This window comes from Manis pentadactyla, chromosome 7 (assembly GCF_030020395.1).
Source record: "Manis pentadactyla isolate mManPen7 chromosome 7, mManPen7.hap1, whole genome shotgun sequence".
Taxonomy (NCBI): domain Eukaryota; kingdom Metazoa; phylum Chordata; class Mammalia; order Pholidota; family Manidae; genus Manis; species Manis pentadactyla.
The window spans coordinates 107,213,236-107,357,414 of NC_080025.1; the positions used below are offsets into that span (position 1 = coordinate 107,213,236).

At 40.0% G+C, this 144,179-nt stretch overlaps 1 protein-coding gene across 1 annotated transcript; it reads right to left on the bottom strand.

The window, feature by feature from the left end:
- Positions 1-726: 726 nt before the first annotated feature.
- TBX20 (T-box transcription factor 20) lies at positions 727-58,395 on the bottom strand. Its single transcript, XM_036897503.2, has 8 exons — positions 57,789-58,395; positions 54,242-54,491; positions 53,035-53,199; positions 49,393-49,501; positions 45,629-45,787; positions 36,757-36,833; positions 5,589-5,701; positions 727-4,297 (listed from the first exon to the last, which is right to left on the bottom strand). Exons 1-8 carry the CDS (start codon positions 57,913-57,915, stop codon positions 3,957-3,959), a joined length of 1,341 nt encoding a protein of 446 aa, XP_036753398.2. The 5' UTR covers positions 57,916-58,395; the 3' UTR covers positions 727-3,956.
- Between the last annotated feature and the right edge of the window lie 85,784 nt (positions 58,396-144,179).

Here is a 144,179-nt window from a genome sequence, read left to right on the forward strand (position 1 = left end):
AATGCTTCTGAATTATTTGCCTATCAAATATTTATAAATAAACCTTTGCCTGTTTAAGCATGCTGAAGAAAGATAAGTACTGGAGAATTTTATAATTGGTATGGAATATAGTTAAGAAAGGGGTTTATGGTTTTCTAAAGGTTTAAGAGTTTGTAATTTTCCCTTTGCTTGTTTACATAGAATTCATGCAATTTGCAATAATATAAAAACATATAAAATCATCCCCCACCCAAGCCCAGTCCTCTAAAGGAGCCAGCTGAAAATCTTTTCTGTTCAGTGCTTTATGATTACTGTCCAGTCTACCTTTAGGGTATAATATTGTTTTGTTTTTAATAATTACCAATTCCTTACATATTTAATAATAGAAACAGCTTCCTTAGTCAATGGAAGACTGAGCAAAAAATATTTGTCTTGCAATATGTGACCCTGAACATTATGTACTGAATTTTTTGAACTTTAGTTGCTAAGTCTTAGCTAAGCTTGACTGCATATATAATGGGGTGGTAAAGTCACTCTATCCATTTTACTTGAAGCTCATTTTTCTCAAAATAATTCAGCTAAATATAAGCAGGATAGCCTAAAAAGTTAATAGGAAATTTATAAATGGGTTATATCCTAACATCTCTTAGCCAAGCATTATGGGAGTAGGGATCTTTTCTTCTAAGAATACCTTTTTCTTGGGCTTTTAGGGGGTTTCCTTTTCCTTTCTCTCTCTCTCTCTCTCTCTCTCTCTCTCTTTTTTTTTTTTGTAGGGAAGATGGCTATTGTGGTTGGAGAAGTACAATGACAGAGACATGGCTACTGGTGAGTCAGGGGAGATCTTCTTGGAATATCCTGGAAGTCAGTGTAACTCCTACACAGCTCTGCACAGGATTTTTGCTAAATAATTCATCATCATCAGGAAACTTCTTAACATCTACCCTGTGTCCACCTACTAGAAATGGTGGTAGGCCTTCCAGACAACATATCATTGTTATAAACTCAAAATGACCAGCAATGCAGTATAAATTCACTAATGTAGACCTTGTTACTCAATATTCATTGATTTGTTAGACATGAGATAGATACATTTACCTTTCTATTGTTAAAGGGGGACAGAGAAGGGAGAAAGATTTGCTAGTAAGTAAAAGAAACAATTGAGCTTACTCAGAATTATTGGTGTTTTAAAAACAAATCACCAGGCAGAACCTGCTAAGTTATGCATTAATCCCTTCAGGTTAGATAAAGCAGTTTGGCAGGGACTCTCTTTAGTATACTTTATGTTAGCCATGCTTTCTGATACTATAATGTACCTGGGAGGAAACCCTGATTTTATAATATAACTCATGCTTTTAATTATTCAATTGGCTTTCCACCTAATTATCTAGTTCTTGCAATTACTTTTAGTAGGATAGAGTTTAGACTTTTAAATACCTAAGGAGTTAAAAATCCACACCAGAATATCTCAGAATGATCCAAGTAGGGTAAATTTCTACCCCTGGTTCACATGACTAGAATGACTCTGATCTGGTTGAACTCCTCACTTGTGCTTTTGCTTTCTGTTTCAAACAATACCAAATACTTAAAAAGGATATCCGATTTAGAATTTTGGGTGTGATTTTCCAAAAGCATACTTTTATATCTTATTCTTTGCTTTTCTCTAAGCACTCTATTTATTTTTAGTCTTAAACTGCTTAATTACAAAACAAAGTTATAAGTTCAGGAAATACTGGTATAAAACCATACTTAACAATATACACAAACCAATTAGGGAAAATGCAAAACACTATTAAAATGATCCTTTCATTCTTATTGAAAAGAAAATTCAGATATGGATTCATTTCAGACCAGTGAATTTACCAGGGTAGTCAGTGGCATCGTGTAAAATAGCATCAACTTTTATCATTCCTGCTTTGAACAGCAGCACTCTCTTATTAAAAGGAGCACTTGGAACAGGCCAACTATTAAATATCAAACCCCTATCCTAAGCTCTACGGGTATTTAAGCATTACTCATAACTGCTTTTTTAAAGAAATGCACATCTGTGCTGTGTTTGAAAACAGACTACCCATGAATATGTGCAAATAGTTAGAAATTAGCCTAGCATGTCTGCCACAGGACTTTGAGATGCTTGGTTAACACCACCCGTGCTCTCCTTAGTAAACTGTAGGAGAAAGGCAATGGCACAGCCACGCAATGGTGTCATGTAGAACAGGCTATGCCATTATGCCTTGTTTCATAGGCTGGAAATGCCTACAAAAGACATCTGATATGGAAAAGCCTAACATTAAAACAACCAAATAAAATCCCACTGGCATCCAATGTGATAAGTATATTGCATTTACTCCCCAATACACCTCTACTCTCAACAGCAATATTTCCCATGTCTTTGAAACAATTCAATATTTCTGCAGTCAGAACAGGGTAGAATGAATATTACTTACAACATTTAAATTATATGAAAATAGAGTCTTGGGGAACTTTGTGAAGAAGACAGGGTATATATCCTGTAGCTGGAATGTATTATATCTAAAGTTGATGAGCTTTATTTATTTAAGGAAACGAACTGTTGCAATATGGCAGATGTACTACCCTGACTATAAATGCTTAGATATATGTTACACCAAAGTAGCACTGAGATTATATGTAACTAAAATATAATTAAACATTAAAGGAAGGCTTAAGAAGAAAGCAAGAGCTGAAAATAAAATGGATACATGCTTTAGATTTACTTATAAGCACTGCTGATGCTTCAGTCAGGGAGTCATTGAGTTAACATGCAGTTTCATATAATGCACTAGAAAAATGGTAAAGGAGTCACTGAATGTAGCACAGTAAGAAGAAATGACAAATCAGACATATGGACACATGGCTCCTCCTGAGCATAGGATAAATGGTGGCTATATGGGCATCTAGAATGGTCACTCACAAATTCAGATTTACCAAAAACTGAGGATATGACCTGGTACATTTAACATCTATAAGGTCTCCCACAGCTAAAGTAAAAATGTAGGGGACTTTGGCACCCATGGCAGACAAATTCCTTTCAGAATAGGGCAACCAGCTTTTTACTGCAGCTCTAAGTAAACGAAAGCTTCACGTATCATTATGTAGAAGCTTTAGAGTATTCCTCAGTGAATAAGTCAGAAGTGTACTTAAAATGCATCCCAGACAAATAAAAACCTCAGTTTTACATAGAGCCTCCTGCTTCAAGATTGTATACAGAAGATTTTTCCTACATGAATGGCAAATAATTGCAAAAAGGAGAATTAAGAAGAAAGAAGACAAGACTGTGAAAAAGAGCTTGTCAGGTACTGGCCCTTCAGTATTACAAAAAGAACTTTGTGAAGTCATGCCACCTTTTCATCCACAAAATAGGATGCATTAGCATCGTCTCAGCTCCTTCCCCAACAAAGTAACACAAAGGAAAACTAAATATGCTTAAGCAATAGCACTACAAACATTTCTCTATTTGATCTCATTTTCTACAGGGAAAGATGGACTTAGGTTAGTCATTATGCATAATGGTTGGTATGTTATATAGTATTGCCTCTTTGAAGAATCTTTTAACCAGTGGAAAGCAAAAAAAAACCTATACATTTTGATTTTATACATTACTGCATCAACACAGCATTTTCAACCACTAGAAATAATGCACCTGAAGAGTCATCTGCTTTGTATTATTAAACTTTCTAGGTAAATAGATATCCTACTAGTTGCAGGACTTAGGCTGGCTAAGAACTTTGCACTGATTCTCTCTTGAACCCAAGAGCTGTCCCCTACCTGGGGATGAAGCCTGGTCCATGGTGCATTCCCCCAGCTGCAGGTTTTATTGTGAGTCCAGCTCTCCTCTTTAATAGGTCCCATGTATCCTGGAGAGCCTCTGCTCCAACAGTCCCCTCCCACCCCCCACCCCTATCCTGTATTTCAATTTCCATTAGCACATTCTGGATCTGGATTCTCTATTTTTGGAAGAGTCATACAAATGGTGTCATCACAGCTGAGGAATGGCGCAGTCCTTGGATAGCAGCATAGGGCCCCTGCTGAAAGTAGTGATGGTACCGGGGCATGTGGAAGGAGGGGAATGTTGGGCCGCTCCCCTGCATGGAGCTGGCAATGGCCGACGGGGTCAGAGGCATCCCAAGGCGGCTATATGGCGGCAGAGACCCCTGTATGGGGTGAGGAATGGGTGTTGCTATGGATGCCGTGCCGGTGCCAAGAGCAGTCAGGGACGGTGGGTGCTGGAATCCAGGGAAGCTCGAGGACGATGAGACCCAGGAACTGAGAGACAAATTATCAGAGGTTGTAAAGGCCGACCCTGGAAGGAGAAACAGCTCGTTACCCTGGAAACTCCACTTCAGTGTGCAAACCAAGACTTTCATAACCTGTAAGGATCGATTTTTCTTTTTTTAATATATAATAGATCTGCAATTTAAAAAGACAGGTCCACCGCAAGGCAAATCAACCTTCCTGGGTAGGAAGGTATCATTTACACCATATATGGAAGACATAATTTACTAAACAGGAAAAGACTTGACTCATGAGATGGCCTGCATACTCCCACTGAGTGGCCAAACACAGGTGGGTGCCCTGCCCGAAGGGAATGACCCGATTCACCTTGAGTAAGTTCCAGAGAGCCGCCACCTGCCTGGGCCCTGCGGTGTCACTGACAGGAAGGCTGCACATGTGAGCCTCTCAACAAAGCCATTCTGTTTCTGAAGTCATTGCGAGAGCCCACAAGAGTGTTTTTTTTTCTTTTTTTATCTAGCTTCCATAATTTTGTATTAAAATATTTGGCAAGTTGCAAGAGTTAAGTTTTTCTTGCACTGCAGCATCCAGTAGTTTAAATATGAGTTGACATGAGTTTTCTGACTATATAATTACTAGTAGTTCATTTGAATTTAGTTAAATGAGGTGTGCTGTGTTTTGATTGATTATGCTACTCCATATTATGGATATAAACTGTGTCAAAGAGCTCTCTCTCCCCACACGAACATGCCTGTGCCCAGAGTGGGCACCCCCTGGTCTCTTTTCTCTGGACTCCTGGGTGCAGAGGGCCCCTCCCAGAGCCTTTACCCCAGAGGAACTTCTCAGAACATCTCTAATTCACCACTGGGGCCACAGCCTCTACATAATACCCTTCACTAGGAGAATCTTCTTTTTAAAAGTATTTTCCACTTTAGTCATTGATCCTCATAAGATAGTCCTGACACAAGTGCAATAGATATGGTCCCTGGTTTTCAGATTATAAATTGAGGTTCAGACAGACTAAAGGACCGAACCAATGTCCAACAGCATTTTGGTAGTAGACATGGACAAGTAGCTCAGAAGCTCCACATCCTTTACTAGAAAACAAACCACAGGAAACCTCCAGGAAGCGTAATCACTGAAGACACAACAGCGACATAATGAGCTGAGTAAAAATCAGCCTCAGGGGCTGTCCCTTCATGAAGAGGGTCCCCAAATAAATTGGTCCAATTGTCTTTATAGAGTCTCCTGAATGCTTCTGGGGCAATTAATTCCTCAAGGCCCAGAAGTCTCACCTCCCGCCATCCTCCTCCTCTGGGGGCACTTGCTCCAGCAGTCGCAGAGTGTGGAAACTGTCTTACCTCGATTCTGCGTTGTCTGAACCTCATCCCCCAGCACATCCTCTTCTCCTCCATAGGTACGGATGGGTGAACGGGCATAGGAGTGCTTCTGAATCAGACTCTCCACACTTTCCCTGGGTTAGAGAGCAACACATCTTGAGTCAACTAAAAAGTTAAGTACTCAGAGATGGAGAGATGGAGTAAATTAAAGATAATTTACTAGTCAGAAAAAAAGCTGTTTTCTGAGCCAAAAGACTCTCTTCAGAGAAAGGCAGCATTGAAAATGTGTATGTTCCACTGTCACTCCTCAGAAACATGACCTCAGGCATACAAATAAAAGCAAACATAACTGGGTAGGATAGGGACAATCCCCTGAAATCCTACAGAATGAGGGACAAAGAGGTGAACACATTGCTCTGAAACTTGATGACAGGAATATGGAGTTTAAGGATGTGAAAGATGAATGAGTGGATTTACTATCAGGGGTTGTAACCTTTTGACTTCACCAGCTAATGAATATTAAACAAACACTCAACTTACAGGAACTGCCCTGATTCAATATCTGATGAAATGTTGGCAAAATGTTCAAAATGTCATTAGTCATAAAAAGACTCAATGTTTACTAAAAACCTAGTAAGTGCATAAGCGGACATGACAGTATGGGTTGTTTGGATAATGGACACTTTGAGATTCTTGTTGCCTTTAAGACTGAAAATTATAGAAAACCTGTGAAGGACACATACATGGCCATTAGGGAATTTAGACCCCCCAAATAGATTAGTACATTGGTCTTTGTAGATGGTCATTCTCTTGCAACATAGTCTAAAAACTAAAGAGTGAAGTTAACTTTAAAAACAAAAATTACTGTGATATTGGCCAGTTGACCTGCTGCTACTTAAAAAAAAAAAAATCCAGCAAGAGTTTAGCCAAATAATTTCTTTGCCAAAAGTGTGAGCTGGCAAGAGGTTAGCTTACACGGTATACATTTCCAGAATGGCTGTGGCCTAAAGACCAAACACCAAATTAACTGCCAAAGGACAAAGAAAAGATTTTTAAAAACTGTTGAATGAAGGACAAACATCAAAGGGGACAAGGAAAGCAAACAAAATGTCATACCAACTTTCCAAAATGTAACACTTGTTAACATTTCACACAGATATGCATACTTTACCAGTGAAAAAGTACTAACCCACAGTGAAATTTGTGTTCTAGAAGGCTTTTATATTCACAGATGAAAGCATCTTGTCAAATTATATAGCATGCAAATGAGGACTTAAGGTTGTGCCTAAAAGAAAAATTAATTCTAGCAACTATTCAAGTTACATCTTCCTTTCCAAAATGTTTTGAAATAAGCATACAGTACCACCTCATGCAGTCAAAATGACTGGAGTCAGGCAAAATCCAGTTCCATTGGGATTGACATACAACTGTTAAAAAAAAAGGTCATTCCATATTTATTGATATGGAATGATCCAAGATACATATAATAAGTAAAAAAAGTTAAGTACAGAACTGTATACAAAGTATGCCACATTTGTGAATTTAAAACAAGAAATATATATTTTCATATATGCCTATATATATATATACACTATATTTTCAGAATGTTCCAATTCCAGAACAAGAAACTGCCTAGAATAGATTGTCTCTGTAGGGTAGAACCAGGGACCTGAGGAGACTGGAACAATGATTCCCAAATTTGTCCCTAATACACTAGAGTCACCGGAGGCTCTTAAAAACTTATATTTTAAAAAACTACAATTAACATGCAGTGAGTGGCACATATTTAAAGTATACAAATTGATCAGTTTAGGCTTATGTGACCAGTGACATGACCACCAGAAGATAAACATATGTAACACCTCCAAGTTTCCTCATGCCCCTCAGGCTCCCTAGTCTTCACCTCAATGCATTTTTCCAATGAACCCACTAATATGACTTCTGTCTCTACAGATTAGTATTCATTTTCTAAAATTTAATAAAAATTAAATCATATTTTATGTATTCCTTTTTACCTAGCTTCTTTCACTCAGCATAATTACTTTGAGATTCATGTTGGAGCATGTATCAATAGTTCATTCTTTCTTACTCTAAGTACCATTCTATTGTTGATGGACATTTGGGCTTGTTTCTAGTTTTTGCTTCTTACATATGAGGCTGCTACACATATTCATATATACTTTTTTTTTAAATGGACATATGCTTTCACTTCTGTTGAGAAAATGCCTAGGAGTGGAATGACTGGATTGTACATTTAATTTTATAAGAAACTGCCGAACTATTTTCCAAAGCAGCTTTATTATTTAGCATTCATATCAGCAGTATGTGAGAGTTTCATTCCTCTACATTCTCACTTGGTGTGGACAAGCTTATTAATTTTTAATTATTCTAATATGCATGTACTAGTATGTCATCACAGTAGGATTTGTTTTCTTATTATGGCTGAATAATATTCCATTGTATATATGTACTGCATCTTAAAAAGCAGCAGGTTTAGCTTTGATAAAGTCCAATTTATCTGTTTGTAATTTTATGGACCATGCTTTTGATATTCCATCTAAAAATCTGCATAATCCAAGGACAAAAGAGTTTCTCACAGTTTTTTTCTAGAAATTTTATTCTTTTAGGTTTCACATTTAGGTCTATGATTTGTTTTGAGTTAATTTTGTACATGTATGAGGTATAGATTGATGTTCATTATTTGCTTATGGATAGCCAATTATTCTAGCACTATTTGTCAAAAACACTACCCCATCTCCATTGAATTATCATTGTATTTTTGTCAAAAATCAATTGTTCATATTTGTGTGGGTCTACTTCTAAACTCTTTATATTCTGTTCTATTGATCTATTTATTGATCTTGACACCAAAATCAGTCTTGCTTAGTTGTAAAAAGTCTTGAAATTTGGTAGTGTTAGTACTCTTATTTTTTTTATTTATTCAAGGTTGATTTGGCTATTCTAATTCCTTTGTATTTCCGTAGGAAATTGACAATTACTTTGTCAATTCCTATAAAAAAAAAGAATCCTATGGAGATTTTGATCAGGTTGTATTAAATCTACAGATCAAGTTATGGAGAACTGACATCTTAACAATACTATGTCTTTTAACCCATCAACCAGTATATTTCTCCATTTATTTAAATCTTTTTAAATTTCTCTCAGCAATGTTCTTATACTTTTAAGTGTATAGGTCTTACAGTATGTTTTGTCAGATGCATCCCTTAATACTTCATATAATAGTAAATATTGCTTTTTAATTTCAATTTGATTGTTCATTGCTAGTACATAAAAATACAGTTTGTTTTTGTATATTGATCTTGTATCCTGTAATCTTGCAAAACATGCTTATTTTTTCTAGTAGCTTTTTTGTAGATCAAGATTTCTGTAAAGAAAGAGAGAGTTTTACTTCTTTCTAACCAACCATGATGACATTTATTTATTTTTCCTGACTTACTGCAATGGCTAAAACCACTTTACAATGTTAAATTAGCAAAAGTAAGAGTGGACATCCATGACTTGTTCTTTAGCTCAGGAACAGCATTCAGTCTGTTACCATTAAATAATATTAGTTCCAGGATTCTTCTGGAAATGTCCATTATCAGACTGAAGAGGTTTCCTTCCATTCCTAGTTTTCTGAAAGTTTTTTTAGCCAGGAATGGATGTTGAATTTTTTGTATGTCTATTAAGATGATCATGTGGTTTTCTTTTATAGTGTGTTAATATGGTCAGTCATATTGGTTAAGTTTGAAATGTTAAGCTAACCTTGCATTTCTCAGATATACTTTCATTGGTAATGATACATAATACTTTCTTGGATTCAGATTCCTAAAATTCTGTTCAGAATTCTTACATTTATATTCATGAGGGATATTAGTCTATAGTTTTCCTTTTTGTAATGTCTTTTCTATCTTTACTATCAAGGTAATGCTGGTCTCACAGAATTAGCTGGGAAATATTCTCTTCTCCTCAGTATTCAAGAAGAGTTTGGGTGCAGTTACTATTATTTCTTCCTTACAAGTTTGATACAATTCACTAGTGGTTCTATCTGGGCCTGGAGTGTTCTTTGTGGAAAGGTTTTTAATAACAAATTCAAAGCTATCAGATTATCTGTTTCTTCTTGAATGAGTTTTGGTAGTTTATGTCTTTAAGGAATTTGTCTATTTTGGCTAAATTGTTGAAATTTTAAGTAAGCGTTTATAATATTGCTTTGTTATCCTTCCATTTAGTATCTGTAGAATCTGTACAGTCTGTAGTAATCTATAGAATCTGACATTACTCCTCTCATTCATGATTAGAGTACCTGTATTTTCTCTCCCTTTTTCATAATTAGTTTGGCTAGAGAATTGTCAATTTTATTAATTTTCTTTACTTTTGGTTCCACTGATTTTCTGTATTGTTTACCTGTTTTCTATTCCATTTATTTCCACTATGATATTTATTATTTCCTTTCTTTTACTTACTTTGGGTTTCATTTGCTCTCTTTTCCTATTCTTGAAATCGAAGCTAAGATCACTGATTTGAGATCTTCCTTCAAGTAGAAATATAGTCTATGAAGTCTCCCTTGTTTTAGCAGCATCCTATAAGTTTTTATGTGCTATATTTTCATTTTTATTCAGATCAAGATATTTTATTATTTCCTTTTTGATATCTCCCTTGCCTCATGGATTATTTATACAAAAATGATATTTAGTTTCCAAATATTTGGGAATTTTCCAGATACCTTCCTATTATTACTTTCTAATATAATTCCACTGTGGTCAGAGAACATACTTTGTATGACTCGAATGCCTTTATTTTTATTGGGACTTGTTTTTTGGCACAGAATATGGTCTATCTGTGTAAATATTCTATGTGCATTTAAAAGAAAGTATAATCTGCTGCTACTGGGTGGAGTGTTTTATTAATATCAATTGGGTAAAGGTGATTAACAGAGTTGTTCAAATCTTTTGTATTCTTAGTCACTTTCTGTCTACTTGATCTATCAGTTACTGAGAGATTGAAATCTCCAGCTGTACTGTATATTTGTCTATTTCTCCTTGCAGTTCTGTCAAATTTGCTTTATGTATTTGAAGTTCTATTAAGTACATAAATATGTCAGACTGTATGTTCTCCCAAAGAATTAAACTCCTTATTAGTAGGAAATAATCTACTTTATCCCTAGTAACATTATTTGCTCTGAAATCTACTGTGATATTAATATAGTCACTCATTTTCTTTTGATTATTGTTAATGTGGTATAATTTTTTCTATTGCTTTACTCTCAGTTTGTGTCTTTATATATAAGATGCATTTCTCGTAGGCAGCATATATTTGGGTTTTGCTCTTTAATCCACACTGATAATCTTTGCCTTGAAATTGAGGTATTTAATACCTTAAATTTTTTAATGTGATTACTGATATGATTGGGTTGAAGTCTATCATCTTGCTATTTGTTTCCTATTTGTCTGTTATCTTTTTCCTCTTTATGGCCTTCTTTTAGGTTATTTTTTATGATTCAGTTTAATCTCCTTTGTTGGTTTATTAGCTATAACTTTCTTTTGTTATTGCTGTGGTTGATTCAGTGTTTATAGTAAATATCTTTAACTTACCACAATCTACTTGGCAAGGGACATAACTTCTCTTCAAGTATAATGTAAGACTCAAAATAATGTACTTTTATTTCTCCCTCCCAACATTTGTGCTGCTGTTCTTGTCAATTTTTACTTTTATATAAACTGCACATTACACTGTTATTGTTATTTTTGTTTAATTATTTTTCAGAGATTTACGTAATATGACAAAATTTGATCTACTTATCCTTGTAGCTACCATTCTTATTGATCTTCAATTTTTTGTGTCTATCCAGGTTGATATCTAATATAATTTTCCTTCTACCTGAAGGATTTGCTTTAACATATTTGTAGTCTAGTTTGTTGGTGGTGAATTCTTTCAGCTTTTGTATCACTAGGAAAAAAGTCTTCATTTGCTTTGGTTTTTAAAAGATATGTTTGCTGGGCATGAAATTCTAGACTGACAGACTTTTTTCTTTCCATATTTTAAAAACTGTGCTTCACTGTCTCCTCATTTCCAATGTTTCTAACAAGAAATCTGCTGTCATCTTTATCTTTATTTCTCTTATATATGTATTTAATTCCCTGGTTGCTTTCAATATTTTCTTTTCATCACTGGTTTTGAACAATTTGATTATGATGGGCCTTGGTGTCATTTCTTCATGCTTTTGAGCTTGGGTGTGTTGGGCCCCTCAATTATTGTTTTTAGTTGTTAAATTTGGGGAAATTTTTGGACATTATTTCTTCAAATAAAATTCTCTCCTCCACTTTGCAGGAGCTCCAATTACACATATATTAGAGTTTTCCCAAAACTCACTGATACTCTTCATTCATAAAAAATTTTCTTTGCTCTCTGTGTTTCATCTTGGATAGTTTCTATTGTTATATATTCAAGTTCACTAATCTTTTCATCTGCAATGTATAATCTGTCATTAATCCCATGCAGTTTATCTTTCATTTTATACATCCTAGTTTTCATCTTGAGAATTTTGATTTAATCTTTTGGACATCTTCCATTTTTTTGAATATATGGAAGTCATAATAATTGTTTTAGTGTCCTTTTTGTATTCCTATAAATATTCTTGAGTTTTGCTCTATGATATAATTAAGTTAATTGGAAATAATATATCCTTTTGGGTCTTGCTTTCAAGATGCTTTAGGTAAGACTGTAACACTGTTCAGTCTAGTACTAATATTTTTCACTACTGAAGCAAAACCCTTTTGAGTATTCTATCAAATGACCTGCTAATCCCAAGGTTTTCCAGTTCATCCAGTTAGGACAAGCACTATTATTACCATCCCTGAATGAACACTAGGCACTATTTCCTGTAATCTTCTCAGGTGCCCTTTTCCCCCTAGCCTCTGGCAGTTTCCTCACATGCATGTACAAATCAGATTTCAGCTGAACACTCAAGAGGGACCCCTTGAAGATATTCAGAGTTCCCCTCTCCTATAATCTGTCCTGTGGATTCTCACTGTTTTAGTCTAATTGAACTCTCAGCTCCGATTGCTCAAATCAGGGAGTCTGCCAAGCTCTCTGTCTATATTCTTGCTCCATGTGTGATGGCCTAGATACTCTCTCAGACTATAAACTGGGGCCATGATATGGATCACCTCTTTGTTTATTGTCTTTTGTTGCATGATGTCCTGTGTCAAAAAAGCACTATATCATATATTTTTATGTTTCTTAGTTATTTAAGGTAAGAGGGTATACTTGGTTCTTGTTGCTTTACCTTTACCCAAAGCAAAGTCCTTCCTTTGGAATCTTCTAAGAATTCCAAAACCCAGGCCACACTCAGAGACCAAGTAAATCACAATCTCTGGGAGCTACACTGGCTTCAATAATGTTAAAGCTCCCCAGGTGATTCTACTGGGCAGACAAGTGAGGGAAAGGAGCAGAGGTATCCATGCATACTTTTTACCATATACTCCTCTGTACCATTTAAACTTTGGATAAAAGTATTGATGAACAAAAGGAAATGCTGGTCTAATATTTATATTTGGGTAACTATTATAATGAATTAATAAAAACTGACATTATTATTCTGATTTTTATATCAATGTAGTAAATACATTTGAGGCAGTGTGGCATATTGGAAATATCAGGAGCTTTAAAGTCACTCATCAAATGGATGAATGGATAGATGAGTATGTAGACCCCCTAGAACCATTTTCACATTCTATTACTTCATTTACCTCTCAATCTGTAACCCTGGGGGCATAATACAGGTATTATGGCCTCTTGTACCACTTACCCCAAAATTTTTTTCAATCACCTATTATGAACAAGGCACTATTGTAGTAACTAAGGAAACAGTAGTAAACAAAACAAAAATCCCTGCCTAATTGGGGAAGAGGCTAGAGGAAAGAGAGAGAGAGACACAGTAAAGAAAATATGTAACATATTAGATGATGATGATAGCGCCATGGAAAAACAAAAAGAAGGAATAGTGATAAGAACTATAACTGTGAGGATTAAATGACATAAGGCATTTGAATTGCCCCAATGTCTGGCACATAGGAGATACTCAGTAAGTATTAGTGCCCTATGAAAAGTCTAACTAAAGCAGGTAAAAAATATTTTATTATCTTAGATCACACCTAGAACTATTTTCCCCCATCTGAATTTATTCTACCCATGTGAATAATCCTAATTCAGAATAATGTGATCTAAACATGAGGATTTTTCTTGGTGACTGAATGCTAAAGTCAGCCGAGAATTTGACTGGACTGTTATTTGAAGTTCTAGCATAAAATTACATTTACCAGAGAGAGAATTAAAGATGGCAGTGTGAGAAGAGAGACAGAGGCTTCCTCCTAAAACTGGATACAATTAGAAAATTTAATTGGCGCAACTAATCCTGAGAGAGCAACAGGAAAGAGGATGCGTCAGACTGCACACACCTGGAGAAAACAGCAGACCTCAGCAAATGGGGTAACGTACCAGAGCTGCGGCTCCGCGGGACCCAAGCCCCTCCCCTACCCCAGCTCACCAGCGGTGGAAGGCTTGTGACTGCTGAATACCTGGCTCCGGAGGTCTGTGCTGGGAGCACGAACCTACATTTCATGGTGCTTTCATCATACTCTTCTGATTACAGGGTTGGAAAGCTGGGACAGGCGGAGTTCCTGGGGAGACTGGGATTCCGGCTGCTTGTGGAAAGCAGGGATCCATATCTGGCTTCTCTGGGACAAAACCTTATATCTGTGTGCTGAGCCCACTGGTTCAGGCAGTGGAGACAGGCACAGCAGCCGGGAAGCGGGGAACAGCTCTTTCCACCCCCCAAGAACCAATACTGCTCCCCTGCAACCCCCAACATTGCTTCAGGGGCTGAGCACCTCCAGAATAGAGCTTCTGGACACTAGAGGGCGCCATATATAAATATGAAACAGCAAAGAAACCTGGTCCAGAGTAAAATTATTAATACAACTCCGGAGAAAGATTTAAATGATATGGACCTCATGACTCTTCCTGAAAGGGAGTTCAAAATAAAAATAATCAACATCCTAATGGAGGTACAGAAAGACATCCAAGAACTCAGGAATGAGTTCAGGTCAGAGATCCAATTATTAAAGAACACAATGGAGGGTATTAAAAGCAGGTTGGATATGGTGGAGGAGACAATAAATGAAATAGAAACTAGAGAAGAGGAATACAAAGAAGCTGAGGTGCAGAGAGAACAAAGGATCTCTAAAAATGAAAGAATACTGAGAGAACTGTGTGACCAATCCAAGCGGAACAATATTTGCATTATAGGGATACCAGAAGAAGAAGAGAGAGAAAAAGGGATAGAAACTGTCTTTGAGAAGGTAGTTGCTGAAAACTTCCCCAATCTGGGGAAGGAGATAGTCTCTGGCCATGAAGATCCACAGATCGCCCAACACAAGGGACCCAAGGAAGACAACACCAAGACACATAGTAATTAAAATGGAAAAGATCAAGGACAAGGATACACTGTTAAAAGCAGCCAGAGACAGAAATAAGATCACATACAAAGGAAAGCCCATCAGGCTAACATCAGACTTCTCAGCATAAACCTTACAGGCCAGAAGGGAGTGGCATGATGTATTTAATGCCATGAAGCAGAACAGCCTGGAACCAAGATTACTTTATCTGGCAAGATTATCATTTAAATTTGAAGGAGGGATTCAACAATTTCCAGATAAGCAAAAGCTGAGAGAATTTACCTCCCACAAACCATCTCCACAGTCTATTTTGGAGGGACTGCTATAGATGGAAGTGTTCCTAAGGTTGAATAGCCATCACCAGAGGTAATAAAACCACAGTAAACAAAGTAGAACAGCTAATTACTAAGCAAATGCAAAATTAAATTACCTATCCCCAAAGTCAATCAAGGGACAGACAAAAAGTACAGAATATGACACCTAATATATAAAGAATGGAGGAGGAAGAAAAAGGAGGAGAAACAGAAAAGAACCTTTAGATTGTGTTTGTAACAGCATACTAAGTGAGTTAAGTTAGACTCTTAGACAGTAAGGAAATTAACCTTGAATATTTGGTAACCAGGAATCTAAAGCCTGCAATGGCAATAAGTACATACCTATCGATAATCACCCTAAATGTAAATGGACTGAATGCACCAATCAAAAGACACAGAGTAATAGAATGGATAAAAAAGCAAGACCCATCTATATGCTGCTTACAGAGACTCATCTCAAACCCAAAGACATGCACAGACTAAAAGTTAAGGGATTGAAAAAGGTATTTCATGCAAACAACAGGGAGAAAAGCAGGTATTGCAGTACTAATATCAGACAAAATAGACTTCAAAACAAAGAAAGTAACAAGAGATAAAGAAGGACATTACATAATGATAAAGGGCTCAGTCCAACAAGATGATATAACCATTATAAATATATATGCACCCAACACAGGAGCACCAGCATATGTGAAACAAATACTAACAGAACTAAAGGAAGAAATAGAATGCAATGCATTCATTTTAGGAGACTTCAACACACCATTCACTCCAAGGGACAGATCCATTAGACAGAAAATAAGTAAGGACACGGAGGCACTGAACAACACACTAGAACAGATGGACCTAATAGACATCTATAGAACTCTACATCCAAAAGCAACAGGATACACATTCTTCTCAAATGCACATGGAACATTCTCCAGAGTAGACCACATACTAGGCCACAAAAAGAGACTCAGTAAATTCAAAAAGACTGAAATTCTACCAACCACCTTTTCAGACCACAAAGATATAAAACTAGAACTAAATTGTACAAAGAAAGCAGAAAGGCTCACAAACACATGGAGGCTTAACAACATGCTCCTAAATAATCAATGGATCAATGACCAAATTAAAATAGAGATCAAGCAATATATGGAAACAATTGACAACAACAATACAAAGCCCCAACTTCTGTGGGACAGAGCAAAAGCAGTCTTAAGAGGAAAGTATATAGCAATCCAGGCATATTTAAAGAAGGAAGGACAAACCAAAATGAATAGTCTAATGTCACAATTATCGAAATTGGAAAAAGAAGAACAAATGAGGCCTAAAGTCAGCAGAGGGAGGGACATAATAAAGATCAGAGGAGAAATAAATAAAACTGAGAAGAATAAAACAATAGAAAAAATCAATGAAACCAAGAGCTGGTTCTTCGAGAAAATAAACAAAATAAATAAGCCTCTAGCCAGATTTATTAAGAGAAAAAGAGAATCAACACACATCAACAGAATCAGAAATGAGAAAGGAAACATCACAACGGACCCCACAGAAATACAAAGAATTATTAGAGACTACTATGAAAACCTATATGCTAACAAGCTGGAAAACCTAGAAGAAATGGACAACTTCATAGAAAAATACAACTTTTCAAGACTGACCAAGGAAGAAACACAAAATCCAAACAAACCAATTACCAGCAAATAAATTAAAGTGGTAATAAAAAAACTACCCAAGAACAAAACCCCTGGTCCAGATGGACTTACCTCAGAATTTTATCAGACATACAGAAAAGACATAATACCCATTCACCTTAAAATTTCCCAAAAAATAGAAGAGGAGGGAATACTACCAAACTCATTCTATGAAGCCAACATCACCCTAATACCAAAACCAGGCAAAGACCCCACCAAAAAAGAAAACTACAGACCAATATCCCTGATGAACGTAGATGCAAAAATACTCAACAATATATTAGCAAACCGAATTCAAAAATACATCAAAAGGATCACACACCATGACCAAGTGGGATTCATCCCAGGGATGCAAGGATGGTACAACATTCGAAAATCCGTCAACATCAACCACCACATCAACAAAAAGAAAGACAAAAACAACATGATCATCTCCATAGATGCTGAAGAAGCATTTGACAAAATTCAACATCCATTCATGATAAAAACTCTCAACAAAATGAGTATAGAGGGCAAGTACCTCGACATAATAAAGGCCATATATGATAAACCCACAGCCAACATCATACTGAACAGTGAGAAGCTGAAAGCTTTTCCTCTGATATCGGGAACAAGACAGCAATGTCCACTCTCCCCACTGTTATTCAACATATTACTGGAGGTCCTAGTCATGGCAATTAGACAAAACAAAGAAATACAAGGAATTCAGATTGGTAAAGAAGTTAAACTGTCAATATTTGCAGATGACATGATATTGTACATAAAAAACCCTAAAGATTCCACTCCAAAACTACTAGAACTGATATCAGAATACAGCAAAGTTGCAGGATACAAAATTAACACACAGAAATCTGTGATTTTCCTATACACTAACAATGAACTAACAGAAAGAGAAATCAAGAAAACAATTCCATTCACAATCGCATCAAAAAGAAAATACCTAGGAATAAACCTAACCAAGGAAGTGAAAGGCCTATACCCTGAAAACTATAAGACACTCTTAAGAGAAATTAAAGGACACTTACAAATGGAAACTCATCCCATGCTCTTGGCCAGGAAGAATTAATATCGTCAAAATGGCCATCCTGCCCGAAGTAATATACAGATTTGAGGCAATCCCTATCAAATTACCAACAGCATTCTTCAATGACCTGGAACAAACAGTTCAAAAATTCATATGGAAACACCAAAGACCCCGAATAGCCAAAGCAATCCTGAGAAGGAAGAATAAAGTGGGGGAATCTCACTCCCCAACTTCAAGCTCTACTACAAAGCCACAGTAATTAAGACAGTTTGGTACTGGCATAAGAACAGAGCCACAGACCAGTGAAACAGAATAGAGACTCCAGACATTAACCCAAACATATATGGTCAATTAATATATGATAAAGAAGTCATGGACATACAATGGGGAAATGACAGTCTCTTCAACAGATGGTGCTGGCAAAACTGGACAGCTACATGTAAGAGAATGAAACTGGATCACTGTCTAACCCCATACACAAAAGTAAATTCAAAATGGATCAAAGACCTGAATGTAAGTCATGAAACCATAAAACTCTTAAAAAAACATAGGCAAAAATCTCTTGGACATAAACATGAGCGACTTCTTCATGAGCATATTTCCACGGGCAAGGGAAACAAAAGCAAAAATGAACAAGTGGGACTATATCAAGCTGAAAAGCTTCTGTACAGCAAAGGACACCATCAATAGAACAAAAAGGTACCCCACAGTATGGGAGAATATATTCATAAATGACAGATCTGATAAAGGGTTGACATCCAAAATATATAAAGAGTTCATGCACCTCAACAAACAAAAAGCAAATAATCCAATTAAGAAATGGGCAGAGGAGCTGAACAGACAGTTCTCCAAAGAAGATATTCAGATGGCCAACAGACACATGAATTGACGCTCCGCATCGCTAGTCATCAGAGAAATGCAAATTAAAACCACAATGAGATATCACCTCATTCCAGTAAGGATTGTCACCATCCAAAAGACAAACAACAACAAATGTTGGCGAGGTTGGGGAGAAAGGGAAACCCTCCTACACTGTTGGTGAGAATGTAAATTAGTTCAACCATTGTGGAAAGCAGTATGGAGGTTCCTCAAAAAGTTCAAAATAGAAATACCATTTGACCCACGAATTCCACTTCTAGGAATTTACCCTAAGAATGCAACAGCCCGGTTTGAAAAAGACAGATGCACCCCTATGTTTATCACAGAATTATTTACAATAGCCAAGAAATGGAAGCAACCTAAGTGTCCATCAGTGGATGAATGGATAAAGAAGATGTGGTACATATACATAATGGAATATTATTCAGCCATAAGAAGAAAATAAATCCTACCATTTGCAACAACATGGATGGAGCTAGAGGGTATTATGCTCAGTGAAATAAGCCAGGCGGAGAAAGACAAGTACCAAATGATTTCACTCTTATGTGGAGTATAAGAACAAAGAAAAACTGAAGGAACAAAACAGCAGCAGAGTCACAGAACCCAAGAATGGACTAACAGTTACCAAAGGGAAAGGAACTGGGGTGGATGGGTGGGAAGTGAGGGATAAGGGTGGGGAAAAAGAAAGGGGGCCTTACGATTAGCATGTATAATGTGGGGTGGGGCTTGGGGAGGGCTATGCAACACAGAGAAGACAAGTAGTGATTCTACAGCATCTTACTACACTGATGGACAGTGAGTGTAATGGGGTTTGTGTGGGGACTTGGTGAAGGGGGAAGTCTAGTAAACATAATGTTCTTCATGTAATTGTAGATTAATGATAAAATGAATTTAAAAAATTGTATTTACCATGAAAGATGAAATGTTAATCTTTAGTAGGTCCATATCACTTGTTTAAGAGTGAAACCTATTTGTGAAAATCTCTTGAACAGACTTGAAGTGAAAATATTATATCAGCAAATATATTAAATGCAGAAGTTAATGGAAAGGACAATTTGGCATGATATGGACTCTGATCAATCAATTTGCCATATATATATGGCAAATCTTTATATGCTCACCCTCTAGTAATATTGGATCCCAGCTGATTTCAAGGACTTGTTTCACTACAATATTAGAAAGTGACTGTCTTTTTGGGCAACCTGGGTCATTAAGAAAGAAGTCAAGTGAAATTAGCAACCCTTAATAAAATGACAACTATAACATACTTTCAAGCTGATGTCCTTTTAGTCTGAGTTATATGTCATGCTATTAATATTTAAGATGAACTCAGAAAATAATTTGGTGGTTATTTTTACATAAGACAGGAACCTGCTTCAAAAACCCTAGAAAAGATTTTCTCTTTATGTAGTTTTAAAGGAATTATCATCCATGAGCCCAAATTGTTGGTGGTATATTTCTAAGGTATAGTCTTTGTCCCATGCACATAAACTCCTCAATCCAAGCATTTAAGGTCAAAAGCAGAAGGTAGTATTTGCCTTCCTAAAAATGCCCTTATATAAAGTCATTTAAACATCTTTCACATACACAGACAAGATAAATAATTTTCTAAGTAACAGTGAATCACTGTCTTGTGAAATATTTTGCTTTTCTATAAAAAGTACATTACATTCACTTTGTCCTTGGTAGATCACTGGTATCATTACTTATTCTTGTCTCTGGGAAGGAGAAAAAAGGGATTTTATCAAAGTAATTTACTTGTGTGAGGCCTGGAAGTGAACTGAAAGCAATGGCAGTTCTTATATAAAGGACAGTATAATTGAATTATTGCCTTTTAAGTGATTGAAAACAGTGGTGCAATATCAGGGCCATCTCTTCAAAGATGTTACAAAGAGTAGACAGCCTACATTGTTTACTTTATGTCTATTCCCTGTATAGAGCAGAATGGAAAGTGTAAAGAATTTTTTTAGCCTGGAAGCCTATTGCAAAGATTTCTAAAGTACTGTACTCAGAAAAACAAGTGATGACTCACCTAATGGGTTAAGTGACTTAGATATTACAAGCTATGGCAGAGCTTTGAAATGCTCTGTTCTGTCATATCCCTAAGCAGGAAAAACAGTAGTTTTTGTAAACCTCCTTTGGATTTAATAGATAAATAAAATGGATGCCATTATTGAAGGGTGGCCTTTCTAATGTCTAACACTAAATCATTTTTCTAGGCAAAAGGAGTACATCAGTACCTTAGGCATCTTTAAAAGATCTCTTCTGACTACTATGTAATCATAATTCCAAGAACAGTATACTTGTAAGAGACACCATCACAGCCAGAAAGTGGGCAAGATAGCTGCAATGATTGTGTTGATCCTGTCAAAATGTTCAGAACTATGTGAAGGCATTTGAACTATTTGTTCAAACTTTAGATAAGCAAAATCAACATACCCGACAGCATTAGAACAGATCACCCTTCCTCTATCTCTGAAACTGCAGTGCAAATTTCTCAATGCTCAAAAAGCAAAACATTCCCTTTGCCCTCACATTCTCCTTTGCACCACTACAATGCCTAATATTCCTCCTTTACTAGGTTGATGGCAATTATGTGTTTGCATGGTTGTCTCTGCTTCCACATTGTTGACCTCTGAACCAGGGAGAGAGCCATGCTTTCTTAATCTAGGCAGTGGTTCTCAAACTACAGTGTGTTATGGGCTGATTGTTTCTGTCTCCCCCTCCACACACACACAAATTCTTATATTGAAATCTTAACCCACAATGTGATGGTATTAGGAGTTGAAACCTTTAGTGGATAATTAGGTCTAGAGGATGGCACCCTCATGAATGGGATTAGTGCCCTTATAAGAAGAGACTTATAAGGAAGGCTTGCTTTGGATTTCTGCCTGCCTGCCATGGGGAGGACAAAGAAGATGGAAGTCCATGAACCAGGCAGCAGGCTCTCACCAGACACTGAATCTATCAGGACCTTGATCTTGGATTTCCCAGTTTCCAAACTGTGAGAAAGAAATGTCTTATTTAAGCCACTCAGTCTATGGCGGTTTTGTTATAGCAGCCCTAAAAAACTAGGAAAGAATGCATCTGAGGGCTTGTCAGAACACACATTGTGAGACACCACCTTAGAGTCCCTGATTCAATAGGTCTGAGATGTGGCCTGAAAGTGGGATTTCCAACGTGTTTCCAGGTGAGGCTGACACTGCTAACCTAGAATCCACATGTAAGAACCATGGCCCTCATGAGGCAGCCAGTGACGTGCCTGCTGGCACCCGCTTCGGTCAAATCCTATTTCTGCCACTTGCTAGTGTGTACTTGTGGGCAAATTACTTCACTTCTTGAATGCCTCAGTTTTCTCACCTGAAAATGAGGATATTAACATGATCTAGGTCTTAGGGTTATTAGTAAGATTAAATGAATTAATACACATAGAGAGCCTGGCATATTGGTACCTGGCATATAATAAGTGTTCCACAATTGTTTATAGACAACAAAATGAAATTATTATTGTTTTTACTGAGTATCAACATTAGTAAATTCTTGAAGCTGGTTATATAATCATAGTCATTTTAGATGAAATTGAGACTTCAAGCTGCTATAATTTGCCATGCCTCATTTAAGCTATCCTACAATATACAATCTTTTTCTAAAGATTTATGTAAAGTTATAAATTACTGGAAGACAATACTGGCATTGGCAGCTTCCACAAAGTACTTAATATATGAAAACTTTAGCTAATATAATTTGACCTGTATTATAAATCATTAATTTTAATTTGAGAATTAAAATATATAATGCAATCCATTTTGGAAAAACAAAATAAGTCTAAATTAATCTTTAAAAAAACTTTTAGATTTTATTTCCATTTATTTGACTTGATCCTAATGATTTTTCTTTTCAGTAGTAATATACATTTCTGGTTTTATATTATCATTAGCAACTCAAAAAAGTAAACTGTGCCACTGTAAAAAAACAAAAACTATTAGGTTTAGTTTCCTAAGTCTTATAGCTGTGACACCAGAAGAAAAATTTCATGCAAAGAACAGATTACTCAGTAACTAAATAAATGTTAGTAAATTGTGAGGCAAGGAACTCAGATCTTTAAGAAACACACACAAGCAAGAAGAGGAGGACAATTTACAACTACAAGTAACTGGGAGTAACTCTTGTCACACTGGCTATCAGACTCAGTGGTGTGTTTGACACTGTTATGTAAAATAAGTGCTTCCTCTTTGAAGATGTGGATAAATGAATTAATACTTAGGTACAGAAACAACTAGCTAGTTAAAGGAATTCTGTGGTGACTGCTCCTATGATTCGAAAAAGGTTAATTCTGTTAAAAGCCATCCCTTCTTTTTTGTGGCTGTTGTCAACACATTATTTGAATTTATTAATGTATTTTATTTAAAAGCAGACTTTAATCTGGTTACCTACCAAAATTGCTTTCATTTTATATAGGCAGACTCTTATACTAAGTTTATGTTTATTGGAAATGGTTAAAAAAAAAGTTTCTTTCCTAAGAATCTTTGTGTGTTCAGCTTCCTTATCTGCACTGAGGTTTTGATTTCTTCTGTAAAATGAGGGTGTGAAAGGGAACTAGTGGGCTGAATTAGTGATCTCTGAGATTCCATATTTCTTCTGGTTTTAATGATTTATAAATATTTTTCTTAAGCTTTAATCTGTATTTAAGAATGAATAAACTATATGCCAATTACTAACCATTTACCCAAGGAAGTCAAAAACCTGTACACTGAAAACTAAAGACACTGAAGAAAGAAAATGAAGATGACTCAAATAAATGGAAAGATATTCCATGCTCCTGATAAGAAGAAATACTCTTGCTAAAACGGCCACTCAACCCAAAACAATATACAGATTCAATGTGATCCCTATGAAAATACCAATGGCATTGTTCACAGACCTAGAGCAAATAATCCTAAAATTTATATAGAACCACAAAAGACCCTGAATAACCAAAATTATCTTCATTCACAAAAGATTGGAGTATTACATGTTGCTCAATAATCCCAGAGATAAAATTCAATTTTAAACTCTGATTTCTGTCTCTCCATTCTGAGCAACATCATATTCCGTGGGCCTGTCCTCTGTCCTATCTCAGAAGTACTGGGACTGCTGTGGCCTGCTCTGTGGCTCCTGTTACAGAATGTGAGTCTCAAGAGAACACTGTGAGTCACTGGGAACAGAGGAAGATCCAAAGGGCAGAGACAATTGTTACTAACTTTTGCCATTTGCTATCTCTAGTATTTTTACTTCCAAGCAGCTTGCCTCTTCTGTGGTAACTGCCTTTAGCATCCAGGGGTTTTTTTGTTTTTGGCTTTTGATTTTTCCACAGACATCATTTTAATCATATGTCACCTTCACTTTATTACAGACACTGCATAATCTACTATGTAAGAGTCTCCCTGACACTAAAATATATTTGTAGTTATGAAAGATTCAGGGAATTAGCAAACTTTATGGGCCATAAAGTTTTTGCTATTCACTGGGCTGAATTTTCATCTATTTTATTGGCAAGTACATCCCCTCTCCATATATTTTTCTCCTTTGCCTAAATCTATTGTACTGGTTTTCTTCTAAAGATAGAATTTAAGGGTATGAGCACTTATATTGTTGGCTATTTGGGTAACAACTAATTAGGTCAGAGTAATCAATTCATGGCACACATGACCTCAGCATCCTGAATGTCAGGGTTTTCTTTATTCCCAAACTAGCCAGAATACTTAGAAGAAGGCCCAGATACCAGCAGATACCCCAAGAAGGGGCAGGTAAGGTGGATAGGAGAGATTAAGTAAAAAAAAGTATACTGCAGAAAGTCTCATTCAGGACCAAACCTTAAGAAAAAAGTGACTCTGTCCATAATTCAAAAGTAGAGGAGGATTTTTAAAGAAATGCCTGTACAATAGGACATCTGGTAAGAGTACTGGACATGACATCCATTCAGCTATCCTGCTGAATCCACCAAAATACTGCACCTGCGAGGTGTCTGAATGGAACCATGAAGTAGTGAAGGGAAATCCACATAATCCTCACATTTCTTTTCACCTATGAATTTCCTCCTCTCTGCGTATAATGTTATTAGCAGAGCCTTTGACAATTTAAAAATAATTTTATTGGGAAGCTTTCTAGAATTTAGGTAGGGAGAGTCTTGGACTGTACTCCAAAGACTGCTCATTATAAGGAGGCATAAGGTACAATAAGAGCAAATGAGTAATGTTTCAGAGGACAGATGCCACCTTCTCTCTGTCCCCTCATAGCACCTGTGAGTGAAAAAAAAAGGGAGGAAACAAGTCCAGATAATCCTCTGGGAACTGGGGAGCCCCCCTCTGCCCTTTGATCAGAGACCATTAGAACAAATGAAAAAGAAGGAAATCTTTGGTCAGTCTAGAAAAAAGACAAAGTCACTTTATGGAAAGAAGATTAGATTGTCAGAGTTTGGCAGCCATACTCAGACAATGACATAACAACATATCTAAGATACAGTAGGAAAGAAATGTGAGGCAAGGATTGTCTATCAAGTCTAACTGACTTTCATGAATAAAGGCTATAGACAAAACTGTCATGATCATGCAAAAGACAAGGAATATTGGTTCCATGAGCCTATCTTGAGGAATCTAGTAGAGAAGGAGCTGCAGACAAACAATATGACCAGACAGACATCGCTATAAGTGGACATTAAATATTCATTTACTTGTAAAACTAAGACAAAGTCATGGTTATGAGAGAATACACTATGCAGCGACTATATTCTCTGATAAGGTAGATGAGTACAATTATCAAAAATGGGGGGAGAAGATGGTAAGCAGAATACAGTTGTTGATTATCTGTATTTATTAACTGGGATTAAAGGGGTAGTACCTCAAATTAGATGCTTAAAAGAGGGGAAATAAAAGGAGGAAAAAAAGAACTAGTTTATTTCAATATTGCTCATAGTAAGGGGCCTGTAGAAAATTAGACAGGAGGGGGGCAGGAGTTTTTAAAAGACAGAAGTTGCTAATAAAATGGACCACATAATAAAAAATTATCTGTGTAAAAAGCTTGTATATCAATTTAAATATAACAAAACAGTAACTCACAACTGAACCCAAACATATTAACATATACATTACTTATATATTACATATCCACATAGTACAATATACATATACATAATATTTATGTACATTGTCATGTGAAAAAAACAAGGTGAAAAATGTGCAGCAAATGTTAAAATGTAAGAGAGAGGAAGAAGAATATATAAAAAATGATCTGCTTATATTAAAAAACAATGGTAGGATAAACAATTATTTTTAATGGTTACCTATAGGAATGGGAAGAAATAAGGTGGGGGGGATAAGGATAGAATCTTGATACCTATGAAGAACCATGTTCTGTAGATGTGTTTTGAAACCAATTAAATCATTTATTAAAGAATCATTAGTAAATTTATAATCTTTTAAAATTCCAAAAAGTATAAAATACAGTAAGATTAATGAACTGAGTTTGCACTATTGGAGTTAGAGGAATGATTCCAAGTGACTTCAAAATACTCTATTAGTAAAATAAGGGGAAAAAAGCTAACTAAAAGCAAACACTCTAGAAGAATCTCTAGTAGAATCTACACTAATGACAAAAAGATGTTGAACCATTTTTTGTTGCTGTGTTTTTTGGAGGTATATTGATATGCATATTCTGAGATGGCTGTGTAGCTATGTACTGTGAGCTGAAGGAAATGAGGAATCATAGTATCCTATCATTCCCTGTGTTCTTGAGAACTAGATTCTTGGCGTGAAAGAACAGAGATAGAGGTGTAAGGCCAAAGAGGTTAAGTAAAAACCCTACTGCCCTGAATGTAAATGGGAAGTATATGAACTCATGTTGTATTATATCTTTAAAGTACACCTGCACTTGTGTTCACACACCACACACTCTTCAAACTGACAGCAGAGACTGTCTCTGGAGAAGGGGATTCTGAGAAGTGGAGGCTTACATTTTACTTATTTAAAGTTTGAGTAATAAATTTTTCACATATCATATTATTTTACCATTTTAAAAAATCTGGGAAATACTAGAAAAAGTGTTTCTAATTCCATAGCTATAAACTGGATGATGTTTTAGGAGTCTTTCTAGCACCTGCTTTCCCAAAAGCTTTTTATTCTATTCTCAAGTTTCTAGTATTCTGAAAGAGAAACAAATTTATGACCTATTTTCCAATTACTCATAATAGTTGAGGTATAAAATTAGAAGATAGATAAAAATAACAGATTACTGAAATCTATACAGAATCTGAAGAAGTATCTATCTACAAGTTGTTTATCATCTTACTCTGTCATCTTTCTTCTGGCTTGAAGTGTAGGTGCTAAAATGATCCTAGGACCATGTGCCACCTACCACTGTACAGATAGCCAGCTTTGTCAACTAGCCTTACCACATGGGTCTCAAAATAAAATTCTGAATTTTTTCATTTAATCCAGAAAGAGGGAGAATCACCCTAAGGAGGTAAAATTTCTGGGTAGGCGTTTTCCTTGCTGCCAACCTTTCTGCAGCCCCTTAAAGCCAGCGATCAGCAAACTGTTTCTGCAAAGGCCAGATAGTAAGGATTTGAAGCTTTGTGGGCCTTATGGTTTCTGTCAGACATGCTCAGCCTATCACTGAAGCATGAAAGCAGCCACACACAGTACATAAACCAACAAATGTCACTGTCCTCCAAGAAAACTTTCATTTATAGACAACGAAATTTAATTGCATAGCACAAATAATTTTTATAATTTTTTCCAACCATTTAAAAATGTAAAGTTCGTTCTTATGTTGTGGACTATACCAAACAGATACCAGGCAGTAGTTGGCCAACCTCTGCTCTAACTTATTTGTCTGATTAGAGATAGGCCCCACTGCCCCTAAACTGCTCCTGATGAAAACCCTACTGCCTCAAAAACTGCTCTAAGCCAGTTTAGAGCCATGTTAGAACCAAACACTACTTTATTTCCAGCACCACAAGTCATTATGAAAGACCTAGAAATTACCCATAAACCATGAATTTCTTTAGCAAACCTGTCAAAATGTTTGCTGCCCCATGGCTTAATGTAGATAAAATTTCTATAAATTCCCAGAATATTAGATTTGCAACTTTCTTTCCTGAAGTTTCCTTCCTCATCTAAACTAATAAAGTGTCTTTGAGCTCTGAGCAAAAAGGCTTGTTTCCCACTGGGCTTGTGTCCAAATTTCATGTGTCTGAAAGTTTTATTCAATGCCGGGGGGTTTAAAACATATTTTATAGAGACTCTCAGTATGAATACTGAACCAACGTGCTGAGATAAACCTATCTATTAAATTCACTGACCCAATGACATGACTGAGAGAACAAGAGAACTCAGGAAATTGGGGAGAGTGCCAACTACATACTTGGATATTTTAGCCACAAACAGGAAAGGAGGGAGGGAAGCATCAACCAGCTGCCATTCATCAGTGTACTAGGAAGAAAGCTACCTGGGGAGGGAATAAATGAAAAGGCCTTTGTCAGAGCTTCACCTAAACCCCACCCTTGAGCCTCAGAGATTAATGATAAAGGCAGATCTTTGAGCAGTCAACAGGGAGCAGAATGTCACTGCTGGAGGCTAGGAGGAAGCACTCCCACAGCAGGGCAAGCTCAGCTAGCACAGGGTGTTCTTCACACTTTGCAAGGTGTGGGGCCAGGGTGGTGACTAGCTCTGGTGAGGGCTGTGACAAGCTGGTTTGCTGGGCATGGGGAGGGAGCAGCTCATTGCTGGTGTTGAGGCAGAGAGGGTAGCTTAACCAATTAAAGTTAAAATTCGCTTTCTGAGGCTATTTCCACCTACCTTCAACTCCCTAACACAACCAGAATTATTATATTTCCACACTGCAAAATTACAATAAATGTAAATTATTACACCTTCTTTGGTCTGCAAGATTTAACAAAGATCCATTTGCTTTTATTAAAAATTAATCTACAGACATCCCATTCTATAGACAAGCTTGGAGAAAAGTAATTGGACATTATAAAGCATTCAGCAATTCAGAAGAAGAAAACTACTTTAAAAAGCGGAACAAGTGATGTCTTTCAAAATAGACTTGTTTCAAGAAACAGGGAGAAATATTTTAAGTCTCTAATATGTATTTTCAAATTTTCAGTGAGATTTAAGAAGACCCTATATTGATAAAGCAGGGTCTAGTAGACATGAAAAGGAAACAATCTGGAAATGTAAAAGTATGTATTTGGAAATGATAAAATAATAGTAACCATATTTTAAAAGAACTCAAGAAAGACAGTAAGGAGAATACTGGATATACTGCAAAAAGCAAAATCTACAAAATTAGAAAACTCATATAAGAAGTTCTCCCAATGCAGAGTTAAAAAGTATATATATAATAGTGTGTGTGTGTGTGTATATATATATATATATATATATATATATATATATATATATATATAAAGTAATACTCTTGATATAATAATAATACATATGGAAAGTGGAAAAAATATATATATATGTAATAGGAGTTTTAGAAGTTCTGACTAGAAGGTCTAATTGCAGACCAATTAGAAGAAGCAAAAAGAAGGAGAGCAGAAGGAAGAGAAAAGAATAAGAAAATTTTCCTGAGCTCAACAATGACTTGAGTTTTCAATTCAGAGGGCTCAGTTGTATTTCAAATACTAATGAAAACAAATCTACAACTCATCAAGTACTGTTACAATACCTGAATTCCAAAGAAATTTTGCTAAAAGCATTTTATCCAAAGAGAAAAAGGTAAGTTTCCAACAAAAGAAAGTGAGATTGACATCAACCTTTATTCCACAATATTTAAAAGGCTAGATGAGAAAGGAAGATTGAGAGTTCTGAGGAAAAAGCCTGTGACCCTAGTCAGTTTCATACGTAATGGCAACAGATCTTCTCAGATGCACAAGAACTCATAAAGGACATACCCATATATTTTCCCCTCAGCCAACTATTCAACATTTATCAACAACTGAGAATAAAGCCAGCATATAATTCCATTGATTGGAGAGATTATAGAAGAAATTAGCAGTAAGCAATGAAATGAGTATGACTAGAATAAATTTAAATGATTATGGTGGATGTATTATGATCCTTATGTTAACATTAAGAAAAAAATTGAGAAAGATAAAGATGATGCATGAAAAAAGATCCCAGATTATTTAAAATCCCAGATTATTCAAACAAGGTGTTTTTTCACAAACAAAATTATGGTTTGAGGGAAGGGGTAGTGCAAGGAAGAATCATATACTGAATATCTCCTATTTTAGAAAAAAAGAAAATGTATAAGTTCATTGCTGACAATAACAGAGAAATGTTAATTTTACAATTATGTCTATTAGAATTTAAAAACATAATTATGAAAAAAATATAACAAACATTAGAGAAAGGACTTTCGCTTTAGACAAACTAAACTGGGTCTGAGGCTCAGTTGTCACAAATCATGTGAATTTGAATAAAGTATTAATTCCTCTAAGCTTCAGCTGTCTCATCTACAAAATATGAATGATAATGGTTCTGTATTATAAGATTGTTTTGAATGGTAACTGTTAGCCATAATAAAAGGAGGGGAAAAAACTTAGTAAATATAACAAAAGACAGGAAAAGAAAATAAAAGGTAAAACAAATAGCTGCGGTGACAAAGATTTTCTTTGATTAAAAGACAAATACAAGAAAGCAAAAATCTTGAAGTACAGCTATATAAGATTAGACAAGGTCAAATTCAAGACATTTGTTTGATGATGCAATAGAAGGGGGTATACCATAGTGTCAGCAGCTGAGATGGGATAAGTCAGGAATAGCAGGTGTGGAAGAGTATGATGGGTTGTCCTATTTTAGATTTGTGAAATGTGAGGTACCCTTATGGGAGAGGGAAAAGTAAAAGATATACCAGGTCGGTCTTTGACTCTACAGAGGCCAAAACCAGAGATGTAAATCTGGTAGTAGTCAGTATATAATGTCACTTCAAGGCATGAAACTGGGTCAAATCACCCAGGGAGGAGATGCAGACTGAGAAAGGAAGAAGTCCAAGGACTAAGGCCTAGAACACATCATATGACATAAAAAAATCTTAAATAAAATATGAGTAAATTAAATCTAATAATGTATTACAAGAAAAACAGATCAAGTCCAGACTGGGTTTATTCCAGGAATACATGGATGGTTCACCATAGACAATATAACTATAATTAAACATACTGTTACTTAGAAGTAGAAAAATAATTAAAATTATCTTGATAGATGTTGAGAGCATTAAATATAAATTCAATTAACATTTAGAATAATGGAAAATTCTTAATTTAGGCATAGAAGGGTACTATCTCAATATGATAAAGGATATCTATTTGAAACCAATAGCTAATGAAAATTGTATATAATGATAAAACACTAGAGGTACTACTAAATAAGTCAAGAGCAAGAGAAAAATCCTACTGTCATTACTTTTTAATAGTGTCCTGGAAATTTATTTTAGTCAGTGAATTAAAAAAGAATTAAAAAAAAATAATGCAAATGATAATAGCAATCTAACTGGAAAACTCAAGAGACTAAAAGGGAAAATCATGAAAACTATTTCTAAGTTCAGTAAACCGGCAGGATGCCAAAGACATATAAGAATGAATAGCTTTTGACAGACTAAACTAGATTTCTAATTAAAAATTCTATTTTCAAAAGCAAACCCTCTCTCCCCAAAATACTCTCTAGTGCTGTGCTATCCAATGGAAAGGTAATGCGAGGCACATATACAATTTTAGATGGTTCAGTCACCATGTTTAAAAGAAAAACAAGTGAAATTCATTTTAACATAGCATTTTATTTAATCCAATGTATATCTAAAATATTAACATCTAATCAATATTCCAAAACTGATATTGAGATATTTTCATTCATTTTTCAAACTAAGCCTTCAAAATCAGTAATGGTTTTGGGGGAGTTTTTTATACTTAACGGTACATCTCAAATATGGAACAGCCGCATTTCTTTCAGGTTCTCACCAGCCATCCGTGGCCAGTGGCTATTGGACTGGATAGTGTAGTTCTAGTAGACTTAGCTATGTGCCGAAGGAAATATGTGTAGGACTTATGAATTTGAAAAATACCAAAATTTCTAGAGAACATAATGAGAGATTTCAGTAAAAGGACAAACACATGCCATATTTCAGAAAGAAGTTTCAGTGCTGTAAAGAGATCCATTTTCTCCCTGAAATTACTGTATAAATTCAATACAAGCCCAGTCAATATTCCAATGGCTTTGTTTGGGAAGGTTTGACAAAATGATTCCAAAGACTGGCAGCATAAATGTCAAAGAATATAAAGAAAATTTGAAAATAACATGTAAAAAGATTTAGAGTTTGCCAAATCAGGTATTTAAGTATCATCAAATATTTAAATATTCTATCAACTTACAAAAATGATAATACAAACTGTTGACATAGAGACTATAAATATTACTATAGGTAAACATTTAGTATATAGTTAGTAAATGTATGGTATTGGGGCTGCTTACAATATACAACGACATGTCTATTTTATAGCTTACACTAAAATAAATAATGCATGAATCAAATATTTAATTAAAAAATTGAAAGCAGTATAATGATAGAAAATCTGTGGTTGAATATTTACATGTTTATAAAATTTGGGGATAGGGAAAATCTTCTGAAGATAGAAATCGTAAGGGAAGAGAACAATAGGTTTGGCAATAAAATATTTCATTTATCAAAAATATAAATAAAAAGCCAATTTCAAACTGGTAAAATGATCCCAACAGATATGAACAACAAATACTAAGGCATAAATAGCTTGTAGGTCAGTAAGAGAAAAGATGAATGATCTAAAAGAAAATGAAAATGAACTAAGGGTACAACATAAGGACATAAACTGGGCAATTATGAGGCAAAATACAAATTTTCTACTATCAAATTGAAAATATGATGAGGATGTTGACAAGGGTGCAAAGAAAGGGGCACTCTTGACCACGACGTGGACAATCTTTCTTGAGGGAAACTTGGCAGTATGCATGAAAAGCCTTAAAAACATGTATTTTTCTGTTTATATGATGAAACTGAACTAGGCAAATTCAGAGTCAGAAAGTTGAAAAGATACTACCAGGAGAGGTAGGGAGTTATAAGGAGTTATTGTTTAATGAATACAATTTTATGTTTGGGAAGATGGGAACATTCTGGAAATGGATAATGGTGATGGTTGCACAACACTGTCAATGTATTTAATGCCCTTGAATTGTACACTTAAATATGGTTACAATGGTAAGCTTTATGTTATGCATATTTTAACATAATTTTTAAAAATTCCATTGCATGACTATAAATGTTTATTAAACCATTCTATTATTGAACATTCCTAAATGTTCCCCAAATTTTCAACAATGAAAATTAAGTATACCTACCACTTCTATTTGCCACTATTTATTCTATAGTAATAATGAAGAAAATGTGTTAAGATACACATTTTCCTCCCGGCATTGTTTGTAATGTAAAGTGGAAATCCAAATAACTAACATATAGGATTCATCAAATAAATTATTATACACAATGGAAAATTAGGCAGCCATTAAAAAGTGTAGTATAGACATGTCTGTAACTGATAAGAAGGGAAAATGATTAAAAATAATGTGTGTGGTAAATTCTAAAGGAAATGAACATTTATATATGCACAGGACAGTATCTGGAAGATATATAATAAGCTTTCGCCTTATTACTACTTAACAGTAGTTATCTGTAAGTGAATGAGATTTTGTTTCTTTTGTATGCTTTTTCTTGCTTGTCAGTGTTTTTCTGCAGTGAGCATGAACTCTCTATTTACTATTTATTAAAAAAGAAGAAAACTTAACACAAGAAACTTAATTTTGAAAAAAGCATAGAAAACCCTCCCAGTAGTTTTTCCTTTCTCAGAAGTAATACTGTGCCTTTGTTTACTGTACAAAGTACTCCTTCCCCCTGTCCTAAAGGAAAATACCAACTGACAGCCTATCTGTAGATTATTTATTATATGGGACCAGCAGATAATTCTTCCCTGAACTAAATAACTATAAATTGGATTATATTAAGAAATCCCTCTGGGCTTGGGGTTTGCTTCTTAGCTTGTTCCACTGTAGGTATATGTGCAAAAGTATCTAATGAAAAGACATTCTACTTTTGCTAATGAGACAGGTTTCTTTTATAAATGAGGGTGGTACTGTCATGAAGTATGTGAGACATTAAAGGATCTGAACTAAACCTAGTAAAATGAGAGCAAGAAAATTATAATGCCTTATAGAGTATCCCAAAAAGTTCTACAATTGTAGAAGGAATAATACTATAAGTTTGGAGGTATAAGGCAAACAGATCCAATCCTAAAGGCATTTTTGTTTGGATGTCCCTCATAGTCGTTGTACATCTGGAACAGGAAACCTGAAATCATTCAGGTCACATATTTATAACATCATATTCAATTAGGTCAGAAAAGTGCAATTTCTGTCATCATGTCATAAAAGGATGTGTTTTTTTTCTCAGATCTCTTACAAAGAAAAGTTCCATATATTGTTACAGATAGGGCTGTTTTCAATCAGTTACAAGGAGAAATTCAATTACCAGATGGTTTAGTGCAGTAACTGACTCCAGACTAATTTAATTTCTTTAGGTCTCTAAAGATCAATTGATCTGATTTGACCTATCCCCAAAGGCTGTTTAGGAAAAATTCAGACTTAAATACCTGGAAATGAAATCCAAAACCTCAGTCAATTTCACACTACTTAGGTCATCTTGCAAACTTTCAGCTTGTCACCGTTAGACCACTGAAGCTTCTTAGCTTCACATACATGTGAGTGCTCCCCAAATCAGGATGGTTATTCAGTTAAGTGTAAAATGCAGCTGCATGCATTATCAAATCTGTCATTCTAAAGGGCAGTCTAGGTTCTCATATCTCATGAGCACATGTGCAACTAAGGGGCTATTTTTACTCTAGGAGTGGTTTATTAAGACTATTAGAAGTAGACTTAGGGCAAAAAAACTATGTTCATCTAAGAAGATGAGGATGTTATAATTATATTTTGAGATTTATAAGTGCTTTCATAAATGTCATCTTAAGGTTCTCATAATTACACATTTGAAATGAACAGGGTCATTTTCTTCTCCATTTTCTAGATGAGGGAACAGGTTAGATGATTTCTCTAGGGTCATAGTAAAAGGCAGAACTGGGACTCTAATCCATGACTCTGTCTCCCAATATATCATGCTCACCCTTTGATCTTAGACAGAAGATATGATGCATACTATAAAAACACATCACTACTGCCCCATTGAGCTACTGTCCTTATTCTTACCTAACACCTGACTAAAACAGAGAAAAAGCTCACTTATAATTCTACTTGCATAAACCCAGCCTGAATCATTACCTCCCACACTCCAGAAACTGGAGATGAAAAAGGTCATGTGTAAATAAAATTGCCTTTGCCAGTAGCCACAATGCTGATACCCTGTTCTCAAAGGCTTGGGTGTCACAGCCTAAGTGCCTACATACATCCCACCTAATTAGAGAGTTACCCACTTGCCGTCTCTCTGATTTTGCAATGGATTTTCAAACACAAATTTAAGTTTCTTTCCCTGGTATCAACACCCCTAACCATTTGTCAAGCTTTTCCAACTAGTTAATCTTTCTTTTCCACTCAATTCCACTGTTCCTACATAACTTTCAGCCTCTCCTACTGGCTTCCCTGACCCCTGCTGAGGCTCTGTATCTGTTCCTCTAAATCAAAACCATCCCCCTATGCTGTGCCATTTGGAGAGGCTTAGGAAAGGATCAGACAGATGTTGCTAAAACATGTAATTATCCCTTAATTTGTGTTACCAGGGTGGGGAGACATGCTAAGGTCATGAGATGTGACCATGTGGTAGGCAATAAAGAGTATGGCACAAACGTAGCAGTTGGTAGGGAAATCACACAAAGATCTGGAAATAGAATAAACCAGAGGGCTATCAATAAAGACTTCAGGCCACATAAAAGAGTAAGTACAAAAGATGAATAAGGCCTCAGGATCTAATGTATAACATGGTGATTAGAGTTGATAAAACTGTATGGTATAATTGAAATTTGTTGAGAGTGGAACTTAAATATTTTCACTAAAAAAAAGAAAAGAAAAAGAAGAAGTACAAAAAGTGACATAGTGTGTGTAAGAGATACAAATACTGATCATTTAGGTTGAAAAATCTCTTTGAAAAACACTGGGTAAACTGTGGATCTCAATATAGTCATTACTCATCACACAGACAACCTCACACTGTGTGAACCATTTGAATTAAGTAAAAAGTGGGGTAAGTTATAGACACATGATTATCACTTGTCTTCTTAAGGGTCCTGAGAACTGATGTCTCTCCTATTAAATGTAAGCATTTTATGCTATAGGTAAATATGTGCCTTGCATTAAATTATATCTTATTTCAAGATTCCAGACTACCCTTAGTGTTAGCAAATATATCCACTTCAGAACACAAAGGCTATCAAGATTCTATTTCTCTGCAGATTGCCACTCAGGCCATGAAGCTTAATATCATCAAGAGGACTGAGCCTTTGATAACAAAGCCCTATTTTTTACATTTGAATAAATGTCTTGACCAGAGAAACCACATCTCTCAGAATAGATGCAGCTGCAGCAGCCATCAAAAGTTAAGCAGTTGTGTATCTGCAGGGTTCAGAAGAGAAGGGAAGGTGGGGCAGAGAACTGGAGACCACATACAGTAAAGTCATGGTGCTTTGGCGTTGAAAGGAGTGTGTTCTTACAAACTCACTCTTCACTTTATCTTATCTGGACAAAAAAGTAAACAGAAAATTCTCATTACCTCTCAATGTCAGTGAGCCTGGAGGAGTCCCGGAATCCTTTGGCAAAAGGGTTGCTATCTATTTTCAGCTTGGTTATCTGGAAAGGAAAGAATGGGTAACAAAGCAATATCAGTCCCAAGGTCAAGAAACTAAAATCAGAAATAAAGTGTGTTCATTTTTCCACGGTATAGCAAGAGTATCTTCATGTCTCTCAGTATCGTGAGAAAGATGGAAAGTGCTACAGAAGTTCAAGGGAGAGACGGGTTACAGCTGGATGGAATGGCTGGGGAGGCCCCAGAGAGAGGAGGTACTTGAGGACAGTCTAGTCCTAGAGAAAGGCTGGAGGTCAATGGATGGAGACAATTAGAGCACGGGGGTGGGGTGGGGGGTGGGGGGTGCGTGCCTTTCATGAACAGTGTAGCTGCCCTGTGAAGTATTTAAGAGAGTAGTGAAAGGCTAGGCCTCGACTGGGGAAAGGGGAGCTGTCTAGAAGGCTGGCATTGGTGGGTAATGGGGAATAAATAAGAACATTGCTTCATGCTGACTTGGCAACATCACTTGTTAATACTATGGCCACATATATATACTACAATGGATAAAAAGATAAAATAGCCAGTAATAGCTTATGCTCAATACTATATTGAAACACATGACATAAACACACAATATAAAGCTTTCAGAATATAAACTCACCCTGCTCCCCTTTCCATCTGACTTAATTGGAATCATATTAGTCAGTCTTTCGCTACTTTCCCATACAATGTTATTTACAGACTCTATGCTTATAAGGAAACAATTATTTCCTAATAATCAGAGTCTGAAGTATTAAGTATCTATGATATGCTAGTCATAATTCCCACAGTATTCATATTAATGTAGGAAGATCTATTAAATCATACACACTATGCCTCCAAAGAAAAATACATTAGGTTTTGAAGCAAAAAACAAAACAAAACAAAAAAACTGATTAGAAGATATTTGATCTGTAAAATTCCTCAGTGTAGAGCTGAAAGGAACCTAGGAGAACTAAGACCCAGCTAGTCAGTACCTGAATTAGAGCCACCGTCACCTTTAAATAGAGTCACAGCTCGTTAGTATCAAAATGAGAACCCATGGTAATCTTCAGACAGACACATACACAAAATAGTCTTAACCTAAAAAAAAAAGCTATAGGCAGGTCTGCCTCTTTCAAAGTAACCAAAATAGATAGCTTTGAAATACTCTCACCAAAAAGCAACTTTTCCTCTGATCAGAGTGTATCTATGGTTCATTTTAAACCATTAACAACAAGAGATGCCTTTTTCTTTACACAAGAAAGGCATTTTTTTTTCTTTTTCAAGTTCACCACTGTACAAGTTGTAAAGAAGCTATTTACATTGCTTAAAATAGGAGTTTCCCACACTATCAGGACCAGAGAGATTCTACTTCTCTATCACTAACAATAGCAATTTACAAGATTAATTCTGTGATAATAATTAATTTTTAAGGATATTTGTCAGTGCATCAGAAACGCTCATTTTTAGCCCATAAGCATTCACTCTAGAGCAGCCAAAAAAATTGCTAATTTCCTTTTCAGCTTAAGTAATGGAAAATAGTTAAAAGGGAAGGAAATAACCCAGATAAGTAAGAAACCTGTTCTTATGGTTAGCAACAGCTACTTTGTGGCTATAAAGAAATATATAGGAACCCTTGAAGTTGCCTTTAAAGTGTGGTCACCAGGAGTTTGTAGGGAACCTTCTCTCACACAGGGCCACTACTTTAATGGGCATTGATTTCTAAAGGTGAAGTCTGCTTCAGTCATGCTTTCAAACTAGCACTGAGTTGTGAAGATCAATTTTTAGAACAAAAGAGAAAATTTTTATTTGTTTGAAATAAATTGTAAATATCTTCTAAAGCCCAAGCAATCAGTATATTCTAAGATCATAAACCACCAACAAGATTTTTAAATCCTCCAAGACAGGATCTGTGTCTCCTTCTACTGCATAATTATGTTAAAACACTTCATATTTCTAATGCGTTTTACAGTTCATGAAGATGCTTTTACAATAATTCATCAACAAATATTTCATGAGGATTGATTACGTATTATGCACTGTATGCTGCTGGATGGTGCAAAGAAAAAGAACACATAGTCCCTGTCCTGACAGAGCTTAAAACTCCATGTAGCAGGCAGAGGGACACGCAGCTGACCAGAACTGAAAATGATTTAAATGCCACTAAAGAGAGTGGGACCACTTTCACTGCAGTGTTAGTGACACTAAGTGTGAAGCAACCCCAGATGAAAACTTCAGACTGAAACTGTAAGGTACAGCAATAAAGTAAAGGCTTCTTTCAAGCTCAGCTCCTATAGCTCATTTATAAAATCACAAAGTGAGTGGATTTGCCAATGGATAACATTTTCTCGAGACAAGACAAAGGCAGATAACATATCTGATGGAAAAATTAGTTTTGAAGAAATCCTTTTACAGCTGTCTCTCTAAAATGTGAACCATATCATGCTTTAAGTCTTTACAAACTAAAAGGATTGAAAGTAGAATCTGTATGTTACAATGATTAAAGAAGGACTTTTGATCCACTTTGTTCCTGAAAAGGGTTTTGAAAATTGTATTTCTTCATATTCCTCACACTTCTAAAAGGTAAGGACAAGTGGCTCTGAATGTGATGATTTTAGGGTCATCAGGTAGAATAAACATTCTCCACATTTGTGTGTGTTGTTCAATTGAGGGGTAACCATATCTAATATTACTGCCATAACTGAAAGAGGAAGTGCATTAAATTCAAGTTTGGGGATTTCTTTGGAATTTTTATCATTATTAGCATTTTCTACTTCCAATATCTTTTTACTTCCTATTTCATAATCCCTATTAGTATCAATGGTATCTTTTTTTTTGTATTTTGATATAATTTCAAACTAGAGGAAAGTTTCAAAAATAGTACAAGGTGCTCTTATATTTAGATATACCAACTGGTTACAGCAATGATCTGACTTTTTAGTATGCTAATTAGAAAGGAGCTCAAGATAATAACCAGGTATTTACTTCCTCTGTGGATCATTTAATCTAATTCCAGGGAAAACAATTACTTGTGGAAATTAGAGGGAAAAGAAGCTGAATGGATCTCTTATTACTAAAGTGTATGGGGGTCCTATATTAACACTACAATCTTGAACAGCTTTTATGGAGTATTGGTTAGCAGCACAGAGACTGTGGGTTGAACTTCTTCACAAGCCCACCATGTTCACTTTGATATCACTAGATTCTGCATCTACTGGGCTGTCAACAATAAGCACCCCCGAAATGTTTGTTGAACTTTGCTTTAAGAATAAGCAGTCAGTACCGGGATGTAATGTATAGCATAAGGAATATAGTCAAGATATTGTAACAGCTTGGTAGGGTGATAGCTGGAACCTAGAATTATGTATATAAATGTTTTATCACTGTGTTGTACACTTGAAACTAATGTAATGTAATACTGTGCATCAACTACCCTTCAATAAAAAATAATTATCTAAAAAAAAAAGAATAAGCAGTCAGAAATATGAGTTCCTCTTTTTTCTAGTTATACATTAGGTGAAACCCTTCTTAAGTTTACAAAAACAGCATTTCATTTTGTTTTCCAATTTTAAGATGAAATAATTTTTAAATAGCAAAATTTTAACATTCGAGATAATCATGCATTTTTACAAGATCAGGCATAGACTTTTATTCCATGGATATTTAAATAAAAAACAGTAGTTCTATAAAAAGAAATTCATTTCTGAAGATAAAGTTTTACATCCCTTTATATAATCTGGGATAACTGAAAAATTTACTTTGAGAACTGATGAAAGAACCTGAGTCCTAGACAGTGGTTTCAGCTGGACATCAGGTCATTTGCTCCCTAATAATAAGTACCCCTAGCTTGCAACCTTGTTGAACCCCATCATCATCCCTGTGCCAAAGGTAATACTAAGAGAAGGATCCGAAAATAGTCTCAACTACTAAGCATAGTATGCAGAGAAACCATGTAAATCCACAGATAGGGGTTTAAAACACAAATTAAAAATGGCAATGTTTTTCATTTCATGAGGAAACCACATGAACAAGGATAGCAGAATGTGCTTAAGAAATCCTGTAGTTTAGTGTGTATCGCATAGCTGCAAATCACTGACTAATTCAGGCCAAAACACACCCCTGCTTTTTCATGTATTATCTAAATAACACAGAACATAATGTTTCCTAACCCAAAATTTGACTCTTTCAACATCTCCTTTATTATCCTATAGATAATAAATGTATGCATAACTGGAGGGCATATTTTGACACTGCCAACTGTGCCAAAGAAAAGGGAACCTTTTCCAGTGGTTGTTATTCCACTTGATATCACTGGACTCTGAAGCCAGCTGGGGTTTGCAGCCACAAGGTGAAATTGGCCCTCAGAGACCATTTCTCCAATTATCAGGAGAAGATCTGTCCAAAGGCATTTAAAAATGAAATCTGACCTACACTTCAACTCTACGGCAATGGTCTGCCTGCTCAAAAACAACATATGACCTTTAAATCTTAAATTATAAAATAGTTTTGTTGAAAGTGTAATGTATTTAGCTTTGATCTAATAATGTAAAGAAACGCAATCATTTCCTCACAAAAACCAGCCAAGAAATAGCCAAAAAGTTCCATTTTCATTACTAATAAACCAACCAGCCAAAATAAATGAGAAGCTTTCTCACAAATTCTACTGGAAGCTTGGATCTGTCTTTCAACAGATATAAAAACAATAATCTGAACTAAAGTTTAAGAGATATGAAGGTGAACCTAAATGTGAACTTCAAATTACAAATCCTAAATGTGAATTACAAATCTTCTTCTGGTTTCTCTCTGTTCTTTGTACATGTAAAAATTCTAATATTTATACTACGTACATATTTTATTCCCTATATATTTATTCTATGTTTTCTATATGAAAATCAGTACACAACATGGGATAGCAGTGAAAAGGCAGTAGATGTGGGAAGGCCTACAAAGAATCAGGGATAACTTCTGAAAATTGTTGTACTAACAACTACTAACTAAATTAAATATACTAATAATACTATCTAAATCAGAATACTAACTCCCAAGTTGATTTATTCATTCCACATATGTTTACGGAACATGAATTTTGACTGGCTTTATGAGATTAAAAATCATTTGCAAAACTGACTTATTTGTATACCAAATCCAATCTTTGACTATTGCTTGAATTCCAAAAACTGTGCATATATATATGAATATATGTATATTTATATGTATATATGTGTGTATAAATATGTATGTATATGGCATTGTGCTAGGGATTATGGTTTTAAAACCTGATACATAGAAATATAGAAATAACTCAGAACAGGAGCTATTGAGAAAATTAGTTCTGAATTTAATCACTTCTACTGTGGGTTATTTAGCAATGAAATGATACACTAATCATATTAATCTTTGTACTTAATGACACAATGAAGGATAGCTAGGCACTGGTAGCTGGATTTTGAGCCCATTTATCATCTCAATTAGAAGTAAATACTTATAAGATGAGCAACTTGTTTAAGGATATGTGTTTATTAGTATCTTAACCTATTTTAATTCAGCAACATTTTCAAATTCAGTTTCTAAACCTTGACAGTGTCAGTGGTCACTTCCTTGGCCCTGCAATCTAGCATGATGCCACTAAAATGGAGGAATTAAGACCCAGATGATGGTTCTGTCACTTCCCAGGTTTATGACCTGGATGAGTGTATTAATCACTCTGGACCTCACTTTGTTCATCTACAAAATGGGGCTCATGGGGCCTTCTTTGGGAATGTGTCATGACTGAATGAGATACTGAGAAAAAATGTAGAGGTTTTTCTAAACTAAAAGTAATAAATCCAAACCATTAACTTTAGTTGCATCCTAGGTCAGAGGGGGAAATATAAAAGGTTATAAAAAGACATTGTTGGTCCACCCTGAAAATTTTAGTATGAAATGAATTTTAGATGATATTAAATAATTCTTACTAATTTTTGTAGCTATGATAAAGATATTATGGTTACAAAAATAATATGCTTGTTGTATATACTTGTAGAAGTATTTACAGGTAAAGTATCATGATGCATGCAACTTAGTTTCAAATGATCAAGGGAAGGGGAAAAGCCAGCATACATATAGAGGTAGAGAGATGGGGTAAGGAGAGGCAGAACAAATATGGCAGTGTGTTCATTGCTGAATCTGGGTGCAGAGTACATGGGGTTCATTTTTCCATTTGCTTTAGTTTGGGATATTTGAAAATTTTCTAAATAAAAAGTTGAGTAGAAAAAAAGAATTAAATTATGTAATGTCATTAAAGCATATGGCTCCTATTATATGCAGCTAATGATAGTAGACACTCTGACCACCAATTTAGGATGATTGTCATCTCATTACACAGGCTGCTGTGTGATATGGACAGGGCCCTGCACATAGCAAGTAAGCAGTGAACACTTGTTGAAAAGAAAAAAAAAGAACTTTAAGAGCTGAAACCTTCTAAAAAGGACATTTCAGAGCCCATCAGGGTCACAAGCTGAGAGGAGGTCGAGCTCTGCTTTCTTTGGAGACACCAGGCACCAAAAGCTTAGAGCTGAAAAACAATGGTATTTTAACCTAACCACTTTGATTCAGGTCTGTGACGGGAGCAGCAAGGCCACTGTGAATGAGTTATTTAATACTGTGCTTCAATCTCCCCAGATGTAAAATGTGACACAAAAATATTGCTGTTCCTATCTCATAATGTCATTGTGAAAATAGGCCGATACACTTTAATGGAGACTTACACATAGTAAATGCCCAAATATTAGTTATTATAACTATGACAATCCCCTCCTATTCCAGTGTACCATGATATGAAAGGTCCTTCCAACATTTATTCAGGATTGCTCCTTCACCTATTAAACCAATGTAAGAATAAGGCATTATACTTACGAACTTCCTTTAATTTTGTTCTATCTGTATTTTTTATTAAAAATCCAAATTTACTTATTCTTGCTTTGGCTTTTTCAATAGAGAATTCTGATGAAAGTAATAAAATTTCCACATGACAAGTTTTTATTTCATTCTCACACAGCAACAGGGTTTCTTATATTAGTATAAATCTAATGTTTTGTAATGTAAAACCTACAAATTCACTCAGTGTAAAATGGATGTTTCAGGAATCTTTTCTGAACCTATGGTATTTGCACAACACATGTCCTCAAATAAATTAAAAATGAGATTGTTGGCGTCAGTGTCTCAGATTCTCAGAGAAAAAGCATTAGTGTTTTAGTCCTTTGTGGGTTTCAATCTATAGCCAATTTTTTTTTTAGCCTGGGATTCTCCAAATGTTTCTACTCTTGTGTTGTTATGTTAGAGATAATTCATAAGTTGTAATACTTTGCTTTTACTTAAGGTGATTAGTGTGATAACATTTGTGCAGTCATTTATCTCATTAAAAAATATACTACTAACATTTTTAAATCCACACAGTGACAAATCCTCTTTAAACATTCCAGAGACAGTTACTGTTGTGTTCTATTGAGTTTCAAAGGCACATTTATGCACAGTCTCTCATTTGACTTTCACAGCAATTCCCTAAGATGGTCTGGGAAGTTCTTAGCCCCAGGTTACAGGTAAGGAAAATGGTACCTACAGTGGCAAAATGAAATCCACTGAGCCATACAGAAATTACAGGTGCTTAAGCATGAGAGATACACATCTACTCCAGCAGTGTGCCCACATCCCTTCTCTCAACTCCCATTTCCTCAGTTATGTAGGGCTACCTGGGCTTTCAGCTTCCTCTTCCTGTCTTCTTGAGAGACAACTCCATATCTCTCCCCTCAGGACTCTGAGCCATCTATCAGGCAGCAGCTAACAGTTAGAACCCAGAATATAACAACATCAAGACAAGAGGAGAGCAACAGTCCTGGCCACCTGCAAACTAGTAAAATAAAAGCAAGAGATAACAACCTAGAGACACTACAAACAACCAAATTTGCCAAGTAAACCAACTGAGCTCCTTTTATTCCTTTTACTCAAGTATATCAAAAGGAATTCTACTTCTGATCCTTCCTGACTGTGGAAAAATTACTTATCCTCTCTGAACCTCAAGTTACTCACCATAGAATGTTACTATTACCCCTGGCCACCAAGCTTATGCTGACCATGAAACAAGAAAATACATTGAGAAGAATCTAACAGCCCCAAGCTAGTAAGACTTCAGTAAGTATTTACTGAATTAGACTAAATCTTATGGATGAAGAAATGTATATGTTTTAAATGTGATGTACAACAGAGAGTAGAAAATGTATAACAATATTATAAATTAGATATCTTAATGTTAATTAAATACACAAATGCTTAGCTACTACAGTTTATTAATTAAAGAGACATTTAAAATCATTCTGCTAGAATTATCTTATCCTAAATTATGGCTAAATAAGCCTCACAAAATATCTAAAGTATCAGTAATTTGAGCAGTTGGCTAGAATATATGTGCTAATTTAGCAGAAAAACTGAACTTCTAAATTTTATGAAGCAATGAGTGTGTATATGACTCATATAATATACATCATGAGGATCTATTAGGAGGAAAAAGAAGAAGGTAATTTTCTCAAGAAGGAAATTTGAGAAGGCAGGTTGGGGCAGGTTTGGGTGCGAGAGTGGGCAGAAAACAACTTGAGCAGAAGTATAAACATTCTAGTAGAGATGGTGTGATACAGACCTTCAGGACTTGAGCCATGGTCAGTCTACACACTTACAGGTCCTGGGGCTGATAATACCTCTCCCCAAAGTGAACTTCTGAGTACTGGCACAGCCCTTGTCTCCAAGAAAATGAAAGAACATTCTAAATCCTTACCTTATTTAGAAAATAAGTTATGAATGGTACACTCACCAGTTGGTTCTGATAGGCAGTGACTGCTGTAAAAACTGTCTCTGGAAAGATGAATGTTCTGAATTCTTCAGACTTGAGGTTGAGCAAGGAGGCTGTGTGGTCTTTCTTCTTAATGATGTGCACCCGGGGCTGGTACTTATGCATTGAGTTCAAAATTATCTACAACAAAGAGATGGGAAGTACTGAATTTAAAATTTTGATATTGCTAAGTGGGCCAAATTACAATAACCACAGTAAGAAAAGAAAGAACCATAAAATCTACAGTTTCAAATTCAGTTTTAAGATTAAGATCTATCCTTTCCATTCTTAAGGCAAATCGTTTTCACAAGATACTACAGACTCATTGCTCTGAAACACATTTTACCAAAACAATGGAGATAACATAGGTTGTTTCAGATATCTTTCTAAAATGCTAGAGGGGTGATGGGAGTTGGGGAGGGTCATCTGGTGGATGTTTATTTGTTTATTTTTAAGTCAAATCTTAAAAATAAAATATTTTTTATTAGTCTGGTTAGACTAAAAGATGTATGTCTTCATTTTCTAAAGTAATAAATTATATATTCTAGAAGGACCAATTGTTATTTATGGGAGTAGGGGAATAAAACGATTTAGGAAGGCAGTATGGTATTAGACTTTGGTTAGATTAGTGAATATGCTACTTTCTAGCTCTTTAATCTTGGGCCAAGTGACCTCATCTCTCCCTCTTCATTTTCTCAAATGCAAAAACAGTATTACCCTTGTAGGGTGTGATGAGGATTAGATGATATAACCCTTGCAAATCATATAGCAAATAGGAAGTGTTCAGTAAATATGAAATTTATTATTATTGTTGTTATTATTTCTGACTACTTCATTGATTCATGACTTCCAGTTATAAACTAAACATGAATGACAGTGGTGGCCATCTTCCATTTCACAGCTAATGAAAGTTGCCTGATACATAGAAATCATAAACATACCCTGGTTAACAAGGCCGTATTTTTCATGATCTTATAAAAATGTGATTAATTTGCTATTATAATCTTAGCAGCATAGTTTACCTTCAGATATTAAAGGTTTTCCACATCCTATCCCTGCTACTCACACAGCTACCTAAATCTATAAAACTGAGTATGTCTTTCTTGGGATAACAGAGCTCACACTGTATGCCCTTCACCCTAAAGGTCTATCAGAAAGCGTTTCTCTCAGAGGAGGCATTGATGAGATACTGTGGCAGGACCAGTGGCAATGGCACGCAGCCTTATTGCAACTAATGGCTCCCTTGTTTTCTTGGGTAACATGGGTGTGGTGGATGAATGTTCCTTCTGGTTGACTTTAGCCAAGTTAAATACTAGTTACTGTGAGATAACTAATACAGATTCAGTACCTCTCTGTGCTCAGATGAAAGCCAACTTAAAGTTACAGGGCATTAACTGGTATGGAATTTTGAACATGTCATATTTTTATGATCCCAAACATGAATAACAAAAACAAATGAGAGCTTCAAATGAATTGAAATAGCCTTTAGAAAGCCATCTCTTTGTATAATGTGTGTATTCCAAGGAGTACAAGACATCCATGCCTAGTCATAAAACTGGAATAAACTCAAAGTGACAAAGCAAACTCCTAATATTGATATAAAAAAAACCCCTGAGAATTCACTCTATGTTCTGCTAATAAGTTAGAAGGAATTTCAAATCACATACACACACACACACACACACACACACACACACACACACACACACACTCACACACTCACACACAGGAAGAAGCTCTAAGCTTTAAGTAAGGTCCTCTCTCCTCTCCTTACACTGGCCCCAAGGTTGATTTCCTTTGGGAAAGGATACTGGAGAGACAGTCTCCAGACTGAGTCTCAGACCCCAGGGCTCCTGACTCTCTGCTCAAGCCCTCAGGGGGCTAAGAAATGCTAATAGAAATGTGAACTCTGCTTCATCGAAGAAATAGATTCCTGGAAATAAGAAATTTTCCTGTTATAAAACCAAGAATATATCTCTAAGAGGGGCTTCTTCAGGACTAATTCAAAGAACTTGGCTAAACAATAGAGGATCAAAAAATCTTTTCTTGTAGTTTTCAGAACACACTATTTCTGGTGATAAAGTGAAGGTTAAATTAAATAATAAGATTTAAAGCTAAAATAGATATTAATGACCATCTAAGACTAAACAATTTTTCAAGGTCTAATCTTGGCATAATCAAATTAGAACCCAGGGCTCCTGAAATACAGTTTAGTGGTATTCCCATACATGAAACTGAAGCTAAAAGGAAAACATACCAATTCTAGATGGCTGACCTCAGAATGGACTCTCAAGTCTTTCTGGAAAAACCCAAACAGTTCTTCTAAAAGCTTCAATATGGAAAATACCAGAACCATAAAAAATCTCATTCTCCCTGCAAGATTTCAGCAGAGCCCACAGAATTTTAATGTGAATGACAGTAAAAATGATCATTGGACTACAGAAAATGTCTCTCAGATATTTATAACTTGACAAAAAAAAACATCAATGGAAACATCTTTATTTTTAAAAAAAAAGTACAATTATGCCAACATCCTTAAAGATAAAAGTCAATTATCTTTTCCAATGCATAAAACAACAGAAAGCTGTTAACCTACTTCATCATCCCATCAGTGCCACCAGCAACCACTCATGAATTAACCTGGTTACTCTGACTGAGTTGTCATAAACAAGGTCTTGTGGACAAATGGATGGCATCAATGCCTGAAGTGATTTATTTGGTTCCAGTTTCAATTCAGCATTTGGAGCCATGTCTAAAACTCTCCACTTTATTACCTAACTTATTATCTAAACATCTTCTTTGAGAAAAGTCTTGAAATTCTCTTTCTCCACTGCATAGATCTAATAAAAACTAAACCTTTAAATAAAAAGAGCCTTAATAAAGAGGATGAGAGGGAAAATTATATCAGAATATCTAAAGCCAAGGAAAGCAGCTATGAAAATACCAATGTGCTTTCTGGCAATCAAGGCAAAAAAATGAAACAGTATTCTCGTTGTCAAAAAGACGTATGCAAGTCTGTCTAAAGTTTGCTCAGCCCAAAATCTAAAATAGAATCTTTATGTAAATCTTTGTTTAAGAGCATGGAACAATATCACAGTTCTTTAAAAAGTAACTTACCCAATGTGTAAAGCCCTGCATCAGTGAGTTTATTTTGTGAACTAGTGACAAGAGCTCAGAATTCCAATTTCTCTTTTCCACATTTTGATGAACTCCTTACTGACACAAAATCAAATGGTTTTAACTGCAAGAATTCTCTGTGCTTTAATATTCATAAGACTCTACAAAGAGGATATATACTAAGTAAAGAGCACTTCCACTAAGAGGAACACACTTTGGGAAAAACCCATGGGGCAGAGGCAGGGGGTGGTCTCAACCCCATTCCATTTACCCTGTGTTGTGTGACATACCAGTAGATGTTTAACCCAAAAAGGCTGTAGTAGCCTCCAAAAGGTACATTTCCTTTGTTTAGTTGGTGCAGGTAGTAAAGCATTTGCAGAAGTCTTAGGAAATTCACAGTGCCAAAGGTCCCAGACCCTCTTGCAAAGAAATGGCATACAGCATCCCTGTATATGGCCTCTCAAAAGCAGCAATCATGGTTGCGTCACTGAAGGACACATGAATGTTCTGAAAGAATGACCCAGAAGCAGATGTCAGGAGAGGGAGAGGGAGACCCCGTAGAAGGAGGAAGTTTTGTGTGACTTCATTCCATCCCAGGAAATCCACACAGTCCAAAGCACTGTACTTACATGGCCATGTTGATCCAGTTCATTGTTGGTGAGTTTCACCTTTTCAAAAGACACCATCTGTTTGAGTAGCTGCTCACCAGTAAAAGGAGAGTCTGGGTGTACATACAGCCTAAAAAAAATTATTAAAGAATTTTACTGAGAATTTTTTTTTAATCTGTTCTCTGTGGGCTATAAAATATTCTGATTCTAAAGCAACACAAAACCTCACAAAAGAATTTTATTTGTGCCACATAATCTCAAATTTAATAATATGGCGATATCAAAATAACTCTAGAACATCTGTTTCTTCATGTACCAGTAATCTAAAAGGTAATAATAAATTTCCTATTATTTACTAAGCAAGTTATTTTTTTAAGGTGGGTTTTTTTCCCCCATCTAATTGACTACTGGTCTGCTTCTGTCAAATATAAAATGTATTATTCTAGATACTTTCAAAAGAAAAAACTAGGTTATACTAATCGCATAATGAGTTCCTATTATAAGCATTGCTAAAAAGCAATGAAGATGTAAAGAATTTTAGAGAAAACAATTCTAGACAGTCCAGTCACTTAAACTTAGAGGCGACTCAGTTTACATTTCATGTTTTTTATAAATAAAAGACAAAGTAATTGTAATACAGTGACCTAGGGAACTTTTAATAGTCCACAGACATAGTCTGTTGTTCCTCCTGGTAACTTAAGTACTGCTAGTTTTATCAGTATCTAGTTAAGTGCTCAATTAAAATGAGAGTGAAAAGGAACAGGGTAAACTTCAGATTATTCAATATATTTATTTGTAAACAGCCTAAAGAGAAAAAAAGGTTTGATGGGGAAAAAAGTATTTACCAAGTATGTATTTATCATTTATTGATCAACTGCTACGTGCACAATTACTCACTCAGAGTTTAATGCACCCCATTCATTTTATCTGCGAATATCACACTAAGTACAGCTCTTTGGAAATCCCAGTCCTGGTCTCCACTCATTAACTTTTCTGAAATCAGGGGAGATTACAGAACTAACGAAAGGGGAAGGAAATACCCTTGATTTAATAGAACAAATTCCTTTACCCATTTAACAGATTATGTATATCTAAATTTTGTATAGGATCCCTGTGACTCTAATTAAACGTTTATATTGTGATTGGGGAAAAGGCAAGGAAAAAAGTCAAAAAACCTTTGTTTGCAATATTCATGGCAAGAACAAGAAGTCTGTGCTGTGGTTTGTCACAGAGGACTGAGAATAGAAGAATGGAGTGCACATGCTGAACCTTACCAAGTCCACCAGAAATAAAGCAAAAGAAAGGCTGGCGGCACTAAAGACTCTTACCAGACAGATACAAGAATCTTAGAGGCTTTAGGTATGTTTCTCAGCCTACTTTTTTTCTTAGCAGTACTCAAAATTGCCTTTCAATGAAGTATTCTTTGGTAACACAACCATAATAACTTTTTTCAACTGTCACCCCTCTCAAGACTATAACTTTAGAGGTGCAATTGTTTTACTCATCAGCACTACATCCTACCCACTTTGCCAAAAAAATGTTCCAAAATACTTCAAGTCCTAGAAGTTGATGGAATGTTCCCTCTTAACTATCAACTCACCATAGGTAATCATGTCAGTAAAGATTCACTTAGTTAAATATCAATTACTATAAAGAAAAGGAATGTCCTATAGGTAAATGTAACATTATTTTAGATCTTGTAAAATGTCATATCAAGATCAAATGGTATTATCAAGCATTATTTCTTCTGATTAGGAACAATTAACTGATGAACTTCAGTATGAAATAAAATGGTTCAAAGAACTATAACCCCGAGGAATTTCCACCATCAGTATAAAAATGATCCTCTCCCAAGTTCCTCACGTCTCCCTTATGGAGCTAGAATATATAGCACTATTTCTAAATAAAGAATAGTTGTTTAAATTTTCCAGAATACTTCTAGCCTATAAGTGCACTGAACATTTTTATCTTACATCAATATAAATAAGTTGAACTGGATGAATGAAAAAGCATACAGGAAGCCCCTCCTCTCTCAAGTCCCCTAGGACTTAAAATTCCAGCAATAGCTTAAACATGTTTCAGTTAAGATAGTGTATTTGTACGTGCTTTCCTTCTCCAACCAGAACAGATTAGTAACATAAACAAGGCATGTCATATTTCTAAAGTCCTGCTGGTCTGCACCAGTTTCCCATACCTTCAGATAGGAAGAAAACATATGCTAAACAGGAGTGGTTAACTTCTTAGAGGAAAGATTTTGAGGGAAAAAAAGGAGGGTTTACTTGTAAAATTGGTTAGGAATTTGCTAAAATACTTTCTCTCTCTAGAGAATAATGTGAATCTGCTATACAAAAAACACAAATTCTATTCATTTTAATGTCTACTGTAAACTGGTGAATCTTGCTTAATAAAAAAATGAGTAACAATTTTCTTAAGTTTCTTAGTCCTGTTATTTAATGTTTTTTAATACACTGATTTGAAAATGGTTGGGAAGATATCCTTCCTAGTCTCTTGTGGCAATAGAAAGCTCGGAGAGGCTTCATTTAATCTCTTCCTAGTGTATTCAGCATAACATAAGCTCAATTACGTGATCAACTACTAAGTAAACTTAGTTTTCCATCTGAATTATATTTGTACACTGTCTGTGTTGATTCTGTACCTTGACTAAGACTCCAAACTAGATACTGACAAAGAACTAGCTATAACTTCAAAGTTCCTAAACCTGTACAATAAATTCTTAGCTCTGATATAAACTTTTAATCAATTATAAAAATTAGATAGTCATAAAATAACTTAAAAGCTATGGTTTTGAACCCTAAAGAGAAAGTCAGCTAATATACTTTGTTTGTAATAAAGTATACAATTAGGCTCCTATAACTTGAGCTATTAATATTCGTATAAGTAAATGCATGCTTTTTTCCCCCCAGAATGTCCATCTGGGAGAGCAGCAACAAAGGCTTGCATGTGATTTTTTAAACAGCATTGTCCCGGAAGAACATCAACACTGAATATCACAAAAATAAACATATATGATCCCTAATACATTAATTGAGTAATGTTTCATATAAAGGAATATTAACCTGATGTTGAATTATACTCATCCACCAATCTTACTATGCAGAAGGGGGAAAAACGAATCAGTTTTTCTTACTTAAAATCTCTGAGCCCTTTACTAGTCAAAAACAGCCGCATTTTACCAAAATGATGTTTATTATGTGCAGATGTAACCACATTGTTAACAAACATTTACTATAAACAGCCACTACTAAAATGTATTCTTTTAAAAGGGATTTTGGGGCAACCACTTCATCAGTAGGTTAATTCAGTATGGTGTTGAGTAGCCAACTAGAAATGACAGGCACTATAGGAAATGGGTCCAGATTTCTAATCAATATTCCAATTGAAAGTTAAGGAAAACTTTGAAATGCATTATGAGGAAAGATAAAATTAAAGGCAGTGTCCTGTCTATGCACACACTCTGCTTTTCTCAAAGATTAATCCATATTTTGTATAGTCAATCCTGAAATGTCTGGGCTTGGAATGCTCTTACCAAAGTTCATGGCTTTAACAACAGACCTGCTTAAAATTCAAACAACCAGGACAGAGACATTGTGCCAGTGGGGTTAGTACCGGTCTTGCTCAGGCGGAAAATGTGGAGTCACAAACCTGGCTGGCAGTGGTGGGTCTGCCTTCCCAGCCACCAGCCAGGAAGACCGGTGGTAGGCGTAGCGGTACCTCTTGTTGTCCACGGGGACAATGTCCATCAGGACTATGTACTTGGCCTCGGGATCCACGCCGGAAAAGGACACCCGGATGGTAGGAAACATCCTCCTGACACAGGGAAACAAAATAGGCCAGAGCTCACACTCCCTAACAAGTTGACCCAAATTCGAGGTGGAGGGAAAGGGTCTGACTCCTGTACCTACTGGGCCCTCAGACCTTCTCTGTTCCCTGTAAAGCCTCAGATGTGAAATAGAGAGACAGACCTTCTCCCAGGCCTAGATAACTTTGTCACCTTTATAGAAATCCTCCTTGCTAGATGAAAAGTTTTGTTTTGTGTTGTTTTTTAATATCTGAGATCAGAGGAAATCCTATGCTATAGTATCAAACCCGTTAGGGTCAAGGGACTGAAGTCTCCAGAGCAGACAGAGTCGCGCAACCCCATCTCATTGCTTCGAGAAAACGGATTCCTGCCATAGAAAGTGAGAGCTGGGTTCTCAGGCTGGGTTTCATGGGACCCTCGGGGTATTTCCCAGAGTAAGAAAGCCGGAGCCACCTTCGTCTGCCTCGGCCCTTTGCCCCAGACCCAGACAGCCGCCTGCTCGTGGCTCCGCACGGCACTGAGCCTGCCTGGCTGCAGCTACAGAGACGCGGCGCCAGACACGCCAGTGCTCCCTGCTATGGCGAGTGTGGTTTGTTTCCGATTTCTTATGCTCAAGTTTTAATGTTAGTTTTTTTCATGGTTGCTGGAGGCTTCTGCAAATTGAGGCCAAAAAAGGCAAGCTACCTGCCTCCCTGGAAGCAACCAGTTCCCTGCACCCGGGGCATGAGTTCCCACTTCCCTCTAGAGGCCAGCCCTGCACCCCCAAGCCCTCCCAGGTTGTAGGCGACAGAGATCCCTGGTCCCAGTACCCTTCTCATCAAGGCTGGGGAGGATTTTTCAGTGACAGATAGGAGAAAGCAAACACCTGGATGTCTGTATCAGCAGCTCTTTCCAAAAGCAAGTCAGTGAAAAGAAGCTGACCTCCGGCAAGCGAAGCTTCTTTTCTGTACTCAGAACCAGCGGGCTTTCACCCAGTTGCTAGAAACACTCTAAGCTTACCACCCAGGTGCATTTCCATCTCCCCACTCCTCACCACCAAGGCCCAGCTACCTGCCCGACTTGGTGATGATCATCTCCGTGCCCAGCTCGTGGAATTTGTCCCAGAGCTCCTTGGTCTCCAGGCTGCAGGCGATTTTAGCCATTTCCTCACTGGGGATAACAGGGGTGGTGGGGATCAGCGGCTCCGTGCACAGAGAGGAGGAAGATGGACTGCTGCCCCCACCACCAAATTCCCCATGAGTATCCAGGCTGGTCAGCTCGCCCAGGGGCTGAGCGCAGGATGACTTCTCAACAAATTGTTCTGCAGACAAAGAGAATGAAGAATGACAGCTAATGCTGGAAGAACATTCCAACTAAAATAGGTACCTGGACTTGACTTTGGAAAAGTTATGCTCAGAAACTCCAGGAAGGCAGCAGTAACCCCTCACTATATAAATCAAGTGTAGGATTCCCATGGAGTGACATGTCGAGGGCTTGCTGACTGAATGAAATGAGTTCTAGAACCATAGCTTGTTACCACCATTATGAAACCCATTTTGAGGAATAAAAATGTGAGGAGTGATTAAACGGAAAGGTTTTGATCATATAGCATAAAAAGCAAGTATTGCAGTCCTGCCTCTTTGACAATCAGGAGACTTTTCTCCAGCACCAAAGGGTGAAGAGATCAGCACCTTTCAACTCCAGTAGAAACTTTCTCTTCCCTTCTGGAGCCCTTCTTCAGAAGAGAAAATGAAAGGTAGGGGGAGGGGAGGAGAAAAGTGGGGATGTGGTTTAAAAATATTAAGTTCCTTCACTTATCTACCTGGCTTTTAGTTTCCTAGGCTTTAAGATGCTAGATGAGGGCATTTTTACAATATCCCTTCACAGCCTCAGAGCTTATGAAAGACTCTAGCATATAGCTTGTTAAATCACAGGAGTATACTCTCTGGGCAGATTTTTGTAACAGACTTGAAACAATTGTGTGAAGGACAATGTGTGTATTTTTTTTTTCTCTCTGTCGAAAAGATCATAAAAGTGAGGAAAACAAACCCCAAACCCAGGCTAGCAGAGTGTTAAAGGGCTAGAAGAGCCCTTTACCTTTCACCATTAGGCTGGAATACCACTGCCTATGAACCAAACATTCTCTTCCACAGCTGATAAGGGCCTTGGGAATACACCAGTCACTTTGATGGAATACAGGGGACTTTTGTAATTGTCCCAATTATCTTGCATCCCTTAAAAAAGAAACTACTTGAATCTGCAATGTGAAACCGATCTCCAAACAACTCTCTTCTAAGCACCCTCAAGGAACTGAAACAAGTTCTAAATGTAGGTATGTGCAATATATGATGTATAGATCATATAAAGGATTTCATTTCCCATGTTTCTCATTAACCTGAGGTAGGCAAGCAGGAACTAGCAAATTTTTAGCTGTTTTCCTCATACAATAATAATCCAATTTACAGAAATATTTTTAAATTAAGAACATTCAAATTAATTATCTTAATATTCTGAAATTCAAAGAAAGAGAACCATACCATGGCAAAATCTAATTTTCTACTAATATTTCAGAAACACATTCACATAATGTCTTTTTATGGAATTAATGAGTAGCCTTGGCAATTTTCTTATTTTCTGACCATCAAAAAAGGTGCACTCTGCAAGCCCCAGATTAACCAGTGTGTCACTGTTGGGGAGTGGAGGAGGAAAAAAAGGATATAGAAATGCTCTAACAATATGTCAATTATAGCTCAGAAACATTTTTTGAAGAAATCCTCCAGTAGTCTGAGGCAGTTCTTCTAAGTAGATGTAGTGTGTTTGAATGGGCAATCATGACACACTTTCAACCCCCTCCTTACATCTCACTAGGGTTTCAAAGTACCACATGCTCTCTTAATAGAACGTTTAGGTGTTTCTCATGTCAGAGTCCTTGGCATATAGTCACTGATTGTGCTCTGTTGAACTGGCCTGTAAAAGGGACAAGAATGCCTTCTGGTTCTCTCAGCCTGTCTCAAAAGCCCCAGGAGGGGAGGAGTGCATATTTTACAGACTGTGTGGGTAGGTGGGTGAGGTGGGGGGAGAATAGTTTAGAATTTAGAGAAAAGGTGGTTTTACTCAGGAAAACAGAGAAGGGAGCAACCCTGAAATGACTGTGGAGCTAACAATGTAACGTTTCCTAGTCTGTTTACTTCTGTCAAGAAATTTAACCTGAAATCCTCTCTTCCTGCTAGCTACCAAACCGTGATGGAGACATGTGTAAAGAATTCAGAGGCCCCCTAAATAGGAGTGGATAGTGCTGGGAACTTCCAGAAACACACCTTGGAAATTGCTGGTTAATTTTTTTTTTTTAAACAGTAGGGATTTGTTCTATTGGTTTTTTTCTATTTCTTTTTGCAGGTTTCGATTTAGATGGGAAGGTAGGTGGAAGAACCAGGGAGAGCGAGTGAAAGCCTTGGAGGAGAGATTTGTTGCCATTCTGTTTTCTGGGGCTCTTCTGGTTCTCTTTCCCTTGATTCTAAATTGCTGCAGGCTTTTAGTCCTTTGTTTTATCTCTGCCCAGGCCCATTAGTCTGCATCTCTAACACTTTCTCTTTCCTATTATTATTATTATTATTATTGTTTTGGATGTGAGATGTTAAAGTGGTGGGAACAGGAAGAAGGAAGGAAAAAGTTGGAGAAGAGTTAAAAAAGTAGACTTACCCTAGATTTGATATTTGATATTTTTCACTGTTTTAGGGCTATCAGATAATCAGGATGAGGAATTATTATTTCCCAGGGGACCCAAGAGTCGATGGTGAGAACTTCTTTCTTCCTCAATTGTAAAGGTACTTTGAAATACTTATCTCCAATAGTTTCTTTCCCCTTAGAATTTGTGCTAAGGGGAACACAATCCCTATTCTCCCTTTACTCCAAGCTTGTGTCTTCTATAAATGGTAAGGGTTGTTAAATAAACAGTGTAGCTACAAGTTGAGGAATTTGGGAAATGGTTACTGGCTAATGTTTTTGCCAACCTCCAATGAAAATGATGGCAGTGATAAAATGATGTCTTACTGATAAGTCTAGAGCTTCTGTGAAGAAAATGGTTCATGTGGGGAGAACTGGCTTATTCTACAGCACTTGACAGTGGTTTTAAGGAGCTGATTCCTTTGTTCAAGTCAGGGAAAAACAAAATTAAACTGGTTTCTTGTAAAGTCGCTTACCGTATTCTAGGCTTCAAAGCACTAGTCGGTATTACACACATCATAAATCCTCGGGAGTCTTAAAGGGGTCTTATTATTATATATACCTGAATGTTTTTATCCCAACAAAGTTACACTCACAAACACTGTATGTCCGACTTGACGTGGAGATTTTAGACAAATAGGTATAGGGAGGGAGGGAGAATGACCAGCGAATATACTGGATGCAAAACTGATTGTTTATTTCACAGACTGAAACCCTAAAGAAAACTTGGGCTGAAAAGAAAAAAACCCTCTCATCCTTAATGCACGGTCTATGGCCTGAGGGTCAGAAGCTCCGCGAGGCTGGAAAGGCAACCACCCTCCTGAGCCTTCCTCAGTCAATGACACGCAATACCCCCGCCCCTACCCTGCGCGGCCAGTCAGGCAGCCCGCCTTACCCAGGGGTTTGATGGTGTTCTCCGTGGCCTCCTTCTCCTTGCAGCCGCCGCTCGACATGAGCGCCGCGATGGAGAAGGCGTTGGCCCGGGAGGACAGCTGGGGCTTGGGCGACGCGGTGAACTCCATGGCCCCCAGTGCGCGGTCCTGGCCAGGGACTGGGCTTGCCGTACTGCCGTCCAGCTTCGACGGAAACACAGTGCAAAGTTTCCGAGTGTCACCACAGCAGAGCCGGGGACTACAGATGAGTCAGTCCCAACCTCCCAAGGGCTCCACACTGGCCTCTCCTATCCTCAGCCGCAAAGCCCTCGAGCCGCAGAGACTTGGAAGTAGCCGGCAAAGACGGGAGAAGACCAGCCGCAGGCTCACCCGGGGGCGCAAGCCACGGGGCACTCCGCAGGACCACAGGCTGCGCCGCTGGAAACTGGAGACGAGCATGAGCTGCGCAAAGCCCAGGGTCCCGCAGCTCCCCCTCTGCGTCCTTCCTCCCCTCCTCGCTGGGGACAGCCGGACCGGCCCAAGCTGCAGGGAGGTGACGACCCGACGAGCGCCGCTGCGAGGGGGCGGACGCCTGGGAGCCCGAGCGCGGGAGTGCGAAGCGCGGGGCGGCACGGAGGACACTGCGCCCGGGCGCTGGCAGCCCTGCGCCTTAATTTGCTGGCGGCGGCGATCCCGGCGGCCCGCAGCCAGTCAGCGCCGCACCACGTCACCGCTTCCTGATTTCGCCGCCGGGGGCGGGGCCGCGGGCTGGGCAGGGAGGGCACGCCCGGGGAGTGGAGCCTTCACAGCCTTGCGACGCAGCCGGCCGCGAGCCGGGCCCTGGTTCCCTGCTGGGGGGGCCACCACCAGGCCGACACACCGGTTCCGGACGCCCCCCACGCGGTTTCACAGTCTCGGGGTGGTAGGGAGGGGCGCACTGTCCGGAGGGGGCATTCTTGTCACGGCTAAGCCCGGGATCCCCGGAGTGGCCCACGGAGGGCACCTAGACTAGAGGAAGCCTCAGGGAGTTCCTGCTACTGTCATTCTTTTTCTTACCGGTGCTCAAAGTTGCAAAAGAAAGTTGGGAAGCTCTAAGTAAAGCGGAAGCTGGCGCCAACGGGCCAGATCCCATTCTTGGAAAAGTCCCCAAGGACGGGGTCCCCGTAATCGTCGGGCTCCAAAATCTGTCCGCTTGAAAGAAGGCTAGAGAGACGGAGGCCTGCAAAAGACAGCCCGCTGCTTAGCCTTTGGCGAAGGATGCTGTTCTCAGAACCGCGGCTTCCGCAGCACACCGATGAGCCTCTCTCCCGGGGATCCTGTTCCCGAGGGAGACTCCTAAGGGAAGGAGAGGGGCGGACGCGATGCCGGGTGGCGCGGACCTTGGCGGGGACCACGCGACACGCAGTGGGAGAATGCGAGCGTTATAGCGCCCGAGCTTGGCGGACGGAATCTTACGTCTTCGCAAACTCAGCTTTGACCACCACTTCCCACGGCCTTGTGGGGTCGTCCTGTTGGCCCTGTTCAGTTTGAATAATTCAAATTCTCCGAATTCGCAGGGTAATCCGCTTCACTTGGAGCCGTGTAAACTCAGGCTGACACACACACTCAAGCTGTACTTGTAAATATTTGCGTCCTTTCCAGCCTTTCGGTCTGGCGATTAAGAACATCTTGGTGGGTCTTAAAAGAAAAAGAAAAGAAGGAAAACAGCCCCCATTTCCCACCAGCCATTCTCTTCCTTCACTGCATATCCTCAGTCCCGCCGCCTCACCCCTCACCTCCTCGCTCCTGAAATAAACTTAAGGGGAAAAAATAAAAGTCAAAACTTGAGAACATTTATTTAAATTTAAAATTATGGCATATGGGAGAGTCGTGATTTAAACCTGTCTTGTCATTGTGCATCAATAGTTTGCAACAAGACGCTGCATGAAGGTGACTAAGAAATGCATTCTTGATGTCATTCTCGATGTATAAAGTGTAAGTGGAGAAATTCGTAAAACCATAGATTTTTTGTGCTGGAAGGGAGGAGTTTACACCATCGTCTAACCCATCTCCACTTGCTTTTAAGAGAGAAAAACCGGGGCTAGAGTATCCCTTTTCCCGTCTGCCTGTAGCAAGCCGGGCAGACGGGAGCGTGGGTCTCGAACTCCAGACCTCGGCCTCGCTCACACCCCGTGCCTGGGCTGTTCAGGAAGGTCGACCGTAGAACTAAATGCCACTGAGAGCAGCGGCACTAAGGTTAATCCGGGTAAGAATAGAGACTAAACCACCCGATGCGTTTAAGGATCAGTTTCCATTCTTGAGTCCTTTGCTGGTTTCGGACAACCCAAACCCAATCCAGACCGTTCAGTTATTAAACCAACCCACTCCAAACGCACATACACACACACACACCGCCTCGATACAATAGTGACATTTCCCTGTTTTGAATGTAAGGCGCATGCTGGTTCCTTTCTTGTCTCAAATGCTTATGGTTTGGCCAGGAAGGAAGATTTCTGACAAGAGGTTTTTTCGGTTTTGGTGTTTTGTTTTGTTTTGTTTTGTTTTGTTTTTTCATTGGCGGGGGTTGATGTAATGGTTAGTGTCAAATTTAATATATGCTTCAACTGGATGTCGAAGATCTTATTTGCTGGTTTTAGTTTTCAAAAACTTTTTGTGGAATTATACCTCAATTTAACAAAAAGCCTTGCCACTGCTTTTCTAGAGAGAGGAACGCCATTATCTTTTCTTAATTATGTTCATGGTTCAGAGTGGAATTTGAATAATTTCATGACAGGGACATTTTTAGAAAAATTGGCGGCGCAAAGGGAAAGCTGACTTGCCCCCAGTTTCCACTTCCTTTTCCAATTGCCCAAGCGGCCTTAGCCCAGTGCTGGGTCTCCTGCGGGCAGGAAGTTCTGGCTATTCGTCCTTTAAAGGTAAAAGAGGAAGGGGAAAAAAAATTAAGCGAGAGCGCAGAGACCTGCGGCAAACCAGAGGAACTGAAAACACCACATGATACAAATCCGGGAGCGAGAGGTGAGCCGTTTGGGGATCCCTAACAAGCTATGCATCTTGTTGGTGTTGAAACCGTGGCAGTAAAATGTACACTACAACATAATTATCGGGGGTACACTGTCCCTTCTTTTAGATTTATTGCCTTTGCAAATCAATATGGTGCTATAAAAACGGGGAACCTGTGCTTGGCAGAGAGGGGCTGTGAAATGGTGATTCAAAGCCATGGGAGAACATCAAGTTCTGAGATCCCTTCAATCCCAGTGTTAGCGCTGACAAACAGGTAAAGCTACCCAAGGGCATTGAACAAGGTAGTCACGTTAATACTTCTCCCCGTTCCCTTCTCTGGCTGACGACAGGCGGGTGGGGCTGGTGTCCGAAGTTCATTGGGCTTGGAGAACGCTTTGAATCTTGAGTTTAGCCCTGAGACTTTGTGTAGGTTACAGAAACCTCTTAAAGCCTCAGTTCCATCATCTACATTAAAATAGGGTCAATAGTTTATCCCGAGTTGGAAGAGGTCTCAGTGGATTGAGATAGTGTGCGTAAAGCGCCTAAACCATAAGCAACCTTAATAGTTATCCTAATGTAAGGAAATTTTAAGCACAGAATTTAATTGTATTTAATTTTTGAATGGCAATTTTGCGATCGCAGTGAGTCACGTAGAGTTAACTGTGGAGGCAGTTTTGGAATATACGCAGAGGATTAGGGTCACAGTGGTAATGGAACATTTTTCACAACCTGCTAAACTTTGTAGCCTAGGGATTTAAATTTTTGGTTATACCTCTGAGTTTGGTTATACGGAGTTTGATTATATGGAGGACTGGGAGATGTCTCCTTATATACACCACCCTTTCAAAATCTCATTTGTAGCCTCCAGAACTCAAAAGTTAGTCGACCTCAAGAACTGCCCAGGAAGTAATAATAATTTCCCGCTTTCGGCCAAAGGTCCCCGGCCTAACGAACTCTAAACCAAGACGCTCTGCTGACAGCGGCAGGGATCGGTCCTCGGCTAGTCTGGCCGTCAGAAAGCAGGCGCCGGGGATGAAAGGTGCGCCGGGGCTGCGGGACAGGTTACCAGACCGAAAGGGAAGCCCTGCACCCAACGGTGACCATAGGAAAGAAGATGAGAAAGGAGACCCGTTTCAAGGCACGTGGGCAGATCCCAAACGTGGCGGAGGTCCTGTCCCCATCCTCTCTTCCGCTCTTCTGGTAAACGCTTTGAAAGCAAGAGTAATGGATGGGCCGCGGTGCCTTTGGATTCCTAACTTAGGTTTACAGAACAGGAAGGACAACCGCAGCGGCGCAGGGAGAGCGGCTGCAGACCTTCGGGGTGCACAGGGAGGAGCGCGCGTCCCCGCGCCGGGTGGGGCGCGCGCGGCGCGGCCGCCCTTGTCATCGCGCAGCAAGAGGGCGGGTCGAGCCTTTACTCTGAGATGCCGGACCACAGCTCTGACGCACTCCCTGGCGTGGTTAAGTATTCTAGAACCCAAATGATCCCCGAGAAGCGTCCCGTCCAGTCCAGGACACAGGAACGTGCCTGGAACGTCCAAGCCCCGGGCCCACCCATGAGGCCTCTAGGCCGGCGCCCGAAGCCCTCTCACCCAGTCCGGGCGCTAAGGGCAAAGCAAAGATCACCTCTCCAGGGGCGCGGCCGGAATATGTCATCTGACGGTCCCAGGTGGTATGTGTGTGCGCGCGTTCGGCCCGGGACTTCACACTCGCGCCCAGCTCTGGGACCAGGAGAGGGATGTGTGGGCCTAGGGCAAGTCGCGCCCATCTCCAGCGCCCGCGTACTCAGGTGGTGAAGGAAGGCTCCTCCGGAGCCGGAGCCCGTGGTAGTGCGACGTTACTCAGCCCAGCCCCGGGCTCGCGGAGGCCTGCTGCTGTGGGTTTGCGCAGCCTCGGGACCTGCGAGACCGCCCCGCTAGCCTCCTCCGGTTCCCACCGCGCGGCGCCCCGGGGCCTGGGGCCGAGGTCAGGCGCGGGGCCTCAGAACTTCTTCACAGGAGGCTCCCCATGGCCACGACCCTCCTGCTCTTCCCCGCGACTACTCACTTCCCCGCGACTACTCACTTCCCCATGAGCTCGGGACCTAAGGGACCGGCCTTCGAAGCCCCTAGACTTCTTCCTAACTAGAGAAGAACCGGTGCGCTATAGGTGGGTGCAAAACTCAAAATTCGCAGCGTGATCCCGAGAACAGCAAAGGAAAATCTCTCCTGACCCTGTAGGCAAGAATCCAGACCCACTCTCCCTCCCCCATACCCTCTCCTTCCTCCTTTACTCACTCTCCCGCCTTCTTCTCCAACCCTCTTGGAACGTCGCCACATTTTGCCTCCCAAACGCCCGGCTGCTGGCGGATCCTGTCCTTTTTTAAAATAAAGCCTTAGTTATTTTGTGCATCATGAAATTTTTGCATGAATTTTGGTATTTTTTAATTGGGGCATTAAAATATTATTTCTTGATTACTGAATTTTAGGCTCTCCCCATAATCCTGGCCCTGTCAGGAAGATTAAGAATTTGATCGAAATTACGCCGATAATAAGCAGTAGAGCCGGAATTCCAATGCAAATCTCTAGCTTCGAAAGCATGGCTCCAGAGATTACTGCGTACACAGAACGGAGTGAGGGGAACTCCCACTAAGAGGAGAAAAGCGGAAAGAAGATGGTCCCATGGCCAGGTGCCCTGGGCCACCGGTGAGGACGCGTGGGCCCTGCTGCAGCTAGGCAGGCGCCTGAGTGGGTTTCCTGAGCTGCGGTTTTTGGGGTGTTTAAAAAACAAACTCAAAACTAAATGAGGCAAGTTCCGTAGAAGAGCAAGCACAGCTGTTTTGCCAGCGTCTTTCCTCTCGCAAAGTGGCACCAGTTTTAGAGATGTCATCTAATTAAACTTATAGCGATTGCAGCATTTTGGAAGATGATCCAGCGTCCCACCAACCAACTGTGCCCTGTCCCCTCTGGCACTTGCTGGAGTACGTCTTGCCTTTGCTTTTCAGGAGCCAGAGCCAGCTGTTTGGTGACAATCTATCCATGTTCTTATCAGGAGGTTTGGGAGAGCAAGGTGGGAAAGACCCAGGCAGGATGTAGTTCTCTGAGGTCTCTGCTGCCAGTTCCCATTTCAAGTAACCCCAGAAGCCATTGATTGAAGTTTATCTTATTCCCTGCTGAAGGCAAATACACCCAGTAAGGATTTGGTGCCTATTTCCAGGTGTCAGCATGTACCAGATGACTTGAATCATGTATTATGTAAGGAAACAAAGATGCATGCATCTAAGAACAGATAAATGATGCGGAGTACTTGTTCATTCATCCAATATTTCCTGATACTTACTCTGGCCTGGATTCTAAGTTTCAGGACTAGACCATCCATCAGACCCAAAAAAATCCCCGCCTCCTACAACTCACTTGCTATCACATGATAGCAAGCATGTAAAAACCACAAGAAACAGAAATTGTGATAAAGACTTGAGGAAACAAGGAGCAGAGATAGTGAATTCAACCCATTTGTGAGCATTCACTCATTCTGGACCAGGCACTGGCTTACTGAGGTGATGATGGGGTTGGACAATCTGTATATGATCCCTGCCCATTAAGGATTCAAAGCCTAGTTGGAGTAAAATATCATTGATATGAAAAATATACAATACATTCTCCTCAACACCAGACTAAAAGAACTCTTAGGGTCTAGGGGCATAATGGTTTAATGTTAACTACAAATGAGGCAGAATAAACAACTTTCATAAAAACCCCTGCAGAGGAAGTTGTTGGGGTCTGGCATCAGAAACACCAGTTTGGAGCAAACTGTGCTGCCTCCATTTCCACATCTGTAAAATAAGGTTACCGATAATAATACCTACATCAAGAGTTTGTGAAGATTTAATGGAATAATGTCTGTATGAGGGCAAAGGACCTCATGGGCATTAATACAGGCCAACTCTGGAACTTGGAAATGCCTCCTTTTTGCTTTAGGGGTGACACATATTAGATATTATTAAGAAGTATGTCAAGATCCCCAATTTCCACTCTGCCCTCAAGAAATGTTAGAAACAGCCTTCTCTCTATTTTTCCTACAGCTTCCGGATCTGTAAGAGGCTCTGGGTCTCACTGAGGGGTTGCATAGTGGGAGAGAAACCCATATGATGCCAGGAGGAAGGGGCCAAGCCCCTGCAGATGCTCAGAAAACATGGAGAATGCCCTCTCTAGAAAGCCTGGAGGACTAGAGTTGTCCTCTCTCTCTTCATTTTCTTCTATTAACTCATGTAGTTTGAAAGTGTCTTGAGAACATTTTAAGCTGGAATGCTAGTTTTCCAGTGCACAGCAAGGAGCTCCTTTTGCACACTTAGTTTGTGCCAAGTGCTGCACTAGGCTTTGCCAGACATATATAATGTTGGTATTAATATCAGTCGGGCAGCAATGTCATGTGCATTTAAAAATTGCAGCAAATGAAATGCTGTAGGTAATATAACTTTGCTCCTCAATCTTAACCTCCCACCTCCTGTGGAATTCTATCAGTAATATGATTTCTTGTTCTGGAAGCAGAGGTAGTTCGGAGGATAGGGTTGATTTTTTTTATCTGTTTGTAAATAGCAGCCCCAGAGAGTGGAAACGTGCGTATGTTCATTGTCTGCCCACCAGGACCTGGAATTTCGTTGCTTCAAACGTTGGCAGATGTGACTTGTCCACCCTCCCTGTTCTCAAACCAAAGATAGGCCGAGTAAAGATGTCACACATGGACTGCAGGTCCAGGCAGCCTTTGTAATTTTTTTTTTCTTTTCTGGGGGTAATTAATGAGTAACGGACAGGTTCCGCGTTAACAGCAGAGGCAACAGGGTAGGGATGGAGGGGGTGGCCCCGCACAGGGAATCACGCACCGCTGGGTAGGAGTCTGTGCAGCTGGCTCACTGCTCAAGTACCGCCAGACTGCCAGACTGCCAAGTTTTGGGGGTTGGGAGCCAGCAGTATCCTTTGCTGGCCGTGTGACCCTCTGCCACCTGGACAGTTCGAACCTTAGTTTTTCTTTCAGTCCCAGACCGCCACATTGGAGCAGCCTAGGCAACCCCCAGTAAAGGGAACAACCGCCCGGTGCCCCAGGCTCCACTTAGTTCCAACACTTGGTGACTCCGGAGGTGGGCTCCGACTCCTAAAGACTCCTCGCAGGGTGACGCTGTCGGGGTCCCTGCGAATGTCTGAACGGTGCAGAGCCAGGCCCAAATCTGCATCTCGGCTTGCGGTGCTCAGGGAACTCTCCCGCACACGCGGCTCCCACCCTAGGGACCGGAGACGGTGTCCTCGGCTCCGACCGCCGCCCTCCCTGGGGCTGCGACGCAGATGCCCACCCAAGTCAGAGCCCCCGCCACTGCCGGTCCCTGCTTAGTCGGCGCGGTGACGGTGGCGCTGGCGGCGGCCGGGGCCTTCCCTTGACTGCCCCCGCCATTTAATCAGGGCTATTATCAGACTCGGCTTGCAGGATGGCGCCGGCCGAGCTTTACCCCCATTAGCGCAGGGCAGGCTGGGGGCTGGGTTCCCAGACCGCCGCCTGTCCGGTCGCAGCTGCCCCGCTTCTGGGGCCGACTCAGCTCAGCTCTTCTCGGGCTGATAGTTTATTAGGCTTTTCCCCCCTAGCTCCTAACTCGACTCTTACTAGCTCTGTGGCGTTGGGGCAAACAACGGAACTTCCCTAAGCCTCAGTTTCTTATTTATAAAATGGGTCTGGGTAGACCCTTAACTCAAGGTTGTTCTGAAGATTAACAAAGATGATGTATCTTAAGTGATTTAATGCCGACGTCCTGACACGCACAAATACTATTACTACTATTACTACACTAGAATTGTGTCTGCCTTTTTTTAAAGCCCTTTTTCAAATTAAAAAGTAGGGGAAGAGAAAGACCTAAGTTGAATGTTTCAAAGTAGTCCAAAGATTATTTACAGACTTGCTGGTTTTATTCACTATTGACAGGGTTCAAATTTCACCTCTGACTCTTGCTGTGTGACTTTGGGCACTTCATCTCTCTGTGCCTCGTTTCCCTTGATTGTAAAGTGGATGGAGTACTATCACCTGCGTTATTGGACTGTTGTGCATATGAAATGAGATGATGCATGTAGAATGCCAAACACAGAGTAGGAGCTCCTTAAGCATAGGCTACCTGCTATTTGTCATTAGTAAAATGTTTTTATAAACCACAAACTTTAGATTTTTTAAAAGTATCCATACAAGCACCCAACTGTCTCCTGATCCTAAGGGGGAATTATTTCACCCTGATTGCAAGATCAGTCCCCATTATTTTCAGATGGCTGCTAAAAAATTGGCACTCCCAGCAACCCCAGTATTGTCAGAGGTAGTTTCTAATCAGTCAAGTGTAATTAGCAAAGCAAGACTAATTATCAGAGTAACCTTCTAATGGTGAATGTTTGTGAATGGTTCTTAAGTGGGATATGCTGGGCACGTAGCCCAATCCTTGAGGACTGAGCTCAGCTTCAGCCAGCCCTGGCCCCAGCTCTCCAACTTCCCCAAAGCCTAGTCCTGCTTTGAATTGACTTTCTTCCCCTGGCAAGTAAAGTATATGGCTCACAATAACGGTTAACTTATTTCAAATGCTTGTATATATATGGAAATATCCTAAAGCTTCTTACCTATATTATCTCATTTGAGCCTTCCCATTTTACACATGAAGAAACTAGGGCACAGAGAGGTTGTGTAACTTCCTGTAAATCACACTGCTAATAGTTGGTGGAGCATACATTTGAATTCTTGTCTGTATCTCCAAGGCTCCTATGACTCCATCTCCCAGCACATTTAGTTCCTACTTTTCTGCAGCTTCCAAACTAACTGGAGCTCAGTGAGTCCAGAGGAAAACAAACAAAAAACTTAAGAAAGTTCTCTGCTTCTCAGGAAGCACCCAAGGGTAGTGGCTGTAATGACTGGTAGGGGTCTGAGGGCCTGTACTAGATTGGATGACATCTTATCAGATACTTCTTTTAGCCACAATTTTTCTTTTGTTAAATGATTGTATGTTTATTATATAAATGTTAGCTATATTGTATAAGTAACATTTAGTGGAACCTAATGTATGTCAAAGCCTGTGGTAGGTGCTTTTATTATATACCATTTAATTGTAAAATAAATTTCATAAGTTTTATTCATAATAAATATTGTCTCTTTCACAGGGCTTTATGCTCCAATGAGCCAAACTGGAAGTATTAAAATAAGACTTTATTAGAAGTGACTATTTATTTTAAGCATTTTGGAAAAAAATACATTTATTTGGACAGTGAATTTCTCCAATGTGTGGTTCAAAGTCTACCTGAATCCCAAGCAGCTAAGAATTTTGTGTATATCTACACTCTACCCAGAATGACTGGACTCAGGGCCCCTTGTGTCTAACAGGGATTGGGGCAGGAGAAGGAATATAAGCAGCCCAAGAGGCTCCTGAGCTCCTAGTCCTCCTCGTGGCACTGCAGTCTTCCTATTGGCCACATTTGGCTTTAACCTTCCCACCATTTCGGAGGAGCCATCTGTGATTAATCAGAAAGTCCCACATTGAAGCCTATAGTTTTCATAATTTCCCACCACACCCTTAACTGGAAAGGGTGGCTTCTGGTAATGACATGTCTGTTCTTTCTTTCAAAGGTGAATGACTTTCAAAGGTGACTCTATGCAACTTGAGAAAAGAAAGCTACCAGCAAGTTTCCCCAAGTACCACAACCACACACACATATTCCATAGAGAGCACTGCTGGAAGTGAGTCCCTTGGCTTGGATTACTACTGCAGGGACCAAGACATTTCAGAAAGTTTGAAAAGACCAGCAGGGTCACTAAAATCCACCCTCTCCCCATCTCATGGATGAGGAAATTGGAAATTGAAGCTTGGGTCAGGAACTGGTGTGCCCAAAGTCATGCTGCTTGTCACATCTTTGAACCCAGGCTACCTGTCTTCAAATTAACCCTGATTTTTCCAGAAGCTCTCCTTAGGAACAGGAAAGCCTCCTCATTATCTATCATCAGTTTCCTAAATAATGCAACTACACTCACTGAGTTGTGACACACACATATTGGGCTTTTTGGTGATGATCACTAAGACCACACAAGCTGTAAGAAGTCAATCTGAATTCTACAGCATGGCCTCACTTGGCCATGAGTAGGGAAGAAAACCTGGAGTCCTGCCCTTGGCCTCAAGGATTTGATATTCAGAGGGGTTCCTTGTCATCTGTGTTGCACACAATCATCTTCGGGTTTTAAGGTTGACAGACCTGCAGGATTGATTTGCTCTTTCTTTGGGGGGTAGAGGGTTGGATTTACATACGAGTAGATAAAATGCAAGTATTTGAAATGAAATTTTAAGAAAGAAGGTTGAGATAATGGGTGCATCAATTAGGATTTAGTGTTGCAAATAATAGGACATTCTTTTTAATCTAGTTTAAATAATAAAAGGAACTTGTTAGCCCACCCACTTAAATAGTTTAGCTATAGCTTCAGGTGAGGTGTGACCCAAGACTCAAAGGAAATCTCCATTTCTCATTTCTTGCTTCTTGCTGTTGGTGATATTTTTAAGCGGGCTTTCCCCTGGAGTCACAAGATGGCTGTCAGCAGGTCTAATGGCTACATTCCTTCTTGTTTGCACCCCTTAAGAAATTGTCTTTCTCCATCAATAGCACCTTCAGAGAAATGAGTCCAGGAAATGTCTTTGTATCTCATTGGCCCTAGTTTGGGACCATGTGCCCCTAACCCCAAACCATAATCAAAGAATTGGGTGCACTGATTGGTTTAACCAAATCAGAGCTCTACCACTGGAGTTTAAGGGCAGCAGAAGTCCCCCCAAACCATGTGACTTAGACTAGGAAAGGTGTGACTTTGTTAAGGAGAAATGAGATTACTATTGGCTGTACTCAAGCTTGGGAAACCTTGCTTTAAAAGATTCTTTTTCTTTTCAGGAAACCTGGACTGTGTTCCCCAAATGAAGCTTTGCAGAACACAGGTTCCTTCAGATTTTGCCTGATTTGTACATCCTGAGAGTTAAGAGTGGTTTTTACATTAACAAATGGTTGAAAAAAAGTAAAAAGAAGAATAATATTTTGTGACATGTGAAAAGTATATGAAATCCAAATTCCGGGGTCCACAAAAAAGTTTTATTGCAAGAGTTGCCAAACTTTTTCTGTACAGTAGCAGATAGTAAATATTTAAGCTTTCAGGTCATATGGTCTCTGTTATAATTATTCAACTCTGCTATTGTAATGTAATAGAAGCCATAGATAATACAAAAACAATGAACTGTGGCTGTGTCCTGATAAAATTTTATTTATAGACACTGAAATTTGAATTTCATATAATTTTCACATGTCACAAAATCTTCTTCTGATATTTTTTCAAACATTCAAAAATGTAAAGACCATTCTTGGCTAGTGGTCTGTATAAAAATAGGTGACGGCCTACAGGCCTTTCTTCGCAGACCCCTGTTTTATTGCTGCTTTTGCAGTAGAGGGGCAGAGCTGAGTAGCAGGGAAAGAGACCACGTGGCCTACAAAGCCTAAAATATTTGCTAGTTGATCCTTTATAGAAAAAGTTTGCTGACCCTTACTCCAGAATGACCCTTCTCAAGCTTTAATTTGCATACAAAGCACCTGGGGATCTTATTCAAATGGAGATTCTGATTCTCTAAGTCTGGTCAGTCCAGAGAGTCTGCGTTTCAACAAGTTTGAGGTGGACCTCATTTGGAGGAGTTTTCAGTCATTCTTATTTGGACATCCTATATCAGGGACCTGAGGGGAACTCTTCCCTTGCTCACCCCAACTTGCTGAATTAAAATAATTTTTGCAGGGGGATGGGAATCTGCATGTTAAATAAGCACATTCTTATGCTGTGATTCTGTTTGAGAACCAATGATGCAGATGCTTTAACAGAAAGTCAATGAAAAATTCATTGAGGACTAGAATTAGGCAAACAGTTGACCTCAGAGTTGGTGGGGTTATGGTGGCTTTTTGTTCAACAAAGTATTAACACTGTATTTTTTAAATGTCATTAATTATCTAATTATTATAACATAAGGATTATGTATTATTTGTTAATCTCCAGGAAGTAAACTGCTTATAGCATCTTGATTTCACATGAGGAGGGTGATTTAGACATATTGACTGCTAACAAACTTGCAGCCCTGTCCATTTCTCCCATTTCAGATATACATTTATGACCTGCCAGTTCTGTTAATGTACAGACAGGTTTAAAGAGCAAGGCTGGGTTGTTATGGACTGTTCGTGCAGTAGCAAGGCAAAGTTTCTCTAAAAGCCCATTAAAGCCTCTCTGTTGACTTCTTCTTTCTACCCTCCATTCTTTCCTTGCCTTAATGGCACCAGCCTTGAATGTTTTATTTTTATCTCCAACTTTAGGAAACTTCTGAAGAAATAACCTTCCCCAAACAGGCAGCTTTTATATGAAAGCTAAGAAAGGAAAGGAGAATAGAGACTTAGCAGTGTCGAAATAGAACACTCGTGCTAACTGAGTGGGGAAACTGTGTTGTGATGTGATTTATCTGACACGCTGTTTTCAAACAGCATTCATGGCACTGTGGGTCACATGAGTGGAAAAGCACTATTTGTTTTCCTCTTTTTTGTCCTTGCTAATGACTGAAAGCCAGCTTTATAATTCAATCTGAGCACTTGGTCATATAAGCCAGTCCTGTCAGTACTGTTTCTTACAGAAGAGGCATAGGGCCCTGGGGAATGAAAAGGTGGATGGAAGCAAACATTCCATTTACAGGCTGCAGAGAAGTCTAGGCAGCTTGAGGAACTATTAATCTATTATTAACTTAAGTTTTGTTGCTCCATATTGGACCTGATGGATATTTTTATTTCCATTTAAGTTAGCAGAATGTCTTAGGAGAAGAGAAGATTAGGTAGATGAAAGATAAACATGATAATTTTTGGAAGGGCTATCTTGAATGTTCTTGAATAGTTAAACTCTTCATTAATTAAGCCATGGTGCTAGAGAAAAGCAATAGTCTTGTACCAAACAAACAAACAAACAAACACCCTCAAAAGCTGACTTGTCAGGGTTAGGGTGGGTGGGTCCAGAGAGCCTTCCAGTCTTGACTTGATGCTTACCCTAATGCAGAATGATTATCCTTCAAGCTTAAAAGGCTGCAGAGTAAAAGAAACCTGAAAATGAAAATCCCCTTAGACCTCTTAGAATAAATTATGTGGATTTGCCAAGTATACAGCCTGGCCCTCTTAAAAGGGAAATAACCACTTTAACTGTTGCTTTGTAAAGAGAATCCATGAAGCCAATTATGAGTCTTATTTTACATTAGTGATTTTACACCAGTAAAAATAACCACCTTGGGTCCTTCACAAGGTGTTGGTTTAAAACAAAAACCAAATTAAATTGGAATCTGTTTACATTTCAGAGATAAAGCAGCAAAGTGTAGTTAAGAGCCTGCCAGAGTAGGAGTCAGAAAACCAAATTCTCCCGACTCCTGCATGAGCTCAGCAGGCCTGTAAGCCTTAGATTTTTTCATCTATGAATGGGAGAGAAAAATGTCCTGCATTCTTCTTGGTGTTTTTTTTTTTCTTTTGGTTAATTATGGTAAAGTTCACAGTACTTTAGTGAGGTACAAGAGAAGTAAAAGATATAAAATTCTCCTTTGATAATTCTAAATACTAACAGAAGATATTTTGGAAGGTTGAAATAGATTCATTAAGATAGTAACAACATGTATATGACTATTTTATCATCAACTCATGTTCTATTTTCCTCTTTCCTCTGCTAGTCTCAGCTTTCTTGAGGTAAATATCACTCAAATATAATCGGAAAGGGAAGGAAACTGATCTTTCTTGATGACTGATCATAGGTTCTGTGGTAGCCAGCCTCCAAGATGGCCCCCAGTGAACCTCCTGGCACTGCATCCTTGTGTAGTTCCCCTCCCATTTGTACCAAGATTGGCCTATGTGACCAATAGAATACAACAGAGATGATGGGGTACCAATTCTAAGATTAAGTTATGAAACACTGAAGCTTTTGTGTCTCTGATTCTCTCTAAGGGAAGCAAGCTTCTATGTTATGAGCAGCCCTAAACAGAAGCCCATGTGGGGTTCTAGGAACTGAAGTCTAAAACCAACAACCAGCTTAGAAGCAGATCCTCCAACCCAAGTAAAGCTTCTGCATGATTTCAGTCTCTTCCAGCATACATCCTGACTGCCACTCTGTGACAGATCCTGAGCTGGGAACTACCCAGGCAAGTGGTTCCCAAATTCCCTACCCTCGGACACAGTGTGAAATAATAAGTACTTGTTATTTTCAGATGCTACGCTTTGGCATAATTTGTTATGCAGCAATAGATAACTTATACAGGTTTAATAGGGAAAGAAAATGGTAAGATGCAGATGGTGAATTTTTTTAACTAGGAAGAACTTGACCAAGAAATCCTGTTGGGCGCACATTTTCTTACCCAATCAGTTTAGCTTTGATAAGGACTTGAGAGGCAGAATGTCAATACATAGTGATTTAATCTAATGAAGCATGTTTTGTTATTAATGTTGTGCTTGACAAATTATAACACACAGTTGAGGCAACTGGGCAGCATGCGGAGAAGAGGAATTCACTGAGAAGCAATATGGTGAACATACTTTAGTCAGGAGAAGAGCCCATGCCAGATAGCTTGGTACAGGGAATTTAAGATCCAGTCACAGAGACTGAGAGAGCTAGAAAACCAAAAAAGAAATGGGGAGGCAACTCAGATTAGCAGTATCAAGAAGGTGCTATCACCCCTATGACTGGAGAAACCAGGAGCTGGGTTATGTGCCAGAGCCTAGAATAACAACAGAAGCTACTGCTAGAGCTGAAACCATAAAGAATTGCAGCAGCCATTGCCAGAGATGCTGCTCTCTGCACAGAGTTGGGAGAAATGGTGTGGCTCTGACCCGCCTGCTGGCCTTAATCGCCCACCAGTCCCACATGTGGTGAGAGAAGCAAAGTCAGAGTTATGAAATGTGAGAAGGACTCAACTCTCCTTTAATAGATTTGAAGGAGGAGGAAGGGAACCATGAACCGAGGAATGCAGACAGCCTCTAAAAGCTGGAAAAAAGCAGGGGATTGATCCTACCCAGAGCATACAGAAAGGACCTCAGCCCTACTAAAGTCTTAACACAGGTGGACCTGTATCCTTCTGACCTACAGAACTGTAAGATGATAACTTTACATCGTTTAAGCCACTAACTTTGTGGTAATTTTTTACAGCAGCAACAAAAAGCTAACGCAGTGCCTCAGTCTTGGAGAGTGTCTATGTCCCAGCTAGTGCTATAGCTGAATCTGTAGTAAGCCAGTCTACCATTTTATCAGGTCAGATGCTGCTAAGTGATGGGCTATATTGTAAGACAGTAAGTTCTATGAGTGGTTCCATTGTTGGATTTTTCTCATTATGAAATTAGTTCCTGGGTTAGAAATATAATGGTGAATTAAACATTTTTTAATTCCAGAGATAGGGATGTTGGCAGAAGCACTGTGAGCAGAGAAGGTAAATCATGAGGTACTCAGATCAGACTGGATGAGGGTAAGTCCCATGAACAATCTCTCCCTATACCAGTCTAGCCAGTTTGTACATGGCTCCATGGCAGTTTTGTATGTGGGCCCACTGAACAGGCAAGCGTCGGGGTGGCTGAAGAAAGAAGATATATTTCATCCATTGAACAGGTCATCTTGTCCACCTGAATATTCAGTCTTTTTTTTATAGTGGATTCCCTTTGAAGAGCATTCCCATGGAATGCAAATATCTTCACACTCTACAGTCATTTCAGGCAAGTCATCCACCTACTCTGTATACCTTCTTATAGTCAACCTCATTCTCTCCAAGCCTTTGATCAACTGAGGAACTTAGCCACTGCCTATGAAGAAAAGAAGATGCATACCTCAGGAAATCTCTTCTTCTGGGCAAAGTGGATAACCAGATGTACTGCTTAAAGATTTTTTCACTAACAGTTCCTTTCCCTGTTGTCTATAAGGCTACCCTATAGTGGAACTTTAATGTGGCAGCTGGAATTCCCTTTTGGAACCATGCAGATTTATATGTGAAACAGGCCCAAGCATTTTCTTTCCTGAACAACTGGTCTTAGGGAACTCATAAAACCAAAGGACTGGATGGAGGGAGAAGTGCTGACACACTGAAGAAAGTGTCCTGATAGTCTAAGACAACTATTGTTCAGGCATTTCACTTGAGTCTTCCGTACTTGCATAAGCCCCTGGTTACATATACCATTCCCACTTGATGATGGATTATTTTTGTGTCCACCCTCATTTACAGCTTGATGGCTTTATACCCCATTTCAGTGTGCGAAGCTCTGTAGACAGTCATTTGGTATCCTGTAGTTACATGTTCAGGTCCCACTAGTAAGCCAGAATATCTTCTCAAAAGGAAAAGAATTATCAGCGCAGTGGGACATGGCTATATTCCAAAATGTAAGGGTCTGTGCAGTATCTTTCCATGGTAACTTGCCACAGGGCCCATACAGCATCTCAGCTCACTCAGGCACTTCAAACACTTTTAGATCTGTGAAGTCAGAGAAACTGGATTGCAGAGCAACTTATATCACAGTTCTCAAAACTAGGAGTCTTGCAGGTAACCTGGTAAAGGACTTGAGCAGCAAATTCAGATGAGGAACTGACAGACTTCAGCATGTAAAAAGGCCCACCAAGCATTGTGCCACCAAGTGAGGTGAATCAACTTGTGTTTCATTTTTCACCAAAATGTTCCACTTTTCTATCATTAACATGTTTTTAAACATCTAAATATTTTATCAAGCAGCAGGCCCATGAATTTTTATGGAATATATCTTCTGCCTGCTAGAATGTATGTGTCTTAAGAAGATATCTAAGACACTTGCTCTACTGCTCACCATGTCTAGCCAGCATGATGCTCTCAATGTAGTGGATCAACAGGATATTCTCTGTAGTGTCAAAATGACCAGGGACCTAGGCGATATTATTATGACAGAGAGCAGAAGAGCTGACGTAGCTTTGAAGCAAGATTGTAAAGGCATTCTGCTGTTCTACGAGATGGAAGCTAGCTGCTTCTGATTAAGTTTGCCAATTGACATACGTAAGAGGATTTGTCAAATCATGAGTTGCATAATAAGTACCAGTGCCTCTGTTAAATTTTTCCAGTAAATATATGCACATCTGGAAAATCAGTTGCAATTGATAAATTGATTTATTAATTTAATGATAATCTCAGTCATTCTCCAAATGTCATTCTCTATCTAGCTTTTGCTCATACCAAAAAACAAAAATTGGGGGAGTGTTAAAATGGAATTGTATAGGAATTACCACCCTTGCCTCTTTCAAGGCTTTGATGCTGACATTAATATCTGCAATTCTTCCTGGTATGTGGTATTACTTTTGGTTTGCTAATTTGGTAGAAAGGGATAGTTCCAGGCTCTTCAACTTGGCCCTTTCTACCATAACAGCCCAGTCAGGGAGCCAATGAAGATACTCTTCCAGGTCCACAGTATTGTATCTTCTCCAACTATGCAATCACTGAGAAAGGAAACCAGCCCTGTAGGCCTATTCTAAGACTGACTATGATCCAAACTCTATTTATCACCTTAGAATTTCCTTAAACCCCCCACTATGACCACTGGACTATAGTGAAAGTTTGGGTCTCCAGAAATTGAAACTCAAACTCAAAGCCAGTGACTGGTAACTTCTGAAAAGTTTTGTTATTATTAGTTTTTTTTCTCTCCTTAGTGCATTATCACTTAATTAAATGGTCACAGGTCTCTTAAGAGAAAGTATGGAGAAAGATTTACAATACAAACTTAAGGCAACAGGACTTGCTTTCACCTCAAATCAAAGCTGTGGGTTTGTCAAGTGATTAGGCTTAGGAACTGGATGAAAGGGCTTCTTTAATCTTCTGTTCTGGTAACACAAGGTAGAGTTATGCTCACTAAACCTACAATTTTTCTGATTACATAAATAAAACAATATGTTTCTAAGTGCTCTATTTCATTCCTGGAAGCATCATGATCAATCAGCCACCATCATAGATTCTTACGTGTCTAAATGCTCTGTCTGCCACTCATCCCTGCTGCTCATTATGATAATTACACCCACCATACTGCCATTTGGCCACTGCTTCTCTGAAATCCCATCATTCTCACTGAAATCCGCACACTTTTTCAGTACTTGTATCTCCCAGCCTATAGTAAGCAACTATCAAAGACCTTTTCAAGGATTCTGACTCTCCCCAACCCATTGCATTATTAAATACCACAATGGACTATACTCTAACACTTTCCAAAATACACAGGGGTACGTTGCCTATAATAAATTCACTGCAAAATTTATACCTCCTTAATCTTTTGGATTCCTTCTTCCACATTATACCAGAGAAGTTCTGGAATCTTAATCCCACTGAATATAGGTAATCAGACTACAGGTTCAGTTATGCAAACAAGAAAAATGTTTGAGCCATTTGCTGCCAGGTAAGCTAGCATATTAAATTCAGAAAGTTGAGTTAAGTATACTCATATGGATAAATTAGCCTATATTATATTGGTATAACAATTTTTCATTCCCATACATGCTTCCTAGGTTCTTACCAATATGAATTATCAAGAACTTGAAAATTTTTTGGTAACCTATTATCTTTCCATAATGATCTTTACAATTCTCTTCCTAAGATATGCTGGTATCTGACTTTATCTGAATATCTGGAGGGAACGAGGGGATAGGGGAATGGTCTTGTGAAGAATAGGCATCCACTTGCTAAGCAACTTCAAACAGGGAAAATGGTCTTAACCTTGACATAAAGATCTGTTGAGGCTATACATTCAACTTTTATTAGCTCAGCACAATTGGGGTCAAGTCTGATCATCAGCTGTATCTGTCCTGTGGCTAAAATAAATTCACTTTTTAAAGTCTGCTATAGAATTCTTCTCGTTCTTTGCCCATGTCTTCAGTTGAGAGTTAAAGTACTGAGCTTGTGATTTTGTTTGTTAGTTTTCCAGCACCATAAGAAATAGAAACCCTGTCTCACAGTCTTTGCTATCTTCATTACTACCAGAATGGTCAGTTGTAGCAGCCACTTAATTTCTTCTTAAAGCCTTGCCTTCAACCAGTCATTTATCCCAAGCCACCACACATGATAATTAAAGTAATCTTGATGTCATTGCATGCTACATCTATCGGTATTTCATTTCCTACTGGCAATGAGGTCTTTCTGAACAATGCAAAAATCTCTAACTATATAACTCCACTTTCAGCACTTTATGCTGCTGTTGTTACACATTTTACTTTACATGTTTTATAGACTCCACAGATTATTATTGTTACTATTTTAAACAATTATTATTTAAAAATTTTACCTACATGTTCACCTTTTCCAGTGCTTTTCATTCTTCTGTGAAGTTCTATGCATTCATTTGGGATTACTTTCCTTCAGTCTGAAGAACTTTGGTATTTTTTTTTGTAGCTCAGGTCTGGTGTCAATAAATGTACTTAGCTCTTACTTGTCTTAAAATGTTTTTATTTCATCTTCATTTAATTTTCTTAATAAACTTTAACTTTTAGAACAATTCTTAGATTTATAGAAATATTACAAAGATAGTACAGAGTTCCCAAATACACCAAAGTTTCCTCTATTATTAATAACTTTTACTACTATGGTATGTTTGTTACAAATAATTAACCAATACTGATACCTCATCATCATCACTATCATTTATACATTATTATGAACTGGTGTCTTGTTCAGATTTCCTTATTTTTTACTTAATGTCCTTTTTCTGTTGAGAACCCCATCCAGGATAACACATTGCCTTTAGTCACAATTCTCCTTAGTCTCCACGTGGCTCTAACAGTTTCACTGCTATTTTTGAAGGTTATTTTTTTACCAGTCTGTTGAGTGTTTTTTCATTTACTGCTTTTAAGATGCCATTCCATTATATTCTGGCATCTATAATTTTTGATGGAAAGGCAGGCAAAAGTCCTCTGTTGTTCTTATGGTAGGATAAATCTCACCAGGAGTATCTTAGGTGGAAAGGGGCTGTGTATTGACTGGGAAAGGGCACAGGACTGCTTCTGAGATACTAGAAATGCCCTATATTTTAATCTGGGTAGCAATTACATGGGTGTATAATCAGGTAAAATGAATTGGGCTAAGTAATTGATAAAACAAGAGTTTCTTTCTCAGATGGGAAAGAGACAGTTGGGAAAGTAAAGGGAGGCCAAAGGAAGCAGCACTATGTCCCACCTCTCATTCTCCATACTATTTGCTTATCAATTCATGAGCAAATAAAAGCATGCTTGTGTGCATGTGGCTATAGTAGAGAGAGCCATTTTATACATGTGAACTCCAAACAGGAAAATAAATGACTCAAATCACAGTAATAGTCATGTGATCAATAGTCATATGCTTGGGCCAAGAGCAGCCTGCAGAGAGATATGTGTCTTGCCTAAAAAGCTGGCACTTGAAATGAATAAAATGCAGACGTGCAGTGGAAAACTAGGCCATCCCACTGTGAAAATCCAGGCAGTAACAAGAAATAATACCCAGTCAGGGCTTGTCTTCCTCCAGGTCTGGATCTGGACTGCCCCTCAAAAGCAGGAGAGTCATTTCTGCGATGCCTGGAGGAAGGTGCTGTGTGGATGTCTTCTCTAATCTTTTTGATGACAGGCCTGGTGACCTTCAGGGACACACAAACTTTGTAAGGGAAAAAAGTTATTAAGTGCAGAAGCCTAAACAGTCCCATTCCCAGGATTAGCAGACCATGTCCAGCCTTCACCTTGAATCCTTCATCTTGTTCAGTTTCCCATTAACATGAGACAAGGTTTTAAAAAGGCCAAATTTTTGAACCAGAGACAGGATGCTTGGTTTTCGTTATGGGTCTATATTTGTGACATAATTAAAAGCCTCACTTCACAAATTCATTTGCAACTCAAGAGGTCAAAAAAGAAATCTAAAAGTGATTTTCAGAGCAAAATTTCATGGCCTGGAGAGGGGCACTAATGGTATTAATGTGAAGCTACCTGTACCCAGTCCCTTTTCAATAGCATGTCAGGGGGCAAAAGCTTCCCTTATAAGATCTGACAAGCGTATGTTCTAGAGGAAGTGGAGGGGAAGCTCTCTGTTCATATGACTAATTAGATGGACTTCATGCTGGGTTGCTCTTTTTTGAAGCAGGTCCTGGTCCTAATTGTCAGTTTGCTCCTCAGGAAAGTAAGGTTGAGTTCAAATGCTTATGTGCCCTGTTTTCTTTTAGCATTCCTGACCTGAAACTGATGCAGGGTGACAGGGAACAGACTGGAAAGAGGCTTCTTGATGCACTCAGAGTAAACCTTTTCAAGTTGCCCACTCGGAAGGCTGGACCACTAGGAGTAGCTTCTAAAGGCTGCATTTGTCAATTAACATGGCTCACTCCAGCTGGGAATTCTGCCCAGGAGAGTGCTAGCCTCTGTGATGGGCAGCTAAGACCAAGTGAAGAGACCAGAGGTGCTTATTGGCCAAGTGAGCTTGGATAGTCCTCCAAAGGCCGAGGTAGTCATTGGCACAGACATGGCCATGTGGGGATAACACTGGGAAATGGGCTTTGAGAGACTGATTACAAGAATGGCTGCACTTCTTTTCCCTTCCCTATAGCCATGCCCTTTGTTATCAAGAGGTGGGTCCGGTCCTCCATCCTTAAATCTGGGCTGAACTTTCGATTTGTGTTGACCAATTGAATGTAGTGGAAATGAGTTTATGGCAGTTCTAAGCTCAGATCTTGAGCTACCTGAGCACTGACACTCTTCTTTTGAGAATGCCATGTGCACAAGAGAAAGGATGAGAAACCAACATAAAGCAAGGCTGAAATATCCCACTTGAGGCCATCCTAGATGATTCCATACCCACCTGACCCAGCACCTGACTGTGATGCATGAGAAAGCCCAACTGAGGTCCACCTAGCATGACTCACACCAGAAGTACCACCTACAACTAACACGTAGACTTACGAACAAAAACAAATGCTTACTGCTTTAAGTGATTAAAATTTGGAGTGTGTGTTGGTTGAGGTCTTCTGAGAAGCAGATGCCAAGATGAAATTAGTTGTATAAGAGATTTATTGATTGAAATACTGTTAAAGGATAAAGAGGAGGGAGACAGAGAAGGTGTGGAGAGCCTCCAAACTGAGATACAGGTCTGATCTCTGTGGAAGAAAAAGGTAAGGAAGGACTGAATGGAGAGAGATTCAGAATGCAGCACAGGGCTAAGAAAGTTCTGGCCAGCCTGATGGGGTGCCCGTGAGTCAAGGTCACTGTGAAAGAAAGCTCGTGTATCACAGGAATGGGCCTGCATTAGTACCGTCGCTGGCTCAGTCATTGGAAGTATGGCCTCACTGACCTGTGGACGGATCCAGGAGGGCAGCTGCTGGAGCCATTAGTCAGTTTTATTCCCCATAGCAGGAGTTCTGAATGGCATAGAATGATTTTTTATGCTGGATCATTATTATTGGGGCAACAGATAGCTCATACATGGGGCAAATATTTAAGGGGCAAACATTACATTCAATTGGTTTCCATGCCTCTAAAGATTTTGGTTGTGGCCTGAGATTGACCTGTCTTTACTCTAAACATGTCTCTTTGACTGAAATAAGAGCAGAAATTTTTCCTTGAATAATATCAAAATTTAAAAATGTTCTTTGGCAACTGTAGCACCTAGGACTACAGAACTACAGTGTCTCACAAAAGTGCAACTGACCCGACATTCTACCCCACAGAGGGCATTATTTTGATAATTATTTTGCCCAAAAAGGTGTCACACAGTGTCCTCCATGGCATGCTAGGGGAAAACAGAGTCCTTGGCTAAAAGGCTTTTAATTACCTAGATTCAAATTGGATTCAACCTATGAAATAAAATTTATGGAATATTGTTGTTGATTGCAAATCCTTTATGTATCTATGTGGCCTGAATTAGCATACATCATTATTATTGTTTTTCTAAAGTAAGTTAATTACTAAGCATGTGTGACCACTATTATTAATTAGTTTTTTATAGATACTTGGGAACAAGATACAATCTCAGATTCAATTAACATTTATGGAGTTCCTTTTATATGCTAGGCACTTTGCCAGGGACATAGTTTATTGAATTCTCACCAAAATCATAGGAGGTGCTTATTATCTCCATTTGTCTCAGCAATTACACTGCCAGTATGTGGTAGAGCACAGGCTTAGAGTCAGGTTCTATGACTTTATAATTCATGTACTCAACAAACATTAATTGAGCATCTAGAGTATTCTAGGAGTAATACTATTTGATAGTAATACAAACACAGATCCTGTTCTCAAATTGTCGACTGATTACTTGGAGAGACACATATCATATTTGTATATCTCAGTGAGATGCATGCTACACACAGGGCACTGTAGACACTGAGAAATGGCACTGTTATGATCTGAATTGTGTCCTTCCAAATTCATAAGTTAAAGTCCCAATTCAGTACTCAAATGTGACTGTATTTAGACATAGAGCCTCTAAAGACGTCATTAAGGCAAAATAATGTCATATGGTTGGATCCTAATCCAATATGACTGGTGTCCTTACAAGAAGAGATTGGCCACAGACATGTGTACACACAGAGGAAAGACCATGTGAGGCCACAGCAAGAAGTGGCCATCAGCAAACCAAGGAGAATGGCCTTGGAAGGAACCAAACCTGCTGACACCTTGATCTCAGACTTCTAGCTTCCAGAACTATAAACAAACAAATCTTTGTTGGTCAAACCACCCAGTCTGTGGTATTTTGCTATAGTAGCCCTAGCTAACTAATATAGTACCTAGCCATACTGGGCAGAGTGGGGTGGAAAAGCAGTTATAGCAGCATATCAAACAGAGAGGTGGAAGGATGCAATGGAGTGACCATGGGATTGAGGGAGGGAAACACAGTGTTTAGTCTCTGCCTGGCTATCAAGTCACTGAATAATCTTCGGCAAGTCACGTCCTCTCTCTCTGGGCATCAGTTTTCTCATTTGTGAACTGAAAGGATAAGCTTGTAAGAGTGTTTCTCAAAATATGGGACTCTGATCCCTTGAGACACTTCTCACAAAAAGGAAATGGGGGGGGACTGTCCCTGTGGTCATATATGTTTGAGAACACTGTATACTACATCCTCTTTGATATTCATAACTCAGACTTGCACACTTGTAGTTCTGAGAAGTTCTGAAGGAAAAATGTCCTAGTTTATGTCTAACTCACCCAACTTACTGAGCCATGAAACTCCATTTCTGCAGCACACTCAGTAGTACTCCAAAGAATCCACGTTGGGTGATTGTGGCCCAAGTGCCCTATCTCTTTTTTTTCCAACTCCAATACTTAGTGACTTGAAAAAAAATAAAACATTAAAATCCTAAGTATAAAATCTTAAGAGGCAGAGGGTTAAACCTGTGACTTAAACAAACCACTGTTCCAGAGAGTTAATCCTAACACCATGGACAAATGAAAAGGAGATGGCATTATTTGGTTAGTGTTCTCCTGCTTGATATTTTTCTCTTCATTTCTAATATTTAAACATACTTATATTTCTTGTCCTATTTCTTTGGAAATAGTCCCTGGACAACATGGGGTAACAGTGGTGATTGTGGGAATACTTGGTTTGCTTTTGACTTTAATGCAAACACTATACAGTTTCACAAAGAAAATTCTGTCATGCAAATCTCAGTTTATATACATTAGTTGTAAGAATGACAAATATTTTTAAAACTGCTTTTTTAAGGTCAAATTATAAAATGAGACATTCAAAAAGGGATTTTAAAAAGATACTAGCAAATATCTTTTGCAAATTTTCCTTTATTAATTCCACTTAATAAATATTGATGTACAAAAATTCCTTTTTGATACTCAGTTACAGTTCTAGTTGTGGAAGAGCCACAGTGATCTCTATTAAGAAATAAACTTACCTGTTTCTTGCCACATGATCCTAACTAAAACATTTGATAAATTATCTGAACTGTTTCTCAGAGTGACATTTAGAATGTGTAAACAATAGAGCTGGACTAATTATAATGACAAAGTAAAGTGGAAAAAAATCATCAGGATTGATATTCTACATCTCTCAACTTAATATTGTAAAACAAAACAAAGAAAATAAGATACCAAGGGAAATAACATTGGGCTGACTCATTTGATAGTCAAACAGTTTATTTAAATTTGTTATTGATTTAAATGCTTATTCAAATCTTGATAGTAATATTCAGATACATTTTAATGACAGAATATTAATTTATGCCTATGTCAGCAATGTTTCCCAGCCATGGAGATAATCAGGCTTTGGAGATTTTCAGAAAAACACACACACTGAGTCTACTAACATCATTAACCTCTTAATTTCTCTTACACTCATAGTTATTGTTACCAATAACCATGGAGATCACCCTGTGTCAAAGCACTGCTACTGAAGCCATGGACAAACACCTGCATGGCTTTTCCAGTCCCAGGAGTTCTTGGACAACTTCTTTGCCAAACAATAAGCCTGACACAATGGATCATAAAACATGAGGGCTAGAAGGGTTCCTGATTTTTGGTTGGTAACTTAGTGTTCTCACTCCTATTCCCTTTCTTTTTTGGACATCCCTGAAAGTGCTAAAGACAAACACCATATCAAGAAGTTGAAGAAAGTCTTGGGTAATTAGCAGAGTGACAATGCTTATTCTCTTATGTACAGACCATGTCTGTGAACCCAGGCAAGGGATAACTTTCCAGAACTGGATGGAAAGTCAGAGATCCTATTGTTCCACAGGCTCATTTTAGATATCATTCCAAAGTGATGCCAGAGTGCTTGAATGACATGCTCACTATGACACACTGCTTAGGTGCTCATCTGTCTCATTTCTTTGATTGCATTTACCAAACTTGTGGTTAAATTAGAGTCGTGTGCAACCCATAGGATGTGGGTGCAAGTGATATGTGCCATTCTAAGTGTGGCACAATTCTCTTTTCTCACTCCTCATTAGTTGAATAACAAGAATCCTGTGGTGGAGTCAGGAAATTCCAGAAGATGGAAGCATAACAAGATGAAAAGAATTAGCATTCTACAACATCACATCAAAGGCTGGATATCTGATTGGACTGTGACATGGATGAGAACTACAGTGTTAGGCTAAGATTTTGGAAGTTGTTGAGGTAGCTAGTGAAATAACCCAGACTAATATACTGATGGTGTAATTTGGCGGTGGCAAAGCTAAAGAACAGGATTTTAATATCCTGCTCATGCTCTCAATTACATATCATCCTTTAGGCAGAAATCATTTATCTCCACAGACTTCAAAGAATGTTTTTCTTATTGACTATCTTCCAGGAGAGAATTTTAACTTTTGTAAGAATAATGTGACAAGCTGTGGATGTGGTCATACTTAAAAGTTCTCAGTTTCTCTCATAGTAGCATGTATTTTTATTCTTTCAGATACAGTTGACGGACAGTTGGGAAATTGCCCAAGGTGCAATGAACTGTGCTTTTTTTGACTGTTTAGAAGACATGGAGGAACTTAGCAATGTTTAGGCACCTCTGGAAACTTCTCAGAAGTCAAAGGAAATGACTCAATCTGCTTGGAAGATGGTCTCATCTGCTTTCAATGATTCCTTTCATTCTTATCATTAGCTGAGAAAATGATTAAGAAGGCCATAGATGGGTAATATTCCACTCCTTTCTCTGGCCTGTTATTGAATTGAATCATATTGAACTGTGAATAACCTGTCTCCATAAATTCACAAGTGAACCTCCAAATCATCTCATTTTCATATTCATGGACAAGTATAGAGAATGTTTGCTCCTTCTAGTCATGTGGTAGACTCACCAATACACCCCATTGCACCAAAAGGATGAATTCTATTTCTTATTTAGGAGTGTTGAGTTTTTAAGTGATGTTTCTTGTAGGACTTCTTTTATCCTTATTTTTTTCTGATTTAAACGTTTTTCAAACTGGAATGAAGGATAATTTACTTTTTGTCTTTTTAAAATACTTTATATTACTTTTTTAGAAAAATAGAACTTTTTGGAAATGATAAAATTCTTGATAAACACTTTTAACTTGAGCTGACCAATTAATATGTTGATCAGTTCCTAGGTAGATGGGTTTCCTCTGGAGACGAGCATAATTTTTAAGGGAAATTAAGAAGCAGTTTGATCCAAATGAACATCATTTTAAAGAAGTTGGAAAAATAAAGCAAGTAGATTCAAATAAAGTAGAAGGAAAGAAACAAAAAAGATGAAACATAAATTAATACAGACACAACAGAAAAGATTAACAAAACCAAAAGTTTGTTATTGACAAGATTATTAAGATTGGTCAAAAAATCAATTGATCAAAGAACTGATCAAGAAAAACAAGAGAGGTCTCTCTTACTTTCTCATGTATTCATTTTAAGGCTATAATTTTTTCTTAAAAACAAATTGGGCTGCAGCCCACATATTTTTTAATGTAGGTTTTTGGTTAACATTAATTTAGACTAATTTCTAATTCCATTATGACATTTTACTTGACCCACAGATTATTGAGGAGTATATTTCTTAATTTCCAAACATATCAGTGTTTTTCTAATTTTTAGGTTTATTTCATTGTAACAAGTGATGATTCTCCAAATGATTTCAATCACTCGAAATTTGGTGACACTTTATGACCTGATTTATGATTGCCTTTTTTTTTTTTAAAAAAAGTTCCATCTGTGCTTGAAAGACATGTATTTATTTGGCCATGTTTATTCAAGTATGTAACCAGTTGATTATAGTATGTAATCATGTTGTTAATGTCTTCTATGTTTGTCCTGATCTTTGTCAGTAAGGATACAGAAGATTTCAACATGATGACAAGTAACTATCAGTTCATGAGAGATGATTGTAGATTTGTCTGTTTCTCCTTTTAGCTCTGTCAAAATTCCTCTTTACATATTTTGAGGCCATATTTTAGGTGTATACACATTGGTGAAAACTTTTTTCATTACAAGTATAGAGATTAAAATGTAATGTATATTTAATCTTTTTACCTAGTTTAGTAAACTAGGCACACCAGCTTCCATTAGTTGTTTTCATAGACTATCTATATCACATGTAATATGTTATATGTATATAATTATTTTTTATTTTCTGCCTTCCTTGTTCCTTATGTTTTAGGTGTGCATCTTATAAGCCAGATATAATTCTTTTTCTTTAAACCTAGTCTGACAAGCTTTGTCTATTGACTGGAGTATTTCATCCATTTTTTTCAGTGAGAGGTATTCTAATTGAGTCGTATGACTAAATTTGTAAAAAAAAAAAAATTAGATCCAAGTTAGCAACTTGCCTTTGGGGTTGTAGACAATAAGACTTAGTTGTAGCTACTATCTGGGCAAGTCCTTCCTGTGTCTCTGGGTGGTACAAGCAAGTTGTAAAACAAATGGGGTCTTGCGAGGCATTCATTCTGGTTTTGACAGTCACTGATATCTGATGGAGCACATGAGGTGGGAGGCAGGTGGCCCACCTGGTCAGCCAGCTCAAGCCCATCCACCCGGCTCCATATACGACAAATGCCAGGGACAGATGGTTCTGTCATCCAGGATGCCCTGAGGGGTGTTCCGTTCCTTCGCTGATCCCCAGTGAGGGAAGCAAGCAGCCATGTGCAGATTCTCAACCTTCTGGGCAGAATTGAGCTGTGATGTGGGAGAGGAGTATTTTTACTTTTGTTATTTATCTAAGGAGAATTTCCTTCTGAAGGATGGTAACATTTTTTCCCTTCTATCCCAGATTGGAAAATCGTGTGACATGATTCCAGTGTTTCATTCTGTAGTTTGTTGATACTTAGGGCTGATAGAGCTCCCTGTGTCATCCTCACTATGCTATTTATATCTATTATACTCTTTCCATACTATTTATAACCAATTATACCTCTAAATCTGTCTCTTGCACATGGGCCATGAGCACCATGAATAAGCCTGCTACTTGTTCATCTTTGATTTCCCTTATATCCTGGCATATATTAACCATTTTGTTAAATTATGGGGACATGAAAATGGAATAACTTGCATAGTAGCTATTTCATTGGTGAGTTAGAGAAACTGTGATATGAGAAAAAAGGTTCTTTCATACTTGTTTACTAGCCTTTCCTTTGGAAATTTATTGCTAATAAGAGGAAAGACATGCATCATTATTAAGTGTAATGCCGAGTCCAAAATGATGTCTTCTGTTTGTCTCTAGTTTGTAATGAAAATCCCTACTTTTCATTAAATTCTTTCCAGCAGTTCTTGGTGTTTTTGTTCCTTCTAAGAACAGTCAAGGTGTGATAATTACTCAATAAGGCAGCTACCTGGTTTGAATTGGTTAGAATCTAACCCTCTCCTTGATATTTAGGTTTCAGCAGGAGAATGTGTTACCAAGGACCCTGGGCTTGGTTCTTCCTGGCAGGTAGGAGCTAAATGTATTTTAAGATATAAGCTACTTTAAAGCAAGAGTCTATTATCTATAAGAATACTGAAAGCTGTTCCACAATTGGCTGATGCTACTTTGAACATGAAAGAAACTCAATATCCTCTCCAACTATTTATAAAGTGGGACATGTGCCCCCTCAGCCAAAACAATCACAGAATCCTTGAGGACTCTGCCCAGATGAAGACAGCTGCTTGGCCAAGGGGGAAGGGCTACCAGGAACCAAACGGACATTGGCAGCTCTTTCTAACAAAGTTCTGAGGAAATCATGAGATTTGGTTTGGGGTATATAAAATGACTCATTCTAAATTCTGAGTCAATGGGAAACTGGCACATGTTGAGGACTCAGTTCTGGTACAGTATATGTTGCTGCCACATCACCATGGTTGAAGCAAAAAATGAATCTGAAATGTCCTTCTATGTTTGAAGGCAAGGCAAAGGGGGCAGGACAAAAGCTACCATATGTTCGATAAAGTTTGGGAACACTCTCAAGGTCTTCCTACCTGGTACGGATCTGAGGCTGTTTGAACCACAGGAACTATTTTGGAGTCATTCCTCTTCTGGCATTTAGAGGAAGGGAATTCATTCTTGAGATGGAAGAGAAAGGGTAATTGGTCTTGGGCACTGAGATATTAGCAGAGCATTGCAGAGATGCAGCAGGGTGGTAACAATATTAATAAACGGAAGTGCCCATGGACGCACCTGGGGAAAAATGGGCATAAGAAATCTGCATGGTGTGGTGAAGGGAGGGTTGCTAATGTCAGTGGTTCTCCAGGGGAACCCTGTTGGCAGCTTGGGAGGACAGCTCTTCTTGGGAGGAGTGCCCTGAACAATGTGGGGCATTTAGTACACCTAGTTTTCAGGACAGCACCCTCTAGTCATTGTGTAACAGTCAAATATGGCCCTACAACCTTCTAAATGCTCCCTAGGGGGATGACAGTGTCCTCCATGGAGTGCCATTTGGAGGTGTTCAGAAACCCAAGATCTAGATTAGGCTTTGCTACTATCATACTGTGAGTCTCTGGACAAGTCTTCTTTTTAACCTATATATACCAAGTCTCCTCATCTGGAAAATTTAAATGATTGGAAGTTCTATGAGATGTCCTTACATCCACTAAATCTATAACTGCCCTGAATTTTAAAAGAGAGACTAAGGGTACCTCCAAAGCCGCAGGAAAAAGCTAAGTCTGAGATAGATTTCCCCAAAGAAACTAAATATAACTTTTGAATTGTAGGCATTGTGGGTCCTCTGGGACTGGTGAGAATGTTTTTCATTGTGATTCTCCACCCCCCCACCCCAGAAAACTGTGACTCATTTCTACTTGTATTGGGTGGGAATGGGAAGGAGATCAAATAAAAAGGGAGAGTAAAAAAGTTTCATGATTTTAGGTGTATTGGATGAGAAATAATTTATAATGTCATTGCTTGCCTCCTGTTCATTTCATTTTCAACTTCCCCTTCCCTCTCCCACCTCAGCCCTCCCTCCAAAGGCCAGGCTTTTATCACTGGGATCATTTGATAAAAGTCCTACTTTGCTGTGTGACATTGCAAAAAGGATCTGTGTACCCAGGAACATTCTCACCATTTCCAAAGTATCTAATTTTTGTCTCACTTGTTCTGTAGAAATGTTTCCTCTTGGGGTGTTCTTACTCACTTGAGTGCTTTAAGTCTACATTAATACATTTATTTCAACTAGACCTTTAATCAATATTTCATGGAATGTATTGAGGAGACCACTTAATCTCTTTTAGTCTCTGCAGGTATAGGAGTGAGAGAAAGCACTGGCCCGAGAAGATGGGTGTCATATACACACAAATGCAGATGTTCCTATCGATCATAGGCTTGTTGGGATACTACTTGTGATAAATCATTTATAGGAAGGGGACAAGGCATTTTGTGTTTTACAGAATGGGACTTTTGGATCCTAAATATCAGAGTCCTGTTACTGAAAAAGTCAAGAATAATCATTAATTGACCTCCTAGCAAGGAAAAATGCTAACATAAATAAAATGACTAGAATAGGCAGGCCAATTTGGGGCCACAAATGATTTTAATATGTGTAAATTGGGATATTCTGAAGAGTTCTCAGAATTTTATCATCTATAGACAAATAAGACTCAATGCATGGGAAGGCTGGGGTGGCCTTTGGAAAGATGGTTTCTTTTTGGTAATGTTTATAGTATGGTGGTGAGTTGACTTGAAATCAGTGGGACGTTACTCAAATTTTGGCTCCAACAGGTATTATTTATATGACTGTGGGCATTTTACTTTACGTCTCTTGAATGTTCCTTCCTGAGATATAAAATGTTCGATTAATAGTTCATATGTGTTAAGCACTTACTATGTGTAAGATAGCCATCTAATTCTTAACACATATTATCTTTTATCATTCTCAAAATAAACTTAATAAGGAGATACTATTGATTACTTAGCTATGTAGTAATAGTAAGTCTATAAAGTAGAATTTCTCCATTTCTCTATTTTTCAAAATTCTTTTAGCTGTTTTAGTTCTTTTTTCTTTTCATAAATTTTGGAATTGGCTTGTCTATACCTACAAAAACCTTGCTGAGATTTTCATAGGAATTACATTAAACCTATGAATCAATTCAGAGAGAAATGACACCTTTACTATTTTGAACCTTCCAATCCATGAAAATGGTATATGTATATTTGTTTAAATCTTTGATTTCATCAACATTTTGTAATTTTCAGCTTACAGATCCCATACATATATGTTTTTAATTTGTTTTCACATATTAACTTCTATAAAAATATGGTTAATTTTTGTTTTTTCTTCTTGTATTCTGCAACCTTGCTGAACTCATCTAGTTATAGTCCTTTTTTTTTTCAGAGAATCCTTGGGATTTTCTATATAAGGTTACCATATTATCTATAATCTATATTACATGGAAAGTTTTACTTCTTCCTTTCCAAACTGTATGTCTTATATTTCCTTTTCTAGCTTTGTTGTGCTGGCTAAGACTTCCAGTATTATGCTGTATAAGAGTGGTGAAAGCAAATATCCTGCTTCATTTTAGACTTTGGGGAGAAAGAATTCTGTTTTTCATCATAAGCATACTGATAGTTGTAGGATTTTTGTAGATTCTCTTTATCAAGTTGAGAAAAGTTTCCTCTATTTCTAGTTTATCAAGTTTTTGTTATAAAGGATGTTGCATTTTGGCCAATGCTTTTTTTTTTTGCCTCTGTTGACATGATCATATGTTTTCTCATACTTGGTCTGTTAATATAATGAATCACACTGATTGGCTTCCAAATGTTGAACCAGCTTTGCTCTCTTTACCAAATGTTGAAAAGTTTTGATAGGAATTAAAATGTTCCAGCGTTGCTTTTCTGGGAAGAAATTGGTCATGCTGTATTATCCTGTTTATATCTTATTAGATTAGATTTGTTAATATTTTGTTGAGAATTTTTGCATCTATGTACATGGGTGAAATTGATCACAATATTTTTGTCTGCTTTTTGTATTGAGGTAACAAATTTTTTAATAATACATTTTTGAGTTGGTGTATAGGAAAGCTATTAATTTTTTCACTTTTTTCTTATATCTGGCCACCTACTTGAACTTTTGTTTTAATTTTAATAACTTTCTAATTGGTTTTTGAATACTCTAAGTAGATAATTATAACTTCTGTTTTAAAAAATACTTTGGTCTCTTCCCACCTCCCAAATTGATACACTTGTTAATGTATTTTTTACCTCAATATTTCCTAAAAATTGTATCAAGATCACATCCACATTTCAATCCTTCCTTAATTGATTTTCTATTATCTTTGCTTATCACCAAGTCTTTTCTTTAAAGTGTTCCTCTTTGTTCATTTTACTTTTGTTTTGAAAAATTTCCTTGCACAATTTTTTTGAAAACTGAAGATTCATTTTTTTACGTTATACATTAATTGATCATATCTTGTTTTCTAGAATTCTGTGTTGCAAAAATAAAAATAAAGATTGACCAAATGCTAGTTCCTCTGTAAATAATTCCTCTGTTTTTAGGATGAATTAAGAAGTTTTCTAGGATATGTCTAGATAAACATCTTTATTCATTATTTTTGCTCAGTGTCCAATAATGAAGTCCTCAGTCTTTGTTCATCTAAATAAAATTATCCTCTATTATTTCTTTTATTGTTTCCCCCTCCTTCAATCTGTTTTCTCTTTCTCTCTTTTCTACTAAGTGGATACTGGATCTTCTAAATACATCCCCTAAGTCTTTTGTGTCATATTTTTCATTTCTTTGTTTATTGTTCTACTTTACAGGAAATTTATTTGCTTTATATTCCAAATCTCAAATTTGGCCTTATGTGGCCCATCTTAATTACTTTGATTTTAGCATTTCTTTTGAGTAATTGCTTCTTATTCTCTGTCTTCTACTTTAAAAATAGCATCTTGTTCTTGTTTCATAACTGAAACATCCTCCTGAAAGTTTTGGGGGATGCTAATTAAGACTTTTAAATTCTCTTCCATTTTTCATGTCTTTTATTTTCTTCAGTCTTGACTTTGCTGCCTATTCCTCTCGGCTCTTTCTTTGTTCTTCTTGGCTTTTCTCAAATGTCTGGTGCTCTCTAATTGCTGGTTTATATTTATAAATTAGAGACTGGGTGATAGACATTTATAGTTGGTGTCGATCTCCCTTTCTGTGCATATCTGTTTCCACAACAGGTTTCTCCCTGACTGGAAGGGATGACAGTAGATTGGGCCTGGGATGGGCATGTTTCTCAAGAGTGGAAGAGGCAGGCAAGTTGGCATTCCATAATCTTGTCAAAGAAAGGAGCACTTTTACTCTGTTACTAGAATACTTCAGTGTTCTTGTTTCTGGAAAACTGCCTTTCTTCCCTACCCATCTTTCCTTCAAGGCCTTTATGTAGGACTAAAATTTCCTAGAGCTGTGTTCTGATTTTCTCTTTCCAAACTCAAAAATTTTAGGACACCATTACCCCCAGCCCCCAAAGGGGGATTTTTCCACCGTGGGAAGTGTTCTTAAGGCTCTGTCCTGAGGCAAACACCACGGACAGCCTCCCTGTCTATATGCAGAGGTGTGTGGAGACAGCAGACCCAGATGTTCAGCAGGTTGTCCCCTACTTAATAGTCCTGAGGATTGCCCCTTGGCTGGAGTTTCCTCCATTCTTCATTTGTATTCTCCTATTTCAGAGTTGAGTCTGAAAATCCTAGAACTCTTCAGAAGACCAGCTCTCTTCTGGGCAGCAGCCTACCTGCTCTTCTCCCCCTGCCTATTTCTCATTGTAGTTTGTTCCACTCTGGTTTCTCTATCAATCTGATCTTATTAGTTTTCTAACTCCTAAAAATTCCCCAAAATATATGATTTAGTGGTGGTATCCCTTTCTGTTTCCAAGGTGTTACAAATTTATTTTTTAATTATATACTTTGTGTGTAATTTCAAATAAATTTTGGCAGAGAGAGGAGGTAAATGTGTGTGCTTAGCCTGCCATATTGAAATGGAATTCTTCATTTCTTTTTGATCTGCAGTAAGGTTCCACAGGCTAATCAAATGGAAGCTGCCACTGTTCCACTGTTCCATAAATTATCTTGTAGTTTCTAAATGAAATCTATAAAGCAGGAGTTCTCATCTGAGGGTCCATGGATCCCTAGAGAACAATTTATCCCTATGTTCCTAAAATAGATCTTATCTACTCTCTAGGGGATTTCAAGAGAAAAAACTAGAATAAAGCCCTTTTAAAATATTTTTTCACAGACTACTTAAAATGGCAATGGACACATAATGAAATATAAATAAAATCTAAAAATTTCAAATATCATCCAGGAAAACTTTATGCAAGGTGACTTTCCCTTGGCATTATGAGAAATGTTAACATATAGAAAGGCTGAAGAAATTGTAAAGCAAACATCCATATTCACACTTAATTTTGACAATTACTCTTTGCTCTGTTTGCTTCATCTCATATCTATCCGTCCCTGTCTCTGTCAATAAATTATTTTCCTTTTTGATGTATGTCCAAGGAATTTGAAGTCATTTATGCATTTCAGAAGGTACTTTAAAGTGGCCATACATATTCTCTGATTTCCCTTCCTCTCATTTTCTTTCTTTCCTTTTTTCGTCATATTGTCATGGCACTTGCTTTCCTTTGGCAAAGGGCTTGGCTGGCTTCGTGACAAACTGGGTGGCTGTTTAGACATGCCAAGTAGATTGACTGATTAAGGACCAGGAGGAAGATCACCTTCTCTGTAGAGCTTTCCTTGATTGAAAGAGTTGACAGTCCTTTCTCCTGTAATCTGGGGAACCTTGGACAGCTCCGTGCTAAGTTATTTATCAGATTGATATTGTGATTCTTCCCATATATGAATGTCTCCCCCTTTGATGCTAGGATCCTATGTATACATGTGTCTGTGGTTATGGAGGACGGTGGATTAGAGACTGGGTCTTATTTATCTCTATGTCCAAGAGCAGATACAGTTCCTAGAACATATTAAATGAATGTATCAATGGATGAACAAATGAATCAATGCTTGGCTGCTTTGACTAGACAAATCAATTCAAAATTGTTTTTATTATCATTGCTTTTTTATTAGTTTATTAGCTTAAATTAGAATGTTTGCTTTGCTAAAGGGTGCCTGCAATCCACACAATTGGTATGGTTTGGTGTAGTTCTTAAAGAAGGAAGATAGGTCAAGTGAGGCTCCTTACATGATTCCAGATTTAATATCCTAAAGTCAAGGATGGCTATTACTGAAAAAATGGAATCTATCAAGTTGTAATCTCAGATTCATGGACAAACCTGATGTCCTCTATATTCTGCTTTGCTAGTGTCATCAGAAATTTTTCACATTTTTTTCATTAGGAATAATAGACACCAAATTGTAAAGAAATTGCTTCTGATTTTTACTTTTTCATGCTGTTTTAGAAAATTTCCCAAGTTTAATTTTAGTTACTGATCTAACAATACCCATCTTGATAGCTGGCATAAAACCTTACCTGTTGACCCAGCTTCTCTACGTGCATGCCTTCCTTTTGAGCTTAAGTGATTTCACACTGAAGAACACAGGACAGGTGTTGAATGGGATCCAACATTTATTGATGGAAAATATGTGTTTGGCACTGTACTAGGCAATAGTCGTTGGTTGTTTTTGTCTGAAATGGCTTCCAGCTGAGGGAAAATTGGGTTAGCTGGCTGAAATCCGTGGAACAATCTGCATGGCTACTGGTCACTGGTTTCTTGCCCATTTCTGGCTCAGGGCCACCCTCCCCTTTTGAATTTGTCTTCATGATTAAGCAGTGCCAGAGAGCTTAGCCACCAAGCAAGGCCCACAGTGGATGCTGGACTCACGTCAACATTTACTGTTCAAAAGTGAAGCACTTCAGAGAATTCTCTGCTGAGCAAGATCCAGGGGGGTCCTCTTGGGCCCCGTTTTTGCTTTTGTTAAAGTCACAGATTCCTGATCTTTAAGACAAAGGACAGAGACCCATGCCCCCTCTTTCTCCTCACTCTCCACAGGCAGCCTGTAGCTCTTTTGCTTCTTGTTGGTAGTCCTGGGAGTTCATCTACCCGATATAATAAATGTGACCCAGAAGAGCATTAAAGTGTGATTTATGCCAGGAGAACACAGTCTGGAGTCCCCCTGAGCCCAGTACACCTACAGAAATTTCCCCAGAAGCACTGGCTTTGTCTTGTGGTTCAAAGGTATGGCTGGGTTGCCCAGGATGCCACTTTAGAGCAGTTCTGTGCTTGTGGGAGCAGATAAGAAGTGAGCTTTGAGGGGCCTCTTATCAGCTGCTGTGTTCAGAGAAGTCGGATGATCTTCAAGGAGTTGCTTAGAGATTTAAAGCACTGATGTGACAAGGATGCTTTGATTCCAATGTTACAGCCATCTCCCTGCAGCCAGTGTTTATGTAAACTTGAAAAAACCTGCCACAACTACTCATCGCTCTCGTTTTTCAACCTTAATGGTAATTACATTCCAAGGACTAGGGAAGATTTAGCATCCTTCAAGTCCGGGGTTAGAGTCTCCTTTACACGTGGCACTGGAGTGCTGTAGTCCGCCTCCTGGGGGCATGGGTAAAGTGGGCTGCAGGAGACAAGGGAGGCTGCTCTTCTGTGGGATTTTGAAATCAGTCCCTGGATAGCATTATCTTGTTTGCTGATTGTTTATATATTGATTAATATTGTACATGCAAAGCTTTGACTTAAAAGACTTGAAGTCTCTGTTTTATAAATCAAAATTCAGTAATTACAAGTGTGGCTTTCTCACTGCATTTTGTGAGAACTGTGAACTCTTTTCTAAACCCTCACTCTCCTCTTAATCTCCTCCCTGCTCTTCCCGCTGGAACTCACCTTATCCTCTCTCTTTCATGGCCCTTCTTTCCAATAGCAAAAACGAATATCCATGAAGGAGAGGGAGCTGTTCCACTATTCAAAATGGTTAGGCTGTTTTGTAGGATGGGGTTTTGTAGGAAGCCCTCTGTTCGTGGTCTCAGGATAAGGACCACACCATGCAGTGGGGGTGCATGCTCCTCCTAGTTACCCTGTCAGGGCTAGGCAAGGTGAGGCTAGGTTAGGCCAGGCGAGGATAGGGCTAGGCTAGGCTAGGCTAGGTGAGGATTGGGCTTGGCTAGGTTAGGCTAAGTGAGGATAGGAATAGGCTAGGCTAGGCTAGGCTAGGCCAGGCAAGGATATGGCTAGGGTAGGTTAGGCTAGGCTAGGTGAGGAGAGGGCTAGGCTAGGCTATGCCAGACTAGGTTAGGCCAGGCAAGGATAGGCTAGTCCAGGTTAGGCTAGGTGAAGTTAGGGCTATGCTAGGCTAGGCTAGGTGAGGATATGGCTAGGGAAGTTTAGGCTAGATAAGGATAATGCTAAGCTAGGTTAGGCTAGGTGAAGATAGGACATGGCAAGGTTAGGCTAGGTGAGGATAGGACTTGGCTAGGTTAGGCTATGCTAGGCGAGGATAGGCCTAGGCTAAGTTAGGCTTGGTGAGGATTGGGCTAGGCTAGGCTAGGCTAGGCCAGGCAAGGATATGGCTAGGGTAGGTTAGGCCAGGTGAGGATAGGGCTAGGCTAGGCTAGGCTAGGCGAGGATACAGCTAGGCTAGGCTAGGTGAGGTGAGGATAGGGCTAAGCTAGGTGAGGATAGGGCTAGGCTAGGTTAGGCTAGGTGGGGATAGTGCTAGGCTAGTTTAGGCTAGGCTAGGCTAGGCGAGGATAGGGCTAGGCTAGGTTAGGTCAGGCGAAGATAGGGCTAGGCTAGGCTAAGGTAGGCAAGGATATGACTAGGGAAGGTTAGGCTAGGCGAGGATAATGCTAGGCTAGGGTAGGCTAGGTGAAGATAGGGCTTGGCTAGGCTAGGCAAGGATAAGGCTAGGCTAGGTTAGGCTACGTGAAGATAGGGCTAGCCTAGGTTAGGCTAGGCTAGGTGAGGAGAGGGCTAGGCTAGGCTATGCCAGACTAGGTTAGGCCAGGCAAGGATAAGCTAGTCCAGGTTAGGCTAGGTGAAGTTAGGGCTACGCTAGGCTAGGCTAGGTGAGGATATGGCTAGGGAAGTTTAGGCTAGATAAGGATAATGCTAGGCTAGGTTAGGCTAGGTGAAGATAGGACATGGCAAGGTTAGGCTAGGTGAGGATAGGACTTGGCTAGGTTAGGCTATGCTAGGCGAGGATAGGCCTAGGCTAGGTTAGGCTTGGTGAGGATTGGGCTAGGCTAGGTTAGGCTTGGTGTATATAGCGCTAGGCTAGGTTAGGCCAGGTGAGGATAGGTGAGAATAGGGCTAGGCACATTGCTCACACCCAATGATTAATCTCATTTACTTTCAGCTGGATAAATTCCTCAGCTAGGCCTAGCCTAACCTAGCCTAGCCCTAGTCCTTGGCCTAGCCTATTCTAGCCTAGCCCTAGCCCTAGCCCTAGCCTAGCCTAGCCTAGCATCACTTACTGTTATAGGCTTATGCCGTTTTGTTGCTTTACCACCACTTTTCAGGAGATGAAGAGTCTAACACAGGGATTTGGTCCAACATCTTAACAACAAATTCCTTAATGTTGGAGGAATCCCTTAATTTCTATGAAAGATATTTAAGCTCAGTTTCAAAAATAAGTAGAACTTGTATAGAAACCAAAGATTGTAGAAGACAGAACAAATAGAGTACACATTTGCCTGGTTGTGTGGAGATGGGTATGACCATGTCAGGTTTGAAAAATAATGAGTCATCAGGCTAGCAAGATCCTAGCATCCCAGGGGGAGAATCACAAGAAATAAGACATGGAAAGTAGTCTAGGTCTACCACTTTTCATTCTAAGTGGGAAAATCTGGCTATTTTGAGCATAGTAGAAAAGCAATTAAATCAATATTTTGGAAAGATTCATTTGGCAGAAAATGAACTATGCTTTGGATGGGCGATAGATTGGAGGCAGAGGGCCAGTTAAGAAATCACTGTAATCACCTATTTGTGAAATGAGGGATGCTGATGGCAGCAGGAAAGGAAAAATGTAGGCAAATTAGAAATAAGAATCTGTAGTACCTAGTGACTGATTGGGTATGGAAGACAAGATGATTTTAAGTTTTCAGGACTAGATAACAATGGAGAATTATTTGCATTGATGTAGTTGAGAAATAGGCATCTATCCTACTTCTGCCTCTTCTCTCCATTTAAAGTAGGTTTCCCATAATAGAATCCTTGTTTCCCAGCCTAGGTTTTTACAGGTAGTGGTAGCAGTGGTAGTAGGGGCAGCAGTGATGACAAAGAGCTTGGACATTTGGTTGCCCCATCTCAGATGGTGACCCTAGGTTTTAGAAAGCTTAAGCAATAACTTAAGATCACACAGTTATTAAATGGTACGTCTTGATTTTAGAGCATATTGTTCCAGTAGAATAAAAATCTAAATTCCTTAACATAGCATATAAACCCATGATCTAACTATTACATATTTATTGAGTCTTATATTTTGTTTTATGCTTTTAAAAATGCTGTTCCCTTTGCCTGAGATTCTTTTCCCTTACTTTTACTCTGGGAAATTCCTACTCATTCTTTAAGACCCAGTCAAAGTGCTGTCTCCTGTGAAGTCTTTCCTAAAAATCTTCTTTCTACTGTGCTCTATTTACCCATACTGTACTTTAATAAGACTTGATCTTGCAATATAGCATGGCAATTGTTTACATGCCTGTCTGCCCTCTAAAATGTCATCTTCTTAAGGGGACAAATCTTTCTATCTCTGTATTCTCAGCACTAGTTCACTGCCTGGCGCACACACACACACCAAAGGAAATATGTATTGAATAACTGACTGCCTGAATGAATAAAAGGCAATCAAGTTGAATGGTACCTTTTAGTAAACTTCAGGAGCTAAATACCACATAATGGGGTTTATCTGCCCGTGTGTCTCTGAAGCCACCTGGGAAGCATATGGGAGCACGTCACTGGAGAGTTACTTTAAACAGACCCATAAGTTCTCACGTCTCCATGGAGACCCTTCAAATCGCTCTTCACTCTTATTTCATAACTCCTGCATCCAGAGGACTGTAGCGTATTTTCAATTCAAAATACTGTTCTGTTAGGGAATGTGACTGAGAAGATCATAAAGGTAGACCTGATTCTTGCTTTAATCCTTTAATCATTAAATTGAATCAGTTCTGACACAGCATCCTTTTTTAAGATTTTAAAAACTCTGAATCCATTTTAAACTAGATTGTGATCGACAAACTCACTGGAACATTAGCGAATAGTTAAATACTAATTAGCCAAGTCCCTGCTAATCTCCCAGCTGTTAAAGGCAGAGATAGAAACAAAAGCTTAAATTAAACTTGAGTTGGTCCCCAAGGAGAGAGAGGTCAGAGGGGAGTGTTCAGTCAGCTGTGAGATTATGTGAAGGAAGTCCCAAGCAACAATCATAAAAAGATGAAATTGTCCCTTTACTCACTTAAAAAGATATTATATTGACATGAAAACTCTCCTTTTATCATTTTACCTTCCCCAATCTCCCTGTCATTTAAATGTTTCCGCTTACGTTTAGGATGAAGTTCAAAACCGTTTCCCTGACTTTCTGGCCCCAAACTAAGATTTCCTGTTGTATTTGTCACTTCCTCCTTCTCCTGGGCCTTCTGCTCACAGGTTGGAACATGCCCCTCAGAACATAAAGCTTGGGAAGATAATTTCAAGGTACAAGATGGGACAGAGATATTGCTGCTGTACAAGGTGGTGGTAGTGGTGGGGAGTGGTTTTGTGGGAAGGAGGTTGACAGAAGGTAAAAAAAGCTGCCTTCTAAAGATCCAAGTTGGTCTACATGATAAGACTTCAGCTCTACTACTCCAGGCAAGTTCTCTATGTTTACACTTCAGTGCCTTCCAAAACTTCTCCTAATTGTCTTTCAAAATTTGAGCAAATGTAACCCAGTGTTTTAGCCCACATCACCTATTCAAGTGAAGGCCTGCTAAAACGTACCCTTTACAGATTCCATTGCAGTGACAGGCTTTTCTCTCACTCTGTATATATGGGTGAATTGGTGATGGTGGTGGTGGACCTAGGTTCATGTTTTGTGGTGTTTGATAATTTGTGGGAATTTTATAATTACCCATATTCCTGAATTCTAAAAGTTGAGGAGTTAACTCCTTGGGTTTTCCTGGAAGACCATGATAACATCAGAAATAACTTTAATTTTTCCTCGTCCTTTCAATTTTTGTGAGTCTTACGTCTTTTTTGTCCTCTTACTGCACTGGCTATGTTGTAGAATAGGGATCAGCAACCTATGGTCCACAATCCTAATCCAGCCACCACCTATTTTTGCATGGTTTTTACATTTCAAAGTGGTTGTTTATATTAGTGCCTACATAAATATCTTCCATGTTGCCTGTTGGCCAGCAAAGCCTAAAATATTTACTATGTGACTCTCTACTGAAAAAGCTTGATGCCTTCTGCTGTGGACTCAGAAATGCAGGAACCAGACACCTCTGCAGGGAAGGCCACGCTGCCTACACACAGAGAGTGGGCAGCAAAGAGCCGCCAGCTGGTGGCCCCTCCAAGGCTGATCTCAGCTGCAGGGAACCAAAAGAAAATGTAGCAAATGCCACCCAGTACACTTGGGGAAGCCTGTTACAGGTAACCACGTGAGCTGGGGCAAAAGGTCACTTTAAGTCTATGAGGGACACTGGGCATCACTTGCTCCGGCGCTACCTAAAGGCTGCCTGAGCTTCACTGGGCTGAGAGGCCTCGCGCTTCTCCCTCTGCGCAGTCCTGCCCCCTCCCGCTCCCTTCACAGGTACTGACCCCTGTAAACACCTCATACCCCACACCTTTCCTCAGCATCTGCTTCTGATGACCCAACCTTCGACAAGTTATAATTTTTAGTATAACACTAGTAATATTGAGCATTACTGTCTTATTTCTAACTTTGAGAGAAATGTCTCTTTGTTGTTATACAAAATGCTTTAGACTTCAGTTATATATTCTTTATCTCTGTAAAGAAAACTATTACTTCTTTTAAGAATTATATTTATTTAGAATTTCATTAGGAATGACTTTCAAATTTTATCATGTATTTTGATGAATTTCCATTTTTTCCTATTAATTTTCCACTTCTTTGTATTAATATAATGGATTATATTTAGAGGTATCCTAACATTGAAACATCCTTGCATTTTAGACTGCACATGGATAGTAAGATGTAAATTTTATTAATTTATTTGCATAGCACTTACAGATATTTTAGTTTTTAACATTTATAACAATAATACTGTAAAATTAACTTTTTTCTTGGAATGCAGCTCTATGAATTTTAGCATATGTATAGATATGTGTAATCATCAGCACAATCAGCACACAGAGTAGTTAATATTACCCAAAAAATTTCCTCACTTTCCTCTTTCAAGTCAAATGCTGCCACACCCCTAACCCCTGGCAATCACTAATTTTTCTCTATCTGTATAGTTTTGCCTTTTCCAGATAGCAACATAAAAAGAATCACACAGTATGTAACCTTTTGAGATGGGTTCTTTAAGCAGGTATTCCTTTGAGCTTTTTCCAAGTTGTTGCATGTTTCAGTACTTCATTCCTTTTTATTGCTCAGTGGTGCTCAAATTTATGGGTTTACCACATAGTTTACCCATTCATTCACTGAAGGACATTTGGATTGTTCCCAGTTTTTGTCTCTTATGAATAAAACTGTTATCAATGTTCATAATTAGGTTTTTATGTGAACAGAGTTTTCACATTTCTAGCATAAACAGTTAGGAATATGACTGCTGACCCATATAGTAACTGTATATTTAACTTTATTAAAAAAACTGCTAAACTGCCTTCCAAAGTGACTGCCCATTTTTCAATCCCATCAGCAGTGAATGAGACTTCCTATTATTTTACATCCCTGTCAGCATTTATTACTGTCAGTTTTTTTTTATTTTAGCCATTCCAATGGTGTGTTGAAGTATCTCCTACGGTTTCAATTTGCATTTTATTAATGGACTAATGATGTTACTTAAGCATCTCAACATGTTTTTATTTGCCATCTGTGTACCTTCTTTGGGGAAATGTCTGTGTTAAAATCTGACCATTTAAAAAAATTAAATTGTTTTCTTACTGACTAGTTTTGAGGGTCCTTTATATATTCCGAATACAATTCCTTTGTCAGAAATGTGATTTGAAAATACTTATTTTAATTCTATTAACAGTGTTTTAAGCAGGGGAAAACTTTTTAATTTTAATGAAATCCAATTTATCACTAAAAAATTTTCCCATATCATGTTGGTATTATATCCAAGAAGTCTCCGATTAACCCAAGGTCACAAAGCTTTTCTCCTGTGTTTTCTTCTAAAACTTTGATGGTTTTACACTTGAATAGGTGAGTGGGCTTAAACACTGGGTTACATTTGCTCGAATTTTGAAAGACGATTAGGTAAATTTCAACGTTCATTTTTGCATATGAATGTTCAGTTGTTCCAACAGCATTTGTTGAAAAGCCTATTATTAGTTACCCAAAAATAAATTGACCATATTTATGTGAGTCTTTTCTGTTTGGTATTCCAACTTAATTCTTCTTTTTCAAAATTGTTTTAGCTATTCTAGTTCATTTGCCTATCCATGTAAATTTTAGAGTCAGCCTGTCTAAATCTGCAAAACTCCTGCTGAGATTTTGCTTGCAATTGAGTTAAACCTATAGATCAATTTGGGAAGAACTTACATCTTAACTATGTTGAGTGTATCAAAACATGAACACAATAGGTATCTTCATTTATTTAGGTCTTCCTTGAAATTTTACCAGAATTTTGTAGTTTTCAAAGTACAAATCCTACCTAGATATTTCTCTTTTTTTAAAAGCTATTTAAATGACATTAAAAAAATTTCAGTTTCCAATTGGTGATTACTATATATAAAAATACATTTACTTTTTGTATGTTGACCTTGTTATCTATAATCTTGCTAAACTCACTTATTAGTCCTATGATTTTTTTTGTGTTAAATTTTGTCAAGTGCTTTTTTTGCAGCAGTTGATATATGATTGTGTGGTTTTTATTCTTTAGTCAGTTAATATGATAGATTACAGAGATTAATTTTTGAGTGTTGAACCAGCCTTGTAGTTCTACAATAAAACCCATTTTTTGTGATATATTAGTCCTTTTATAGATTGCTGGAATTGATAATGTTTTCCTAAGGATTTTTATGTCTGTAGTATTCTTAGGCAGTAAGCATCATTAGGTTTTTTTTTTCTTTTTCTTCTTGTACTATCTTTGTCTGGTTTGGTATCAGGTTAATACTGGTTCCATGAAGTGACTTGGGAAGTGTTTTCTCCTCTTCTGTCTTCTGGAAGATACATGGTAGTTTCTGTTATTACTTATTTAAATGTTTGCTAGAATTTACCAGTGAAACCATGCTGAACCTGGAGCTTTTTTGGGGAAGGATCTAAACCAAATTTTCAATTTCTTCAAGAGATACAGAACTAGTTAATCCTTTCTTTCTTTCTGGGTGAATTTTAGTAGTTTGTGGCTTTCAAGAAATTGGTCCATTTCATCTAAGTTGTCAGATTTTGATTTATAGGGTTGTTAGTGTTCCCATATCATCCTCTTAATGTCTATGGGTCTATATTTGTATTCTTTCTTTCATTTATGATGATAGTAATTAGTGTCTTCTCTATTTTTCCCTTTGTCAATTTGTCTATAGGTTTATCAATATAGTGTTTCTAATAGTTATACCAATATTGGTGGCATAGTTTTGCCAATGTTACAGTTTTACCAGTGGTACAATTTTATCAATTAGTACTATAGTTTTACCAATATTAATGTTTCAAAGAATCAGCTTTTCATTTTATTAATGTTTTCTATTGTTTTTCTCTTTTCAATTTCATTTAGTGCCTGCTCTTACCTTTAATGCTTCCTTTCTTCTACTTAGTATACTATTTTAATTGTTATGCTTTCACATCTCAAAACTTAATAATTTCTTTTCAATTCTTAAATGGTTGTAGTATGTCTTCAATCAATTATTTTCAAAGAAAATAATACATATGTCATAATTTTTTGAACTCCTGCCTCCCTGAATTTTCTCTCTCTTGGTCATACATGAAAGCCAACTTAGCTAGGTATAAAATTCTTAGGTTATAACAGTTTTCCTTCAAAAATCCATAGATATGTCTTCACTCATTTAGAATTTGATATATAATGTTTGAGGCTACCCTGGTTTTGTTCTATCATAAGAAACTGTTTTTCCCTCCTGTTAATTTTTTTCTTTATTTTTCTAATTCAAAGTTTTGGCCAAGAGGTGTGGGCCAATTTTCAATAATTTTTACCTGGAATATAATAAGTGCACTTAATCTTCAGGTCTTTCTTCAGCTTAGAAAAAAGCTGTTGTATTAGACGCTATATTTGATTATTGCTTTATGTAATATTTCTGGTTGTGTAAAGGTCTGGCCTTTCTTTTATTAATACTATTATCCAAATGACAATTTGCCATCTCCTATTCTGTTTATCTGTTGATTTTCAATGGTTTTCATTGTATTTTTTCTGAAGTCTGTAATACCTTCTTATTTTGTTATCCCTTTTTCTCACCTTATTATGTCTTATCTCATTTTATTCTCTTGATTTTATATATTTGTTTGCTTCTATTTATTGAGATTATTTCCCCTTCACTCCTCTGAATATGCCAGTTTTCTGAAATTTTATTCTGAATCTTGCAATAGATATTTCCTAGGTTTATGCTTTTCTTCTGAGTCTTCATTACATTTTTTTAAACTTTGTTTTACAGTATTTAAAAAATTGTTGGTTTACTTCTTTACTCAGTCACTTCCTAGAACACAGTCTGGCATACAATACAAGTACAGTGGACATTAGTTTCATGATTGAATTGTAAGGATGGTGAAATCTTTCTAGACATTGGTGTGTGAATTGTCCTTGGCCCTGCTTTTATCCTGCTTATGTAATGGCCTAATTTCAGATTTATAGCTGCAGGCTAATTGATGTCCACAGTTTCCAATCTGATTCCTATGCTTTTAAGTAATGGGTCTCTCTTCAATTAAGTTGATATCACTCCTTACGTCTGATGTCCAGCTGTCTGGTACTCTGAACTGATAGGCTGCATGAACAAGCATAATTCCCATGGCTGTCAACTTTCTTCTTATGTCTGTGCATATCTATAATGGTTTCTCATGGTGGTTACCTATCTTATGTACAATGTTCAATAGAAAGTTTCTTACCAATACTTTCTATCATACTGATATCTGGCATTTGCTCTTTGACAGTTGGAAGACATCACACTGAGCAGAGATGTTTGCAGGCAGTTGGGAACAGTTGTGTCCAGTCATTGAAGTAAGACATATGCCCAATTTTCTGGGTGGTACAGACTGCAGTCTCTAAGTCAGTGGTGATATAAAGGTAGTGTCACTCCATAGTTCATCTTTTTTTTTGGTATTCCTATTTAATTTATTGAGAATTTAGGTGATTAGCTAACACCATTAGTGGGTAGCTAACACCATTTGAGCTAGAACTCCATGTCTAATATATTTTTTAAGTAGTAGAATTTATTACAAAGACCAGGCAGAACCCAGGGCATTTATTTTGAATGAACGCATATTACTGTTTTTTCTTATCATATGCACCTCTCCTACACCCTCTTAAACATAATAAGCCCAAACTAAATACACTGTACACTCACTCCAGGCAGTTGATAAAGGATTTTTGAAACTATTTATAAATATTTATTAAAGTAAAATAACGGAAACTGTTGCCAAAAGTAGATCCTATTTCAGTACATTCACAACTGATGATCTTCAAAAAATTATTTTATGCTGATTCATATTTTCATTTTATTCTAATACCAACATACTTTTCTCTCCCAAATCACTTCAGAGTTATCAACTCCTCTCCCTCATAAGTTCCCAGTCCAATTAGCAAATGCTTATGCGTCTATTGCACTCTCTTTCACAGTGCCTTGCTGAATTCCAAGTCCAGCACAATCTATTTCTAGTCTGTGGTTTTTTTCTATAGGAAATTTTTGCAGTTCTTAAATGTCAAAGAATTTACTTTCATAATAAAAACTGATAAACGAGATGTAGAAAAATGAGTATTTTCCTCTCAAGAAAGATTATTACAAAGTGCCAAAAAAAAACTTACAGACTTATGATTTAACCTCTACAACAATCCTGTTTTGTACATTTTTACCTCAACCAGTCTCAAACTTCTTCCCTTCATAATTGAGAAATCAGAATTGGGGAACCTCCATCTGCTACAAAACCAGAGGCAGTGAAATGCTCAAAAAATTAGGAAAGTGTGGGCTGTATATATTGATATATCTTTTATTTAAAATATGGTTAGCAGCTATCTTACTGATCAATTCTCTGCACCCTCTTCTGACATTTTTAAAAACATTTAACATAGTCCAAGCCATTGCACTTACTGCTGTTTTTCAGATCTGTTGTTTTTCTTTGAACAGTGGTTGTAATCATGTTTTCTCAGGTCTCTTAGAAGTTACACTAATAAGAAATAACAGTCCTCTCCCATACATTCTAAAAGCAGATTTCTCATGTGGCAAGACAAAAAAGGAAAAAAATATCATTAAACATAAAACGAGACCCTATATCTGAGACCCTGTGAGGTCATGTCTGTACAGCAGACGAGAGTCCTGCTGAAGTTTTTCTTACGGAGGCAGGAGTGATTTGGTGATGACATAACGGGTCCCTGATAGGGGACTTTTAATTTTTTCTTAGGTGACAAGACTAGTTCAGAAAAACAAACAAAAATTATCCAATCAGCTCCTTCTCTGGCTTGCCAAGGACAGAAGGGGAGTTTAGGCTTGCCTAACTCACCTCCATCTGCCGCCTTTAAAAGTAGGTGTTGATGTGAAAATTAGGACTCTAGTTCTTACCACCAGCACTGCCTTCACTGGCAAAAGTACAAAGTTGGCCAAATGTATTTCTTGAAAGTTTATTTCCAAGCTCAACCCAAGGTGTAATTGTGCTTACAGTAGCATCAACTGACTCACCAAATAAACAGCAGAAAATATACAGGTGATGTGTGTGTTTGGGAAAAAAGGTTAACTTCAAAACTGGCAGGAGAATCTGTCAGCGGAAAATCTGTGTTTGTTTTGTGCAATACCTTACTGGGCCATTTTGTTGCAAAAAGACCCTATAGAACCTGGCTTGAGGCAGAGTCAGGCAAGGAGAAGCAAGCTGCTCTGCCTCTCAAACCTAGGACTGGGTTTCCAGGGCAATCCCCAGGCGAAGGATGGCAGGTCACAGAACAGCTAGGGGCTGAAGGCTAAAGAGAAAAAGACAGACACCCAGAAGTTCCCCATGGTAGGCTTATGGAGATACTTTCAATAACTGAATTGTTTAATATCTAGCCTTAAGTTCTTTGTTGTGTTATACAGTCAATTCTCCTTATATGTTGCAGTTATGTTCTATAAAGTTGCTGTGAACCCTGAATCAATGAATCCTGAAGCATTACTCATAAGGGAAGGACAAGGTTAGGTACCTGTGAGTCTCTGGTCACAATTTTATCAACCAATCAATATATAACCCTGTTTTATGTGTACTTCTGTTTAAAGATAGCTTATTTAATATGTATGATTGATTCATTAAAATTGAACTCACAGCAGAGAGCACCATGAACTCATACCTGAACTAAGTTTCTCTAACACACATATTTTCTCTGGAAGGCACATCATGGCCTCATGCACTTGGCACCAGTAGGCAGCCCTTCCATGCTACACTCAGGGGCCACTGTGAACTGTGAACCCACCGACAAGCAGCACAAAGAGGAGAAATGCATGGCAGGAACTAGACCACGAAAAGAACACTCAGTTGCTGTATAAACAAGAAAACAGGGCCTCCCTGTGTCCAACCTCAGCTGGGAATGTGTGTGTCAGGTGACTCGAGGTTTTTGCCCATCTGTACCTGTATGTGAAGGGCCACAAATGCACTGTGACCTTGATTTGGGGTTACAAATAACTTTTACCAAGAACTGAATTCACAATGTAGAATCTGAGAATGATGAGAGTCACCATTACTTTGATGTAATCTTTCCTCATTGTGACCCCCAAAATGTTAGTAAACACTTTACACAACTCCCCACTGTAAGTGTCATTTAGGAGAAATGAAGGAACAAAGGTGATGTTCCATATCTGGGTTGATGTAGGTCGGAGTCCGATGCATAGTTAGTCCTTACTAATCGTCGTTATTCTCAGTATCTCACAAAGCGGGAATGAGACAGCAATCCTCTTCTCTACTACATACACCTTCTTCTGCCTCCTGCCCCTTCCTGGTTATACCTACTGTTTTAAAACAGTTTCTGCCATATGAAACATATGAAGTTTATGCCATATGGAATGTATGACTGGAAGGGAAGCACGCAAAGGGACCAGCATAGTCTCAACTCCACAAGGAGGGCCCTGGCACCAGAATCCTTGTTTTTATTTACCCTACTCCCTGCCTCCTTTAGTACCCCCACCCATTTCTTATAAGAGGCTGTTAATGCATCTTATATTTGCATTGTAGTAAATCCAGCTCTTCATTTACTACCCATTATCCACTTCACTCTTCCCTCCCTCCCTCCCTCCCTCCCTCCCTTCCTTCCTTCCTTCCTTCCTTCCTTCCTTTCTTCCTTCCTTCCTTTCTTCCTTCCTTCCTTCCTTCTCCTGGAGGCTTGTTCTCCTAGTGGTACCCAATCCCAACAGGACTGTGAGGCAGGACTAAGGTAACCACCATTCAACACACTCATGCCTTCACAGAGAAGGCTGCTCTGTCCCCTCACAGGTCCCTTTGCAGACCCTTTTTTAAGACAAGGAGCTTATGGCCAAACTTCTAGACTCAGAGATTCTGGCAATTGAGGTCCTGGCAAATACAATTAGTCAACATAGAAAACCCGAAGTTCAAAGTCTTTGTCTAAGAAACTCACTCTGGATTGCCAGTCAGGGCACCTATGTCAGAATCATCTCCAAACATGCTATTAAATCCACTAAGTGAATTCCCCCTCACTGGGGTGATTGTGACAGGGGCAGCAAGTCTCCCGCCCACATACTGACTTCCTCATCAATGCAGCAGGGGATGCAAATATCCTGATCTGGAGGTCAGGCCTTTGGCTCTTCCTGAAGCTCTGCCACTACCAGGATGTGTGACCTTAGCCCAGGCCCTTCATCAGCCTTGGGTTGAAGTATTTCTCTCTGTAAATTGAGGATACTGAACCAGGTAAACTGTAAGGTATGACTGACAAATTCAAGGGGAAAACATGTATTTAAATAGTCCAGTTAAATTTGAATTTCAGAGAAGCAACAAATAGTTTTTGAGTGTAAGCATATCTCATTCAATATTTGGGACATACTTTAAAACCTTACTCACTGTTTCTCTTAAACTCAAATGTAACTGGGTATCCTGTAGTGGCAGTCCAAATGGAAGATCCCTGTTAGAGGTAGCATTTAGCATTCCATGATCACTTTTGAGATGTATCATTCAGGTTTCAATCAGGAAAGCAAATCCACTGAATGATAGAAGAGATTTCTTACAGTAATTAGATCTTACATAATTGTAGGAGGAACTGGGGAAGTGAGAGTTTAAGAGGGAAGTTGAAGGATCAAAGAGTCACCAACCAGTCAGTCTGAGAGGTTGAGTGCTTGTAGCCACTGAAGTGAGGGGATGTCTATGGAAAGCCACCCACATCATGGAAAGTGTCTATAGGAAGCTACCAGTGCTCAGCATCAGTTGCTAGGTGTCTATGGAGTTTGGGGGCTTGTGGTGACCGTGCAGCTGCCTGGCACCACACCTTACCGTGGTGAACTTTAGAGCATAATGGCTGCTGCTTCACTTCCACTTCCAAATATTGCCTGTAGGCCTCTTTTAGTTAGCTCTAACTCAGAATAGTACAGAAAAGAGGATTCTGGGAAACACAGTTCCTGCTTAATCAACTTAACATAGTGCAAACCACCACACTCCGGAAATCTGGAGGGATCTATTGAAAAGTTACTCAAATTAATAACAGAATTTAGCAGGTAAGAGGGAAACAAAATAATAGCTATCCTATTATCTCAGCAATAATGAGTTCGAAAAAATTCCATTTGGCAAAACCCAAAATATAAAACACTGAGGAATGACGTGAACAGGAACCGGGTGGTGCCTATGTGTGATCAACTTCATAACATTACTGAGGGACACAAAAGCAAACTCGGATAAATGGAAATGCAAACCGTGTTCTTCATGGTAACTTGGTATTGTAAAGATGTTGATTCTTCATTTAATTTATAAATGTGATATAATTCCAGTAAAAACCCCAATAACATTATTGTTTGAGAACACATCAAAATTATTTTGAAATTCATCTGGAGGAATAAACAAAGAAGACTAACAAAGAAAATTTAGGAAAGGAAGAATAACGAAGGTCTTGCCTTCCTCAATATTAAGACATATTGGGGAGTTACAATAAGTAAAACAATATAATACCGGCACCTAAAGAGACAGACATGCCAATCATCAGAATGAAATACCAAGATTTGATTATATGGCATTTCCAATCACTACATAAAGAATGGATTATTCAATAAATGATACTGGGGCAAATGGCTAACCAGTTGATGAAGCTAGAACTCAAAAAATCTAACCAAAATAATTTTCAAACAGCTTTGGAAATACCAGAAAATATAGATAAATATCACGAATACAAGTACATTTGTTCTTACAGTGATGAAGCTCTTTTAAAACATGATGTCATGGGCAGGAATCATAAAGGAAAGATTCACTGTATAAAAATTTAAAACTGTATAAACAAAAATGTTTAAACAAATGGAAGAAAGCATTTGCAATCTTTTTGACAGTGGGTTAATATTCTTAATGCATACAATTATTTACAAATAAACAAGAATACAGAAAGATGGTTAAAAGATATGAGCAAGAAATTCCTTCCCCCAGAACATAATTAAAGGCAAAATATATACATAAATAAATTCATGGTCCTTAAATAATCAAGAAATGAACATTAAAATGGGATAACCTTTTCCCCATCAAATGAACAAAGATGAATGGAAAGATAACATCCATTGTCAAAGTTTCTGTTGGGTAAGTGAGTCTGCATCTACTGCAGATGGGGTTGTGACCTGACGGAAGGTGTCTGAAGGGCACCTCAGCACGAGAATCAAAAGGCAGCAGAAGGTATCAAAAGTCTTAAAAATGTGCACCCCCTTTGATCCGGCAAGATTCCTGGTATTTTTTTTTTTTCCCTAAGGATAAAAATCATGAATGTGCATGTTTAACTATAAGAATGTTCATCCCAGCTTTGTTTAAAATAGCAAACCTCACCAATCCTGTGAGGTTTGGTGAAATAAAACATGGTACCTATATTGATAGAATGAATATAATGCAATAGTAAAAAGATTGTTTTAACACATAGGAAGGTGTTCACACTATACTATATAATTAATTTTAAAAATCCATTTATAAAACAATGGCTTCAGTCACTTGTGGTCATTTATTACTTTAATAAATAGGTATTAAGTCACAATATAAGCCATGCATGAAACAGCACTAAACAGTGCTAACAACAGTAGAGCAATTGTATTAGTAATAGTACTAAATAGTACATAAATAGTATCTGACAGTACCTGCCCTGTTTTTTATTATATGTACACAGAGAAACATGTATTACATGACACACATGCTCACACAGAAAATACTGGAGGTATATCTATCTACCAAAGTAGATATCTGGATTCATGTGATTTTCCTTTTTCTACTTGGTTTAGTTCTGTTTTCCAAATTTGTACAGTGAATTGTTTACATTTATGATAAAAATCGTAAAAAGTTTATCATTCTCCTGTTTTATTCTTCTTTTCGATTTATATTCTTTGACCTACTTCCCCCTCTGCCCAGTGTGAAGCTCCAGTGTAGAGAGGATAGGAAACCCATCCCCCTGGGGCAGTAGAGAGCCCTAATACCGCAGCTGGACCCGGGGATGTACCTAGGCAAGAAATGCCCAATGAGGAGAGTGTCTCCCTATTTCTCCAGACAGGAAGGAGAATGGTGCATATTTGGATTATCAGAGACGCAGAACACAGCAAAAGCCTCTTTGAGCAGCCCTTCCTTTCCGCCCGCACTGCTCTGCAGCCAGGTCCCCTGGCTCTTCCCCCTCCAGTCTCTCCTGTGCCTCCTGCTACACGGGCCACCTCAGTGCGGCCTCCTCGCCCACCTTCCGCAGCTCTCCGCTCCTGCACAGCAAAACCACGGCACATCAGCCTGTCCTGGGCTGTCCTCCTGTGGTTCTGCTTATACTCTTGGCTTTCTCCTTAACTGCTCTGCCTGGTCAAAGACATCCCATCGTTCAGATCTGCCAGGATTACACTTTCTCCACAAGACTCTCTCAGTAAGCTTCTTGTCCGGTTTCCCCCTTACAGTAGGTTGGCTCCTTTATTAAAGCACATGTCTGACATTACACTCCTTTGCATGAGAGCCATGTCATTTGTTATCTTCCGCAGTGTAAGGAACTCAAAATGCAATTGCTCATCTGAATTGACTGTACTAAATCGGAATTACCCATTTTCCAAGGGTTAGAGTGCACTCACCACTGAAGGAAGTATAAGTATTTTAACAGAATAATACGTTATTTATATAATGCCCACCATTTATTTATAAGTCTCTTTCATATAATAAGAGCCAGTCTGAGCAAATACTTGCATTTTCCTGGGGAAACTGATTCATCTAATACTCCATGGATAAAGGGCAGAGTTGGGGTATAGAATATCTAATTTGTTCCTTCCCAGTGCTGTGCCTTTTGTTGAACTGAGTGGATCAGTTTGGAAGGGACCTCAAGATCTTTCAGTGTGAGAGGGCATCATTTTAACATCCCTTGTCATTGTTCAGGGTTTCAGAAATTCTGATCACGGGAGCTCTGTGGCTGTTTAGAAGCTGAATAGACCGGAGCTTATTCTGTGGTTAATTCATCTAGTCGACCAGTGTTGCCAGTGTGTGATGTCCCGGATGATCATCAGGCCTTTGTCCCGTGGCCCGTGGAATGACCTGTAGGTTTCCTCCTGCCCCGGGTGGGGGTAGGGCCGCCCTGCCTCGGGGCTGACACCGCGGGCTGGCCCAGCTTCCTTCACGGAGGTCATCGGACCCTGTATATTTTCCTGCAAACGTCTCTGGCATTCGAGAGGCAAGTAAGCCCCGCAGCGCCTGCTTGTTCACAGAGGGCCTTATCAGTTGTTGATGAGACCCTGTCTAGGCTCACAGACAGGCAGTTTCCTCCAGCCCCAGAGCCCGAGCCCGCTGTGGAGCCAGAAGAAGGTGATAAGCCTCCGAGAAGATTTTTTAGGAGCCTTGCCTATCTTTCACACCAAGTCGCCAGGGTACATTTTCCATGGTCGCCATTTACAGATAGGGTGGCTGCTCTCGGATAAGGTTGGGGGCGGTGGTGGGGGAGGGACATGAAAGGGGGCCAATGGTTTGTCCAATTAGCTGCCCTTGGGACTCCCTCAGGACCCTAAAGGCTTTGTCTTTGACAACTTATTTTTTTTTCTTTTTAATTGTAAAGTCCCTCCCTAGCCAGCCAAGCAAACCCTTTGAGGCTGGCTCCAGAGCAATCAGACAGGGTAGGCCCAGAGCCTCTTGGTGAAAGCGTTGAGTCTTACTGGGCCTTAACTATGGGGAATGTTCTACCTGCAGCTGCCAGGCAGGAAGGCTGTGGTGATAGGGGTGGCAGGGCTGCCACAGACAAGCCCAGTGTCTCAAAGCAGTGAGGTTACAGGAAATATGCTTATGGCTCTACCACAGACCGACCCCTTGACAGAGTCTCCTTGCCAAGTGTTCAAGCAAGGCTAGAGGAAAGCACAGGGACATTGGCTGCTGCTTGACTGAGAAGCAGACGGCAGATTCATCTTCCTACGACCCTGAAAACCTATCCTCTCTTTGAATACTTTTTAAGAGCAAGAAATAAGGATGCAGAGGGTGTACTGCTGACTTATACATTCACAAAAAGTTAAATGTGGGTTTCAAATAGTGTTTTGGAAACACGTTATCTTGGTTTCTTGCTCAGATGCATATGTGTTGTAGACTTTGCAAAGAGAACTGAAGTACAGTCTTATGTTTTAACTGCACCATTTTAAGGTTTTGTTAAGTGCTTATCCACTGCATTGTCCCACTTAATTGTTCCTATCACTATTTTCCAATGAGGAGCTGAGGTGCAGGGAGTCAAGATGCATGCCCAGTGTCACAAAACTAGTAGGGGCAGAGTTGGGGGAAAGGCTTAGTGAGTTATCTCTTTCTTCCATTTCATGCTGATTTCTTTTTTTTAACTATTTGTTCTGTTTTGGTCTTCCAGAGAGCAGATCCAGACAGAATGTAGCCTCATAGGGTCAATCTGGGAGTTGGAGCATGAGGTGTGGTAATAATACAATGGCATGTGTGTTCACAGTGGCAGGGTTCGCGGAGGGGTGGCTGTAAGGTAAGTCTGGCCACTCTGGAGTACTGCTGTTTTACACTCTGCCATCCAAAGACTGCTCCCTTTCTTGATTCAAGTTTTCTAGGGGTAACACCCAGACTATTATCAACACTCTAATACACACTGTTATGTTTTTCCCACTGTCGACTCACATCACAATCTCACTATTGTGTCTCAGATACTGTGGTGTGGAGCAGGCCGTTTGGGTCCAGCTTGGGTGAGATGATGCCTGTGTTGCCCACAGTAATGGGCACATAGGAGATGGACAATAAGTGGTCGCCATAATTGCCATTATTATCATTATCATTACTTTTTCCAATGAGCACAGATGGTATAAAATCAGACTAGGTCCTTTGCTACAAGAGAAATGCATCAGCAGAGTGCAAATGGAAAGCACAAATGACAGGACTTCATTTAAGGCTCCAATCAGTCACAGAAAAAAGTGCTGGGACCCCTTCATAAATACAATTGCAAGGCAGCTGTCCCATTCCCCCATGGCTAAAGCTTGGACATTCTTCTTTCTGGTTTCTATTTATCCTAGGAAACCTGAGCCTTGGGGAGACAGACATAGGTGGAAATACCTTTCTGGTCCCCCTGGAAAAAAGAACTAATTAGAGGTCTGCTGAGGAGACTGCTAAGCCCAATATTGACCTTCCTGCTCAGCTCCCTTTATTTTGGAATTTGATAACTCAATGCAACTACCAGCAGAGACCACCAGCTACTCACCCTTCAGGTAAAATTCCACACTGGTACTTGGGTTCGGGGTTTACTTTGAATGAGCGAAGTAGGTATCAACAGCCATAGCTCACAGCATTAGCTGTGATCAGGGATACTGTTGGTCAGGGATACTGCCCACTGTCTGGCAGCTCTCTTCCAAAGCAGCAGTTTGGACCCAGCTGAAATATTCACAATAGTTCTTAGAGACCCTATGTAGCCCTCTACACCTTGACCTCTACACATAAGACTCCGCCACCAATTGTGCCTCAAGAATCATTTCATAACAAAATGTTTTTCTTTTTCAATACAGTGCTGGGAGAATGATTAGGAACTTTGGTTTTTTGTGGAAAATGCCAAGACCTTGGCACGTCTGGATTTATGTAGAATATTAACAAGGCCAGCAGTGTGGGTGGTAAACATATGTATGTCTATTGTAGAGATGATGAAATAGAAGAAGATAGAAAGTTACACTGAGCTCTGGGAATCTAAATCCTGGAAGATTCTGGATCCTGGAAAGCACACTATTGGGTTTGTCTGATTATGCATTCAACGCAGCATGATAGACTAGCAGCGGGGGACATGTTTCCTAGCTTTGTGCTCTAGTCTGGGTAGTTTGCCTCCTGGGGGCACTGAGGGGCTAGCTTCAGTGTTCCCAGAGCCCAGCAGGCTGTGACTCTATACCCTCTCGTGAGCACTAACACCGATCACGTGGCTGTCACATCTCTCCTGCTCATGGTGCAATATCACCCCAGAGGTCTCTCTCTCACCAAAATGGAATGTAGTCAGTCACTCCCTAGGGAATCCCCGTTACTTGAGTTACTACATGTCCCAGCATTTATGAGTCTTCCTTTTCACATATTTTTACTGGTAAAATTGAAAACCAGAAATTATTCGTTGGAAAAATAAATGCAATATACAATTTTACTTTTCTTTAAATTAAGGCATCTCTTGTTCCCCTCCTAAAATAAAGTCTCTTTTATCCATATCATCTAGAAATTCAGCAACCCAAGATTTTCTTACTGGGTTATTAAAAGTCTTAGTCAAAGTAAGACAAATAATAAAGTAAATGTACCTCCATTAGGAAAAACATTTAAGAGCAATTTTCAAAGAATACAATAAATAGCAGGGCCACTGGGCTTTCCACTTGATACCCAAATCAGTGTTTCTTAAAGCATGTGCCCTGGGACAACCAGGTGTCAGAGGCCTCTGCAGGAGGGACCCCGCATCCCCACATCTCAGAAACATTGGAAAATCACTGCCTGCCCCTCCCATATCTGCAGACCTGTACTGAGACCTGAGGCATGATTCATAGTTCTCAAAGCTCCTTCCAAATCATTCAGTCTCATCTGAATGGCAAATGTAGTTTTATTGCCCTTCGGCTCTTTGATAATTAATTAGTTCTTTGGTTCAAATGATAGAACTCAGCCAACTATTGGCATCATTATTGAGTTCCCGAAGTTCTCCTGTTTTCTCTCATTCTGGAAAACTTGGGGGATTTTGCATGTGTAAAAAGCATGGTGATTTCTTTCTTCCTTTTCCAAATTTCCTAAGTTACATTCAGTGGTGTCAAAGATGGCATTAATTGTGTTCACTACTCAGTTTTAGGCCATTTAGAGTTTCCCTTCCTCCTGCTGAAGTGACTTCAGAATTGAAAGTGAATATTTACTTCAAAAAATTTGTGTCCTAAGCTACACAAATGTCCATCTATGAATGAATGGATAAACAATGTATGGTATTTACAAACAATTGAAAGTTATTCAGCTTTTAAAAGGAGATTCTGACACATGCTACACCATGGAAGAATTTGGAGGACCTTATTCTAAGTGAAATAAGCTGAACAGAAAAAGACAAATACTGCATGATTCCATTTATATGAAGTACCTAGAGTCAAATTCCAAGAGACAGAAAGTACAAGGGTGGTTGCCTGGGGCTGGGGGCAGCGGGGATGAGGAGCTGTCTAATGGGTCTAGAGTTTCAGTTTCACAAGACGGAAAGAGCTCTGGAGGTGGATGGTGGTGATGGCGGCACAACAGTGCAAGCACTTAATGCAGCTGAACCGTACCCTTCAGAAGATGGTGCATTTTATGCTACGTGTATGTTGGCACAGTTTTTAAAAAATGTGTCCTGTGAGTGTGTGCCACCCCTTGACTATGTTCTAGGGATTGAAAGGACAGTGAAGACAAGCTCTCTCTACAGCATGGGGCCGCTCTGTGGCATCCAGTTCTGCCGAGCAGACGCCAGGGTTCAGCCGCCTGCAGTCAAGATCCCTGATGCCCAGGACACTTAAGAGAGGCCTTTGCCTTGGTCCCTGTTCTTTCTCGGCAAAGTGATAATGCTCCTAATTAGCACGGAGATCTGCCTCCCGACAGCCTGCCAGGCCCCGGCCCGTGGCCACCAGGAGGGCGAGGGAGGCCAGGGGAGGGCTGTCTGCAGGTCCTGCTCCGCCAGGGCGAGGCTGAGCACCGTGGTGGGGAGGCAGGCGCTGGAAGGAAGAGGGGGTCCGTGGACAGAGACGGCAAGGGGGGGATGTCCCGCTGACAGAAAAGAGAGATGTTTCAGACTGACTTCCTGCGCCAGTGGGTTTTGCTCTCGTTGTCAGCACACAGCGCCCTCGGGATGGCCTGAATGGTCTAAGGGTCCCCTGTGTTCTCCTTCTGAGGAGGGCCCAGGGAGACGATAAAGAGTGTCCCCCTCTCTCTCCTCTCCTTCTGCTTCTCTCTCAGAATTAAAGCCCGTAAGGGCCTTGCTGACTGGCGCCCTAAGTGCTGAGGGTCATCTCCAACAGGGGGGGCAGCCAGGCCTTCCTCTTCCCCTCTGCCAGGTCCCCAGATCTTGGGGACTGTCTCCCTCACTGACCCCACAACACAGCAGTGAACTGAATGGTGGCCCCCCGAGCACATGTTCACCCAGGACCTGTGCATGTCACCTTAATTGGGAAAAGGGTATTTGCAGATGCAGTTAAGGACCTTGAGTTAAGATCATCCTGGCTTATGCAGGTGGGCCCTAAATCCAGTGACCAGCGTCTGCAGTAGAGAAAGGCAGAGGGAGATCTGAGACACAGAGGAGAAGGCCAGGTGAAGACACCGGCTGGAGGGATGCGGTCGCAGTCCGAAGAACTGCTGCAGCCACCAAAGCTGGAAGAAGCAAGGAAGGATTCTCTTTCTAGAGACTTTAGAGGGAGACGGGCCCTGCCGCCATCTTGATCTTTGACTTTTGGTCTCCAGAACTATGAGAGAATAAATCCCTGTTGTTTTAAGTCAGTGAATATGTGGTAAATTGTTATAGAAGCTCTTGGAAACTAATACGAACACCAACATTTAAAACCAGCATGGGAAAGGGGGGTCTCCTTTGTTGCTGAATTGTGCCTGCAGAACTGGCACTTGCTTTCCTTGAGGAAGAGCCGTGCTGGCGGCTTGTCGGAGCTGTGCTTCCTGCACCATTGTGTCTATGCACACCGCCCAGAGACCCCATTGTGGGGTAGGCTGTGAGAGAGCTGTGGGGCTGGGGCCCAAGATTCTGCACTTCTAAGATGCTTCCCAGGACACAAATGTTGCTATCTGCATGTCACACTGCATGAACCCACAAAAGCTAGTTTGGAGTACAGAATTTCAAACAGAAGCACAGGAAATAACCAGGTGAACTGCATTCTGCTGGGTGCCTCACTCGGTCTGCGCGGGTCTCCTAATGCTCCTTACCTACATTATGTGATTTTTATCATAGTATTTGATCTCATGTGTTTGGTGCTGTATATCAAATATCATTACCTGTGATCTTTGCCCAGTAAACTTAGTTTTACGTAAAGATCTCTGCCTCATTTTCCTCACCTGTTAAACATGGGACTTGGGTTAGGGTTGCTCAACTTTCTTCTAGTTCAAACTCTGTTTGATTATTAGATGTTTCCATACACACAGACAGTGGGGTCCCCGTGTCTACCTTCACCTTCAGATATCATCCTTTACTTTGAGCTTGAGGTCTTTCTCCTCATTTTGCCCTGTATCAAGGGCACAAAAATGCCCTGATTCTCTGCAACAAAAAAGAAAGTGATAGGACACTCCTCTGCTCATTGCTGTTTGTTTTCTTCACTGACCTGCTGAGGCACCCCCAGTGAGTGTGAGCTTTCCCAAAGAGCTTACTTCCTTGAACCAGTTAGTGCTGAGCCTCTCTGCTATATCCCCCATTTTCAGGGGAGGGTGTGTGTGTGTGTGTGTGTGTGAATAAACCTCACTGACGGTATCTGTGCGGTCAGCTTGTGCTCATCACTGAGTGTGAAGTCTGACTATACAGTGTTCCCTTAGAACACTCTGGAAAACACCCATCCTCTGTGGGTATTGCTCTGAGGGCATAAAATTACCACTGCCTTTATCAGATGTCACTCCCTTAATAAGTATTTTTTATAAAAAAACACTTTACTCCCATGACACTGTAGAATTTTGCACAGATGCTCTGAGTGTCCACAGTCCCAGCAGGACAGCCATTTTCAAGAGTCATATTTCAGTTCCTCTGAGTTCTAATTATGCAACCACACTTCTAGAAACAAGCCTGGGACTCAAAAGATGGGATTTAAAACACACATACAACTGATGATGCGGGAGCAGCTGTTCAATGACAGAGATCCTCCCGCTCATTGAAAATGCATTTACCTCCCTCAAAGGTCTACAGATATCTCCTCAGTGACCTTCACAGGAGAGCTGGAATGGGAGGGTGTCACTGGAAATGGAGTGAGGTGACACTAAACATGCCCCAAACAGTTTATATGGCACATGCTTACACTGGAGAGTGGACAGTGACCACCCTCCTCCCTTTACTTTTTTGCTTTGTTGACTCCGTCACTTGTCTTCTCTGTCTCTCGCTGCTATGGTCAGGCTTGTTTGGTGATGAAAACAGAGACCCTCACAGGATACTTCACGGCTGTGCGGCTTGCTAGCAGGTGGGTAACTCCTGGGCACGTGTGGGACTGCTGTTCTTTCCTGGCACCTCTGCCTCTGTTGCATAATCATCACTTTGTGCTTCAGTCCCTCCAGCAGCTTCCTCTGTTTGCTCAGAGCCTTAGGCTTACACTGCTTACACTCTGTTAGACTTTTTACACTTAGGCTTTACACTTTTTAGCCCCTGACCTTTTTCTTGCTACATTTGCTTCACCTCTGACTGCATATTTATTTGCCAATTCTTCCCATGTGTTACAGTTCAAGTTCTCAAGAGAAAGAATGTGACCATAGGAGGATCTTATTGTTTCCTGGAGCCACTGGAAGATTGTTGGTCAGCCTCAAACTGGGGCTTTTGGATCATGTGACCCTCTGTCATGTGACTAGCACCGATCCACTCAGCTGTGGCTCAGGTATCATAGGGCAGAAAATGGCCCAGGTGGCAGAGTGTTGGGAGCCAAACAGAATTCCTATGAAGGAGGTTGGGCTGTGCTGGCAATGACCCAGTTTCTAGGGTACATGCTTCCCTCATCTTACTCTGAAAGAGCTTTAAATATAAAAGGCCAATGGGGAGATTCACCGGGCTGAGGGGATTCGTAGCTATACAGTGGGTAGCCAGCCCTCTCCTGGTTTTGATCTTCAAAGTTAAGTAGTGAAGCCAAAGTCACCAAGAATTGGAACTGACCTCCGTGAACACACCAAATGAGTGTGTTCAGGTACCCAGAGTGAGCTATCACCCTTAAAGAGGTTCAGCCTAACATACCCAAACACTGTCAGGGAAAGCAGGCTGCAGAACTGCTGGGAAGTGGTGGGTGTGACAGGGCACGAGAAAGAAGTCGCAGCTGTCAATGTGTAGTGTGTGCTTGGACGCAAGTTAGGCTGCAGCCCGCCACACTGCACATTAAGGGTCACGGCACTCTGTGAATTCCATTTGCAGGTCCCCTTTTTAAAAGGCAGAGCTGGCCTCCCTGGCTCTAATGGAGAGAAGCTGCCTAGAGATTACAACCAGAGAGGAGGTTTTCCTGGTGCTCGGGAGACGCTAATTATCTGGGTTGGGCATCCACTTTGCTTCTGCCGGCCTCAGCTCCCTGCTCCATTGTCGCCTCCTCTGCATTTTGTACTGTTCACTTTTACTAAAGATTTCTTACGTTTGAATGGCACAATGTGGCCTCAAAAGTGACTCTCCATTAAAGATAATGCAATAAAGCTTCTAGAAGAAAATTAAGAATACCCTCACACCTTCACACCTCTGGATAGGTGAAAGATTTCCTAGGCAGGATACAAAAGCACCAACCATAAAAAATAAATAAATATGGACTTCATCAAAGTTAAAAACTTCTGCTCTATTTTTTAATTAAAAAAATTAAAAGACCTCATCAGGACACTCCTGCTTATTAAAAGACAGTTTCCTTTCTCCCTTGCTTGAAGCTTGTGCAGAAATCACAGTTGAAATAGCTACCTTCTAAGACACTGTTCATCCCCACTCAGGATTTTCTCCCCCTCACACACACATCCTGAGAGGAGCTATTTGCCAAGAATCTACTATATATATCAAGGAGCTGCAGGATCTAGCTAACAAGTATTGGCAGATCCCGGAGAGTCTGCGTGGGTCTGGGCCCGGAGCATGCAGGATCAAGAGAGAGGAACATAAAGTTGGAAAATGGCGTGTTTATTGACATGAAGAACTCTCCAGTGATCCAGAATTCCACACTGTGACAAGAGTCCTGGAGAGGGGGCTCATGTGCTACTAGAACAGCTACTAGAAGCTTAAAGAAAGTGATGGCCCCCCAGGAAATGAAGTGGAAATAGCAGCACTGCCATGGCAGGCAGGGAGGAAAGAAGGAAAAGTCTCTGAGAAGTGGGCATGCTAGTGCAGATATTTCATTAGACAGAAAACCCATCAGCTGACCAAGTTTTGCAAGAGGGCCCAGAGAATGTGCTAACAAACGTGCACTCGATTTGTTGAGCAACTCAGTGGTGGCTGTCTCCCTAGACTAGGACTGCCAGCAGGAGATGCTTCTGCAAAGCCAGTCTCCTAATAGCAATAGGGATAATAGGATCCTACAATTATAGAGGTCAAATGGGTACAGCTATTGTAAAAAGCATCAAGGTCAGATTGGAACATGACCCAGGAGGGTCAGGAGGATGGAGCAACAGAGAGATGGAGACGGTTGGTAGCATATATTGTTCCTCAGGATGAGGTAGTTGGGATAACAAGAGCATTGCTTAATATGTACAATCAAAAGAAATCAAGGGTGAATGCTCAGGACCTGTGGACAGCAGCCCCAGAAAAATTCAAGATCCCTGGCTGTCCTCAGACCTGGAACCCATTGACTGAAGTATAGGTCAGGTCCTCAAGGGGAACAGTTTTGTAAGTCCATAGCATGTGTATTCAGTAGCAATTTCCCCAGTCCTGCCCCATGGCCATTTATTCAGACAACCATTCATTGAGCAAAGGGGAATACATATACACTTTTCAGGAACTGTTGGACAGCCTAAGGTATTGACATTGGTGCCAAAAAGCCCAAAAGCAACCATAGCCTCCCTGTTAGAACTGGGGCATATGGAAGCCAGATAATAATTGGGGCTCTGAATCTAGTCTAGATAGTAACAGGTTCAGTGGGCCCAAGGAACCACCCAGTATTATTTCTCAGTTCCTAATGTGTAGTTGGACTTCTCATTCTTGTTAGTTAAGAAAACCCTTGGTCCTGGGGGTTGCCACACAAACTTCACTTCCCAGCGTGGATCTTTTTTGCTCCATGAAGATCAGCTTAGACTCATACTTACTGACTCTTTCCAGTCTTAGCTGTTTTGAGTAGCTGCTCAACCCATCTGGCTGTGGACCCGAGACCCTAACCCTGACCCTGGCCCATCCAGCTGGACTTAGCTGCTCTTGGGGAAGATCACACACTCTTCAGCCCAATAGTCCAGCATTCCTATTGAAAGACAACCCAGACCTGGCATGTACATCTTCTGTCTTTGCTTAGAGAGCTATTAGAATGTGAGAAATGACCCTAGGTTCAAGGCTGAAAACAGAGAAACTAGTTCCTGCGCCACCAGCACAAGTGAAAAACAAATAAACACATTCTACATATTCCACTAATAAAAATGATGGCTACACAGTTATTCGGAGGTGGAATGGAGAGCAGATCTGCTTGTTATTACTATATTAGTAATATGTAATAAATAATAAATAATAATACTAGCTACAACTCATTGAGCAACAACTATGTACCAAGAATGTTCTCGTTTGACAGCCCTGTGAGGAGAAAGGCATACCCACTTTATAGAGAAGGAACCTGAGGCTCAGAGAGCTGACATAAGTAGCCCAAAGGCCAGCTCTGTGAGAGGTGGAGTCAGAGTTCCCACCTGGGCTGCTAAGCGTGAAACCCCTGATATTTCTGTCACACCACACTGCATACTGGTTGCAGAGATTTGTGGTCCAAGCACCTTGAAGAAAGTGTTTGGCTTACAGCAAGTGGGCTTAAGAAAATATGCTTTTTCTTTCATGTTTTTGAAGACAGAATCAGTCATAAAGGGCATTCCTTTAAGACCTTCTGCTTTGAAGTGATAAAAGCTAGACGGAGGGAAGGCTTACAGGCCCCTGATCTGGGCTCACCCCTGCCCTTGGAGCCAGGAAATGTGATTTCTTCTGCCATCCCTTTCACTTACTGCACTTGCTCTGCTTCTCGGGTCTCCAGTGATTTTTTTTTTCTCCTTAAGAAAAGAAGATAGCTTGGGTTAATTTCAAGTTCTCCACGATTTATCTGTACTAAGCTGGAAGAGTGTTGAGTGGGAAAGGGTTTCATTGTCCACGAGGGCCTCACGGCGCTTCAACACCCACCACTTCTGCCTCATGTCAAAGGAAAGCAAATAGGTTTATTAAATAGCTGTCAGACTGAATGAGCGAGCACCGAGAACACACAGAGGGGAGATTGGATTAGAGGTAGGGGACATGCCACACTAAACAGGGGCACAGATTTATGGCCTTGGCTACGTGGCCTTAGAAATGATGCCCGAGATAGATATGTGTGAGGGGGTAGGCTAGGCCAAGGAAGTGAATTGTGGCGTACAGAGGGAGAGACTGAGGCATCAGGGGCTTCCAGAAAAGCACACCTTTCCTTCCTAGTTAGTAACTTGGAACACCGGGAAATGCAGTCTTTGACTTTCTGGCTTCTTCAGTATGAGACAATCCAAGAAGAGGATTGGAATGAGTTGAGTGAGCCAGTTTGCACACCTGCTATGCTACCTTTTTTAGTTATAAGCCAATTTATTTGGTTTTTATGTTACTTGAAATGTATGCATCCAGTAGTGAATATTCATTATTTTGGGGGATCTCTTGAAGAGCCTGAATATCCAATAAAGGAGTTTAGAGTTTAGCCATAGGGAAGTAGGACTCTCTTTGAGTAGGAGAATGGTATTAATGTTTTTGTTTGTTTTCTTTATGTCTGTTTTAGAAACACAATAATCTTACAAAAGCAACAAACTAAATGAATAGCAACTACGTGATTATTGCAACCATCTAAGTGTGGAGAGGTGATATTCTAGATGGGGACAAATTAAACTGGAAATAAACTCTCAGATTTGAGATACGATGCTAAGGAAAAATTTATGGGACTCTGTGGTTAGAATTCTTTTACTTATATTAGAAATCCCCCAGTGTTGATTTAAGCAAAATGGGGGCCTTATTATCAGGGTACAGTGGCATCTTAAGAATCCAGGGCAGGGGGCTGGGGCTCAGAAGAGATTAGAGTCGGTGCTCTGTCTCTTCTCTTCCCTGCTTTCCCTCATCTTCTTCAGCCTCCCTTTGTATCTAGAGTGGCTTCCTCTGCAGTCTATGTCCCAGCCTCTGAGTCTGTATGATCCTCTCTCTCTCTCCCATTTTAAAGCCCCATGGATGCCACCTGCTTGGCCCAGCTCTGGCGGATGCTCACCCCTCAGGGCATCCATCATGGCCCCAGGACTGTGTGCACAGGTTCCCTTCTGTGGATCTGGGAGGGGAGGTTGTGAGATGCATTACCTAGTGGGTTTCCGTCCTCTCCAAACTTGGTGCCACAGGATGTGGACTGGCCAGGGTTTGAGTTAGCAAGGGAGAAGGACAATCGATGACAGTTAAGTTCCTGGTTCTTAGTGACTGAGAGAGGGTAGCACCAGGAACTTGGATGGGAGGATAAGACTCCTACAACTGACAGACGTGTGAGCATTTTTAATATAGAGCTATTATGGGCTGGCAGAGAAGCAGCTCAGGATTGATATTGTTAGGCATAGCATTTATGACTTCCCCCACGTTGAAGCAATCTGGAGACCCTTTCAATCCCAGTAAAGTATAGGTTTGAATAGAGATAAGGCCAGTTTGGGGGTAATCAGGCATCTGTGAGATTAAGAAAAACCAGCTATGGCCTCCCTAGAGTAGATGGTTCCAGAATGTAGGCTTGACCACCCCAGACGACTCTAGTGCAGAAGGGCAGGGCAGGGTCTATGGCTACTCTGGCTACTGACATGGCTACCTGTTGGCTTTGTGCTTTGGAGAAGGAGGAGCTGTTCGGCACAGCTGGGCATGAGAAAGGAAGCTGCCATCAGTTTATAAAGGCTGAGTGATCATAAACAAAGTGTAGAGTTAGGCCACAGAAGGCAAGACTGGGTTAATGTGCTATTCCTTCAAAACCCATAGCAAAAATGGCTAATTGACCAAGAACCTATTTCTCAAAGAGCCCAGTAGAGTCTTTGTCAGTGGAGGGCTCCAGACAGCTTCTATCAATCCATCAGTATATATGATGAGCTGTGTCAGTCAACTTGATCTAGGCAATGGCTGGCTGGGGAAGCAGGGGAGTTCAGGCCCAACATGGCTAATGCATGCATTTTTTGGAAAACTAAAGGGATCATGGCAGCAAAGTTTGACCCCAACACATCTACCTTAGATGTGAAAGTGACGGGGATTTTACAAAGTGTTCTTTCACAAAATTGAATTTCCTCCTCAGAGCAACTGTGTGGGGCTACTGCAAGCTAGATGAATTTTACAGATGTGGGAACTAAGCCCTGAGAAAGGGAAATGCCATCTTCAAGTTCAACCAGCTGGCACCAGCTCTCCTGTTGCACCTAGAACTGTATAATCTGGCTGCTGGGTAACGTGTTTGCTGCTGCTCCAAAGTATAGTACAGTTCGATCTGAGACCACGCTCTTCTGCTGAGTTCCCTAGCACAAACATTTTCCCCAAAGTGTGTGTCCCGTGATGGTCCCTTAGCGTCTTGGTTCCCCATGTCTGACCTGCAGATCAGTAACGTCAGCATCTACTGGGACCTTGTCACAAATGCAGAGTCCCAGGCCCCACCTCAGACCTCCTGAATCACAATCTGCATTCTAACATGACCCTCCGCTGATTCACGGTTACAGTAAAGTTTAAGAAGTGCTGCTCTACAAGACTCTTGAACAAAAAGGGTTCTATAGGCAAATAGGTTTGGGAAACAGTGAATTCTATCCTATTCTTTTTATGTATTTGTATATTAAAGGCTTAGGGAATTCCTAAAGCAAAGAAAATTTATTTAACTTTGCTTAACCCAGTGTTCTTCAGATTTGTGTTTCGTGTTCTCTTTGTATGATTAACGATGATTAATATTCCATGGATTTACTGTTTAACAAAACAGCTTGAGACATGCTGTCCCAGAGTATGTCTGGATAAAGCCATAACTGCTTGTATGTATAGTAAAAATACTTTAAAGAATGCATCAAAGATTGATTACTTATCAACTGGCAACCAATTATTCATCAATATCTTCAGGTCATAAATATAACACTGCCATTTTAAGGGCACCAATACTGGAAAATGGGGTGGGGGAGAAAAAGCTCTCAAGTAAGGGAAAACAAATCTGTGAGGAAAAAATGGGAGACGATTTGATGTGGGCAGGTATGTTTGACCAAGGGGAAAAGGGATGGAAGTATAGGTATTTGTTTCATTAAATTATTGCAGTTTCCTACCCCATAGGCTTTCACACATAAGCATCATGAAATGGGTCAGGGTCTATTTTGTACGATGTATCTGGGGAAGCAGGTGAATTTAGGCCCTGTTTAATCTCTGCAACAACCCTGTGGGGGAGGTATTAGTATTCCCATTTTACAGATGAAGAAACTGAGGCTCAGAAAGATTTGGTCATTTGCTAAAGGTCACACAGCTAATGGACAGGAACTCAACACCACAGTTGGTGACACAGAAGCCCAGGGTCTTCAACTTATACAGGATTTTGCACAGGAAACACAGCGGAAGGCCTGAGCCCCTGAAGGACTGTGTCTGATGGCAGCCTGCAGTCCCAAGGAAAGGGAGTGGGGGCCAGGGGTCATCTAGGAGCTATTGTTCAAGGCTGTCAATCGTCTTGTGACTGACACACTCAGCACCAGCCTCTGGTGTCTGTCCTCTGCTTCTGCCAGGGCCGCTCTGGGGTCTGGGACATCACATGTCTGACTGGGCAGTTCACCTCCTATACTTCATCCTCCCCCTTGACCCATTCCCCCACCACCCCCCAGAGTAAGAGAGGAGCTGCTGCAGCCAGGCAGCCAGCCACTCCCACCTGAACATGACCAGGTAAAATAGGCTATTGAACAAAGAAATGAATAGAGAAAATTGGGGGTCGGGAAGGGGCCACTGGCTAGGTCGCCTGTTCTTAAGCAGCAATTGCTGTTTGAGTAATTGATTGCAGGGAAAGCCAGACCCAGTTTGTCCTAGTTTGGTGATCACTAACTTGATTACTTAATTTTCAAGGAAAACATTTGCCTCCAATAAGTCAAAACAGAATGAACTGAGACTTAAAAGCCTCCTTTCAGTGAACTTCAGTCACAGGCCCAATCTGCAAAAGGGAGGTAACTGGGGAGAACTGGATGTGGTGAGCATGGATAATAGCTAGAATGCAAGCAGTAATCAGCAGTATCAAGTGATTGCTCTGTGTTATTCATCAAGTTAATAAACAAATGCATGTTTTAAGCCATTTAATCTTCACATAAACCCTATGGAGATGAGCATGATTATTAACCCACCTCATAGATGATAAAACAGGCCCAGAAACTTCACATGATTTGTGCTTAAAATTATACAGCTAATAGGTATCAGTTAAACACCCAAAAGACAAACTCAGGCCCCAGACTGCCTGAGTTCAAATTCTGCCCTGCCATGGTTTCCTTACTGGGAAAATGAGAGGGTGTCATTAGACCACACTTTGCCAAATCTCAGTCACTTTCTTAACATCTTTGAAATGTTCAGCTTATTCTCATATAACCAGTACTATTGTTTTCTTAGAACTGTTTGTGAGCCAACTCTTTTCTTTTTGGAAGTTTATATGTATATCTAAAAGGAAACATATCAAAAGGTAGATTGAAAACCAGTATCTTGTCTTAAATAGATGATAAAAATAAATATCACAAGAAAAATATACTATTACCTGTCTGTGTCACAGATCTCTTTTCTCCTTACTAAAAACAGAGGTTAACAAGTTAGATTTTCCTACTGGAAATAATCAGAAATATTGAAAGAGAAAAACAGGAAATGCCTTGCTCACAACCACACTGCAGGAAACGCCGCACTGCCTATTCCTCAGGTCTTTCTCCTCCACCACACAGCAGAATGCCACACCTCAGAAGCTAAAAGAGTGCTTGGGGAGGCTTCTGTGGTTCCAGAAGGTCCCTGCTCAGGTGATCTGTGAGCTGATTTTGCAAAGCGAGATGGGGACTTTATCCAGTCAAGAGCGATCCTTCAGCAAAGTGGCCCAAGTTCCAAAGCACACAAGTAATACTGACACATGCTCATAAGCAAGTTTGTGACCATGTATCAGCCCACCTCTCCTTTCAGGTACCCAGGTGGATTGCACTCCGCTCCTCACACTTTGACATAAGCCACCACCATTCGACTTGCTTTGACCAATGAAATGTGAGAGGAAATGACGTGTGCTGCTTCCTGTGGAAGCATTTAAGAGCTGGTGCATGCTCTGTCTCCCCTGAATCCCAGGACCTCATGTGGAGATGGCAGTGTGATACAATGGTGGAGCCTCTGTCAGCCTGGGTCCTTCAGTGATCATTATATACAGCAAAGCCTTCCAGCTCCTCCCATCTCTCTACTGACCCACAGAGCATTCATGTTGTTTCAAGCCACTGTGACTTTGTGGTCCTTTGAGATCAAAACATAGACCAGCTTATTCTGACCGATTAAGAGACAAAGCTTTTACATGGGCTGCCACATCTACAAATCCAGGCCCTGATTGTCGGGCATGCTCTTCCTCCACATCAGAGGTCCTCTCTATGGCCGTCATTGCTGCCTCTTCACCACCAGTGGAGTTGGGACTCCACTGATATCTCTGGTATCATCTGCAGCCACAGTCCTGGCAATTCTCTAGCTCAGGCTCTTAAAAGCCCTAGTATCCTGAAGCCCCAGGGCCACTGTTCTTGGGTACTGATTCCTGACCTTTCACTTCAGTCAACAGTGTTTCTGTAAAGTGAGACCAATGCTCCCTGTCTCTGTGTTACCCTCAGTTCACTGTGCTCTGTAAGCAGAGATTCTTGGGAACCAAAGGATCCCAGCATTTAGAGATGAAGCTTTTTGGATCAGCACATGAAGCCTCTTCCTCCAGATGCAAACACACCACCACACCGGCAGGGTTGCATCTTCCATGTCATGTTCAGGGCCATACCCACTCGTCAGACATGTTTATATGTGTCAAACCATAATGACCTTTTTCACTGAAGTCTCCTCAGCTGCCAGGAAGAATCAGTGGACACTAATGGACACTAGGAGGGAACATCTGAGTAAATACCCTGCTCCTTCCTGGGCACCCTCTAAATGGTAGCCCTGTGTCTTGTTTCTGTATATATCATGTCTAATTCTTCCTCATAGACTGTAGGCTCCCCCAGACAAAAGAAATAGGTCTTGATTATGCTTACACCTGTCTGGTTGTCTATTGCTGCATGACTAGCCATCTCAAACTTAGTGGTGTAAAACAAAAACCATTTTATTATGCTCATGGATTCAGGAGATCATGACTTCAAACAGGCTACACTAGGGTATCAAGAACTGTGAAGGCTCTGAAACTTTTTACCCTCCTTGCAATCTAACAAACTAGCCTGCCACAGTTTTACAGATGTAGGAAGAAAATATGAGACTCCTCCATCTTTGTAACTCACAGCAATAGCAGTTTGAGTATCAGTATTTCCTTGCGTCAGTTCCCTGAGGTCCAGTCACTATGGGGTGATGGGAAGCAAGCACACATTGGGTTGCATTATGGGAGAGGAACCCCAAGCTTAGGGAACCTGAATCTTTTATAATGGAAACTAAGTATGCCTGCCAGAGACACCAAAGGGAAACATTATTGTACAGAACACTCTCTGTTTCCAAGACTATAAGCAAACCTGACCCTTTGTTTCCAAGGGAGGTACAATCTCTTGTTTCTGTGGTTGTTTGCCATACAAGCATCTTGTAAAGGTCAGTGGGCAAAGGTGGTCTGAGCGTCTGCTTTTAAGACGTGCTTATATAAACGCTAGAGCCCCGTGGAGAGCTGTCTCCCAATACGGTGGTCACATTTTCCTGCTCCAAAATGTCTGAGGCCCCAGGTGGGTAGACTGGCATGGCTGGGGCTGGGATTATCTGGTGGCTTCTCCACTCACAAGTCTGGTGGCTGGACAGACGTGAAAACTGTGCTCAGCTGAGACTATCCACTGGTACCATCCCCCTGTGGTTGGGATTCCGGTCATGGCAGCTGGATGCAGAGCAGGGACGTTCCAAGGGGAGCACGTGGAGAGCAGTCAAGTGAAGAGCCCTCGGGGGAGACCAAGTGGCCTTTTCTGACCGGCCTCAGGAGTCATGCAGCATTGCTCTGCCGCCTTCCATTGGTTACAAGCAAGTCGCTAAGGGCAGCCCAGATCAAGGGGAGGGTAAGAAACTCCTTGATGTAAGGGAGTGGCTACATCACACTGGATTTTACTGGAAAAGAGCACATGGGCAGGAATACCACCATGGCCATCTTTGGAAAGTGTGCCCACAGAGTGTAGGACCAACCCAAGTCTGCCCACTGCAGAAATAAAAACACTCAGATGTGTACAGAGAATCACCTTAAAGGCTGATGTTCATGCCGCATAGTATAGTGAAACGTACCCAGTTTGAATGCCTACAGCGCTGTGTTCTAGTTTTTGCTGTACCATGGAACTACTCGGCTGTGGCTTTGGCCAAGTCACTAATGTAACTGAGCCCCTGAGCCCCTGCTGCCCTAGGAGAGCACCTGGGACATGATGGAACCTGCCCCTCTCACCTCCCAGGCTTGTCGTGAAGGGCATAGGAGGGTCCTATGAGCATCTTGCACTGTGCCAGGCAAAGGGGCCAATAGCAATGGTTACCTGGTGTGTGACTGGGAACTAGGGGCTCTGCAGACCACGTGCACTGAGGCCTTCCTGAATCTTTACTGGGGGAGAGGCACACAGCTTCCAAATTAATAATGTAACCAAAGCCTTTTAATTCTTATAATCAAGTTACTCATGAAGAGCAAGGGGGGCACCTGGCTTTCTGCCCTCTCAGTGCTAGAAAACAATGAAAGGATCAAGTGTACCCTGAAATCGCTTGTGAGATGGGAGGGGCCTCCTCTACCCAGTACAAAGAAAATAGAGGAGCGGGTGTGTGTGTGGGGTGGGGGGCCAGAGAGAACAGCAGATAAGGTTGTGGAGGGAGATGTGAAGAGCAGAAAGGATGATTTGCTCTGAATGATGGAGACCCGCATCCCACTGCTGTATACAGAGTTGCAACTACAGGGTGGGAGCATGCAGCTCCGGGCGCTCCGAAGCCCAAACCATGGGACTGGGGCTGGGGGCCGGAGGGGGACGTACTTTTAGTTTAGCACATTAGAAGGGCTTGAAGCGTCACCTAGTAAAGTTGTTGAGCATTGACTATGAGGCAGTAATTTCAGAAATTTGAGAGCTGGGTATTCTTATCCAAAAGGAAGACACCGAGGTGCAGAGAGGAGAAGCAAATCGCCCCAGACTGCATGCTAGCACATGTGCCCTACATGGAGAAATGGCTGCAGTTAACTGACTCAGTTTGGGCTAAAATGCTGATTTTTAAAGTTTTTTTTTCAGTATATTTGAAATATTTCATAACTGAAAAAGCTTTAAAGAAGTTATAACAGAAAAGCTCCTACTTAAAGTAACAACTCCAACTCAGAACTTCAAAAGCTAGTAATAAGCTTTATAAGAAATGTGTAAGCTCTCCATGAAGAAAACCAGAACAACTACTGAGGAGCTTAAAAGAGAATAGTAAAAATGAAATCTCAGGCTGAAGCCCAATATATAAAATAGATGCTAATATTTGTTACACAAACAGATAACAGATTCCATTTATCAAGCACGTATTTATGCCAGACACCCCACAAAGCACTTCATGCACACTGTCTTGTTTAATCCTCCAATAACTCCCACAGCAAGGATTGCCACAAATTTCCCATTTTACGTATGAGAGCACCATGGAAGGCTGGGGTTCTCTGTTCAGGATCAGAGAACCAGGAACTCACAGAGTCAGGTTTGAAATATGGGAATTCTTGGCCCCAGAACATAGGATCTTTTCTGCACTGCAAAACCTTGCTCACATAAGTGCACAGGGTCCTGGAGCCCTGCCTCTTGACACCCACCCCCTTGCTCCCTAGGCATAAAGAACTAGTTCTGCTAAGATCAGAGAACCACACAGCTCTCTACAAATTTGGCTGATTCAACCTTTCCTATATTCTGTTCTGCCATCATCTACTTTGTTTTAAGTTCCAGCCAGTGTCTTTAGTGCTAAGAGGCATGGGCTGGTAGAAATAAACAGGTGAGAGAATCTTAAGGGGAAGATGAGACAGAGGCAAAGGGTGGGTGTCCCACCCTTCCCCAGGGAATGCTTCTGGAGCTATTCCTTGAAGGCTTTGTGATTTGGTTTTGTAAGAAAGATAAAGATTTCCTGCCCAAAAACAAGAGGGTAAGAATGTCTAGAATCCAACACACTGAGGTTCAAGTCTCACTTCTTCCACTTAGAAGCTATATGAACTTAGGAAAGTGAATCAGTGGCCATGGACCTCAGTTTCTTTATCCCAGAACAGGCTGTCAAGGTTAAATAAATAGTACATGACATAGAACAGCACATGCTAAACCCAAATCATGTCTTCCCTATCACCACCATTGTCATCCTGATCGTGTCACCCTCATTCTCAAAACCTGGAGGCCACCCCCAGAGCCTCAAATGCTGAGCCTTCCTAATGGTCTAGCCATGTGGCTTCAGCTGAGCCAAGTGCCCCTCAGCAGTGGCTCCTGACCGAGCAGAGCCTGGGAAAGGCCCACTCCATCAGCCCCTGGCTCCCACAGTGCAGGACTGAGAGTTGTTTGTGGAAGCCTGAATGAGAGACTGATGACTCAAGATTAGATAGGCAATCAGCTCAGACTTGCCACTGCAGACTTCTGGTCTACTTGTAAAATGAGTCTTGTCATTTATTTGACAGTCCCCAGGATTTCACAGATGGGGAGGGCCAAGTAAAGCCAAGCCCCCATCAGAGTTCCCAGTAGTCTCAAGAGTGGAGTCTAGTGTTCCTGGGGCCCCCATGCTTGAACAAGCCCTTCAACCCCCTGGCTGTCTCCAGGCTCACCATTCATTTCAGCCAGCATTTGTTGAGTGCCTACTATGAGGAAAGGGATCCAGGGGGTTCTCCTCTTTAGAGGACAGCAAAATATTTTCACTTCGAATGAACTCAATCCAACTCCAAAAATTTAACTTAAAGCAGAAACGTCCAATTGGTGCCCCCCCACCCCCCCTCCACCGCCAGTTGCCGTTTAGTTTTCTGTTCACTAAGTGATCAGGAACATAGTCTTGAGCAGTGAAGATCTGGATTCAGAGGCTAGCTAGGCAGCTTACATACTGTGTCAGCTCTCTGAGTCTCAGTCTTCTCCTCATTCCACTACCAATTTTGCAGGATTTTGATGGTTAATGAGACTGTGCATAGAGTACCCAGGAAGGCATGTACTTCATTAAATTAATCCTAAGGAAAATGACTGGTAAAGCAGAGGGCCTTCAGTCACTTTGCTTTATTTAGAGTGTTTTTATGCATAGGTCACCTCAGAATTCAGATGCCATAGTGGTGAGGGGAAGGAGGCCCAGTCCTGTCACGGCATATGGCAAGCCTTCCATGCCAGTGTATGGCTGGGGCCTTTGCAGCCTGCATACCAGTGACTGCCTTCCCCAATCACCTTATGCTTCAGGTGAGCTTCGTTTCCCTCAGCACTGGAACAGGATCTGGCACAAAGCTGGCACCTCCATGAATACCTGCTGAAGAAGTGATTCAAAGAATGAATGGTAGGAAAAAGAAAAACAATAGGGGAATGCATAATCCCATTGTTCAACTATACCTGCTGCTTGTTCTTCAAGATCCAGATCAACAACAAACACCTCCTCTTGGGAGCTTTCCTGGCTCCCTCACCTTGTTCCTCCCCTCCAACAAGCCTCTGTCCCTTTCCTCTCCCTCTCCCATCTCTCACCTTCCCACCTTCTTTTCTCTTAGAAAATCTACAGAGACTGTAAAGGGGATAGAATCCTGGGACATGGGTGGCACAGCAGGGTAAACACAATGTCCTCCTATTACTGAGCTGTGGCAGATGGAATCCACGTGGTTGTGACAACAGATGATGCCGAAGAAACAGAGTAGCAGCAAAGAGGACATGCATCAGGATGCAAGCCAAGAAACAAAGGGTAGAGCCTCATTACAGAGAGCATTTAGGCAAGTTTAAAGAGAGAGAGAAAGGGTGTTACCGTGGAGAGCCCACTGACCCTCCAGCGAGGCAGAGGGCGGGAATGACATGGCTTCTCAAGCTGCAGGACATATGGGAGTTATCCAAGGATCTTGTCAAAAGCCATTTTCTGCTTTGGTAGATCTGGGGTTGGGCCTGAGATGCGCTTCTGAGAAGCTCCCGGGGGATGCTGGTGCTGTTGGTCCATGAACCACATTTTGGGCAGCGAGGGTTTAGTGCAAAAAGCACCAGAAAGGTTCCTAGGCATGTTGTATCTCTTATTTTTAAAAATGTGAACAGGCCACCCTGACAGAAACTGAAGGACTCTCCGCATCCTGGTGTCCAGAGGGATCCTCTGGTCACCCCTCTTCCCTCCCCATCATCTTACAGCCTCTGCCTGGGTGCTCCCAGGCACAGGGCAGCCTCCTTCAGGCAGCTGAGGCTGGAGGGGGATTGGAAATCTCCAGCACTCAATTTCAAACCTTGAGCATGATCCCCAGAACCACATCAGCTCCCCCACAGCAGAGATGAGGGCATCCATCAAAGCATGGGCTTGGGCTTCTTTCAAAGAACACTGAAGCCACGAGGAACTTAATTTCACTGGCTACTGTCCCTTATGAACTGGACAGGTAACACCACCTTCACTCCTAACACACACAACTATTAGACACTGACCACCTGAGGAAGCTGGGTGATTTATTTCTTTATCCCTGAGGCTTTTAACATATTAGGTGCTTGGTAAGTGTTTGTCAAATTAATTAACAAAAAGTTTGACGTTTTTTTTTTACTACTTGGGCTAATCAAATTAGATTTTCTTAAAGCAATCAAACTGCTTTTGCATGACTGCACATGTTTTGTGAAGCTTGAGTGGTTTTACTTAAGGTAACTGGCAGAGTGAAGAAAAGAGAAGAAAATATTACACAGTATACAAAACTGTGTAATACTAGATACTCACAGTATGAGATGAACAGGATTGGATTATTCTATAAAAACACACACACACACACACACACACAAAAAAAAAATCCTATAACTAAAAGATGTCTTAGACCAGTCTGCCTAAACCTGAGATGACAAATAACTGGGCTGAAGAGAGTTATTCCTCTCCACTCCTTTTCCAGTGGCAGGCATTACTAGCCAATCCCAACACTTGCCTTGCTAAACGTAAATGTAAGGTTTGAATCCAACATGGGAGTTTCTTTATCTGCCCACTGGGAAAGCATTTTGCTTCCTAGCATGTCCTCTGAGCACTTGCCAGGTATCACCTGTGTTTTAGTTCCTTTGTAAAACTGCACCCCTGATAACCCTTTGCTTCCTGCAAATCATAGCAGTCTGAACTGGCTCAGGCTGAAGGTAAGAGTCAGCACACGTGTGAGAGAGGCTCACACTCCATTATGCAGAGTATCATGAGGACAAGGACTGAATCTTGTTCATTCATTCGTTTATTGACCAGATAGTTGTAAGACCAGGCACTGGATTGGCCTGTGTATCAAAAGCCCTTAATGTAAGTGTTCATCCTTGTATGAATGATGAATAGATGGGTGGATAAACGTTTGATTAGTCACCTCTCATGGGGACATGCCTAGTGACCCTGAGCCAGGACACTCCTCTTCTTCCTCTTTTTTAATGCCCCAAAAAGGCCATTTTCTGCTGTTTTTCCCTTGTTTATACTCTACAGATAGCCTTACCTGCAAGGGGTCCCCAAGGGCAGCACTCACTTTGCCTCAAGGCACTTCTGACTTGTCTGATCTGGACTCCAATCAACCAGATTGTTTCTGTGGATGGAACTCGCCTTTATAGAGACCCTTATTATCATAAATAAGGTTCTGCCATTTATTATTTACATAAAATGCTGTTTTAGATCTTTTACATAACCCCTCTCGTTTAATCTCAAGCATGGTTGTGCAAGGCAGTTATTATGAGCCCATTTTATAGAGGAGGAAAGGAAGACTCGGAAAGGCCGTTGGATTTGCCCAGGATTACTCAGTTCAGTTACAGAGTGGTGCATGATCCCCATCCCCTGACTCACAAGGCTGTGCTCTTGCAGAGGGGTCTGTGGCTGGTTAGAGCGTGGGGAGGCATGGAAAACTGCGCAGTTGCACCAAGAAGCCAGGAATTTCTGCTGTTGTGATCATCTGCTTATGGAAAGAGTGATTTTCCCCAGGGCTACTGAGGAGAGTGGTCTCTCTGCTCTTCTTTCTGCAGCCAGGAAAGTAAGTCTCCCTGGCCTTTACTGTCCCCATTTGCCGAATACTGCCTTGAATGTCCATAAAGCTTTCCAGAAAGTGCTAGCCCAGTCCAAAGTAGATAGGGTACCCCAGCCCCTTCATAAAGGGGCCGGGGATTCCTTTCAGCTTTACCCAAGAGCAGCGTTAGGCAGCGTCCATCCCTCCCCTGGCCCTGCCCTGCCCCACCCCAGCCACCAGTGCCAAGGCAGCAGCTGCAGTGCCCCAGCCTGGCTGCCCCTGGGGGCAAGTCTGGGAATGACCCAGGCACCGTCCAGCCTGGCTACCCTGCAACCCTGCTGAAGCTGCTGTGCTAGGAAAGCCCCACTTTGTGTAATGGTTTAATTATCATGTCAATGTGGATTCATTAGCATGGCAGCTGTCATTGCAAATGGAGGAGGAGGGATCTCCCAGGGCCCCTAGGGTCAGCCTAATTGATGTAGTGAACAGAATACTATATTTACTCAACAATGGTTTGGGTTTCTCTGCTGACCTGGGAAGGGCATTGGGGCTTACCAGGAATCAATAGCCACTGAATTTTCATCTGCAGAGATGGGACAACATCTAAGGGCTTAACCCCTCAAGGCCCACCCAGAGATGGGGCAGGGGCCCCACTGCAATGAGAGTCTAGAGACTTCTACCTGTCCTGGGACCAGAAACAATGTGTGGAGCCAGCATGGGGGGAAAATACACTCCTCACTTAACGGAAGTGTGTAACTATGTTCTAGTAACCCTAATTTTCACAAAGGGTCCAGCTGGGTCACATTCACCTCTGCATCTCTCTCAGTAATACAGCGTCCTATACTAGAACAACTTGGTGTTTAATAAATGTTTGTGGAATGAGCAACAACTTGCTTTTTATTGAACAGACTGTGCCAGGCACTGCCCTAAGCATTTTACAAGTGTATCAATTCGTAATTCTTACAACAACCTTCTGAGAGGCACTGTTCTGGTTATCTATTGCTGGGTAACTAACTACCCTTAGTGGCTGAAAACAGCAAATTACTGTCCTATCTCACAATTCCATGAGTCAGGAATTTGGACAAAACACAGAGGTGGTGGCTTATCTCTGCTTCATAATATCTGGGCCTCAGGATGACTCAAGGGGCTGGAGGTGGTACAGCTCGTGGCTGCCCAGGACTCTCTCTCCCCCCAGACTCACAGCCTCTTCACGTGGCTAGGCTGGGCTTCCTCGGGGCATGGTGGCCTCAGGGTTGTCACACTTCTCTTGAAGTTGTGGGCTCCATGAGGCGAAGGCAAGCCCTGACAATCTTCTTAAAGATTGGGCCTAGAACTAACATATAACACTTCAGTGGACTTTATTGTTCAAAACTGTCACACTCCAACTCAGATTTAAGGAGAGGGGAAATAGGCGGCATCTCTCGAATGGAAAAGTACAAAGAATTTGCAGCCATCTTTATGGCACCACAGATACTAAGATTATTTCCAAATACAGGTGAGGAAGCCAAGGCCTCGGAGGGAGCAACTCACCAAGTTTGCACAGTACTAGGAGCTGGACCCAGGCAATCTGGCTCCTGAGCCCTTAGTTGCCACAGATGTGCTCATGACCTTAGGTAACTCACTCCCCTCCTTGGGCCTCAGCATCCCACAGAGTAAGGGGGTTGGGTCAGACACTTTCAAAAGTCCCTTCTTACTGGAGCAGTTTCTAATTCTCAAGCATAAGAAAAATAATCTCACCCTGGGTTTGCGCTTACAGTATATATTGGTTTGGAGCACAAGTGGTTCATCTGCCCCTCTCTGAAAATTCTCAAAGATTTAAAAATGTGTTAAGGCTCCAGAGATTCCTCAGAACAGTCAAATCAAGGAGAAGTATATAGCATCCTGGCCATTAGAAGAAATCCATGGGCAATGGGGATACCTGTTAGCCTTGCCAATTCCTTCCCCTGATGTTTCGGCCCTAGGAAGTGAGTACTCATCAACCACTATCAGGCCCTGATTTACAGCCTTGAAACCACTCTGGAGTTGTGACTTAACCCACAGACTTTTCCAGGATCTGATTAAAAGAAGGAACCAGCACTAAAGGGAATCTTGTCTGCAGAGGAGAAATTACCTTGACAGCTTTAGGCTGCCGAGATCTCCAAGGTGATCAGGCCCCTGAGAAATGAGGCTAGACCAAGAATGTGAACGGTCTGGGCTTGCAGGGGACAAACTGCCTGGGTGACCTTGGGCCAACCATTTAACCTCTCTGTAGCTCAGTTTCCTCCTCTCCAAAGAGAGGAACTTGATTAAGCCCTAGAAGGGCAAATAGGTTCATCACTGGTGCCAACATGACCTTCTGGAAGTAGCTTCCCAGAGGGGCCTTTCTGGTGGGTGCGCAGACCAGGCTGGGACAGTGTTGTGTGATGGGAAGCTCCTTGGAGGTGGAGGAGCCGGAGAGGCCTGATTTCCAATCCCCGATCCTCTACTTTGTCATTGTGTGATCCTTGAAAACCCTGTTCAATTTTTTGAGACCACCTTTCTCTCTGCTAAGTAGGAATCATAAGACCTTTCTTCATAGAATTGAATGTGACTTAAATGAGACAATATGGAGAAGCCTGACAACCCAGAGCTGGTGCATGAAAGGTGTCCAGTAAAGGTTCACTGAATCAGAAAACTTAGCACCAACAAGATATACAGAGACAGACAGGGAGACTGTAGTTACCTAAGCAAGTCTTGTCAAAAGTAGCAAAACCCTCATTTTAATAGTCTGTGACATTTTAGGTCAGCTTTAAGGCTGTAGTTAATGCTGTAGGGCATGATGAAACATGGAAAACCTAAAGCAAGTGCACTTTTCTTGTCTAAACAATGGAAATATACCTACCTGAAAGATGAGTAGAAGTGGGCAATAAACCAGGTAAAATTTATATAATGCCTAGTGCAGAGTGAGGACTTGATGATGATGGGTATGGAAAGGCCTTCAGCTGGAACCCTTACCTCACCCAACATTAGAGAATATAGGCTGGAGAGAAAAACTCATGATTCAATCAGCATCAGAAAAGCCTTAGATTCCTCCTTTCCTCTGCACCAAAATTGCACCTATGTGTAAGTTCCATTAAGTGTGAAAAGATGTCTGACTCTACATCTGGGAATGTTAAGGAAAGGACACAGGTCTGATGAGGCTGTGGCCTAGTATTTGGGTAATGGCCCCTCAAGTTTAGACCAGTATATATGTGAGTGAATGGATGTTCTTCAAGGTGCCACGGCAACAATAATTATAATTTAATATCACATAGTGAGTGTTTACAATGTGCACGGGGCAATGCACTCTGGATGCATATCAGCTCATTTAATCCTCATAGTAAACAGACAAGACAAGTCTTATTACTATCCCATTTTCCAGGAGGACACAGAGGGATCTGGAAATGCCCACATCACACAGCTATTATGCGGGGGGAATTGAGCTTGTCTGGACCCTAGCCTGTGCTCCCAACCTCAGCTGCCTCTGAGAGACAGACCTCATCACTGTCACTTGGAGTGATATGATGCAGAGTGGGAACACTACCACTATCCTAGGCCGGGTAGGCACCCGGAGTGGTGGAGCCAAGCAATCCTGGGTTCAAATCCCTGTCCCAGGGCTTATTATCTCCATGACCTTGGGCAAGAGATTGACTAATCTTTTCAAGATTCATTCTCACCAATAATATGAGTGATATTAATGCCTGTCTTGTTCCGTTGCTGTGAAGACCAAGTCAAACAATATACATATAGGCTGAGCCCTGTGCCTGGCTCCTGATAGGTGGTTAATTATTGTTAATCTCCTCCTCTTTAAAACAGGATTTCACTGAATTTTCAAAATCATTGCAATGAGTCTGGGAACTTAGGAGGCCTCAGAAATTGAAATCAGCATGTCATCCACAGGAACCCATTCAATGCTTAATTACATGACTTTTTTGGATATTTCTTTTTCACAGAAATACGATTTTTCAGTCACAGAAAAGCAGCCTTACTCCCCTGGCCCCTACATGCTTGGGGTTTAATGTTGAGGTAAAAAAAATTGAGGCTGAAATGATCCAGGAAAAATAAAATGAAGATTTACACAAAAATATAAATAAAGTCCACAATTCAAAATAGTATTTCTTTCCCTCATACTCTGGGTTTATCTGTTCATTTCCCCAGACTCCATTTTCTTTCAATGAGACAACACTCTCCACAAGTTATTTCTAACTTCAGGTGATTTGCTGACCCTCAGTGAGTAGGTTTCCCCTTCCTCCACCTGTAACACCCACTTTGCATCATAACCAAACACAGCTCCCCCAGCACCCAGCCACTTTCCATTGGGAATGATCTCTTTATCAATAATTCGACCCCTGGAGCCCGGCGGGTGACTTTTTAGTGGCCCTGACACCGATGCAGATGGGGGCTTCGGATCCCCAGTGTAATCCCGGCCTGAAATGTTACCAGGAGCCCCACGGCTCTTCAATTACCTCTCTTGGCCTGTCAAGACCACAGCGTCTCAAATTCAGTTAGCTGGTCTTTGGGTCTCAGCCAAGGCCCAGCCTCTGCTCCTAATGACAGCCAGCTGAGGGGACAGTGAAAGGGGCTAAATTCAATTTGCAGCCCTTCTAATGAGATTAGGGGAGCAGGGTTTTTTATTTTCTCCAAAGTTTGCCATGGGCAGGATGAGTGATAGCCCAGGGAAGAGCTGTCAGCATCAACAAAGGCTGTGATCTGGGCGAAGGGGGAGGGGAGACAAGGATGGGGGAGAGAGAGAGAGAGAGAGAGAGATTTTCCAGACAGGGCCAAGGAGCTCTGAGTGAGCTGCCCCGCAGGTGACAATGTCTGGTCGGCGGAGTGTTGCTCTTCGGACAACATGCAAAGTCAAGAATGAATCTAGAGGAAAGGCAAATCAGTCATAAGCAGTATTCCCAAGAAGATTCTCTCTTTTTTTCCCTCTGCTTCTGAATTCTTTCCCACTTTTTTGGACTTTCTAAACCTGTATTTCTTAAAATAACTCAAGTCAAAGTATCTTCTCAAATAAAGAGAGAAGACTCCAATCGGGCTACTGCCCAAACAGCTCAGCCCAGCAGCACCCTTCTTGGGATGCGAGGACCTGTGGGTCTCCCGGCCAGAACGCTCCCTTGGGCTGGAGCTGGAGCCAGTCAGGACTTAGGAGGCCTGCGCTGCTGTGCTGGTGGTAAGGAGCTGGAGGTACTTTATCTGATATGGGGCAACTTCAGGGCAAAGTGTGATGTGTAAAATGTGTCTAAGGAATGTTCTGGTTAGCACCTGCCTCTGAGTAGCCTCAGCTCAGATTCAGGAGAAAAAATAGAGCAAGACATTCTTCTGGGTCACAGTGAGAGGAATGGAGGGAAAGCTCTTTAGGGAATCTGGAGAGGAAGATGTCTCTGTGGTTGGGAGAGGCCAAAACATCTTTGTCTTTAGGAGGTAGCCTTGAGTTTGAACCTCAATGAAGGATGGGATCTAGAAAGGCCTGGAGAAGGGACTGAGAACCTTGTGGCTGCAGGTGTCCATGCTTCTACTTGTGGGACCAGCTATGCCCTGTTCCAGGGTCACCTCTGGTGGGAACTGCAATAATCCAGCCACCCCAGACCTGGATCAAATTCTGAGCACCGATTTGTCCACTGCACCTTCTTAGAGGTCCTGAGAAATGGCCCATACATACAACAAAGGTCCTGCCCAGCTTCCCATCCCACACTGGTGTCCTCTCTTGATACGACAATCCTGCACCAGATCCTGGCTGTGGCCCTGACACCTTGAGTTGCCTGGTCTTACCCGGTCTCCAGGTGATAAGAGTTGGGACTGACATACCATGTCTCTCATCCCCTAGCCACTGCCAAAGTCCTGTTCTTAGCAGACTGATAACAAGCAACCATGACATTATTGCCCTTTCTGTACTTCCCTTAAATATGGAAACCAACTCAGATCAAGGCCTTTATTCAGCTTCAGAACATAACAACGTGAGTTAAAGTCCTCGTGGGCACACAGTAGACACTGTTAAATATTCATCAGGTGAAATGGGCTCACGGGGAAGGTGGGACTTGATTGGGCCTGAGCATGGGAAGAGTCAAACAAGTGCAAGAAGTGGGAGGGTGTTCGCGCGGAGCCAGGATGGCGGTGTTCGTGCTCTGAGAACAAGAGTCTTCTCCGGAGCACTCCTGGGGGCCAAGTTTGACCCGCATTTCCCACCAGGCCCTCAGCTAGCTCTTCGGGGCCTGGGGCTACTTGTGACAGACTCCCAGCTTGCCCACTCACGGGAGCGTGCTGCTGCTGTCCACAGACCAGAGGGGCCTATCCTGCTCACCCTGGAAGGAGTTGGGCCAGGGAGTGACAGAGGCAGAAATTCAGGGCAAAGGCCTGGGACCTCCCCAGATCTCTCCACTCCACCTTGGAGGAAAGCCTGTTTAGGTTCCAATAAGGAAGGCCTGTCCCAGCCAGTGCTGTCCGAGAGCACCTTGTATGGGCTCATGACCCAGCACCAGTGGAACTTTTATAAACTCCCAGCCCATGAGCCTCTTCCCCACCTCAGGCTGTGACAGAGGTGGAGAAAAAACCTGGGGGAAGTAGACAAAGGGCAGGAT

Excerpts from the sequence above, each read along its gene's own strand:
- TBX20 (XM_036897503.2), bottom strand. The coding sequence starts at position 57,915 with ATGGAGTTCACCGCGTCGCCCAAGCCCCAGCTGTCCTCCCGGGCCAAC. Across the intron at positions 54,492-57,788 it reads GAACACCATCAAACCCCTGG|AACAATTTGTTGAGAAGTCA; the intron begins GTAAGGCGGGCT and ends CTTTGTCTGCAG. Across the intron at positions 36,834-45,628 it reads CTGCCTATCAGAACCAACTG|ATAACCAAGCTGAAAATAGA; the intron begins GTGAGTGTACCA and ends TTTCCTTTCCAG.